This window comes from Helicoverpa zea, chromosome 27, assembly GCF_022581195.2.
Source record: "Helicoverpa zea isolate HzStark_Cry1AcR chromosome 27, ilHelZeax1.1, whole genome shotgun sequence".
Lineage (NCBI taxonomy): Eukaryota > Metazoa > Arthropoda > Insecta > Lepidoptera > Noctuidae > Helicoverpa > Helicoverpa zea.
The window spans coordinates 3534578-3652744 of NC_061478.1; the positions used below are offsets into that span (position 1 = coordinate 3534578).

A 118167-nucleotide genomic window follows, 5' to 3' on the forward strand; every position below is an offset into this window, starting at 1 on the left:
ACAAGTATCAACTCCGTTTAAGCAGCGTATAGCCGGGGTTGTCAGCTCTTGATTTTTTAAAATTGCCGCCTTTTTTCTTGGACAGCTTTCGTTGGCCAGACTCTACTATATAATTATATTAAGTACTCATTCATTGGTCAAATGCGTAACTAAACAATTTGTGAAACTACTACGCCGATTATAATTTGTGAAGGATTCGGATCGGGTCGGATGAATTGCTAAACAGATGTAATACTTTGTCTGTTTTAATTTTCTATCGTTGCCGAGTTACATCTTTGGATGATTAAATTGTTTTAGGTTACAATAAAATATAAACAATATTTTTTTAGTGGTGAATTTGGTGATTTTAAGTGTGGGATAAATTTTTGTTAGTGGTTTTCTGGTGGTTTTAAAAGTTGACTCTGGTGGTAAGCTTCTACAACTGTTGGCAACACTGTTTGTATGGAACAAAAACAGGTTCCAATTTTTGACACTAGGTGGAGCTGTTTTTGTTCCATACAAATCTTAGTATACGCGCTCTCATGTGAGTCCGTAAAAAAATTCACGAAAACTCGCACTAAGCACTCAGATTTCGCGAGGCCCTGTTCTATGGCCGTTTGTTGCCCGTGGTACTACCAATAGTACTACGGGCCCCTCCAATTGCAATTCAAACCCATAGGAAAAACAGAGACATATACAGTTACCGATTGCGCGAACGAAGCGAGCGCGAATTTTTTTTTTATAGGTAGTTAACAAATCAAAGCAAAAATTACGTAAAATGTAGCCCAATCGTACATACTCGTAAGTTATTGCTCGTTGGTTGGTGAAGGCAAAAATACGGGAACATAGCTACTGATTACGCGAGCGCTAAATTTTTTGTAATATTTTAAAACGCAAAACAAAAATTACTTAAAATGTAGCCCAAACATAGGTATAACTCTTTGTTGACGCCTATGTATTACAATTTTGGGACTTAAAGTAGTACCGTAAATATGAAACTTCATATGGAAACTATAAGTTACTTTCTTATTAATAAAAGGACTTAAAAACGACGCTACCTTTTTGCTAGGGTAGACTAAAAAATGTTGACACTGACAATGAAAACAACTGTAAAGTGAAGCAAGCCCGAAATTTTTTGAGTTTTGGATCAGTAAAAGTCCTAAACATAGGTATATAATAAAAGGCAACTGTGAAGTGAAGAAGCCGCGAGCGAAGGAAGCGCGAATTTTTGTGAGTATTGGGACATTAAAACTAGCTATGTTTGATAAAAAATTTAAGTTCAAAAGAAACCGCGAGCGAAGCGAGCGCGAAAATTTTTGAGTTTTGGGTCATAAAAGTAGTGTTTGATCGAGAACATGTATCACAACAAAATTGATTCATATCTTTATTTTATTCTCGCTTTAAAAATTTTTGAGGCGCGAGGCCCCTTGTACCGCGAGGCCGTAGGCGGTGGGCCACGTCACCCACGCCTAACGCCGCCTCTGCTACCAGATCTATTTACGAAATAGTACCAAAATAAAATATATCCACATTAAAAAAATAATATCTATTGTAGTATTTGTAGTGTTGTTTATGCTGGTGTTATGTGGAATCCGGCCAACCCTTTTGAAGCACGACAGGTTACGAATTTTCGCTACCGTTTAACATCAAAACCACTTCAAGATTCTGCGTAAAACGGAATTTTTCAATAACTTATCTGTGGTCACATGGCCAACTGTCAAATTCAATTTACAGAACTGTCATTTGGTTTTTGTTTCGATTTTGGTGAAAATCTATGAAACTAAATCTGCTTTCATCTTGAGTTTGTGAAGTGATAATATAATAAAAAATGGCTCTGTTCCCCGGAGCGGTGGCCTTTGACGAATATGGTCGTCCATTTATCATTTTGAGAGACCAAGATAAGCAGAAAAGGCTAACCGGTATCGATGCCTTGAAGGTAATTAATTCCAATTTCTCTACTTTAAATAACTGTCTAGTAACTTCTAAACACTAATTAAGGGCCCTATATACCGCTTCTCACTATAATAATACGACAGCTTTTCATAATACTCCAGAAAAACGTATAAAAAAAATGTATAACCTAATCTTGTCAACATAATCCCGAATAATCGAGAAATATCATAAAATTGACAAATTAATCACTGAAACTTGGGTTAAAATTGTAATTTATCTTCAGACGAACGTTTCAAGACCAAGAAAGTATAGATTAGTGTTTTATTTTCGAAGTTACATGCAATAGTATTATCAGGTGTTATGAATCACATGATCAGTATTCATGCAACCTGTGCGATTTTTATCTTCATATCTACTTCATATTCTCCGTAAATTGACCATAAACCTAGTAAGACTCTCTATTGTAGTGAAAATGGCTGTATTACAATTATATTTACATATAAAGGAATTATTTGTTTAGATTTTCTTTGTTCTGTTAATTTACCTCATATATTAATGGTTACATTAAAGTCTGTGACATTTATTAAATGAGTTGCAGATAGAAAGATATTTGAGTTATCTTTGAAATTATTGTTTCAGTATTTTAGTAGATTGTAAAAACTATAATCATAAATTTCATACAATTTTATTAAATGACTCATAATATTGTGCTCAGTAAGAAATCAATTTGCACATAACATTTTATTCTGTGATGATATGTAAGTATTTGTAGGGGATAAGTATTTGGAAGTATTTCAAATATACTTATTAAATAAAACAGGCTTTAGGACCATGAGAGTGTCACAAACAAATGCATCGCACTAAAAGATAAACTTAATTTACCCAAACAAAACTATATCATATTAATAATTTACCCAAAATAACCATTTGTATATCTCAACATACAATCTTACTTTCCTCAGTCGCACATCTCAGCCGCCCGCCAAATCGCGAGTATCCTCCGCACTTCCCTCGGTCCCCGTGGGCTGGACAAGCTCATGGTCTCCCCCGATGGAGATGTGACTGTCACCAACGATGGAGCGACTATCCTGAAGCTCATGGATGTGGAACACCAGATCGGCAAGCTGTTAGTGCAGTTGGCACAAAGTCAGGATGATGAGATCGGTGATGGTACCACTGGGGTTGTGGTTTTGGCTGGTAAGTTGACTTTTATGTGCTAGAAATATCATTATTTGTCAGTCTTGGCAGTCAAGCTGCTAAGATAGTAGAAGATATTTTTGAGTTCTCTTGTCTGAAGCATGACTTGTGATTTTATGAAAATTAACAGGATAATACTTGGTACATTGTTTAAAAAATAAATTACATACAAATTAAAATAAATATCGAACTGAGAATAGTCCTTTTAAGTTATAATTATAAAGAAAACAGACATGCAATACATTATGTGACTAAAAGAAAATTTTTTAGTAAATATTTACAGAACTATCAGAATCCCAATTTGACCATAAAATTAATTACTCCAATCATCAAAAACCCTATCTAACAATATATTTATGTCTATTAAAAGCAAACATCTCCAACCACAGGTGCACTTCTGGAGCAGGCCTCCAATCTCCTGGACAAGGGCATCCACCCCATCCGCGTGGCAGACGGCTTCGAGATGGCAGCAGCCACCGCACTGGCCCACTTGGACGGCATCAGTGAAGCTTTCCCAGTTAACAAGGAGACTCGGGAGCATCTGATCAAGGTTGCCATGACAACACTCGGCAGTAAGGTGGTGGTGAAGTGCCATCGGTTGATGGCTGAGATTGCTGTTGATGTAAGTATATACATATATACTTCACTACTACATATATAGTCAAAGTACTACATATATAGTCAAAGTATGTCCCACCGCACCCTGAAAAAACATCTGACTCGAATTTTTTTAACACAGCAGAAATTGCAGTAGACCAATGAATCATGCGTCCGTCGGCTCGTTTTATATACTATTGTGTAATTTTTAATTTTAGTCTTCCATGTTTTTAAAATTTCATTAGTTTTTTATTCTCTTTTTTGTCGCTTTCGTGTGCGCTTTAAATTATTAAATGTTGTTCAACTGTCAGGAGCCAGCTGAAAATCAGTGCTGTGCTTGCATGCGCAGCGTATACTGAGCTGAGTCTCCTGCTACATATCATTTTTCTCCTTCTGTTTGTTGTCCTATAAATGTAAAGTGTATGTGTAGCAAATAAATGGTTTAAATGGTTTAAATATATATTTTTTTTTCTGTTATTTATTAAGGACTGAATCATATCTATACCTATAGCAAAAATTATAGTCTGTAATTATTATAGGGCGTATATAATAAGTCAAGTATTATAGGGCGGCATCTAGTAAAAAATTATACGAGCTTTCGCGAATAGTTCCACTAAACTGGTTATTAAGTACCTACAGCTTTCGCCGATAAATGGGCTATCTACAACTGAAATATTTTTTGAATCAGACTGATAGTTCTTGAGATTTAAACAAACTTTTCAGATGTATAATATTAGTACGTATAGACATTACCATACATAATGCTGTCCAATATCCCCATTTCTCGTCAACAAAGTCACTGGTGAAATCTAATATTAAAGAATATTTAAGTCGTCATCATCACCATTTATTTCCTCATTATTTTCAGGCGGTACTCTCGGTAGCAGACTTGGAGAAACGCGACGTGAACTTCGAGCTGATCAAGGTTGAGGGCAAGGTTGGAGGCCGCATGGAAGACTCCATGTTGGTCCGAGGAGTTGTCATCGATAAGACTATGAGCCACCCGCAGATGCCTAAGCAGTTGAGGGTGAGTTGTTACCAAATGGAACAACATGCATCATATTCTTTATGCCAAAGTCATTTTAGGAATTCTAAACCCTAATCTGTGGAAAATACGATTGAAAAGTCGATATTTATATCGTGGCGTCGAAGAAATGAGTGCTTTACAAATATCTTGTGACTTATTGTTTGTAGATCAGTAGAGTTCACTATAAAACTGTTTATCGTAATAAGAAAGTCTACGTAAAATGTCTCCTGCAACTGAAAGTAATGTTATAATGTAAGCTTTGCAAGCTTTATTTATTACTTATTTATTTCTGACTCCATTTACCCCCTCAGGACGTAAAACTCGCGATCCTCACCTGCCCGTTCGAGCCGCCGAAACCCAAGACCAAGCATAAGCTGCAAGTAGGCTCAGCCGCCGAGTACCGCGAGCTCAGGCAGTACGAACACGACAAGTTCTTGGAGATGGTGCGAAGAGTTAAGGTTAGTTGTCTCCGAGAAGATCAAGCATAAGCTGCAAGTAGGCTCAGCCGCCGAGTACCGCGAGCTCAGGCAGTACGAACACGACAAGTTCTTGGAGATGGTGCGAAGAGTTAAGGTTTGTCAGTTTGTCAAGTCCATGCATCATCATCTCCCTAGTGTTCTCCCAACCAAGTTGGGGACAGCTTCCAGTCTAACCGGATGCAGTTGATTACCAGTGTGCCACATAGATGGACTGCCTATTGTACCTCCTCAAGATAGCAAGATGTTTGAATCACAGCTGGGATCCCCCAATCCAATGTATGGTGGAACTCGTCTTGACAAGATGGTCACCAACCGCCAAACGTTACTTAAACTTCACCTAAGAGGCTGCTACTACTGTCAATGTTAGTAGTGAGAACAAGTAACATTCTTTATCCATGTGAAAAATTTAAAAGCAACCTTCTCTATTCCTAGGACGCCGGCGCAACTCTGGCCATCTGCCAATGGGGCTTCGACGACGAGGCAAACCACCTTCTCCTAGCTGAAGGTCTACCAGCCGTCCGGTGGGTGGGAGGCCCGGAGATGGAGCTCATTGCTATCGCCACTGGGGGACGTATTGTGCCCCGGTTTGAGGAGTTGACCCCGGACAAGTTGGGCTCCTGTGGCCTTGTGAGGGAACTTAGTGAGTATATTTTGGTTATACAGTAACAGTTTTAGACCCAAAATTATTAATCATGTAAATATCGACTTTGAGATTAAACATGAAAATTGATACTTATGTTGGTGTTGAACTTAGGCCTTAGTATATTATGTTCTATGTATAAGTTGTTCCCCGCGTTTTTTTTTATGTCCCTGAAGAACTACTTTCGGCAACTATGTAAAAAGTTTGATGTCTCTACGCGGTGTACTAAAATTAAGGAACTACTGGACGTATTCGAAAAGTTTTTTCAGTTTTAGATAGCTCAGCTACCTAGGAACGCTATAAGCTACTTTCTGGGCCCAAGGAGTAGTTTCCACAGAAGTTCCATGATATTTCCAAACTGACCTTAACCTATATTTAATTTCCAGCCTTCGGCACCTCAAAGGAGGAAATGCTGGTGATCGAGGAGTGCTCGAACAGCCGCGCGGTGACGGTGCTGATGCGCGGCGGCAACCGCATGATCGTGGACGAGGCCAAGCGATCCGTGCACGATGCCCTGTGCATCGTGCGCAGTCTGGTGCAGGTATGTTAATATATACGATGATTTAGGCATCAAAATAACTATAAATGTAACTACATTTGTTAACGTGGACTAGGCATAATTTTACCTAGGGTTTAGCCTAAATATGTGGGGACGGATTTAAGTGAAAACCGCAGTGTATCTGACTTCCTCAAGCTAGTTTCCAGACAACCTGGTAAGATGGTTGTCGTACTTTCTGGCTTCTAACTACACGTAACGACTGCCAAACATGTTCGTTTGACAGCAGGGTCCTACCAGTTTATTTCGTTGCTTGCTTATACCTTGTTTTTGATCGATGCACCCACCCGCCTTTGACTCAGCCATCGTCAACTTCAATTATTTTTTTATGTCTATTCCAGGACTCTCGCGTCGTCTACGGCGGTGGTGCCGCGGAGATCTCGTGCTCGCTAGCCGTCGCTCGCGCCGCCGACAAGTTGTCGTCTCTCGACCAGTACGCCTACAGGGCCTATGCTGACGCTCTAGAGGCTATCCCACTGGCCCTGTCTGAAAACAGGTAAGGACAGCTAAGATACACTGACCTCCTTATTAACAAGCACGGAGTAAAGTTAATCTAAGTTTAAACAAGAGTTTAAGGGGATAAGAGAAATCAAAATGTGAAAATTATGACGATCAAGTGAGGGTATTCAAAACCCTCTGCTTTGACGCCGCTAGCTGTCATCAGTCCACCTCTTTCTTCTGGTCTAGCTCTAGCTAGCAGACAGTTACTTTTATGAAATTGCAACCTTTGTGTGCGAACACATGATAGCTATGGACTCGCGTAGAAGCATACACACTTTTTTTCATCCATAGTTTGCTTGTTTATTTCGATGATATATAAATAAAAATGTTTTTTTTTGCTTGTCCACAGTGGTCTGTCCCCGATCGACACTTTGTCTGAGATCAAGTCGCGGCAGGTGTCGGAGAACAACCCCTACTTGGGCATTGACTGCATGGGCACAGGTAAATATACACTTATACTATATACTAATATAATTTAGCTTTAGCTACTTTAATTATAGCTTTACACAGATCAGGCGTTATTGCGTAGTCGGTGAAATGTGCCTTCATTTTGTTTTTTAAAAGCGGGACCCATTACTAATATTTCGCTGTTCGTCTATCCGTCCAGCTGTATATCTCATGAACCATTATAGCTAGACTGTTGAAATTTTCAAATACTGTATTTCTAACACTTTAATAACAAGTATTGAAAACAAAAAGACACATTCTCTTCCATACAGCAAACGTGATTATTTTTGCTTGTTATATTAGATAATCGTACGGTTTTTTATAAACACAAACCTTAATTCCAGGATCAAACGACATGAAGAAAATGAACGTGATAGAGTCTCTTCACTCAAAGAAACAGCAGATCTCTCTCGCGACACAACTCGTGAAAATGATCCTGAAAATCGATGACGTCCGCTCCCCGGCTGACTCCATTGACTACTGAAGTATTACTCTAACTCTTATCTACTGTTATATCTATGATCTTTTTGTAATAAAACGCCTAACGTACTTGTGTGTGCATACAGATTTTGAAAGGATGATATATTGAGGAAATCATTTTAACGTAACTGACTGAATGTCGATACTGCTGTAGTTAGCATCAATATTATAATTTTCTCTATTCTTTATTGTTTGAATGCAAATCTTTGTGCATACAAAAGTACTAAAAATAGATATTATTGAAAATGTGGAGTTTGTAAGTGTATTTGGTTGTTGCCTGATTTTCAATACTGAAGTTGGCTACAACTGACTTCACGATAGTTAAAATGGCCGAACAAAATAATACTGCGCTGACTTCAGGTTGGCAATGTTATTTTACAAGGGCTATACAAGATATTTTCTTTTCAAAGAGACTTTTGGAAAGCATAATACATGCCAAATATTATTCTCATCAAGCAACAACGCAGGATTTGACATAAAGTTATAAAATACTGCTAAATATTTTACTATCAATCACAAATGTACACATTTCACAATATGTAGTACACGACCACATTGTTAGAATATAATTGTTTTATTATTTTAACCTTATAACGCTAGACGGATTCGCTAGATATCCTGAATACAGCTTTTTATATAATTCTGTCTCAAAAATATATTGGAAATTATCAATTTCAGGCCCAAAGATGTCATCTAACTTTGAATGCTAAGAAGAATTAATATTTTTGGATATTTTTACTAACCAAAAATGATTGCCAGCTCAAAAAACCTCGATCTTTGGTAGTTTTTTTTTTATTAGCATTCAAAGTTGTGTTAAACGCTTAGCACCCGCTAGGCACCTCTCGGACTTGGCAGTAACAAGAATATTATTTTAATTATAATATTAAGTCAATGCATTTTCTGTATGCGAGCGGTTATACCAAACGTGTGATGGATGCCTTATTGCACTAATAAAATAATAAGCTAATTTAATCTATTGGAGTTTTAATTATTACCTTATTTCATTACTATGCATGTACTTGTTCCCTCAACTTCCGAAACAATTTGTCACATAAGCAGAAATCACCGATTTTTTTAGGAGAAAAATGGTTATATTTTTCTTTAGTATTCAAAGTTTTGTTGTGTGAACAACAAATATCGGATGTGGGCAGCTTAATTTCGAAAACGACTGTGACGAACAGTTATCGGCACGAATCTTGAGCTCTGACCTTCACCTGCGCAGAAGTAATTTATTGGGTCCCTTTTGTGGTATGAAATGAGGCGCGGGGGCGGGCTAAAGCGGTGATTTGCTCGCAGTGCATCACGTCATAGCCGTCACTCGGGATTGGTTCTTTGCTAATTCTGATATTTTACTTAAGCGACATACGATTCACATCCGACTGAGATCCAATCACAACTCAATGCGTATGTGGCATTCCGCTATTTTTCTTTTACATAAACGTTTTTATCCGTTTCTGCTCCAATAATGAATCATATCGAGTGCAACATGATTGTAGATCAGACTACCCTATAGAATAATAGACCAAACGGTAGACTAATTGCAAACCAATCAAATTTTAATGTCGTTGACGATTGGTCTTATATTAGGGGTTATTCCCGCTCGGTAACACCTTTTCGTCAACACTGTTGACGATCGAGAAAAAAAAGTTTCGTTCGTTCGCAGTGTCCATGAATGCTGGGCCCCGATTCTCCTAAGTTAATAATGTCAAAATCGAATAGAAATCGAATCGCAATATGATCGCAATAGCAGTTTTAGCTATATCGGGCATTCTGCTACTAATAAAAGACCAATCGTATTCGATTGACATTTGATTGGTGTGCGATTGATCTGCTATTTTGGTGATTTTGGTCTATACGGTAGTTTGCTGTACAATCATTTTGCAATCGTAAATCATTTGCAGACAAAATGATTCATTATTGAATGACAGAAAAGGATAAAAACGTTTATTTCAAAGAAAAAATAGCGGAATGCCACTTAAGCTTCAATCGTAATCGAGTCGGAATTGGATCTCAGTCGAATCGAGTCGAACGTGAATCGTATGACGCTTAAGTAAAATTAGGAGAATCGGGGCCCTGGTTTTTATTTTTAAAATATGGAAATAAAATGTCATGGATTTTTAAAATGTTTTAATGGATTATGTTAGATCTTTTAAAACACAATTAACTAGAAAATAAAAGTGGCCTTATCATGTGCATAATAACCATTTTACACGAAAATAATAAGTAGCGTTCGTCAACACTGTGAACGAACGAACTTTTTTTTCCCGATCGTCCAGTGTTCACGAAAGGGTGTTACCGAGCGGGAATAACCCACAAGCAGTAAATTAAGCTACTTTTTAACATTGTGCGGGGAATAAATTCTCTTTGAACGCAGGCGAAAAAACGAGAACAGCGAGCACGATTCTCCTAATTTTACTGCGACATACGATTCACATTCGACTGAGATCCAATCCCCGACTCGATTACGATTGAAGCGTATGTGGCATTCCGCTAATTTTTCTTTGAAATAAACGTTTTTATCTTTTTCTGTAATTCAATAATGAATCATTTTGTCTGCAAATGATTTACGATTGCAATATTATTGTAGAGCAAACTACCGTATAGACCAAAATAGCAGACCAATCGAATGTCGTTGGAATACGATCTTATATTCCGGTCTTATATTAGTAGTAGAATCCCCGATATGGTTAAAACTGCTATTGTGATCATATTGCGATTCAATTTCTATTTGATTTTGACATTTTTAACTTAGGAGACGGGCCCCAGTATGATTAAGTTTGGATTAGAAAAATAACGTCGATCATACTTGGATCGGGGGAGCAAGCAAAATCATTTTGGATCAAATCTTCACGGATTTAGATCGATCGCATTGCGAAACCACTATCATGGGTGATATTGGTATTCTGTATACCTAATATGTCTAATTTTAAGTGTGCGTATGCGTCTTTTGTTGCGCAATAAAATTTATCACCTATTACCGAACGTGGGCGGACAGCCATATTGTGAAACCACTCTTATGAGCGACTTAAAACCAGCGCTTCAAAAATTCCACGTGCATTTAAAAATGAAACAACAGAAAATAGTATTACGATAATTTTATTGTATTGAAGTAAATAAGCCTATATACATTCCCGTACCGTAAAAAACAATGCTATGAGCCGACAATGCAGCCTTTGGATCCAATTTGTGTGTGAGTCAGCGGACGCGAGACACCCGCCCGCTGTTTTCGGAGACTTAAAGCTAGGAACAGTTAACATACTCTTGACTAAGAAAGCAGGAACTACATCGTCAGCTCCTGCAAGTAAAGAAAAGAGAATAAATTAGTAAAATTTCAATTCGACGAAGCATTTACGAAGACAGGTCGGTCACCCACGTGCAAAAATCGGTGACCAATGTTTTGTAGGAGGAAAATAGAACACACTGATAGGAATAATGCATACATCTTACAAAAAGTCGCTCAGAAATTATAGGTTATCTTTCAATTAAGTTCCTGATAGGCTATTAGTGACTTTATAAGTAACTGATGAAACTGGCCATAAAACTATCTCCCAGTCCCAAAAAAAACCCATTTTCAAAATATACATACCATAATAGCGTTGACGATATCCGACTGGTTGTTCCTGAGGGCTCTGACGGCTCGTGCCCTCGACACGTTGGCCTGTGACATTACTATTTCCACGTCCTTCTCGTCCACTCCCGTCTCATCCACACCTTCTTCGTCTTCTTCCTCGGCTATGGGAGCTACGGTCTGTGGAGAAGAAATTAGGATTAGGCTATGTATGTATGTATAATATTCCCTATAAAAGGTGTCGATTTGCATTTGTGCCACACTTCATGAGTAGGACATAAAATACGTAAATAATCGATTGGAATTACAGTAGACGGGAAATAGTTAATATGCATTTTTGCTATTTTTGTCATTGTAATGTCGTAGTATTTCAGAAGTAATCCAATTTTATGAATGAAATTTATGAATAATCGTTGCGTATGCTTTGTGTTTGCGTTTGTGTGAGGGCGCAGTATGGTTTTAAGGCCAGTAACACACGCGCCAAGTTTAAATACGGCTAGATGACATTGACGGAATTCCGAAAAAAACAAAAAAAATTACGTACCTACCAATTTTTTTGTTGATTTGGGTCGAGAATCATTAGCATAATTACGTCCTTGAATATGGTACGGATGCAAATCAACAGCTTGTATAATAGTAAACCAAGTAGAAATCGCGCTATGGAGGCTAGACTTGAATTATTTACTTTTATTTTGATGAAAGGGGTTGAACAATATATTGTGTTCAATTATTATTTACAAAAACTACTAAAAAATATACCTTATATTTAAAATATTTTTTGTATAATTTGTATGATAATTGTTTATAGTTTAGTATAAAATGTTATGAACAAGACACTTCAGACACAGCCAAGGAAGTTTTCATGATGGGTCAATAGAATAAATCATGATTTTATCATCATTAGTGTCTTAGGTCCTGTTTTTAATTAAACTTTCTGCTAACTATAAATAAAAAGTCTAGCAAATTGGACATCCTACAAAATATGTAACCTCTTGTAGCCCATTGCATACAGATCCAGATTTCAAACAGTTTTAAGGTTTGTTTTGAGTTCAGATATCCGACAGCGACTGCACATCCTACTGATGCTTCGATTCAAAATGATTTCTTGTAAACACATAAAAACCAGTAGCGCAGCAGAGTTTGACTTCCTGCAGTCGGCAGCAAGAATTCAAAAAGGATCATTATACAAGGTGTTGATTTGCATTTGTGCCATATTTCAGGAGAAAGACATAAAATACGTAAATAATCGATTGGAATTACAGTAGACGGGAAATAGCTAATATGCACTGCTTTTTTTGTCATTTTAATGTCGTAGTATTTCAGAAGTAACCCAATTTTATGAATTAAAATTATGAATGATGGTTGCGTATGCTTTGTGTTTGCGTTTGTTTGAGGGCGCAGCACGGTTTTAAGGCCAGTAACACACGCACCAAGTTTAAAATACGGCTAGATGAAATTGACGGAATTCCGAAAAAATAAAATATAAAAAATTACGTACCAATTTTTTTGTTGATTTGGGTCGAGAATCAGTAGCATAATTACGTCCTTGAGTATGGCACGGATGCAAATCAACAGCTTGTATATCCCATTTTCCTTAAAACTACTGACAACGAAATTACAAAAGACTGTGTCACATACCGTGCCCGCAGCAGCTGCATCATTGCCAGCGGCAGCACTCTCTGGAGCCTTGAACCTCTCAGCGGCAGCCATGGTGGCTTGCTGCGACAGGTCCTCAATCTTGGCCTCTCCGAACACAATGTATGTGTCCGAGTGGGGGTTCTTGTATACGTCCGGGGAGTTGATCACGAACAGGATGTTCTTAGACTTTCTGATTGTCACTCTGTTTACGCCTTGCACCTGGAAATGTTATAGGAAATATTTAGTCATATTTACCATTTTGCTGCTTGATATGATTGATAAATGAAACCTTTACTAATATTATAAAATGGAAGAGTTTGTTTGTTTGAACAACACACTAATCTCAGAAACTAAGGGCTGATTTGAAAAATTCTTTCAGTGTTAAATAGCCCATTGTGGAGGATTGCTATTGGTCTTTTTATCGGGACGCGGGTGAAACCGCTGTTGGTGGCTTGTATTACAATAAATAGTGAAGCGAAAATCAAACATGTTATCTATGTGGTTGTGGTTAAAAATGTGACCACAATGTTCCAGTTTGTGGTGCGGAGAAATACATATAATATAAATTAGTTGTTGACACAAATTCTTGCTAAACAGTCAGAACTAAAAATTATTTAAATAGTTTTGCTAATTTATTTAGGTCACGGTAATTTAGTAAACATTCTAGTGTAGATAGACTGCATGACAATAAGTGCAAGAAAATATTCTTCTAAATAATATTTCTTATGTGTATCTGGGAAGCCTTCTTGATTTTTTTTTAGTCATTTAATGATTTTGATTAAGAATAAAATAAGTACTTTTCCTTCAATCTTTTAGTATAAGAAAATTCCTGAATATAATCCTATAATGTTTGCATAAGCCACTTCAGACACAGCCAAGGTAGATTTCACGATTGATCAACATATAATAATTGAATCATCATTAGTGACTTGCAAACATTACATACTAGTCATATTTTTTTAATGTTGTGTTAATCTGTCTGTTAATCTTGTAACAATTTCCACTATTCATCTAATCTTTGTGAGAAAAGTCAGATGTTTATAGGAATTTTAGAGTTGCATGCAGCTAAAAAACAATGTTTTCCGCTACGCGCTCACATTTGACACTAATGTAGCTTATTCATTAAAATAACACTACTTTTAGGGCGCCTAGACAAAACTGCGATGCGATGCTGTTTTGTTCCTGCCGGGGCTGCGGGTTTTTCGAAAGAGATACCGCGGCCCTGGTACATAAAAGGCCTACGACGGGACACGACGGTTTTTAGTCAGTAAGAGTCTGACACTCCCTCACCGCTGCTAACCCACAGCGGGACCCTTCCCGCTGTGGGATTTGATGGCTTTGATGATTTTTGACGTCGTTAAAAAAAAAAGCCGTATTGGACGTGTTTCTAGGATTTGCAAGATAGATCACAAAAAGATTATTTGCATGGGCGCCCGAAAATAATTGATCCGATTGCGCGAAGTAATTTCCTCACGAAACTGGTGAAACCGGCTGGTGGCAGCTAAGGAGATATAATTGGAGTAACTTACAGGCTTAAGACCGAGTTTGCTCATAATCTTGCGCGCCTTCTTCTCTCCACGAGACTGCTTCGCCTTGGAGACAATGTCGATGCCAGCAATGGGGTTGGAGATGCCTCCAGTGCCTGGTGCACCTGTAGACAACCAAAATGACCATCAGTTTAGAACAAAAGGTTTAATTGCAATTATAAGCTGGAGGACAGCAATCGAATGTTCCACTGTTACTATGTATTGTAAAAATCCTCTTAAGATATTCCCAGAAAGTAATGAATAGATTTTTTTATGTAGCAAAAAGAAGGGTGGTATAGTTTGACAGCTATGTATGTAGGTCTTAAAACCATGAAAGGAACCTATTTGGAAGTACATAATATGTGTTAAAGTGGTGGCCCTTTCTAAGTCATAATCCATTTTCTCACCAGAGCAGTAAGATCTTGTATACAAAATAGCAGTTAAAATATGGTATATTTAGGGTCAATCCCCACTGAAAGAGCAGCGGCCGGCAGCGACCGTAAATGCAAGTGATTGAGCGCGAGCGCGGCGGGCCGCGTTCTTACATTGTCCGTGCTCTTACGACCGCTGCCGGCCGCTGCTCTTTCAGTGGGAATTGACCCTTAGACTTGTTCTGATGTCATTGAAAAATTGTGCATCATGCACTAAAATAAATTAGTAAATGAACATACCAGCATCTTCCAATTCAGGAATAGTGTCATCGGAGTCACTGTCCGAGGATGCAGTCTCCTCCTTGCGCTTCTCCGTCATGGAGGCGGTGGCTTTATCGAGCTCAGTCAGTTCCGGCATTCTGGAGTCTTCGCTGGATCTTGTATTTTGTTGCTGGGAGATATTCCTGATGAGGGATAAGGCTTTTGTTAATGTAACAGAAGACTAAAATAAATATTTAAACATAGAACACAGGTTTTTTAGTTGGTCACAATTTACAGGCTGAGTATTAGCTATACTTATGTCGATATTTTGAAACAAAATCTATTTAATTTGTCTGTGCACAAAAACAGAAACTACTGCATAGATTTTCATGTGGTTGTCATTAACGTCTTGTATGCCGGGTGTGCGGATTCACGGGAGACAATTGATTTTCTAATGTTCTCTAATTAGAGCCATATAAGAGGTTAATATAGAGATATGAGTGATTTATGAACAAATACAGAACTGTATTGGCTTAGTAGTGAAAACGAATGATAATATACCTAGCTAACATTAACTGATTTTATAATGATATCTTAAAATACAGGTGGGTAGGTATATACACACAAGTTTCATAGTAGAGTATCAGATTACTCATTAAAAATAGCATAGTTTTTTTTTTTTTTTTTTTTTTTTTTTTTTTTTCCTTTGTGTTTTTGATCTGCTATCAGTCTACTAAGACTATGATCAGATGCGTGGAGATACTAGAAGGGTATTTATAGTAATGGGGCCAGTGCCCAATTCTATTTAGTCAGGCAGCACAATGTCAGCTTTCTTGAGTCTCTTTAGATGGGTCTGCACCAGTAGTGACTGTGACAGAGGATTTGGATGGGAGCTCAACCTTTCCTTATATCTGTTGAGGTACCGTTTGGTTTCTTCATGAACAGTTGGCATTTCCAGATACTGGTGGATTTCTGAGTTCCGAGTATACCAAGGGGCAGCCGCTATGACCCTCAAGATATTGTTTTGGGCTCTTTGTATGCACATAATGTTTGATTTGCTAGCAGAGGTCCACAGTTGGATGCCATATGTCCAGATTGGTTTTATAATGGCGCAGTACACTCTTAGCTTGTTACTCAGTGATAATGCAGATTGTCGACCCAGTAGCCAAAGGAGACTTTTGAAACGGTAGTTTATTTCTGTCCTTTTTGTCCTTAGGTGGTCTTTCCATGTTAGTCTCCTATCCAGGTAGAATCCTAGGTATTTTACACAACTTGACCGAGGTAGAGTGTCATGACCCAAGTTGACTGGGGGGCAGTCTCCACGTCTGAGCGTAAATGTAATGTGGTGCGATTTGGGCGCACTAGCTCTTATTCGCCACTTCTTCAGCCAGTCGTAGGTCTGGTCAAGTTGTTTTTGCAATATGCAGCTCGCTTTTTTGGGATCATTGTTACAGGCCAAGAATGCTGCATCATCAGCGAAGGTTGCAACAGAGACGTCAGGACATTGTGGGAGATCACTGGTAAAGATGTTGTATAATACTGGGCCCAGAACGGAGCCTTGGGGTACCCCTGCAAGGCACGCTACAAGGGACGATCTTGCGTCACGCAGTTTAACTTGAAAATACCTGTCACTAAGGTATGATTTCATTAGGGGGTAAAATGAGTGGGGCAAGAGTTGTTTTATCTTGCACAGTAGTCCTTTGTGCCATACACGATCGAAAGCCTGCTGGACGTCAAGAAAGGCAGCTGAACAGTATTCCTTGTTTTCCATGCATTGCCTTATGGTGCGGTAGACTCGGTGAACCTGCTCAATGGTAGAGTGTTGCTCACGAAAACCAAATTGATGATCTGGGATGATTTTATTTTCCAAAAGGTATGGTTTCAGCCTATTTAGTACTACTTTTTCCCAGAGCTTTGATAGTACTGGAGTTAGGCTAATAGGGCGGTAAGACAATAAGTAATAAAAATAGCATAGTGATGATAAAAAAATGTTAGTCACTTTATAATGGTGCAAAGGTCCCAAGTTTTTAGTTAATCATCAATATTTAAATAAGAGTTTAGTTTTGTCTAACCCAACTTATAAAAATATATTCAGTAGAGAAGATTTCAAATAACAAAGAACCATTTAACACTTTGGTCTTCCATTTTCAATGTGATAAATAAATTGGAACGTTTTAATATACATATTTGATTCGGCGTAGGGTAAGGCTGGCGTTTTGTAATACAGGACTAACCTATTAATATCAGTCTCTATCAATGCACAATGTAACTACAATATTCATGTAACTGACGACGACAAATAAATAGTAATTGATTGAACGTACTTGCAGAGTTACATAAAGTATCTAGGTACCTATGTCTCGAGTGCATAAATGCAAGATGCATAATATGCATCTCGCTAAAATAAGTTAATGATGTTTAACGTGATGCACGTCACTTTTCGAGAAAAATAATGGCCGAGTGTATAATATAGAAAATATTTTTGAAAATATAGACCTAAAAGTGTAGGTTCCATGCAAGTGCCGACTTATAACCAAGCAAATGGTATGATTTTAAGGTTTTATTGCAGTGAATACTTAGCACTAAGGCCTAATTTAAGGTTCAAGCACTTGAATTCTTATCTAAAGTTAGTATATCGCCGCCTTATCACCGTAAAACACAGGAAATTAAAATTATTTCAACACTTGTGCGAAAATAATATGGGCGCGGGTTTTGGTATTACACTGAACGTAAATATTAAAATAATAGCGAAGATACGTGGATATACTACCGCAAATCACCACAGCAATTGCGTAATACACTTAAACACTAGGATTTCTTTAGAAACTTTGGATTTATTACCTTTAATTAGGAATTTTCGGTCTAAAAAGGAATCAGCGGCGACTCGCTTCAATTTGACAAGAGCTCGGATATGTTGCTATCCGACAAAATATATGATGTACCTACTAAAAACATTTTTAGTTGTGTATCCGAATGGTATCCGATCGCAGTTCCACAAAGTAATTCTTGCTGGCAATACTACGTAAAATGTCATTGAGCGATAGAGAATTCAATATTCATGACCTCATTTACTATCGATATCGATAATTAAAGAAATTTTTACAAAAAAATACAACCGTCATTAATAATAATATACTCAAAACCTTCTCCTAAGTCTGGCGTCGTCCTAATTGGCAGCGATCGCACGATGGTGCGATGTGTTTTTCATCTCACGATCTCACTATCCCACTTGCGCGGTTCAAATAGGACACTCTGATGAAATCTGTATGTTTGAACTCATCGAACGACGAGAACGCATCGTGTCATCGTACAATCGCTGTCAATTAGGACGACGTCTTAGATGAAAAACGCATCGCGCCATCGCGCGATCTCTGCCAATTAGGACGACGCCTCTGTCAAATTCATACATACTAAGAGCTGCGTCAAAATCGGTTCAGCCAAGCTAAGTAATCGCGCACAAACATGCGTAAATAAGTAAATACATGCATGCAGATCAAATTGAGAACCTAATTTTTTTGAAGTGGAGTAAACACGGTTATTTTTCAACATATTTAACGTAGGCAGAAAGTCAATCCAAAGTGGAACTGAACGCAAAATGCAAATTGCAAGACAAAATTAATCGATATCGATAACTGGTTAACCATGTAATAGCCCAACCCTAGGCTAGACAAAATAAATGTCAATATTGTAAATTGACAGGTTGGTTGCTTGCTAGCTCGGCGGCTCGTTCGTTTTCGTTTCATTTCATTTCGTTCGAATTCAAGGCGGTGCTATTCATCGTAGTTGTCCTTCACAGATTTTGTTACCTTTCATCGCTTTATCTTTAAAAATACTTTCGTTTTAAATACGTCACGAAGCAGCGATTACAATTAATATTCATTGAGAGTGATTGTGTTAAAAACATGTCGTTTATCGTGCTGTGATTCGGTGTTTTTATTCAGTCACCAATTATCAAGTCCAAAGTGCGTGTTGTTTTAAATTAATATTTAGTGTTTGTGATTAACTTAAACGTGCCAAAAATGTCTTTGGAAGATAAATTCAACGCTGCGGTGAATGTGATCCGGAGTTTACCAAAGAGCGGTAAGTTTTTTTCTTTTTTTTTTAATTCTAATGGCCCTGTTTATCGATTACGTGTGAGGTATGTGGTAAGTTATTACATAAAACGCGGTTAATCTGTTTCTAATGACACCAGAAACGAGATATGATGCAAACGGCTATTATGATGCATGTCACACATTGTATGGTAATGTAAACACATGCAAAAGTAACTGATTGGCTTGCACATCGTTTTCTAGCGCGTTAATTAATGTTCCATTTTCAAAACTGTTGAGTCATTTGAGCGTTTGTAAAAGTACTTTTTTTCTTCTTTGTAATGAAAGTGTAGAATACACAGATGGATCTTTTATACTCGATTTTAAATAAGAGTATATGAAAAATATGATAACTAATAACTGTCATTAACAGTTGGTTGTGCTATCATAACAGTTATTTGTATCATAAAACTTAGTGTAGGTATAAACATTACATATAGTAACAATGTAAAGTCCTTCTGTAATATTTATTACATTCTTATCATCTCTTGATAATAAGTTCAACAATACACTAAGTACACATACCTACTTTAATAATAAACTGTTTTGTTAACAACAATGTTCTGGCCTCCTGCCAGTGAAATGACTAAAACCTTTGACTGAAGTCAATTATTCATAGTCTTTAATAAGTAATATTTACTTTTTTAATGAGGTAGGCTTTGTTAGTTTCTGATGTAGCCATAGATAATTTATGGGGCTTCTTTAAACAAATTAAAAACATCTTAAAAAAAATCCTTAATATTTGTATGTAGCATAAGCTATATTTTATCCAAGTGCAGGAAGTTCCTTAGAGACACTAGTAATACAAAATACAGAATAGTTCTGTGGAATTGAACTGCATATATATGAATGAATAACATCTGGATGCCACTAATAAATAAATTTGGGGACACCTTTTTTACACATGGTTGGTTTCCCAGGGTAAGCTATTGATTAAAATGTATTACGGGTGCCAATACACCTGATAAACTACATATACCTTACACATATATGTGTAATATAAAATATTAATACATATAGAACACAGCCAGTAAAGCTGCTCATCACACAAATGATGACCGTTCCGGGAATTGAACCCAGGACCCTCTATTCACAGTGTAGCATGTTGACCATTGCTCTAAGTGGACATAATTATTCTAATGTGACTAAAACCTCTTTATATGTAAACTGTACAAATACATTAACTTTCATAGACTTTTTCTGTTTATTTTGTGTTATGCATGGAGTATTTACAAAGTACATAACAACTGTGAATGTAAAATCAAACAAAAAATATGTCCAAAAATATTTAATTACATAATAATCTATATATAACAGGTTTTAAGAAGGAAGTTATTTTGTTTATCTTATGAATAAATTGATTATCTCAACTTCCTTATCTTTACAAATAATTTAAAGTTTATAGTGTGTATTTCTCTCCATACACTTATTGCTGTAGTTATTTATAAGTTTAATAAAATAAGGAATCTTCAAAATGACCTAATAGTTCCTTAGTTAGCGTGTTCAAGCTAACATACAGACAAATTATAGGTTTAATAATTTTTTAAAATACCTACCAAATAACATAGACCTAAATAAGTACAGTTGTTGCAAAGAAACAAAAAAATATTCAACTTTCCAGCATGTTTTATTTCACATTGCTTTTAGAACTAAAATCAACTGTTTTTCATAAAAAATATGAACTTATCATTATTTTCACAAAAGATAATTTTATTATAATCCATTTTATCTAACGTAGAAAGTGGTCACAAGTGTCAATAATTTTGAATGCAAAAATTATTATCGGTACCTAACTAGTTACTACTTGCTACCATTTAGCCTTGAGCACTTATGTTCATTTCACAACACTTCAGAAATGTGTGGTCTTGGGAAATGAATAAAACTCAATAAAAATTATTAGTTGAACAAGCATTTTACCCTTAAAAAGGTTCTATATAATCTTTGGTCTAGTAGTTGCATAGTGCGATTACTGAGCACAGGGTCTTTTTTTTTTCGACGTCAAAAGTCATCAAATGACCCCTCCCACTGTGGGTTAGCAGCGGTGAGGGAGTGTCAGACTCTTACTGACTCAAAACCGTCGTGTTCCGTGGTAGGCCTTTTATGCACCAGGGCCGCGGTAACTCTTTCGAACAATCCCGTAGTCCCAGCAGACCTTGGGCCTGCTGGGCCCCGCTGGGTGAGCACAGGGTCTTGGTTTCAAATCCCAGGTCACCTCGAAATCGCTTTCTGGGTTTTAGAACCTTTCACAAAGTAGTCCCGAGTCTGGAGGTTGGTGATTGATACGCCCGTGCATCGGAAAGCACGTAAATGTTGGTCCTGTGCCTGATCTCTCTCCGGTCGTGTCTCATTGCCGTTCTATCGGGCTATGAGAGTGAAGGAATATTGAGTGCAACATTGTCCGCGCAAATGCTTGTGCTCTATAATACGTCTTGCGTAGCTGGCTGATCTTTACTTATCAATATGGACGCCATTATTATCTGTACGCAATGTTGCTAGTTACTACTAATAAATAGTTACAGCGGTTATTATACAAGACACAAGAAAAGAAACGAAAGTCTTACGTAAGAACTTTTCCATGTGCATGCAAAATGTATGGGTTTAAGTGTTATGGTTTTATGTTAAACCGCAGGAACACTTTAGAGAAAGTTTACGTATTTTATTGGGAAATGAATATTTCTCTAGTTTCCGTCAAATTACAGTTCTGCTTAAATAACTTCTTGCTTTATATTGGACTAGCTTCCATCAGCGGCTACATCCGCTTCTTTAGAAAAATACGCCGCTCATCCGGATCAAAAGTAGGTAACTTCTGGTACTGAATAATTTTACTGAAATCATTTCGGTGCAAGATAAATCAGTCTCATAAAGTCGAGTAAGTTTTAAAAACTATCGAGTAGTTCCTAAAATTAGCGCGTTCAAGCGAGCAAACAAAAAAACTTCAGCTTTATAATAGAAGTATAGATTTGATCAGTATGGTGTAAAATAAAATTATAAGTAATCCGTTCTACTTCGATACAGTTATGAAGTTACCTATTATTATGAGCACGCGCAACTTTTGTGCGCAAAAAACTAAGATCCGTTGCAATAAATTGCATAGGTAAGTTTCTTAGAATAATAGCACGGTTCTTATGGTATGAACCGTATAAACATCAGTATTTAGTATCGTTTGGTGTAGGTATTTCAATAGGCATGATGACAAATTTTTAAATTCCTTTGTATGATGTAGGTATACGTCTATTTTATATGACAAATTATTAATTTTAAGAAAATGCGAAGTTTTTTTATCAAATAATTGCATTTTTCTCTGTCCACTTTGAATCCGGCGCGAAAACGCTTGTCAGTGTCACGTCGTCACTTGTGACGTCACGACTGAAATTACAAGACGCAAGTAAACAACGCTCGTGCAATAATTAAGTTTTTTGTGTTATTAAAAATGAATTCGAAAGTGCATAGGTGTTGTGGGGTCCCCCAGTGTAAGAACACATCCAAAACAACTCCTGATAAGTTATTTGTGTACGTTCCTCACAATAAAAAAATACGAAACAAGTGGCTTAAACTTGCAAGGCGAGATTCAAAAGCAATATTGCCCAGGGTACAACTTTATTTTTGTGAAGATCACTTTGATGTAAGTTATTACATAGTTCTCTAGATTCTAGCATAGTTAATAATGTAAATAACTATTTCGAGGTTAGGTTTCATCTCTCATTGTTTTTTAATTAAACTAGTATACTTACATGGAAGTTTTAACATTTCTAAATTCAGCTGAACAAAAATCTTTATTTGATGCCAAAAACTTTCCCAGCATTATGATATCAATTCTAGGCAAATTAGCGCTGTTTGCCTTGATAAATCCGGGCTCCATAACTCATGTTATAAACAATTAATTAATTAAAAACAAAGATCGCAGTGGAAGTTCACAATAACGAAATGTGACGTTCGCGCGCTTTCGCGCGAGTTGTTTTGAGAGGTGACGTCACGAGCTCTGATTGGTGTTCAAGATATCATGGCGGATTGCCTTATTTCGTAATTTTATTTTATAAAAATACATATTAATCACATTATTGATAAAGAAAACAATGCGCGTTTTATATTCCAAGCTTCAAGTTTAATTTAATAAATATATTATTTTAATGATTTTTTATTACTGTCATCATGCCTATTGCCATGTCCAAAACAGTATTGTTGAATTTCAAGGTGGAATTTCTCAGAACTAGTCCGTAGTTTTCAAGATTTTCACGCTGGCTTGATAATAATTTCCCTAGTATAACATGTTACTGTGGATGTGTGTTCCGATTGACGGCCACGGTGGCTGGTCTCTACCTCTAATAGAAGATCAGCCAGCTGCTTAAGACAATTATGGTGCACAAGCATTTGTGCAGACACAGGTGCACTCCCTATTCCCTCACTCTCATGTCCCGATGGGACGGAAATCCGACACATCCGAAGAGAGAACAGGCGCAGGGCCTACAGTTACATGCTTTCCGATGCACGGCTGTATCAATTACCAACTTCTGAGTCGAGACTGCTTTGTGAAAGACAATAAATAATAAAAGCGATTCGGCCCGTCCTGGGACCCCGAGTACATCAGTTGCGCTATGCGACTTCTAGACCAACTTATAAATACCTCTTTGGATTACATACAGGATGTTACAATAGAAGATTCATGAACAGACCACAGAAGAAATTACAAATACGCCGCACAATGTCAAAGGATTTCATATCAACGTGGTTTTTCACAGTGTTTCCGCGACATTGCACTAACAATAATTCCATTGTCGTATGCAGTTATGCGTCTATCCCACGCCTCTCATACAATAGCGGTGACTTGCTATAGTGGGCAATAGGATGTACCAGCAAGTTAGTGTTCACGGTCTACTGGTGTAGGTCTAGTTCCCAGGGTGTCGGGTTGTCTGTGTATGAAAAGTTTTTGATATATGGGAATTTGTCTTTGATGGAAGTCATACAACCACCTTCCGCTCTGTAAGGCAGTGTCAGAGAAAATCCTTCTGGAACTCCAGGACAGTAGTGACTTTTTTTAACGATTCCACCGCAGGGGCAAAATAAGAGAAGATTATTACCCGTAAATCATATTATTTCATTGAAATTAAGTTTTCTTAACAAAAATTATAAACCTTGAAAAGCATAAACTGACAAATAAGTAAAGTATTAGCACCTCAGCTCCGAAATTGTACAAAGTTCATCACAAAAACATTTTTTTGTCCAGCTTCGCAACTTGATCTAAAAAATAATATGTAATATGTCCATTTATCATCATATAAACTCAGATAGCTCATTATCTTAATCATTAGCCGCTTAGTGTAATCTTTTATCGCAATCATTAAGGCACTCGGATTAAGTGTTTTGAGTTCTATTACATGACCGATTATAAAAGTAGCCTATGTCCTGTCTCAGGCTTTAATAATAATAATAAATAGCTTCAATAGGTTTGGAATAACACTCAATCCTTCTCTGTATGAGAGGAGGCCTGTGTCCAGCAGGGGGACGATAAAAAGGTTGATGGTGATGCATGGTTTTGGCGTGAATGTGCTTCAATCAGACTCACTTTTGCATTCAATAGGTCAATTCATCACCAAAATGAATGGTGATTGCTCAATCCTTCTTTGTGTGAGAGGTGGCCTGTGCCTAGCAGTACGATGATAAAAATGCTGATGATGGTAATGATGAATGTGTTTGGCGTTGAAAACGCGACAATCAGATTCAATTTTGCATGCAATGGGTTTGGTGATGAATGGTGATTAACGTTCAATCCTTCTCTGATGATGATAATGAAGGGTTTTTCGTTAATGCCGGGGCTGCGGGAGTGTTCGAAAGAGATACCGCGGCCCTGGTACATAAAAGGCCTACGACGGAAGACGACGGATTTTAGTCATTAACCCTCTTATTATAAAAACTGCCGCAAGTAGTGGTTTAAACCAGACTGAAGACGTCTTGGTTTGTTACGGTACTTACGATAGTCTTTACATCCTTATTACAAAACGTAGACTAAAAGAAGACTGTTTGGTACTTCGATTTGTCTGTGGTTGAAAAAATATCCACAGATTATAAGCAACAAATATTTAAATCATTCGTTCAATCGTTCCGGATTCTATGCGCCGTTCCTTTTTACATTATTTTGTTAAGTCTATTTTGATGAATAATAATTAACTATGATAATAAAAAAAATATCTCTGCAGTTGAAAAGATTACTTTTTATTATTTAAAGGTAATTTTATATTTCTAGTATCTTTTAACGATATACATGATCCAATTATTCTCTTTTAAACAACTATCGAGTTTGCGCGTATAACGGAACGTTAGCGCGCGTATCCGAGTTATGTTTTGTTTTTAGGTTAGAAATAACTTGGATTATTTTCATCCCGATTTAAATGATTAAATAAGACGTTGTGCATCTCATTAGAACCTCTTCAAAATTAAGTGCACAATAACTTACACACAGAATATCGTGTGCATTAAATTACCAAAAGAAAATGAAACAACATAAAAGTAGAAAATTATATTTTATTCCGATGTCTATTTATACAGTTAAACGCACTGATACATGTTGGACACTGTTCTTCATCACACAATCTTGTTCCCTTTCTCATCTTGGCATTTTTGTAAATTTTAGCAAGCTTCCAGTCTTTTACAAACATTGCATATTACTGGCAGAGATACGGCGTGTAAAACGCCAAAATAGTCTTGAATCTGTAAATAAACAGTAGACTGTATGATAATCTGATATATTTTCGGAGTTTCATCAAAATCCATGTGGTAGTTTATGCGTGGAACATAAACAAACATCCATAATAAAAAACTTCCACTCTTATACAATTAATTAGGATGTTTTGGCAACCTACTTGCACTGTAAAGGCTACTTACTTTATGGCGAGCCCAGTTGAGCATCATATCATCATCCTGGATCATCATGGATTATCATCATGCATTCAATTGACTATTATTTCGAAAAACGTAAATCGATATTTACATCGAAAATTGTCGTCAGGTAATTTGAAGAAATTTTCTCGATGACGCACTCTGTTGGGTCCCCGGACACTCTCAATAGTATTCTAACACCTCCAAGTATTCCAAATCACACATATTTATATCCACTTTCGTTTTTTTCATCACAAAACAAATAACCTCAAAAGTAAATAATGTCGGAATTTGACGTTTGTCGACTAAGTACTGCAGTTAAACTAGGGGGCTCGATGGTTTATCTTTTGTACTACAGATAGTAATAGGACTTGCGATAAACTGCGTTTTGTAATAACGTTTTTTCAAGGTCGTACTTAAAGCTGGATTAAAGGTAGTACAAAAGCCGATACTTATTTGATACCGCGTTTTATAATAAGAGGGTAAAAGTCTGATACTCCCTCAACGCTGCTAACCAGTGGGAGGGGTCATTTGATAATTTTTGACGCCGTTTAAAAAAAAGAGTTTGGCGTGAAAGCGCGACAAACAGCTCGATTTACTTTCGCGTATAAAGTTATTACTAAGTATCAGGTAAAATTAAGAGACCTTTGAGAATCGTATGATTATGTTCGCCTGGGACGAAGTTAAAAATTACCTTAAAACTTGTTTTAACATATAAAAAGGTGACTTTGACCTTTGTAACGACGTATGATTAATATAATACTTATGAAAATAGAGTAGGTGGCACCTCAGCATAGTAATTGTATAGTAAGTAGCGTCCAGCAATGGTACAAAAGAACTCTATGTCTTACAGCCAGTTTCTTCAACAAAAGTTAAAGCCAAAGTAAAAGTCAAAGTAACGTCTAAAGTAAAAGTAACGGTCAAATTCAATTTTTCTATTAGTTTTGCTGTCACTAGCCTTGAAAAAACGAATTTGACCGTTACTTCTACTTTAGACATTACTTTAACTTTAACTTTTGATGAAGAAACTGGCCGTTAATTTTCATAATATTCCAAAATAAATCAGTTCTTATGTTTTAGGATTGTCTTTATAACATACTGAGGCAAGATTGACAGCCGTGGTGACCTAGTGTATAAAGTCACCTTTTAAGAAAGAGTCTGCGGGTTCGACTCCAGGCCAGCAATCTATCTTGTATCTTGGTCACCTATGTCCGAGTAAAGAAGATTAACGCTCATTCCTTCTCTGTATGAGAAGAGGCCTGTGCCCTGCAGAGGGACAATAAAAATGATGTGCGTATTTTTCTTCACGTGTTCTTTGACAATCTCGACCAGGATCGTGTGATTTTGGTCTGATCATTTCTCAGTCAGACATAAATCATATTTTCGCGATCTGCTAATGGATAACGGTGTTTAGCAAATCTTGATTATCCATAAGTCTTTGACCTTATTATTTCAGAATTATTTAAATACTTAGTATTCGTGTTGATAATCAGAGCGAGACGGGGTGCTGTTTTTGTTTATTTTGTTGCATTATTAACCGTTAATATTTTTAATCATTCACCGTATAAGCATTGATAACCTTGGATGTGGTATCGCAAAAAATGCATTTACATCTTCATATTTCATATCGATACTTGTCATGAATATGAACATTTCGTTATTTTATCTTTACTTAATATTATAAATGCGAAAGTAACTAATGTATTTCGGGCTTTCACGGCAAAACTACTTTAAATATGGATACACAGATAGTCTAGATCCTGAGGAAGATATCCTACTTTTTAAAGAGAACACATAGTCTGTTCCCTCGTCCAACTGTTTTAACCAGTTATTGGGAATCTTCAAATGTTCTGTGACTTAATATAGGTCAATATAAAGATGGCGAACCAAAACTGTGACGTCACAGTTATAGCACTCAATGCGTGCCACCGAGAGTGGAATTTTACCAGTTTATGCCGATAACCTCCAAAACAAGTTGCCATATCTAGGTGAATGCTTCTTAATTTTGTATCATTACGATTTGGAGTTGGTTTGGACTTCGAACGAGTAGTTGAAGTTCTAGAAAGTTCGTTAGCAGTCTAGTAAGCACAGTAAGTAAGTGGTGTCTTGGAAGGCCATGGCCAAATGTCACTAAACAGGCTGAATCCCCCATTCAGGATCCAAGCCATCAAGGAGTACCAAGTAAGGAGATGTTTCGTTCAACTATTCTCAGAGTAGTTAAGATATATTTTTGCAAGATTTTGGACCCTCCAATTAAATCGGCAGCTGCATCAGAAAACTATTTTCAAATATCCAAGTTTCTTACATTTTGAAAATGCGAGCTAAAATAATATATATTCTTGACGCACTAAAGAGACTTGGACCTCATTGATCTTTGAACCATTTTCAATGAAACGCATACCATACATAATTACTGTATACTTATTAAGAAATTCAGTATACATTGTATTTAATTATGTACCGACATACAAGTCAATGTACTCTATTAAGTACATGCAATTGAAACTACTAATTTTATGTTAAGGAGTTGTAATATACATACTACATTTCATCATTAGGTTATTTTAAGTGGTGATTTTTGTGGGATATTTTAGCCTGAGGATAACTAAATAATTTCGTCTACCTAGCAAGACTACTTGATCATCATCAGTGTAGACTTTTCCCTTGTTGGGCTGGCTGACCAATCTAACCAAATGCAGCTATTTATGTACCATTTATCCAGGAATCCTGATACCCCTCGATGAGACTAGTTTTCCGACTCTCTGGCTTCTGACTACCCAGAGCGACGAAAGATATACAAATGATAGCCGGGACCCACAAAAACGTGCCTTCCGAAATACGGAATAATTTTCGTCTAGATATAAACCTAAAATACTTTCTAGATTGTCCTCGTTGATCTATGTAGCTATTACTTTCGAAATGATTCAGACATAACGGCCATTTCATAAGGAACTTCTAAAGTTCTAAATATACTAGAAACATGAATTTGTTCTCTGGCATCCCTACCGCACATATCGAGCCGTTACCGCCAAATTATCGTAAGCGACACTTTTGTCAAGAAACCGTTTTTTATCGAAACTAGTATTTTAAACCGTAACGGACCTTTCCCTGTTGGTGTTTCCCGCCAAAAAAAAAGCGTTACAAAGTTATAGCAAGTGCTAAAATTATCGTTAATACACATTTTTTCTAAACCTTAACGTAAGCGACACATGAATTTTTATCGTAAACCGTCTCCTGTAAAATTTGTTTTTTGTCGGTTGCGCTAAAATGGCGGTAAAGGCTCGATATCTTGTTATCTCTCTTGTATGTAGATCCAAAGAAAGACAACCAAAGAACTGATGGATGAATTGTGTGTAAGCCGATGTGGCTAGGATGAATGTATCTTGTGAGATGAAGGCAGATAGAACTTAGAAGACGACGGAAGAAGAAATTATGCTGCACCCAACCCAAATAAATTGATATAACCATGATGATTGCCCAAAATTATTTGGGGTCTTTTACATGACTCGATCGCCTGTCAGACCTCTTGAATCCAGTTACCTGGGCAACCCTATACCCCTTGGGTAGCCTAGTTGTCAGACTTTCTGGTTTCTAACTATCCGTAACGACTGCCTAAGATGTTCAGAAAAGCCCACCAATTTACCGTGCCTTCCGAAACACGGAAGAACTTGTTATGAAGTCTTAGACATTAGACGTAAAGCCGGTGTTAACAGTCAGCACGTTGTAAAACTTAGAGCGATGCTGCAATACATGCATTTGAGTGCAACAGAATAAATATTCTGTAAGCAGATGTTGTACTTGTGATGCAAGTGCAATAACAGATATTGTGCATTTGAAGGGACTGTGTATTTAAGTGTGGTCGAACTATGGTCGTAGAGTAACTCCCATTTTGCACACTAGAAGGTTAAAAGTACTGCGACTTTAAACTTGTTTTGATGCAGTTGATATTTTTTTTTGAGTAGTAGGCTTTAACCCAGGTTTTAATGTATTTAATCGTTACATAAAAGGCCTTTGAATACATTTATATGGTGTTATACGGTGTTGTTTTAAGCTACCTTTGATGTTATCGTGGAAAACAATTCTTCAATAACAATTTACTTGTAAAATGACTTAATATGCGATGACTAATTCACTTGGGAAACCGGTTTGGTATAACAACCATTTCATAGTTAGCTTCTATTTACATATATACTTTTTTCTATATTTCCGATAAATACTTCTTAAGTAATCGTTTGGTTTTCACGTTACAGCTAAACTGGGGCCCGATTCTCCTAAGTTAATAATGTCAAAATCGAATAGTAATCGAATCACAATACGATCGTAATAGCAGTTTTAACCATATCGGGCATTCTGCTACTAATAAAAGACCAATCGTATTCGATTGACATTTGATTGGTGTGCGATTGGTATGCTATTTTGGTAATTTTGGTCTATACGGTAGTTTGCCGTGCAATCATTTTGCAATCGTAAAACATTTGCCGACAAAATGATTCATTATTGAATGACAGAAGAGAATAAAAACGTTTATTTCAAAGAAAAAATAGCGGAATGCCACATACGCTTCAATAGTAATCGAGTCGGGATTGGATCTCAGTCGAATCGAGTCGAACGTCAATCGAAGGTCGCTTAAGTAAAATTAGGAGAATCGGGCCCCTGATTAGTACCTAATTTTCTAGTTTGAATGGCCTGGAAATAAGTGCAATTTTCACGCATTTTTTCTGCGTTAGGCTAAATTCTATGTAATTGTTTCATTCCAGCGATTTGTTTAGCGTGTGATTATGTTTTATATAATTGACATAAAGTACATTATGTATGCTATTATGTAAATAGTCGCCTTCATTCCACCCCTAGGTGTAAATTGCTTTTTAAAAGATGGTCGACGTGGGAGAACTGGATTGTAGAAGCTAGTAGCCTGGTTGTTAATGATAAAAATCTTCCTACAGATGTACCTTGCTCTTTCATAAGGTCTTATAGCAAAACCGGACCGTATTTGCGTTGTATCTAAGTGGAATATTTTCAAGTTTCATTCGGACTTTAACCCTTGTGGTTGGGAAACCCATATTAAAATAGGCGCTGTGACCAATGCCCAACAGCTTAATTTTTTTATTATCAAAAATGATCTAAAAAAATAAACCTGTTATTATATATATCTGGTAGTTACCATTTTAGGAATTTACCATTAAAAGTTATGTTCACTAGATAAATGTAGAATTGTCTCTTGTTTTTGGCTTATCGTATCAGGTTGAGCTGTACTTAGCCTCATAAAAATTGTCAAATGCTTGCATAACTTATGTCTGAATACGAAATATTTTAAAATAAAATATGCAAGAATGACTTGCAAAAAATGAAATATTAGTCGCAGCAGAGCTTGCCATATCGATATTGGAAATATCGATTGCTCATTAAAAATACATCTATTTTATTCGTCTGTCCTTGAATGCAACCTGTAATCCGCTGCGGTTTGTACCTACAATCTGGATTGTCAGTAATTTGCGGTTCGAGAGCACTGCCCTACAAACTTGTAAACTCCATAATTATCCCCTAGTTTGGGCTTGCGGACTGCAATTTTGTTTTGGTACTGGTATTTTTTCTGCTACCTGACTTTTGCTTTGATAATTATATCTGCAAGGTAAGCTGCTCTTACTGTGGTAAGCCCTTTGATGGTCTGGTTAACAATTTTAGAGCCCTGTATGTTAAATAATTAAAGTTGAACCAGTTTTTCCATTGGCAGCGAAAACCTTTTCGCGTTCAATATTTAAGAATAACGTTTACATCTAAGATTGCTCTCCACTTACTAACACTCAAAATTTACAAGAGTCGTTTTTCAAGTGAAGGTGTATATTACTTTCAATTTCAATACACAAATACAATTTACCTTTTACCAGCAAATACTTATATCTCTCAGATAATAACACTTCCGACAGTTACACAGGGAACTGGTTACGGTAAACGTGAAAGTGACGTAAGAAAGCAATCTCAAGATAATTTACGTAATCGTTTCTCGGTCACGGGTGCAACGAGTCGTTTCGAGTTATTGTCTCGATGGTCTCTGGTACTCGATTTTCCAAGAATTTCAATGTGTTGTGTGAAAAAGTCTGTTTTTACTTCATGATTAGACCTGTTACTGACTTAACTTTTTTTACAAATATTGTGTCCGATCGAAAGCTGCATCTAATCAACTTTTGTACTAAAATTGTCTTGACTTATCGAAATGGTTCTGTCAGATCCTTATAACTGTATTCGTCCTACATTATGGCTTTTAATTTCGATCGTATCTCATCCATACCTTTTATACTGACATTTATTAAGCAGGTACAGCCTGGTACATCGTTATTATTCAGAATACATCCAATTGCTTTTAACATTTTACAACAGTTGTTTATGTAGATGACATGATTGTTTGTCTGTCAAATCGATCCGTGGCCTATTTTTGATAATGGGTCGTGCACGTTAGGAAAAGGTACTGATGAATGTATATTAATACTTTTGTATTTATTCGGTTGTTTTGGACTGCTGATATTACTTTTGCAATACAAAGTCAGATATGGAAGCAATTAGCAGTTTGTAATTGAAAGCACGTTTGTGTATGAAGAGGCTTCGGGACAGTTGTCGTGTAAAGTGTCTATTAGGCATTCATTGTTTCGTTTTATGATGACACTGGCTACTAATTGTTTTTTGTTTTATAGAGATCAATTCGATGATAAACATGTCCACACTAGACAAACATTGAGAAAGTATTCATAATGCCTTTGATGACTTTTATTTCACCCTAAGAAAAACTGGTAGACAACGCCTGAGGCGTTAAATCTGCCGTTGTACGTTGTGCAAAAAATACAAAGTAATAAATAAATGAATATGGCCTTACTACAAAAACTTTAACAACTGTTTTACACTTGTCTAAAAAAAAATGTGTCTCCAAAATGAACCTTATGTCAACGTCATAATTTGTCATTTTTTTAGACAAGTCTTAAACTGACGTTAAAAAGTTTTTGTGGTAAGACGGATGATGTTTGATTCGTGGTTTATCCTTTACGCCAATAAGCATTTACACATTTGCTTACAAATAGGATAAAGAAGCCTTCCAGGAAAAGGGGTTAATCATATTGCAAGCGTGTAAGCATTTCACGCCCTCATTTCATATCTTCAGTAAATGGCTGCTAGGGATAATGTAATAGCACGATGGACGATTGCAAGTCTTATTAAATTGTTTTTATTTCGTTTCTGGATTATTTCAAACGGCGTTGCTGTTTCTAAAAATATTGTATTAAAAAATATTTCTATAAAATCTACCGCTTTTTTATTGTTTGCATAAAGAGTAAACACGTCCATTATAGGCGTTTTTTAAGAGTAATGAATAAGCTTATTGTAATAATTTTTTTTTATGCTAAGTAATTCATTAAGATTCTTTGAGGCCTATAATGAACGCGTTCCGTTAATAGAATTGCTTATAAAAAATTAAGACAATGCATCAACAAAACATAATACAAGATTATGAATATTTATTTACAAAACTGGAAAATACTAACGACTTAACGCCATTGTTCTGAAATGGAAAAAATCTTTTTTTCTAACGTTTTATATTAATTTCAGATTTTTTGTCTGTCATTGTTTAGCGTTACTAACAATTATTCGAGATAAATATTTATCTCCAATCTTATTTTTAAGCTCAGTACATTGACACTAAATTTTTACATAAATAAATATCGTAAAGTTCTATTTACATCATGTTCATCGTTGTCAGCATGTCAGCACCGTCTTTACCATTTTTTTGAGATGAGCAATCGCTAGAGGACATCCTGCTATGAGTGCCACGGGAGGGTCTTACCACGGTACTAATGCTCAAAGGGATCCGGAAGTAACAAAGATGGATTTCAGTTAGTAAAAGTCTAGACTTCTCTTCTTAGAGGCCCTGGACATAACAACAGTTAAAAATGGGATCCTAGTTACGTAATCATTAGTACGGTCCTTACTACTTAGACACTTAGCTAAATTAGCAGGGACGTATCGATACGGGCCTTGGACACACAAGATCACAGATCGCGAACACAGTGCCAAATGTAAAAGGGGGTCCGTAAGCTATGCGAAGATTGTTCATCATCATTGCAGCTGTAGGACGACCACTGTTAAATATATGCCTACAAATAAACAAAAAAACAACTAGCTTGAAGTGGCCTTTTTTTAACGACGTCAAAAATCATCAAATGACCCCTCCCGCTGTGGGTTAGCAGCAGTGACGGAGTGTCAGACTCTTACTGACTAAAAACCGTCGTGTTCCGTCGTAGGCCTTTTATGTGCCAGGGCCGCGGTATCTCTTTCGAACAACCCGCAGCCCCGGCAGAGCTTGAAGTGGCCTGCGTCCGTAACTTTAGTCAGATCATCCTACTATCCTCAACTGTTATTACAAATATTGCGTAGGAAGTTACATACTCTCTTTACGTCATCAATGATGGAAGGTGCGAACAAAAACATGGTTATTGTTCTAGAAATTACGACAACAATAACAAGCTTGTTCAATTAACACATAGACTCTAAGGTTTGAGGTCATTTTGTTTCATTGTTGCTATATAAGTGTTAAGTAATAATTATACCATATATGGACAACTTAGCACTGAAGTTGTAGGATTATGCAGTGTCTTTATAACAGACGAATCTTTTTTGGACTAGAGCTGTTGGAGACTACTAGAATTCTGATTTAAGCTAAATAAATCTTTATAATATTAAAATTTATTGAAAGTTTGCAAGATGTAAGGACACGACTACCTTTTGACTTTGACTTAAAGTTGGACTGAGCCAGTTTAGATCATTATCCGGCCAGATTGTTTAGCAATATCAAAAACAACACCGTTTTTATCTCATTCATGTTGTAAGTTCTCAGTGTCACTTGCACTGCTTAGATCTTCCAAAACTATCTTCAAGTGAAACGCATATCCCATCCTAAACCATGATGCAACATTGCAAGTTACCCATTTAATATTCCTAACGCCACAATTGGCTGGGTATTCTCAGCTGCCTCACTATTAACGGCTCGTGCTTCGAATGACAAGTCACAAGGTCTGTATCGATTGATAGGAGCCTCTGCTTTCTATTTCTGGTACTTATCCATCGATTGGCTTGTTGACTTTGAAGCTTTGTGGCTGATTTGTTTGAGAGTTTACTGTTACTGTCGTTGACAAAGGTTAATGAATATTGAGGATTGTTTTTGGAACTGGATTGTTTTTGGAGTCATCATCTGCCTATCCTTTCCAAACTTGTTGGATTCGGGTTCCAGTCTAACTGGTAACATCTGAGCACCAGTTTTAGAGTCAATTTTACTGACTATATAGTCAGTCCCTCCACTGAAGACACTAACAGATGTAATCCGGCAAACCGACAATCACAGCTTGAAAAAGCTGGTTGACAAGTTGTTGTCGATTGCCAAAAATGTTAAAATGACAACCGGGACCTACCAATGTACCAATTTTACGGTGCCACCGATAAACTGGATTCCAAAACGCCTTATGTCTGCTTTCAGAACAAAACCTATGATTGTAAATATTTTACTAGAATATTCTCCTGATATACCTCAATATCTGCTATCGAATGCATTCAAGTGATAATCGATATTATGCGCACAGTTCAAGGCCTATAACGTTTAAGTGCAAATGTAGCCGAACTAGTTTCCGAGTACTGAGTAAGTAGACCGTGTTATAGTTATATGAAGCTGATAGTTTCAGTTATATGATATGTGTTTGTATATCGTTGTTTTTGCATCCGTTTTGAAGCGTTGACTCTGATAAAATCTAGAGAGTTTACAGTATTTTAGTACACTTTGTTTTATATGTACTTATGTGAAATATGTAGGTCACTCATACCTTCTACGCGGGGATGGCATTACTCGGATAAAACATAGCTTAAGTATTTCCGTTTTCAGGGTACCACGTATCTTCGTACCTCGAGGCAAAAAGCATTCATTATCCAGATGTGTTTAGTGTTTCCCTCATATAATAGCTGTTTTCTATTCTAAGAGGATAATCTCTTCCCTGTTACTCGTCATACCTACTAGCATTCACTCCATCTTGTCTTTGGTCTTCCTCTCTCTCTTTCTATCCATACATCCATATCTACATTCACACAACTTACTCTGTTTTGGTGCACTTTAGAAAATAGTGTATTCAAAAATAATTTCATAACTAATGTCGTTTACTATGTATTAAAGAAAGTCACAACTCTTGTCTATCAAAACGTCTAGCGTTGTATCAACTTTCACTTTAGTGGGCCCCATCCAAATTATTAAGCGCAATTGTTTATTTTATGTTCATACTTCTATTAAAGATTGTATTACTTTAATAAATACAATAAATAATAATAAACTAATTGACAGATGTGTTAATTTCTAGAATTGATTTTCTATTTTAATTAGCTTTCTCCTGCGGTTTTCCTAATGTCCTCAAGGAACTAATTTGCAGAGCTGGTTATAAAAGCCTTTCTTAATTAATGGGCTATCTAAATCATAGAATCATTCAAATATGCCCAGTAGTAACCCGAGAACAGTGGGTTTAATATTAGTATGAAGTATGGATCGTCTATGGACACAAATTTATCTGAGCATATAATAGACGTACTTATAGTTTTTCCACGCGAATGAAATACTTTCTTGAAGATACGAGTGAAAGATGCGGGCGGTGGGGAAGATATTTTGACATAATACTTTTATCCTTACCCGGAAAAATGTGTATTCTATACTAGCTTCCCCCTTTTTCATCCGCGTTCCATGGAGACAACTCCGCGCACCCGGATAAATAATAGCCTAGAGTTGAAAAAAAAGAGAAGAAAAAAGAGCCTAGTTTTCTCAATAAATGGACCTGAGATAAGCACGTTCAAGCAAACAAACTAAACTTTATTTAGCTTTATAATAGCAGTGTAGATATAAAATGTAAGCAACATGTATTATAATAAACTAAGTGTGGAAAAGGGGAAGTTCCATTCCTAAGCGAATTAAACAATCGCTTAACCGAATTATTTTCTTTGTCGTGTAGGTCAAAATAATGTATCAAATTGAGCACAACTTATGGTTTTTTTGTCAAGTACAATCCTTTAGAATTAAGTAGCCGTGGTAAGTAGTAGTAGCAGCTTAGTTAACAAAAACTCTATGACACGAATTGTACTTTCTCTCTTCTATGTTCGTTACCTAAAACGGAACGCTATAAGTAGGTAGCGGTTTTGGAGTGTCGTGGACTTTATTACAGGTTTTTGTAGGCCTGGACTAATAAAAAAATCTACATACCTTTATTTTTGGACAAAATTGAAAAGTAGGGGATAGCCGACTGAGCGTGAAAGGTGTCCTCATATTATTTTATAATATAAAAAAAAAAAACAGCCATATGCGACTCCGACTCGCGGGCGAAGGTTTACGTTCCCCTATAAAATATGTATTATATTAGCGAATACATCATCTGTGAACATTTCAGCTGCCTTACTATCATGTTTCATGGGATACAGTCACTAGACTGTCGAACAGAAAAGTCTCAGCCTTTGGGTACGGAACCCTTTAAAAAGCATTTGGTCACTATGCACTCCACGCATTGACGTCAACTATGGAAAACATCATGTCTTTTCCTCTTCATCAACAAATATTTGACTAAGATATTTGCGTGTTATGTGCTTACTCCTAAGCTTTATTTGCGTGGTAAGTCATTATTGCTTCAGGAGATGATTTTTCCTTATATTAGGGAAAATTTTATCTATTTGTCTAGTAGCTTACGTTGGGGTTTGACGTAAGAGCAACTGTAAAAAAATGGTACGTAAATATTAAAGGTACATCATCATTGTGGTTGCCCGGGTAACTGGACGTCGAATAAGCAGTTGCTCCTTATAAAGCACTGTTACTCAGCTGCATCAAGTTAGACTGGAAGTCGACCCAAACGTAGTTGGGGAAAGGCTAGGCAGATGATGATGATGACAGGTACAAAAAAACAAGGGTAAAGAATCTAATACTACCCTATCTGCTGCTCTCAAGCTCAGCCAAAATCAAATGTTTTCATTTCAAATAAGGCTTTGCAGGCTTATGAAAAGTCATACTAGTTGCACGGTTCCAAAAACTTGGTCTCGTGAAGAAAAGCCGGCAAGAAACTCCATGCATATTCATGGATCTATGTATAACATCGACTGCAACATACCTCATTCACTCACCAGTATCATTGTTATGATTTAAAACAAAGCTATATATTATATTTAGCAATATATAACATCAACATACCATTAAGACTTAGTAGACACAAGCAGACTGCAAGGGTCAAAAGTTCAACCTATGTTCAAACAAAGAAGTTTTATGTCAGCGCAAAATATACTTTATTACTTATAACCTAAGGTTGGTTTTGTAAATGAGTGTGTTTATCTAAGCGAAATGTGGATAGAAGGAGTGTGTCAATGTAAATGTATAGGTATTTATAGAAGTAAGGTTAATGCATTGGACTGCTAATATTTCTGCATTGGTTTTTTATTATTATTGTGATTAAACAGAAATGACTCAAAGAGGAATCTCAGTGGCTATCTGCATTTTTTTTACAATAAAAACTATTGCTACTGACTCGAAGTTTGTCATCTTATTCTATATTCGAACACTGCATGTTTCAGTTTTGTAATGGTAAACCTAAAAATTGCATCTCCGAATCTAAATATATTCCACACTGCGCACATGCCCAGCACGGCGAGTGTGGGTAATTCCCCACAATTTGGGAGAGATAGGAGTCCACCAGTTAACGTTTTAGGCTGTGAAGACAAAATAAAAAAAGAAATAAACAAAATTCGGTATCAAACCATACGAAAAATCTTAATTTTAAGTGACCAGTAGCCTACTTATAAATTCAACGCAAAAAGGGTTATTATACCTTGAAACACCAATCTTGTTTTAATGAACTACCTTATTATTTATGTATTTATAATTACATGATTTTAATTACTGTTATGCGTTTAACCTTGTTATATAATTTAAGAAGCACGCGTGATAATAAACAATACTGATTTTTAGCACGTTTTGTGCTCCATTATATGTGATTCCATTATATTTTTTGTTTTAATATTAATTTACAATACATCAAACAATTAGATATTGCATAAGCGTATTTTGCATATTTCTAATAATGAAATCACCAAACAATTACATATTGCATAATCATAATTTGCATATTTTATATAATTTGAAAAAATATTGTTATGTTGACCTGAAAAATATTGATACTTGGAGCTTAAAGCCAACATTTTTATGAAAAGAACCGGCAAGAAACTCCATAGACACTCATTCTCTTTAGGCCAATACATAGAAGTCGGTGCCCCTAAGTTAATTTTGCATGTTTTGCCATGGACTTAAGCATATACCGAAATAAATTAAAAATGATGAAATAAAACTTGATTCTCACATGTCCTTGACCGGTATAAATTATGGCGTTTTTGATCACCTCGAATGCCAAACAAGTTTTTTCGCCTTTTATGTACGATTAAAACATACATGGCGAATTTGTTTTATTAATCATGTGTGTCAATTTAACGCAATCAGATGATGAAGTAGTCTACGATCTACAATCATGCGCTTCTCAAAACACACTCAAATGCTTAATAAGTTTTTTTTGGTATCAGTAAATGTTTCCCTTTTTTGCAGTCTACTGGCTTCCGCCAGTGGATTCAACGTATTTGTAAGGAAACTATTTCCCTTGTCCAGATTAAAAGTCGCCAATAAGTTGTTCTAATGTATTAGCTACATTCTTCAAAATCCGTTGTCGACACACAATCACAAACTTTGGTCTCTACAAGAGTGACTTTTGAACAAATGCCTCTCGTAACGTGTGCCATATCCTTTGGTCTTTACCTTAATTCATCAAAAGAACAGTATTTTCATCAAGCCGTGTTTCCTCTTTTCAGGGTCATACCAGCCGAGCAATGAGTTGATGCTGCGTTTCTACAGCTACTTCAAACAAGCCACAGAAGGTCCGTGTGATAAGCCTAAGCCTGGTTTCTGGGATGTAGTCAACAGGTAAGATAAATTATAATATTCCTATCTATATATTTTTTCGGAAAACGAAAATAGATTTCGATAAAGGAATTGCAAATGTCAAGTGTCTAAGAGTGTATTTTCGTCCACCAACAAACATGCCAAGCGCGGTGAGTTTGGGCATATCACCTCAGCTTGTTGGGGGAGACAGCAGTCCAGTAGTGGAAGTAATTTAGCTGAGGAGTCGACGATGAGGAAAGATATTTTGCAAAGGCTTTGTAAATTAGTTATCATCTTATGTTAATGTATTATTAAGAGTCTCTTAGGGACAAAGCCTATCGAGGCTACGGGATTGATCGGCAGAATGAAGACTTGAAGCACAAAAGGCTCTTGAAGGGTCATTGTTAGGGCCGATCAGTGAAAGTTTGATACTCCATTGTAAGCTGTTGTAAGCTTACTAATATAATAAATGCGAAAGTAAGTCTGTCTAACCGATATAAACTAAAGTAGCACAGATAGTCTACTAGCTTAAATTATGGGGAAGGACATAGCCTACTCCTTACCGGGTTTCGGAAAGTGATTCTCCAGGGATGCGGGGATCAGCTAGTGACAAATAAAACTACATAATGTCTGCCTACATTATCCTTCGAGCTGTAACATAGAAACGCAAGTTATTCTCAGGGAGGTCTATTAAAAACTCATTTTCATACCCGACTGCGTAAGGAGGTAAATTTACAAAGACACTTTGTGCGAAAAATATGCATGCTTAAGCTTTTGCAATCTTTTACCGAAGTTAGTCAACTAATATACTCCTGACTGGCAATTGCACCATTTGTCTATAACGATAACCAAACCATAACCAGCCGTATACTTGCCGCCCATTGGTCAAATAAGCGATTTGACAACTGAAAATGCTTCGGTCATCGTTAAAATTTAATGGTGCAACTCACCGTAAACTTTCTTTTTTTTCTTCTAATATGTTCCTTATGTGTTAAGGAATAAGGTTTAAATATTATTTTTTTCAATTTCAGAGCAAAATGGGAATCATGGAACAAATTAGGCAATATGACAAAGGACGAGGCGATGAAGGCATACGTCGACGAATTACATAAGGTGTATAGCATATTATGTATCTATCTTTATGTGTGGTGTTACAAGAATGGATAAAGTGAGAAATGATTACATTAGAGGAGGTCTGAAAGTAGCGCCAGTTACAGTTGAGAAGTATAAGATTGTCAAGGTATGGGCATGTAATGAGGAGGGGTGATACGCATGCATCAAAGTGTGTGCTAAGTATGAATGTAGAATAGAATAGAATAGAATAGAATAATTTATTCGCCATAAACATGTGTATACATACATACACACGCAGGTGCATGTACATATGTAAGATGGTAGGTACAATTAAATATGTGCTTAAAAACATGTTTGCCATTTGCCATGGCATGCAAATATTTGCAAAATTAATTATAAACTAAAAACATTAAAAACACTAATACTAGAAACATTTTCTACTTAAAATCTAATATGTTTTCATCGAGAAACTCTTTAATATTATAGTATGCTCTTTGTACTAAAAATAATTTGAGCCGGCGTTTCAGAGCTTCGGTATTGAGTTCTCTCCAGATCTTAGGCAATTTGTTGTACACGATAGGTGCCATACAAAATATACTTCTGCGCATAAGTGCAGTTTTACACGGATGAAGACAGAGTTTGGTATTATCACGTCTATTTCGATGTGCTACATCCTCAAGACGCGGAAATAAATGAGGATTGCATTTTACGAACATGACAACTTCGAGAATGTATAGAGATGGCAATGTAAGGATCTTATACTGTTCGAAATACGGCTTACAGCTATCAGTTACCTTCAATTTGAACATCGACCTCAGGCATCTTTTTTGAGCTCTAAAAATGGTCTCCCAATCCGTGGACTTGCCCCAGAATATCAAGCCATACCTAAGGATAGATTCAGCTATTCCATAGTAGGCTATTAGTAATGTTTCTGCATTCACTGTTTGTGATAGACTATATAAGGCAAATGCACTATTGCTTAGTTTTTTAGCTAGGTTTTCTAAGTGAGATTTCCAGTTGAGATTTTGGTCTATTATTAAGCCTAAGAATTTTGTCGACGCAACTGATTCAATTTTATTGTTTTTATATTCAATGACATTATTATTTTCTATATTTATTCGTTGACCAAAATAAGTGATAACGGTTTTATTTAAATTAATTTTTAAATTATTATTTTCTAACCATTCTATGCTATTATTTAAGGTATTATATATGTCTTGATTAAACTCATCTTTTTTATTGCATGGTATAGTTATGGTACTATCATCAGCGAATAGCGTCATTACATGTTCTATATACTTGGGGAAATCATTTATGTAGATTGTAAATAAGAGAGGGCCCAGAACACTTCCCTGTGGAACGCCATATACAACCTGTCGCTCTTCTGATACAGATATTTCCTCAAATTTGGTTTCACTATTAATTCTACTTATTGCTGTAACTTGTTTTCTATTTTGTAAATAAGATTTTATGAGATTGTGTATATTTCCTCTTATTCCATAACATTCTAGTTTACTTAGTAGTGTATCATGTTGAACATAGTCAAAGGCTTGTGTCATATCGCAAAAAATTGCACATACTGGATTTCTTTTATCTATATTTAACATTATTTTATATAAAAAATCATATATAGCCATGTTTATAGTTTTCTTAGCTCTAAAACCTTTTTGTTCGTCACAGAGTATCTTATTCTTTTCTAAGTATGTATTTAATTCTTTGTAAATATACTTTTCAATTATTTTAGAAAAAATTGGTATAAGTGAAATAGGTCTATAGAACTCAACCAATTCTTTGTCTTGTTTTTTGAATAAAGGTTTTACTACTGACTTCTTCAAAGCGTCAGGAAAAACACCTTCAGTAATACACAAATTAATAATATGACTCAATGGTCCACATATATCACTCGATACTTCTTTTATAATTTTTGTACTGAAGCCATCATATCCTACGCTGTTAGTGTTCTTTAATGAATTAATAATTTTTTGTATGTCTTGTGGCATACTTGGAAGCATAAACATTGAGTCTTTTCTGCTAACAATGTGTTTATTGACTCTACCGGATTTAGAAGAGGATGGTTGGATTTTATCAACAAAATAATTATTAAATAAGGTGGCTATTCCATTAGGACTGGTGATATATTTATTTCCATTACGAATTTTATTTATGTTATGTTTAGGTAGATTAAATTTTTTATTGTTTATTAGTTGCCAAGTAGTTTTAGATTTATTTTTTGATGTTTTAATTTTATATGTGTTTTGTGCACATTTTGTTTTATTGATGATTGTTTTAAATAATTTAGAGTATTTTTTAAAGTATATTTTATTTTGTATGGTTGGATTTGATCTGTATTTCCAAAGAAGGGTTCGTTTTTCCTACTACACAGTTTTACACCTCGTGATATCCAGGTTTGTTTTTTCTTAACGTTTATATATACAATCGTTTTAGGAAAGCATTGTTCATAGAGAAAGTTATAAATTTCAAAAAATGCACTGTACGCTTCATTTGGATCACTGGATTCATAAACATCTTTAAAAGATAAACTCTTAATATATGATTTAAAGGACAATGCCAGGGTGTGGGCTCAAAGTTTGCCCAGCAGTGGGAGTAGTTTCAGCTGGTTCCATAGTGCACTCTGAACACGAAATCCAAATATTTTTGAAATTGGTCCCAGAGGTCCCGAGAAAAACCGGTTCAAATGGTCTCCATAGATAGTCACTTAACAAAGCCTGAGCCATTTGCCCAGTAGTGAAAGTGGTGGAAATTCGTTCTTTACTGCACTGTTAACACGAAATCCAAATATTTTTGAAATCGGTCCCAGAGGTCCCGAGAAAAACCGGTTCAAATGTTAAACTTGATCAGTCACTTTATAAAGTCCAAGCCATTTGCCCAGTAGTGGGAATGGTTAGAATAGGTTCTTTACTTCACTCTTAAGACGGAATCCAAATATTTTTGAAATCGGTCCCAGAGGTCCCGAGAAAAACCGGTTCAAATGTTAAACTTGAACAGTCACTTTATAAAGCCCAAGCCATTTGCCCAGTAGTGGGAATGGTTAGAATAGGTTCTTTACTTCACTCTTAAGACGGAATCCAAATATTTTTGAAATCGGTCCCAGAGGTCCCGAGAAAACCCGGTTCTAATGTCCAACTTGAACAGTCAGTTTATGAAGCCCAAGCCATTTGCCCAGTAGTGGAAATTGTTAAAATAGGTTCCATAGTGCACTCTGAACACGAAATCCAAATATTTTTGAAGTCGGTCCCAGAGGTCCCGAGAAAAACCGGTTCAATTATTCTCCATAGATAGTCACTTAACAAAGCCTGAGCCATTTGCCCAGTAGTGAAAGTGGTCGAAATAGGTTCTTTGCTGCACTGTTAACACGAAATCCAAATATTTTGGAAATCGGTCCCAGAGGTCCCGAGAAAAACCGGTTCAAATGTTAAACTTGAACAGTCACTTTATAAAGCCCAAGCCATTTGCCCAGTAGTGGGAATGGTCAGAATAGGTTCTTTACTTCACTGTTGTCACGAAATCCAAATATTTTGGAAATCGGTCCCAGAGGTCCCGAGAAAAACCGGTTCAAATGTTAAACTTGATCAGTCACTTTATAAAGTCCAAGCCATTTGCCCAGTAGTGGGAATGGTTAGAATAGGTTCTTTACTTCACTCTTAAGACGGAATCCAAATATTTTTGAAATCGGTCCCAGAGGTCCCGAGAAAAACCGGTTCAAATGTTAAACTTGAACAGTCACTTTATAAAGCCCAAGCCATTTGCCCAGTAGTGGGAATGGTTAGAATAGGTTCTTTACTTCACTGTTATCACGAAATCCAAATATTTTGGAAATCGGTCCCAGAAGTCCCGAGAAAAACTGGTTCAAATGTTAAACTTGAACAGTCACTTTATAAAGCCCAAGCCATTTGCCCAGTAGTGGGAATGGTTAGAATAGGTTCTTTACTTCACTCTTAAGACGGAATCCAAATATTTTTGAAATCGGTCCCAGAGGTCCCGAGAAAACCCGGTTCTAATGTCCAACTTGAACAGTCAGTTTATGAAGCCCAAGCCATTTGCCCAGTAGTGGGAATGATTAAAATAGGTTTTTTACTTCACTCTTAAGACGGAATCCAAATATTTTTGAAATCGGTCCCAGAGGTCCCGAGAAAAACCAGTTCTAATGTTAGCCAGCCATTGTTAGCAAGCCATTTTAAGCAGCCACAAACCTAACAACCTCTTTTCTTGATAGATAGAGATATATATCAGATAGATAGTGGTTTCACTGTTAACAGGATAAAAAAAAAAAAAAAAAAAACAGAAATAGACGTTTAAAGGTAATTGTTGTTTCTCTTGCTTTTCAGTCTCTATCTACCACAATCAGTCCTAAGTTCGAGTAGCGTCATGCAATTAATATCCTTAATGGCAATGGAAAAATCTTATCAAGACGAATAAAATAAGCTCAAACACGAGGTAGTAAATAGATACCGTTGAGGAGTTCCCTCGTCTCACTGTCGTCTCCATCGTCAGGTCAGGTCTTAACCTCCACAGTTTTGTGGTGTCGGAGACATATACCCGATTGACAAGTTTTTATTCGATATGTGCTTACAATTTCCGAGAGTTCCATAATGTTTTAAGGTTTCTATCACCAGACCCTGGACCCTGGAACTATTTGGAAAGTAAATCCTTTTAAACAATAAAATGATTGTTTAAATCGGTTGGTAAACGACGGAGTTATGCACGTACTTACGTAAAAAGAATACAAACGAACTGAGAAACTCCTCCATTTTTTGAAGTCGGTAAAAAAAAATCTCGTTCAATACCTCGTATTTGTCGATTAATATTATAATGCATTTCAATTAAGGTAATAAAAGTGGAATAGTTAAGAGTTCGTAAGCATATTTTTCGTAGTATTGAATAAGAGTCAAACCAGTTTTTCTCAGCACTCCTGGGATAGATTTCGAAATATTTCGGTCTGGGACCTATTATAAGCCTATGGAACATAATACACTATGCAGTTACTGTGGGCAACTCTTGAGCCCAACTTCCATACAAAGAATAGCATTGTCCTTTATTTATGTTATCTGCATTGTAGTCCCTTTTGATGGTACGCCATCGATCAATAGAGCAAACCGATTCCACCGGACATTTTAAAATCTGCGTCGTATGTAGATGGATGGAGAGGAAGAGGAAGACCTAAGAAAAGATGGATGGATTGTCTGAAAGATGACATGAATAGGAAGGGAGTGTGTGTCAGTATAACGAGTGACAGAAGAAAATGTAAGAGAATGACGTATTGCGCCGACCCGAAGTAAAATTAGGAACAGGGCAGGAGGATGAAAATCTTATAAATTATGAAAATCTATCTGGTATCTATCTTTAGGGTGCGTCTACACGGTGCATGTACAGAATCAGCAAACAAGGCCCATACCGTTGCATCGAGGAGTGAGACAAGGGGATGTTATTTCCCCGAAACTGTTCACTAATGCAATGGAGGATATGTTCAAAACGCTGAACTGGAAAGGACGCGGCATCAACATCAATGGCGAACACATCTCTCACTTGCGATTTGCTGACGATATCGTCATCATGGCGGAAACGCTGCAGGACCTACAACAGATGCTGAACGACCTGGCTGAATCTTCTCTACGCATCGGCCTACGGATGAACTTGGACAAAACCAAGGTCATGTTCAATGAACATGTTCTACCGGAACCGATTGCGATACACGGCGCCGTTCTCGAAGTTGTTCGGAAATATGTATACCTCGGGCAGACATTGCAGTTAGGTAGAAACAACTTTGAGGACGAGGTGAATAGGAGAATTCAGTTGGGTTGGGCTGCATTTGGGAAGCTACGTCGAGTCCTAACATCGTCGATCCCACAGTGCCTAAAGACAAAAGTCTTTAATCAGTGCGTCCTACCTGTCATGACTTACGGAGCCGAAACGTGGACACTGACGGTACGGCTGGTCCACAAGTTTAAAGTCGCTCAGCGGGCTATGGAAAGGGCTATGCTCGGCGTTTCTCTGAGGGATCGCATCAGAAATGAGGTAATCCGTCAGAGAACCAAGGTCATCGACATAGCCTATCGAATCAGCAAGCTGAAGTGGCAGTGGGCTGGCCATATTAGCCGAAGAACCGATAACCGTTGGGGTAAACGAGTTCTAGAGTGGAGACCGCGCCTCGGCAAACGTAGTGTAGGACGTCCTCAGGCACGGTGGAGTGATGACTTGCGCAAGACGGCTGGCAGGAGCTGGATGCGAGAAGCCGAAAATCGATCTCAGTGGCGTGCACTTGGAGAGGCCTATGTCCAGCAGTGGACTGCGATAGGCTGATGATGATGATGATGAGTGACAAGAGCACGCGGGTGGGTATTTTGCTCTGGTACATGCGCGAGTCGCTGGATCCGCACGCTTGTAAAGCACCATGTAGATGCACCCTTAAAATAAGTATCAGTTGTGATCAGTCTATGCCTCAGAGCAAAATATATTTTTTTCTAATGTTTAAAAACATATTGAAATCAATGAAGTTGGATGTACATTGCAGTGGGCAATAAGAAAATGCCGCGATAGTAGTGCTGCTCAAACAATGTAAAACGAAATACAAAATAATTGAGAAAAGGTAAAATACTGGTCCATTATTTTAGGGTTATCTAAAAGACGGACTAATTACTTTTTAACACGCTTATTATAATACTTTAATCTTAATTCGACCCACTTCTCGGTCTTCGATTACGATGAAATTTTGCACACGCTCTAAGTTCTTATGACAATACTTGACTAGCAAGAAATGTCATTGTAAATCCAAAATGGCGGCCTCCCCAAGATGGCGGACTGGCTGTTTTTTCATTCACCCTGTTTATTCTGTGTACAGATAGTAGAAACGATGTCATACAACTCAGATGTGGCTTCGTTTCTGTCGGTGGACGATGAGGACCCGAACTTCCCGAACAATGATCTGGAGCTGGTGGCAGGAGATGTCCTGGCCAGGGTCAGGTCTGGACAGAATACCCCTGTGTGTGAGTATGGAATTAATATTAACTTATATGCAAAAGTTTTACAAATGCCCTGAAATATAAATGTCTTGTTTTAAAGTCATATTGCACTTTTATTGATTTACGCAAACACAGGTGCACTCACTTTTCCTTCACTCTCGTAGCCCGATGGGACGGCAATCCGACACCACATTGATGGGGCATTCCACAAATATGAACTACTAGCCGTTTTCCCGCGGTTTTACCCGCGTCGCGTGGGAGCTATTGCCCGCACCGGGATAAAATATAGCCTATGTTACTCGCAGATGATATAGCTTTCTAATGGTGAAAGAATAATTAAAATCGGTACAGTAATTTTTGAGTTTATCCATTACAAACAAAGTTTTCCTCTTTATAATATTAGTATAGATTTTTTTTTTTTTTTTAATCTTCTTTATTTAAGGGATTTTTGTACACAATAAGCGACGATGTCAATCCCATCGTACATTAGTATAGATGAAAACTTGATAATTATATGATAGTGAGAAATCTAAACAAAAAAAAGTAAACTTTTAAAATTAACAAGTCAAATATTATTAAATAGATGATTTCAAAAAGATTGATTCAAAGTTACTACTCTACTATTTATTATTGTAATGTTTTTGTATGACAATCTCGAAACGAACGGGTGACAGCGATGAGGATAAATTTTTTGACTCTCTTTATTTTATGTAAATATAGTAGATGTATATTTATTTAGCTTATGTAAATAGTTACAAATTGTGTAATAGGAAATTAAAATTTAATTCTTCCCGCAATGTTTCGTATTAAAAACATAGGATTATCTTTTTAACCCCTTAAATTGTTGTGTTTTTTTAAAATAATAAATTGATTTAACGATATTTTTTTCCAGTATCGGGCGCGTCGTCCCCAGTCCGCAGCGCGTCGCCGCCGCGACAGCGACACGACTCGGACGATGAGTTTATCGATACAGTAGATGTTAGTGTTGTACGTATGGTGCTGTGATTAATATCGATGTTTGGTGACGGCACTAATTTGTGTGGCTTGCGGATTGGTGGATGGTGGCAGAGATAAAATGTGCTTTGGGGTGCTTTATTTTGGTTGGGAAGCGGTTTAACATCTATTTTCATTGACGATATAAACGTCCGTTTTTTGAAAAAATGAGTTTGTGTGTGAGTAAATATTTGCTTTAAGAAAACTGATGTTTACGTTGTCGGGTCGGTGTACTTGGGCCTATGAACTACGGATAGGGGTATTTTTTATGCTAAGCCTTATAGTAACAATTAGAGGCTTAGAAAAGAGCTTTACTATATACTCGTATAAGGAGAAAATTTCACAATACTACTTCTGGAAACGAAGTAAATGTCAACGATTCATGAAATAAATAGGTTTTGGGACATTCATTTAAAACAATATTTTTTGCCAAATCTGCCATCCACCGGTTTCGAAGTCAAGTGGAGTGGTGTGGTTTTTCTATTTAGGCGTTTTTGGGAGTCATCATCATACAGCATGTGCAATATCTAGCTAGCCAGTAGACAAATATCATCGCTTTCCCATCATTATATTTTGTTTAAAAAATCTGCAGATTCTTTAAGATCATAATTTTCATCATCATCATCATTAGGCATTTTAATTGTCCCACTGCAGGGCACAAACCTCTTCTTATACAGAGAAGGAATTAATATAGAAATCTATAGTTTGATATTTTCTATTATTTTTTTGCCTACATTCTTCCCAAAAACGCCCAACATTTTGACACTTATATAGCTTGTTTGCCACTATAGAATTTTTCACGTACGATGGACTAGTATCATAAAGATTTAGAACATAAAAAATCTATTATTTTTCAAAATAAGTGCATTTGTTCATTGATCATCAGAAGCATGTCACAAGATTCATAATTTCATCAACACCACCAAAAAACCTCACGGTCTTTCATTTTCTTTTCTGCTTTTTAATTTTCTGTTTCGATAATTCACTCCATTCTCGAGGTTGTCGATAAACCACTCGATATCTTCATCACTCACAACACAACACTAAAAAATGATTGCTTCTTCATAGTCACATCCAACTCGATCATCGATTTAGTTTCGATATTTTATTTTTTACTCAATAATCCATCGAACGTGAAAACCTAGCATAGATTTCCGGTTTCCGGTACACAGGTTATTGGGAACCCAAGCCAAGTTAGAAGATCCAACGTGGCATGGGATGAGGTTCAGCATTTGCATCTAATGTTCCAAGAGAGTGACCCTGATGGTCAGGTGCCACGCCGACAGAATACCAGTGCTGGACAAACGCATAAGGTCCACTTGATAAACATTGGATTTTGTTTTAATGTTGCTTTTAGCAATTGGTTGTTATTTTTTTTTTGGGTTGTGTGAGACATCTGAAGGTGGTATGTGGATGATATCTGGGTGATTTTAACGGCGGGTTTCAATTACTTGTCTTTCTGTTGATTTGGTTACTGGAGGTACGAATTGGACCTAACTTGCATGAGAATAATGTCAAAATTATCACTAAGTATCTCTAGTTAGCAAAACAATAGATAGGTTATTGAAATGCACGGTTAGTCAAATGCGAACTGTTCATGACATAGGTAGTCGTTAGATCTGATCACGCCAAAGTTAATGGCGGCTCACTAATAATCACACTTATATCAAAAAATAGTTTCTGCGCGGCGAATCGCGTGATGTTGGCTCGAACAATAATATGCTTAATAGGAGAGGATCTTTAGATGTTTCACACAGTAACGGCATTTTATATTTCAACATTATCTGGCTTCTATATTTTTACGCTCAGGAAGAGATGCTGAAATGAAAAAAAATAAACGTTAACGCAAAAGGGGTCTTGATAAGTCCAGAATTACTCCATATTGAAATTGTTCGCAAACAATTCGGGGTAACTTCTGAATGGGTCTGAAAATTTTATTCTGTAGGCTTTTCATTTAACGCATGTAGTTATGCGCATTATAATTTGTTATTACTGTTGTACATTTGTTTATTTCCATCAGATAAGATAGATTATATTATGAGTCATTGCAAATGAATTATTGCATTTTTAAACTATTGTGTTATTTTACCACGGACTCATGAAACAATAGACAGGCACGCTTTAATAAATTAGAACCTAAATGCTGTGTCTGTTTACAAAATCATACTACGCTATTATCAAAAAAATGTATGTCTACTAAAGATTGTTTTTATAGAAACCAAATTAAGTAAAAGCCAATTTTTTTGGTCATAGTATCAAATGTCCTTTCAAGCAATCACTTTTACAAATCTATCCTATCTGATTGAGATCCGATTATATGGACGTTAATATAATTAGTCATATGTAATAATAATGTTATATCATATTTATTATAACATCAGAGCGAGCCGGAAGCGCCGCCGCCGCGGCAGACGGCGCCGCGACTCAGCAACGGACACGCGCACCAGATCACCTCACAGCTTACACGTAAGTCTGTTACTGTTACAGCCTTTTTATCGTCCCACTGCTGGGCTGCGGCCTCCTCTCACACGGAGAAGGATTGAGCGTTAACCACCACGTTTGCTCAATGCGGGTTGATTTCAGACTACATAGTCCAGGTTTCCTCAAGATGTTTTCCTTCGCCTTTTATATCAGCCATTGGTGTCTAAGATATACTTACACGTGAGTTACTTAGATTAAACTGATATTTAAACTGTAATATACTTCTTCTTCCTGCCCTGGGACTTTATTCTGCGAATTTTACTAAAGCAACATACGATTGATATCCAACTAAGATCCAATCACGACTCACTTACAATTGGAGCATATAGAGCATTCCGCAAATATTTTAATTGTAATTGAATCGTAATCAAATTGCAATGGACTCTCATTTGAATCGTTTTAGGAGCTACCATTCAAATTCTACCAAGTGTTTTGTATTTGTATTGTATTTGTATTTAGTGTTTTAATGAACTATTATTTTGTCTTAAAAACGTTTTTATCCTTTTCTGTGATTCAATAATGAACCATATTTTCTGCAATCGATTTACGATTGCAATACGATTGTCGAGCAGACTACCCCTACTGACCAATGGAATGTCATCGGAATACGATCGGTTTTATATTAGTAGCAGAATGCCCGCTAAGGTTAAAACTGCTATTGTGATTCTATTGATCTCCAATTGACACATTATTGAATTGGCAAAATTGAGCCCTAGGTCTACGTCCAGCAATAGCAAGATATCACTATGACTAATGACTAAATGCAGCTCAAATAATCTTTTATAGATGTAAAAGGCCACTGATGATGATGACGAATGACTAAATGATGGAATATTTCTATTGTTCCTCCACAGACTTGAAGGTGCTGGAACAGCTCCCAGGCACATTGGCGCGGCTGGAAGCCGACGTGGCCGCGCTACGTAAAGCTGTGGAAGGTGACCGCAGGATACTAGACGTGAGTAGACATATAGGACTCATATTATCATCTGTATAGGGCATAGGGGGATTTTGTGTTTAGGCCATAATTTTGGTAAGGAGTTGTAGTAGAAGAGGTAATTTCTTTTTTTTTTGTGGTGCAGAACAGCCATGTCATATCCCTTATTTTATTTGTCTTGTTGGAAACTTTCGTACAACAAAATAGTTTTTTTTAATAAATGGCCTATGTCCTAGGTATTTAGGACGTCCTATGTGTGTAAAATCGAAACAAAAGAAAGTTTTAGTTTGTTTGAGAAACAATTAAAATGCAGGTATCACATCATAACATTGTACCTGTAGGCAAAAGATTGTGTGTATATGTATGTTTCTTACTTCTTCATATTCTTCTCCACGGGAAAACGGCTAGCCTTCTTATACGTATATTAAAGAAATGAATTGCCGTTCGTTAATCTCATTAAAACTCGACAATGGCTGGACCAATTTGGTTTATTTTGGTTTTAGCATGTTTGTAGAGGTCTAGGGAAGGTTTAAACGATAGACACGAAGTTTGTTGGGTCACTCAGTTTTATATCTTCTTCATCCTCCTGCCCTGTTTCCAATTTTATTTGGGTTTTTATATATAAATTTTAAGTTAATTTTCCTCGTATCAGCAGCAAGTACAGCGTGGTTGGCGCTGGCCGTGGCAGGAGCTGAGCTGGGGCACCCTGGCGCTGGTGCTGCTGTGGCCTGTTGTAGCTCACCGGCTGCTGCAGGCGAGGTCCCGCAGGCATACATAACGTGAGTATATACTCATCATCATCTGCCTAGCCTTTTCCCGGGGACGGCTTCCAGTCTTACTGGATGTAGCTGAGTACCAGTGTTTTACAACGAGCGACTGCCTATCTGACCTCCTCAACCCAGTTGCCCGGACAATCCAATACTCCTTGGTAAGACTGGTGTCAGACTAACTGGCTTCTGACTACCCATAACGACTGATCTTCAAATGATAGCCGGGACCCACCAGTTTATTTTATTTTACCACGAAAAGAAGTAAAAATTTATAAAAGCTTTTATATGACATAGGTTTCATCTCTGTTTAGCAATGTTAAAAAAAGGATAAAAATTGAAGCATGATCCTCTGATTTCCAGGTCCTCAAGGCAGTACACCAATAGTAGTAAGACTTCACTCGATGTCGACACTGACCGCTCACACATCGGCTATTGTTGACAATAACCGCGCTCGTGGCTAAACTATGTAGATAACTAAGGGCGGGTCTAGACGGGCTGCATTTTTGTTTGCAAAATATTGCCTGTCCATTACAAAAATATGTTATGGACACTAATGTCCGAGCAATATATGGCTAAGCCATGTGTTGCAATAGGGTAGCTGATGCTTAAACGGCCTTACATAGCCATACCGAAAATGTTCGTCAAATATTGTCGGTACATTATTTTGTATGTCTCTACGAAACTACGGGACTATAATGTCTCAGATTCTTGGGAGCAACACGCTGAACCCCCTTTGAGACTACTTTAATGAAATGGTGACACAAAACCGACGATTATCCCTGTATACACTATAGAAATGTATTATTGTATTATTAATGTTGTCCACATATTGCACAAAAATGTAGCCCGTCTAGGACTCGCCCTTACTACGACCATTTTGCACTTTCGCCGCAACATATTTTAATGTGATTTTTTTTTACTAAAAAAAATTCTTTCGCACTTTTTTTCGGAATTTATGTGAATAGTTACTGTTTTCTTTTTTTCATTTATTTTCTGTTGAATTTGAACTTGTCACAGTAAAATATATTGTGGTGTATATGTTAATAAATAAATATTATGTTTGTCTGGGTTGGTCCGCTATTTTATGTAAAATGGTATGTTCATAGGAAAATATCGTTTTAAATCACAAATATTGCATTTTTAATGTTTTAATGAAAGCTTGTATGATTTCTTACATGGGTACTGGTCTTGTTATATTAAAAAATTAACTTGGAATTTACAGTAAAATTCTAGGTACATCTCAGGGTGCGTCCACATCTGGTGAATGCGCAGCACGCGAGCCGATCGCGAGCTGTCCGCGAGCTGCGCGCGTGCAGTCACTGCAATAGTTCGGTGCTTGTCTTTAGCGCAACTCACGCAAGGCTCGTATAGATCTGCGCGCAATCAGTTCTCCTTACAGTTCCGTATATTGGCTCAGTACTATCGAAGATGGCAGACGTCGCTCGCGTGCGGCGCTTAGGTCGCGCGCGAGCTGCGCGCGGGCCAAGCAGGAGCGGCGCATTCGCCAGATGTGGACGCACCCTAATATATCTTTTGCGCTTACTCAGCTTATACCACATAAAATGGATGTGATATATAAATAAATATATGTTAGTCTCTCGGGTTTACCTATATTTATATTAGGTTTTTTTACCACAAGTAATTTTAATGAGGTTTAGCTTTACTTAGAATTGAATGAGGCGAAGACAGATAAACTACTTTTTAATAATTATATCTTAATGGTGATTTTTATGGCACAAAATTTATCCAGTTCTATACAACAATAATAAAAAAATAATTGGTTATTTCTCATATCTCACTTCATAAAATATTATAATTGCTCAAATTTAAAAAAAAAAAACAAATATTATGTTTTTGATTGCTTTAAATTGAAGTAAAACAAAATACGACCAACTCGCTCGCATTCAAAGAATTTAACACATTGTTACCTATATTTTTAGTTTAAAAAAGGTTTTTTAATTTCATAATTATAATTATTAATTAATATATTTGTTTTAAGCGGTACTTTAGTTGTTTGTTGGTAATTTTTATGTGATATCTAGGTTAAGGTAAATATGCGTATAAGTCAGCATTGTAATTATTTGAGTTTTTTTCTCTTATTCAATCTAGAATTTTATTTATTAAATAAATACACTATCAATATTTACAAGTGAACTTTACTCACAAGTGAATGAATTTTATATTATCTCTCAACAAATTCTGATACAATTTGGTTTCCCAATGAATTCTTTTTCTCGAAAACGAATGTATTTGATTATCAAAACTATCAAAAATGTAAATACTTAATATTTTCTATTATTTTTGCTGTGCTGAATTCGCATATATTGATATAATAGTAATGAATTAATTTGGTACAGATACTCCACCTTGAGAGCTAAGTCAAATGTAATTACATATTATAGAATATAAATAGATCGACCTTTGAACCCCCATACGGAAATAAACATAGGTTCTGAAAAACTGTTTTATTCCACGACGTTTTAAAATTATAATGTCCAAGAATTAAATTCAAGTCATCTATAAAATTGATACTACAAATAAACTGCAGTTTTTTAACAATATCTGTCAAACTGTTTTTTAACCGCATTAACATGCTTGGACTCATATTTCTTGGAATAAAACAGTTTTTGAAAATCTGAATTATATCATCGTAAGTGATTATACCACGTTTTTGTAACAAAAGTCTTTAAAATAGTAATTATAATAAACTTGGGTATATTTTCAAATAATAGACATTCACAACTATGGATGAGATGGAAAAATAAACAAAGTTTTGGAGTCGTATCTTCACTTAAACAGTAACAATTACTTTCGTCATAGATAACCCATAAAATAATGAATGTTGTAGAAAATGTACTCATTACAGGAATTTGGAACTTTGGTAGATTCTGAACTTTTTCTACCATTGTTTCAAAATCCATGTCCGTTGTAAATTGATGTCTAAAATATTGTAATAATATCAAGCACTGTCGATACTGAATTATGTTTGAACATTTATTTGTTATTGTAATTATGAAATAAAGGGGATTTTTTACTGAAGCTTTTCTTGTTTTATTGCTTGTAAATATGATCTATCAAACCTAAAAAACAATTTTGCTGTCCTTCAAAAAAATCGTCAAATATCGTTAAAAAACGCGTTTTTGGTACTTTAGGAGGGGTACATCTCTAAATCCCTACGTGCTAGTGCAACTTTATGTTCTGGACTTCGATTACGTATCAAATATTCTATAAGAAATGATATATTTCACCTTTACACCAAAAATGCTGTTGACCAGTGTAATCTATACTAATATTATAAATCTGAAGACTTTGTTTGTTTGAACGCGCTAATCTCAGGAACTACTGGTCCGATTTGAACAATTCTTTCAGTGTTAGATAGCTTATTTATCGAGGATTATATATCGTCACGCTAAGACTACTAGAAATGGCGAATAAAACCTACCCCATATAATAGCATTGTAATGAAGACTGATGCTATTAACTGTGGACTTCTCCATACTTTGCCCAGAAGCCAGAAATGGTGCAGTCATTGAAGCATTATTGCTCTGAATTTTTTTACTGTGAACTGATTTGCATGAAATTTTGGAATCTCATCTTAACTTCAAAAGTGAAAATTATTTGAACTCCGCAACCACCCTGGGGGTGGTTGCCACCCCTTCTCGGGGTTGGATTCTTTTTTTTGCAAAATAACTTCGGATATCGATAGAAGGCTTAGTAGAAGTACATAGACAGGTTGGTAGGGCAAGAAAATAAAACTCTTCATTATAAAAACATATTCGTTATATTCGGTGTCTGTCGTCAGTGACAATAATATCAACAAAGCTAAGTGAAAGCTGCGGCTAACGCTTTGTACACTCACGCGCAGTTGACTAGGTGGAATAATGCATTTGAACAGGTGAGAACAAAAGCGTTTTGTTAAACTGTTACTGAGAGTTACCTACTCAGTTTAATATAACGATAAACGAACCATTAACCTTTTCACCGCCACGCCATATCGGTATTCCTATGCCCTGTACGCCAAGCCCGAAAATCTTAATTAAATATCTACTAAAAAATACATAAAAGTAATGATTTAATAGGTTTATTTTGTATTTTTCTGCGACCTGTTTTTTGTCGAGTATAGCCGTCGTTGGCGCACAGGGCACGCTTGCTCATGTCGGCTATAGCCGACATTGGCGTGCAAAAGGTTAAGTTGCAGAATTTAATTGTAATTTTTTTATATTTCTTGACTATAGTAGGTATGGTAATAAAACATAGATTTTCATTTCTTTTTGTCATTTTGTATTGTAGTTTAATAATTAATATATAGCGTTTAGTTTTTGTTTTTAAATTCAATTGAATATTTCTACACCGGCAACGGTAGTATAATATGTGAAATTGTTTTATATTGTAAGACCTGAAAGTAATTACCATATACTAAGAAATAAATGCTATTCTATTCTAACCATTTCAAGAGGACGAATTGGAAATTTTGGCGCCAATGATCTCAATTTTTCTTAGTAAATACAAAACGGATCAAAATACAACTTGGTTACCTGAAATTTCATGATAAAAACCTTATTTTACTTTTTTTTTAGACTTCAAAACATGATTAGGTAACTTTTATAACAGAGAAAAATATATCAAACATACCTCTTTTTAAAAAGAGATTCACATATTATGGACAAACGGGACCGATTTAAGCCTCTTAACTTTTTTCGTAGTTGAGTATATACATACTCTTTAAAATTGTAGAAGGATTTTTTATCAAATTATCATTTCTAAATAATAAAATTACAAAACCATTTTGTCGCTTACGACTTTTAGTTATAAGCTAGCGCGCGTATTGTAATCCTCGCCCCGCTCAGACGCTCCGTCCCCTCTTGGCCCCTTAGGTGCGCGTGCCGGTTATGGAATTATTGTTTACCAATTCGTCGCCTTAAGTTGTCAAATCGCCCATTTCACGGTTGGTTATGATGTGATTATCGCTGTACTTTAATGGTGCAACTTACCATGTGTAGGCCCACACACAGGTATGTGTAGGCCCATTTTTAATTTGAAAATTGAATGAGAAAGATTTAAGAAAACTGACGTTTATGTTATCGGTGATCTTAGGCTTAAGTACTCAAAAAATCTCGGAGAGACGGTTTTAATATTATAATGTAGGTCGAAAGAATGACATTGTATTAAACAAATGAATTATTCCAACTAGTGAACCCGCACAACTCGCAACAATCTATAATCGCTCTATGGTCTATGGTATACATTTACAACGTTTATTGGTGCTGACCGCACGCGTGTTCACGCAAAAAATCTTAGCAGATTCCATTTTATCATTTCAGAACTTTTTAAATGCATTTCTTTAGCATGGAAGCGTGTGGAAGAGGCCTTTGTCCAGAAAAAATAATAGAAGAGTATGGTAGATGAAGATATGCCGCGCCGAACATACATAAAATTGATATACGCACAGCAAATTAAACAAATATGTAAAGATTTGAAACGCATATTTTATAGAGTACAGAAATATCTCATGGAATTCATATATTTGTCCTACTGGACATTAATAAAAAAAACAATGCATTGCCATTTTTGCGTCAACACTCGAACGGTATACATAGTTAGAGATACAATTAATTAAATACATTTTTTTTATCAACATGTTTTATAGTTTGCTTGCTACATATTTTAATTTCAATTATAATCATTTGATCAAAAGTCGTGATTTTAAGTTTTCAAACATCCAAATATCAACATTTTTCTACTACACCGAGATTTCGCTTCTAAAAACAACTACTTACATTTTAAAATCACGAACTTTTTTATTTTCAAAACAGTTTTTAACGAGATTGCACGAAATATGTTTTTTTTTTAGGATTCTGCTTAATGTATCTATAATATCTTCTTGTATTTGAATGTATAATGGAATGAATTAAATATATTTCTTAAAATAGCCGGTCGATGTGCGAAATAAAAATCCAGACATTAATATTTTCTGTTGTTACGAAAAAGCTAGTCAGATGAAGATGATGTTTTGTTTTTGAATTGTTCGACATTTCGCACATCGACCGGTTAATTCAAGAAACAACCGCGTAAGTTAGCCGTAATACATATAAACACACCACAAATATAAAATTCAATAATAATATCAAATTCACGAAGATTACAGGAATATTTACAAAAATGTTTAAAGCTAAATGGATAAAAAGAGCTAAAACTATCAGTTTTGAATAATAATTAAAGTTTATATAAAACAAAAACGTAATGTTTCGAATGTCACTTAAACTTAACAATGTTTAAACAAAAATAATGAACAAATTAATAAAAAATGGCTGCCGATAGGAACTTAAAAACTATTTACAAATATAATACAATAATAATTCACGCGGTATGAACGAACAGAAAGAATTATCAACATATTGATATAAAAAGGTCGAAAAAAGGAACACATTATCTGGTGTGAAAGGTAGAGGAAGATTAGCCCAGCTGCGGGAAATTGCACAGGCAAAATTCATATCACAAAAAAATAAGCATTAAAGTGAAAATCCCTGAATTTATAACTCTCAAGATATTATTTAAATTGTCAAGCGAAAATTGTAGCCTTCAAGAAAGATATCATTTCATCAGCGAGATATTAAAATATTTTCAAAAACACCTATTTTATTCTTCCGCGCAAATCATTACTATCAACAATAAAAAATAAATAAACTAATTAACATACTGCAATCAAACGTTACTCATAACATTTACCTTACTTAGGGCCGATTTTTCAATCACCACATAACTCTGAAGAATATGTTCATTTTGACAGATTTTGTATAGGAAATATATCAAACTGATACATTTATTCCTTTTCTTGGTGAGAAATCATCAAATGACCCCTCCCGCTGTGGGTGCAGCGTGAGTGAGTGTCAGACTCTTACTGAGTAAAACCCACCATGTTCCTTCTGGAGCCCACAGTGTACCAGGGCCGCGGTAACTCGCGCGAACAATCCCGCAGCCCGGTATGTTTATTCCTCAGATAGAAGTTAACTGATGGTTGAAAAATCTTCCCTCAAATGCATTAAAAATACACATCGTATTACAAGGAATAACCGGGTAAAGTGAGAAAATATTTAATATGAATAAATAGCATGCAAATCGTAGCAAATATTTCATACAAACATTAGTTTAAAATAATTTGACAGATAAATTGCGAACATTTTCCGGTCAAAGTGAAATATAGTTTATTCAATGAAAGAATTTGATAAAAGCACGAATGTTAATAGTTACATTTATTTTTATATTTCTTAATTTTAATGTGAGGTAACGATTTTTATGAAAGCATATCGCTTTTTTGTTTATTTTGCTGACTATTCACATAAATGCATTAGGAAATGTCATTCTATATTATTTTTCGTGAAATACGGTATATAAGTGAAATATATTTTATGAATTATCATATTTTTATGATATTGTGTCGATAAATAAGTAGCTTCTAACAAAATCTGACTGTTACCCTTATTAAGAAGCTTGCATTTTTCAGTTATTTTGATCATTTTACTTGAAATCTTGAAATCATCTTAAAAGTATAGTGATGTATTTTATCGATAACATCGATAGAAAGTGACGTTCTTCAGCTAATTAGCGAAATGTCTAGCCATTTTGTATTACACCTAAAATGTGTAAAAATAAAGTTACTAATGATTTTCATACCTCAATAGGGGGCTTTTAAAAGCAATACTTTTAAGCTTGTTTTCATGACTACCTCAGTACCTTTACAAATGATTATTTTTACCCCCTTCAAGTATATTTTCTTAAAGTATCAATTCACGTGACCCACCTACAAACTATTACCGAACATCATTCTATCGTCGTATAAACTCAATCTATTACATTCGCTAGCCCTTCCCTTCTGTAAGGCCCTATCTCTTCTCGCCCTTCTGACGGCGACAGGAAGATCCCCTGGCGTCTTAACCCTACCTGCAGGATTCAGAAGATTAACATCACCCGCAGAAGTGAAAATCTCACTGACTTGCTCTAAAGAATGCTGTCTTTTTATCGCTAGGTTTTTCAAAGTAGGTTTAGGGGATCTACAAGCCGGATATTTTAATTCTGTAGTATCAATTTCTCCGTTTAAAGCTGCTAAGTAAACGGGATTATCTCCGCTGTAACCGTTCACTAGATTCTCTTTATCATTCGGATCGCTAAATTCATTATCGAAATTAGTATATTTATTTTGGAATTTGTTAAAAGTGAAGTCGGTAACTTGGCTCGATTCTTTCAGTACTTCATTTTGGTATTTTTTCTTGTCTACGTCCGTTTTAGGTATTGTTTGCATTGTAATTTTTGAGCCTCCATTTTCTGATAACAGCATTAAATGTTCGTCCTCACTACTTGAGCAGTCGGAGTTAATATCAAAAGGGCTTATGTTCCCATTGTAATTATCTGGGGTATCCATATATTGTAGTTCTAAGTTAATACTCGCTCTAGAAGAACTAGCACTATTAATAATTCTGTTGTCACAACTCAAGCGTTTCTTCACCGTCGAATCTTCAGACTCGGAATTCGATTTCAAAATACTTTGAGAAGATAAAGAAGTTTTTACTGATCGCTTATTTAGACTTTCTGAACTGCCTTTCCTGTTTTTCATTTCCATAAAATCTGGGGGTTTCGCTTTCGGTACTATGACTGCGAAAATTTGATTCGGAGTTCGGGCTTCAGTCTCTCTATTTGGCAGTTCTTTGAAATTAAATACTTTGTTTTCTGATTCCATCATCATCGTTGGAGAAAGAGTCTTATTCGGAGGAGATAAGGTACAAGGTCCTTCGAAATTATAGGGACTTCTATCTTGGCTAATAGTTAAATTAGAAGGCCGTTCCCTCTCGTTAATATTAGAAGGTTTATCGACTATCGAAGTCATGGTCCTTTGGGAATTTTCCGCCAACTTGACTTCGGTTTCCATTTTATTTCTATTTAGTTTCTCGAAGAATTTTTTGATACCCCATTTAGGTTTTTCTACTTTAACATCTTGGAGTAGATTCGTTTGTTTCGGACCTCTATCGATATCGTGGTTTGTAACATCATTTTGAACGTATTCTAAAGGTCTTTGGTAGGACCTTACTTCGGATAATCCAGAGTTTTCTAAAAGTGGGATACGCGTATGGCTCGGGACCCTAGCTACGGAAAGGCAATTTTCTTCATTATTAGGGGCTCTTACAGTTTCTATGGGGGCGGTGATGTCTTTTAAGCTTTTGTGTATGAGTTCGACGGTGGTTTGCTGTGTGTTAGTGTGTGTGTTGCGTTCGATACAGGCGTTCCTGCCTATGTGTGGGTGGGGGTACAGTAGGGGGGTGTGAACGTCACAGTTCTGTGTTGTAGTACAGTTGGAGTTCTTGTCCGATTCCGGTGGCGATGGGACGTTGGAGTCCGCTGAAAAGATAATCAGGTTATTTATTCAGAAGCAAATACAGGTTTATATAATTAAAAATAAAAATTGTAGATTCACAGTGTGTATACTATTACACTATACCTATTGTTAAGTCATGCCGGATTTGTGACGGAAGACATAACCTAGCTAGAGAATTTGTCTTGAGATGTGTCTTAGTTGATTAGTAAAAAAATCGAATCTTTTAAAAGACATAATTTGTACTGCAATGATTGATCGAATTTATATTCAACTGACTATGTATCAATGCGACTATGCATTTTAGTTCAATTTATTTATTTTTTATTTATTTATTTATAGTTAAGGACGCGTTTGCAAAATTGATAGGCATGAAATCGAACTACTACATTGACACGGCCCACTCACACAAATGTAGGCATTGTTAGCTGCAAGAATATAGTCAAATAAACAAATTTTGAAACTTGGATAATTTATTTTGTTTTTTATGTACTCAAGTACTTATCTGCGTTTAGATAACCATAAAAATTTTACTGGTTTTGTTGGTTATGTATGATGACTATGATGAAACTTTACCTCCGGTCTTGATGGAGTGACCTGAATGTATATCGTCGGTGTCTGCTACTGGAACTCCGCGACGAATAGAGTTAGGTGTACCGAGTTTGGGCTCGTTTTGTTAGCTATGATGAGACCTGACCACCGGACTTGATGCAGTGACCTGAAGGTATATCCTCGGTGTCTGCTACTGGAACTCCGCTACGAATAGATCTAGGTGTACCGAGTTTGGGCACGTTTTGTTAGCTATGATGAGACCTTACCACCGGACTTGATGAAGTGACCTGAAGGTATACCCTCGGTGTCTGCTACTGGAACTCCGCGACGAATAGATCTAGGTGTACCGAGTTTGGGCTCGTTTTGTTAGCTATGATGAGACCTTACCACCGGACTTGATGGAGTAACCTGAAGGTATACCCTCGGTGTCTGCTACTGGAACTCCGCGACGAATAGATTCAGATGTACCGAGTTTGGACTCGTTTTGTGTGTTATGAAGAGACTTTACCACCGGACTTGATGGAGTAACCTGAAGGTATACCCTCGGTGTCTGCTACTGGAACTCCGCGACGAATAGAGTCAGATGTACCGAGTTTGGACTCGTTTTGTGTGTTATGAAGAGACTTTACCACCGGACTTGATGGAGTAACCTGAAGGTATACCCTCGGTGTCTGCTACTGGAACTCCGCGACGAATAGATCTAGGTGTACCGAGTTTGGGCTCGTTTTGTTAGCTATGATGAGACCTTACCACCGGACTTGATGAAGTGTATATTGATAAGTGTGTACACCGAGGGTATACCTTCAGGTCACTTCATCTAGTCCGGTGGTAAGGTCTCATCATAGCTAACAAAACGAGCCCAAACTCGGTACACCTAGATCTATTCGTCGCGGAGTTCCAGTAGCAGACACCGAGGGTATACCTTCAGGTCACTCCATCAAGTCCGGTGGTAAGGTCTCATCATAGCTAACAAAACGAGCCCAAACTCGGTACACCTAGATCTATTTGTCACGGAGTTCCAGTAGCAGACACCGAGGGTATACCTTCAGGTCACTTCATCAAGTCCGGTGGTAAGGTCTCATCATAGCTAACAAAACGAGCCCAAACTCGGTACACCTAGATCTATTCGTCACGGAGTTCCAGTAGCAGACACCGAGGGTATACCTTCAGGTCACTTCATCAAGTCCGGTGGTAAGGTCTCATCATAGCTAACAAAACGAGCCCAAACTCGGTACACCTAGATCTATTCGTCACGGAGTTCCAGTAGCAGACACCGAGGGTATACCTTCAGGTCACTTCATCAAGTCCGGTGGTAAGGTCTCATCATAGCTAACAAAACGAGCCCAAACTCGGTACACCTAGATCTATTCGTCGCGGAGTTCCAGTAGCAGACACCGAGGGTATACCTTCAGGTCACTTCACCAAGTCCGGTGGTAAGGTCTCATCATAGCTAACAAAACGAGCCCAAACTCGGTACACCTAGATCTATTCGTCGCGGAGTTCCAGTAGCAGACACCGAGGGTATACCTTCAGGTTACTCCATCAAGTCCGGTGGTAAAGTCTCTTCATAACACACAAAACGAGTCCAAACTCGGTACATCTGACTCAATTCGTCGCGGAGTTCCAGTAGCAGACACCGAGGGTATACCTTCAGGTCACTCCATCAAGTCCGGTGGTAAGGTCTCATCATAGCTAACAAAACGAGCCCAAACTCGGTACACCTAGATATATTCGTCGCGGAGTTCCAGTAGCAGACACCGAGGATATACCTTCAGGTCACTCCACGTTAGCAGTCACCAAAGTACTTCATGATCACGTGCGATGAAACGTTATTTTTTAGTGAAATATTTACAATATTGCATAATATTTTGGTGTAATGATAAAAATCAATAATCTTACCTTAGAAGGATCAAATTTGGTTAGTCGAATATTTTGTATTTATACAGCGATCTTTTTCAACACGAGCAGCTGGAAACGAGCGATACAGTGTCCTCTCACGACGGCGGCCGAGCGCAGACTGACTCAGAATGAGGCTTTCGCACAATCGTGGGTCGGAAGGAATACAAATAAAATAACCCCTATTTCAAGCTGTTAAGACTCATCGTTAGTAGCAAAATATGTGAAAAAAATTGGTTTTGTTTTTATTTTTTCTAACCTTATTCATAGCACAATACTGTATTTTTTTTCCTCACATTTAATCTTGACTATGTTTGCCTATTTACAAAAAATAAATCAATATTAAATTACTTTATTCTTAGTAGAAAATTGTACCTAAACTTGACCCGGAATCATGAATTTTGTAGAAAGGGGTTACGAAATAACTTTTTTATGATATCAAAAATTTATTTTTTCAAAAAAAACCTTCCTCGCGTTTATAGTTGAAGACCCAAGCTATAACTAGGAGTTATTTGTCATATTTGATTTGGCTTGGTTTAGTCGCAAAATGTACCGAAAAACAGCTTAATTTTGCTCAAACTGCAAACGCGTCCTTAATTAAAACGGTGCAACACCAATTACAATAATTAACATGGAAACATTAAATCAAAACAAAACAAAAGTAAAAACATATTATAGTCGACAGCATTTCAATGATTATCTAACTAACAAGGAACAGTGGACGCTCTTGCATACTTTCTCTCACAGAACCCCAAACACACACGCTTCACTTTACTCCACTCATCCACAAACACATCAAATTCAGGGTTGGCAGTCAGAAGGGCGTTGAGCGTCTTAAGAGTACGACATATAGGAGATTCAGCTCTGGCGACTGTTTTGCATGTCGGTGGGGCGAAGAGATTGTGCCTGCAGCTCTGACGGCGACCGATGTATTTGTCGGGGGTGAATAGGCGGTAGAAAAGGCTGTGGAGCTCTGGGCAGTCGATTTGGCCCCGTAAGGTTTTACAAGCTACCATGAGCTGATCAAAGCCTCGTCTTACCTCCAAGGAGTTAAAGCCTAACATCCCTAGCAGATAGTTAGTTGGGTACATGAAGGGAATATGATAATATTTTGTTTTTGATGTTATAACGATCTCTTAGCTTCTAGCTTCCATTCATATTTACCCTTGTTCCATCATTTTATGGGGTCTAATATAAAGTTTGTTGGCTGTTATACAATAGAATATAAAACTAGTTACTCACCAGGCGGGTGTGGGTGTAAGTTGTTGTCGTGTATAAGCGGCCCCTGAGCGTGTAGCATCTGCTTGAGTTCAGCCATGCGCTCTTCCACGCATACCGCTGTTAATCTAAAGGAAATTATAAAAATATACATTATTTTCCAAGATTGTGCAATTTACTGTTATTGCACAAGTAAGTGCTTTTCAAATTTCTTTTTTTTTCCGACGTCAAAAATCATCAAATGACCCCTCCCGCTGTGGGTTAGCAGCGGAGAGGGACAGACTCTTACTGACTAAAAACCGTCGTGTTCCGTCGTAGGCCTTTTATGTACCAGGGCCGCGGTATCTCTTTCGAACAACCCGCAGCCCCGGCAGTTTTCAAATCTCCTCAATTAGCTTTTTTGCGTCCTCAAAAAAAAAAGGAATAGGTTCTGATTTCGACACTGAAGGAAAAAACAGGTTCTGACATGGCTCCTGAAGTCGGTTAGCAAATAAATACATCCAACAGACCTGCAGACACTAACTTCTAGAGCTACTTCAAAAGTTTTATTTTGTCGCTGTTGTGAAGTGGTTTTAAATTAACTTATCTTTCACCCACTTTTTACCGACTTCCCAAAAAGGAGGAGGTTCTCAAAACGTCGGCAGCTTTTTTTTATTAGTATTTATTTCATTGGTTGTCGTGGTGGCCTAGTGGGCAAAGGACCAACCTCTCAAGTATGAGGGCGCGGGTTCGAATCCAGGTCAGGCTAGTACCAATGCAACTTTTCTAAGTTTGTATGTACTTTCGAAGTATATCTTACGGCCAGTTTCTTCATCAAAAGTAATGTCTAAAGTAAAAGTAACGGTCAAATTCGTTTTTTCAAGGCTAAAGTGACAGCAAAACTAATAGAAAAAACGAATTTGACCGTTACTTTTACTTTAGACATTACTTTGACTTTTACTTTTGATGAAGAAACTGGCTGTTAGACACCAATGGCTGATAAAATGGTGAAGGAAAACATCTTGAGGAAACCTGGACTATAAAGTCTGAAATCACCAACCCGCATTGAGCAAGCGTGGTGATTAATGCTCAATCCTTCTCCGTGTGAGAGGAGGCCGCAGCCCAGCAGTGGGACGATTAAAAGGCTTTAACTGTAACTGTATTTTATTGGTTCTGTACATGGTGATTTTTAAAAATCCGCTGAACCAGCCAGGATGAAATTAACATACCTACATTTTATAAATACAATATTTAAGTATGTACAGTACATACCTACTAGCTTTTGCCCGCGACTTCTTTCGCGTGGAATAGTAACTTCCGGTAGATTTTTGGTTTGACCAATAGGTGGCGCTATATGTCCGGAATAAATTTTATTTTATATTTTTTTTGTAATAAAAACTATCCTATGTCCTTTCTCAAGTTTCAAACTATATCTGTACCAAATTTCACACAAATCGATTCAGTAGTTTAGGCGTGAAGAAAAGACAGACAGACAGACAGACAGACAGACAGACAGACAGACAGACAGACAGAAAGACAGACAGACAGAGTTACTTTCTCATTTATAATATTAGTTAGGATTAGGATTAGTATTGTTTATAAAAACTCACCTAGCCTCAGCATCATGGTCCCAGCACTCGTCACAGGTATCGGCCGCTATTTTCAACGCTCGGGACTGTTGCACCGGACCCTTCGGTAACGGCGGCCGCGCCTTGTTGCGGGATACTAGGCTCTGTATAGAAGGAAATAGAGGTTGGAATTGAATGACAATTGTATAAAGTTTTTATTAGATGCTGCGGGATTGTTCGAGCGAGTTCTTCTGAAGCCCTTTGTATACCATGGCCCTGGTATACAAAGGGCTTCAGAAGGCACATGATGGGTTTAGGACAGAATAAGTCTTGATTCTCCCTTGTCCCTTCAATCGCTTACAGAGGTTTGCATATCTGGTCAACTAGGACGGACTTTGGCTGGACTGCTATTAAAATTTTACTTTTAACATTTTGACTGTGGTTTTTTTGCTGTGTTTTGACAGTGGTTAGCTGGTAGGGCGGCAGGGGCCCGGCGTGGGGCCCGGCGTGGCTTGCTCTCGCTACGTTACCTGCATCTGTGCCAGGCTAGGGCGCGGCGGCAGGCCGTGGTGCTGGTAGGGCGGCGCGTAGGGCGGCAGGGGCCCGGCGTGGGGCCCGGCGTGGCTTGCTCTCGCTACGTTACCTGCATCTGTGCCAGGCTAGGGCGCGGCGGCAGGCCGTGGTGCTGGTAGGGCGGCGCGTAGGGCGGCAGGGGCCCGGCGTGGGGCCCGGCGTGGCTTGCTCTCGCTACGTTACCTGCATCTGTGCCAGGCTAGGGCGCGGCGGCAGGCCGTGGTGCTGGTAGGGCGGCGCGTAGGGCGGCAGGGGCCCGGCGTGGGCCCCGCGGGTGCGCCACAGCATCTCCCACAGCACCAGCGCGAGTGCGAACACGTCTACTGCACACAGGGCTGCCCGGGCTCCGCTCAGGTCCAAGGCACCTTCCAGTGCTTCGGGGGACAGGTAGCGCAGAGTACCCGCCTAAAACACGATATAATGATAAGGTATTGTACTAATATAACGCGATTGCGATCATCGCACGAGTACGCGCTGCGACTGTCACGCTATGACCAAAATCGTCCTAATGATCATCTCTTAGGACACCAATTAAATTTCAATGTTTGCTCGCGCATTCGTACGATTCAAATTTTATTACAGAGGATATTATACTAAAATCGATTTAAGAATCGAATGTTCCATATCAAAAATGAATTCAAGGGTTGTGAAACTTTTCATGCATTTGACATAATTTAGATTACATTTTTAGGCCCTCCCGGGTGACAGCGATGATGACCAAATTTTTCGACGCCTTTTATTAGTTTTAGTTTTTTTTATATATAAAGATAGAGGTAGATCTAGTTTATAATGTATATAAAATTGATAGAAGTTATTAATAAATAATAAAAATATTTTTTTTGACAGTATTTTTAAAAATTGATTAACAGACAACATTTTTACTAATAAATAAAAAATGCATTTCTGTCGAAATAGCGTTATTTTTTATTATCTAACAAGTAATTCCTAGCTCAAAACCTTCAAATAATTTGTAAAACCTCTAATTATAATATAGTCACAAACCTCAGTAATCCTAGTAGGCACAGCCTTATCTCTGGCCGCGTGCAACAGCTGAGCAAGCCCCAAGTCTGCGAGGCGAGCGTCGCCCGACGCAGTCACTAGCACATTGTTGCTATTCACGTCGCGGTGTACCACGCACGGCTTGCTACCACCTAAAGGTAATTTAGTAATAATGAAAATGAAAAAATCGTTTATTGCTAGAATTATTATAGTTATCGGCACGAATCTTGAGCTCTGACCTTCACCTGCGTAGAAGTAATTTATTGGGTCCCTCTTATGGTATGAAGTGAGGCGCGGGGGCGGGCTAAAGTGGTGATTGGCCCGCAGTGCATCGCGTCATAGCCGTCACTCGGGATTGGTTCTTTGCTAATAAATCACTTCTGTGCAGATGTAGGTCAGAGCTCAAGATTCGTGCCGATATCTATACAATATATAATTATTAGAATATTGGTTACGCTCTAAATCCTACACTAGGATTCCCTGTGTTGTAGGACCTAGGCTCCACGATCCGTTCACAAAAACTTAATTCTAGAACTTAAAACCTTAACTAGATCAATCAACATAATTTGAGTGTGTATGTGTGAGTGTGTGTGTGTGTCTATGTGGGGTGAATGTGTGGTTTGGTGTGTGTACTGTTGAGTGAGTGTCTGGGTGTGTGTGTATAATAATGACATGCAGGCCGAATTTCGGCCACAGCGGCTGCTCTAATATAAGGGGCCATATCAGCCAGCATTATGAGCATTCTTCACTCTCATAGCCGATGGGGCGGCAATCCGACACCGCCAGAGAGAGATCACAAGCAAGACTGACAGTAACGTGTTCTTTGATGCAGAAAAGCTAGTGTAGCAATATGCCAGAATAACAAGTATTGACTATATGTATATCTGCGTGTGGGTGAGTGTGAATGATTGTGTACGTGTATGTGTGTGTGTGTGTGTGTGTGTGTAACTCTTATTTATTAATTAACTAGCTTCCGCCCGCGGCTTCGCCCGCGTCCAGTTCGGTTATATCGCGTTTCCAAGAGAACTCTTTAAAAGTTCGGGATAAAAACTATCCTATGTTCTTTTTTCTCAAGGTCAACTCTATCTCTGTACCAAATTTTATTAAAATCAGTTCAGTGGTTTAGACGTGAAAGCGTAACAGACAGACAGAGTTACTTTCTCATTTATAATATTAGTAGGGATTTATACTCACTGGGTGTGTGCAGATGTGTATAAGTGTGTGCGTGGTGTGTATAGGTGTATGTTTGCTTGTGTGACTTTTATACATACCTATTATATATTATTTATTTATACTCACTAGGTGTGTGCAGATGTGTGTGTGTTGCGTGGCGTGTGTATATGTGTGTATATGTGTGTCCATGTGTGTGTATGTATGTAAGTATGTGTGAGTGTATGTATGTGTGTGTGTTGAATGGGTGAGTGTGTGTGTGTATTACTCTTATTTAGTTATTATTAATTTATACTCACTAGGTGTATGCAGATGCGCGAGAGCTGCGGCGAGTCCGTGCGCGAGATGCGCGAACTCCCGCCACGACAGAGGGGCGCGAGTCAGACGAGCTCTCAGCGGCTCCGCACATAGTTCTACTACTATGAGTTGAGAACGGCCACAGGATGTTAGACTGGCACGGCTGTCGCTGCCTGTAATGGAGAAAAATATCAAAAATTTATGATGTAGTAACTAATCGTCGGCCAAGGCGGCTGGTCTCATATAAGGAGATCAGCCAGCTGCGCAGGATACATAATAGTGTACGAGCATTTGCGCAGACACAGGTGCACTCCCTATTCCTTCACTCTCATAGCGCGATGGGACGGACATCCGACACGACCGCCCGGAGAAAAATCACAATTTATTAAGACCGATATTTACATGCTTTCCAACTCCATGAATAAAAAAAAGGAGGAAGGATAAAAAGGAGGTCAAGTGTAAGACCGCTTTTATAGATTTTTAAAGCTAAAACTCACCGTAATACCGCAATATATTGGGATGCGCTAGATGGGGTAACGCATAAACTGCTGCCTCCTTCTGCCAAGTGTTGGAGTTGGAGTATAACTTGACAGCTACGGGAGTGCTGCCCAGACTGCCGCGCCAGACGGAACCGAATTTACCCTGACCTGGGGGGATAAAAGGGGTAAAATGTCAATTTTGTTAGGGGAGACGGTGGTGATTTTGTGTGATTTTCGCTACAATTGGTTATACAGTTAGGTACTCTAACTCAAGGAAATATGAAGTGAATTGGCTAAACAACGTTCGATAGGTAGTTAAAACGAAAACAAACCTTAAAAAAATTAACATAAAAAGAAAATACAGTTGTCGAGTTGTCGCTAATGACGTTTATGTTGTCAGTGAACTTGGGCCCGATTTTCACACGTAAATAAATGTGAAAAAGTACACCATACATTACATAGGAAATATCATTGAATTTTGATAAGTTCGAGTAGTCCTCTTATGACCAAATCGATATCATATTTTCAAACAAATTATCCAAAGTTAATAAGTAAATTAAAATCACATATAAACTTACCAATATGCTCAATCAATGTAAGATTATCGACGCAAGACAGTCCAGTTGCAAGCGCGTCAGGGCCGCTACCCATCACCTCTCCTGTGAAATATATAAGTGATTTATTAATTTCATCATCATCAGCCTAATTATTGTCCCACTGGACGTATGCATCAGGTTAGGCTGGAAGCCGATTCCAGCAAAGTTAGGAAAAGTCTAGGCAGATGATGACAATGTTGTACAGGCCTCTTCTCATACTAAGAAGGATATCGATTTTACATACAACAATGGATCCTTACTTTGTCAATATTTTTTTGAAATAAATAATAATGTACATAATTTAATTCAGTCATAATTTTGCACGACTTATTTTTGAGCTAAACATCAAATTGGGCTGACTGTAAAGCTTCAAAACCATATTTTTATTTATTTTTTTCGATATCCATTTCCGTTCAATATATGAGATTGCTCTTAGCGATAAGACTGCCCAGTATGTGACCTTCTTTAACCAGATTTAAAATATAAAAAAATATATATGAAAATCATTCTGATTCTTACCTTTCTCAATAATAAGAGTGTCAGTATCACTATGATGGTGGTTGTCTATTTACGTGTAATGACGTGACTGAGAGATATAGGGATTCATTTTTTTGTATAAATAAATCATCATCATCATCTCCCGAGCCTTTTCCCAACTATGTTGGGGTCGGCTTCCAGTCTAAACCAGTGTTTTACAAGGAGCGACTGCCTATCTCACTAGTTCAACCCAGTTACCCAGGCAACCTAATACTCCTAGGTTAGACTGGTGTCAGACTAATACCCGTAACAACTGCCAATGATGTTTATTACTTACCTTTCTCAATATTAAGCGTGTCAGTATCACTATGATGGTGACTGTTACTCCTACAATATAACTTGGCTAGCAGCAGTGCCATGATCAGTATAGCTACTACAGCCAGCACGGATGATGCCAGGATGTTAGAAGCAGCCACTATGTTGTGGGCACCACTGTCCATTGTGGACTCCGCTTTCATTGTTACTGTTTCTTCTTTGAGGGTTACTGGGGACAAAAATATATATCAATATTAATGTATATGTAACAAAGGACAATGCCGGATTTTGTATGGACCCTGTCCCCACCCACCAACAGACTTGAAACTAGTGTCATCGGAGGCGCATCCTTCGATAGATCATGATTATCAAAACGATTTACTCCAAATGTATGGGGTTTTGGAAATACACGACATTTTAATATCCTTAATAATCAATAAACGTCAAGTTTGTTAACCAATTACTCGGAGTTGCGTGGACCGATTTTGATTATTTTTGTTTTAATGCAAAGAAGGTGTCTCAACGTTAGTCCGATATAATTTTCATTGGGATCTTTTTAGCAACTTTTGAGTTATCACCGGTTAGAATGATAATTGGTTTAATGATTTTGTATGGACCTTTACTGACACCAACAGACTTGAAACTAGTGTCATCAGAAGCGCCTTATCCGATAGATATTTTTTTACTGTGACGACATACTCTAAATGTTTGGGGTTTAATGAATTATTTTTTATTTTTAAATTATTCAAATCTCATAATTGTTTTTTTTTTTTAATATTAACGTTTACTAGTCATTGGATACATGAAGTGGGCTGCCGTTGTAAGACGACTAAAAAGTCACGGTGTATACCTACTAACCTAACCTAACGTTACGTTAATTGTGGATACTAAAATGTCGAATATTTCCAAAACCCCATACATTTGGCGTAAATCGTTATGATAGTCATGATCTATCAAAGGAGGCGCTTCCGATGACACTAGTTTCAAGTCTGTTGGTGGTGGTGAAGGTGTCCTCACGACATCCTACATTGCCTCTTCAAACCGATTATTTTAACCGATGATAACTAAAAAACTGCTTAAAAGATCTTGATGAAAATTACATTAGACTAACTTTGAGATAGATTCTTTAAAATAAAAATAAAAACATCAAAATCGGTCCACCCAACTCTGAGTAATTGGTTAACAAACTTGAAGTTAATTGATTATTAAGGATACTAAATTGTCTTATAGTTCCTAAACCCCATACTTTTGGAATGAGTCTCCATAATAAGAAATGATCTATTAAATGAGGCGCATCCAATGACACTACTTTCAAGTCTGTTGGTGGGTGGGGACGTTTTTAGGCATTGTCCTTTTAGAGATTTTCTTGGTAGCCTAATGGTTAATGCTCTATGACTGTCAAGTAACAGTGATTTTGATACCAGGTCAGACAAGTACCAATGTAACTTTTCAAGATTATGTACACTTTCTAGGTGTATCGTGCACTGAGTGAAGGTGAAGGAAAACATAATGACAAAACTTGGACCTTTAAGTCTGAATTTGACTCCACCTTGAGCAAGCATGGTGATAGATTAACGTTATTTTTATCTCATATATATGAGTCTTGATGGGGCTATTATTTGTTAATGTGTTTTTATACATGACATGTAACATATCTTTATAGAAGGAATAGCTACTTACAGAAATCAGCATTGCAGTAAGTATTACTGCAGCAACAGAACTTGGTGCCTGGGAGTCTTGGAGCGGCCACCTTGGTGCATCTGTCGCAGGTGCTCCGCCCTTCCGACTGTGACGAACGCCAGCAACCTGAGAACCAACAATAGTGTCTGTTAGAAGTGAAAATTATACAGTTCATATTCTAAATTATTTGAAGTAGAAGTCTGTCAGAAGTCTGAGAACCTGTCTTACCAAAGGGTATTTGATCCATATAAAACGGTACAGCAGACTACATCACAGTGGTAGAACCACAAAATGACAGATAAGTCTGGATGACATCATCAGATCTGATTCATTCAATGCTTTTACAGCTTTCAGCTATTACAGATGTAGACCACAAACACTATCTAATAATCTAGTAAACGTTATACATAGATATTTATTCACTACAATCAAACTTGTTTATATTTTTGACAGTCATAAGTGCTTGTAAAGAACTGCTTTAAATATCATAATTTCCTTACCTTGACCAAGCACAGTGACGTTGCCATCCTTATCCTGATGCCACAGAGTATAACAAGAAGCTCTTGTGTCTGTACACTGTTCTACTTGAGCCACCTCACCATTGGGTAGGGTGGTCTCCGATATTGGGCCAGTTTCTAAAAAGAGGAAATCAACATCGGTTAAAAATGGCTACCAAAATGACTAAAAACTATGAATTTGTTTTGCTATACATATACTGGGTTAGGGACCCAACTCACTAGGTATTAAAGACTTGCATAGATTAAAAATAGTTAGAAAAAACTTTAAAAAAAATTAAGGTTTCTCATATTTTGCTTAATTTTATTTTCAATGGGAAAGTAATTTTGAATATTTTTTATTCTTCTAAAGTTAAATGGCTGAATGTATTAAATCAATTAGTTCTAATGATTAAACAAAAATATCTTCTATCTATTGCATATTGTTAATTTCATTTAAAACCAAATAGAAACAAATTAAAATGAATGACTTACCAAAACTATCATTTTCAACAACCAGCTGTGCGTTGACCTCATCAGCATAAGACGGCGTAACACTCATGGCCACGCTATCATGAATCTTATACAAACATGATATTGTAGGTCCCATAGTCGTGGTAGTAGTAGTCGGTATCATACGCTGTTTAACCTTATAATTCTTAATTTCAGCAGACAAACCATTCTTCCCTTTATTCTCTTTACTAGAAATTATAGGCTTCTTTTCAAATGAGCCTACGATGTTGTCTCGAACAGTGTCTGAGGTGAACTGATCAAGTCTGGGCAACTCATGTGAGGTACCAACAAATTCATTTGAATTTGGAACATCAAGGCTTCTTTTACCAATCTTCGAATGCTCAACCGACCAGTATTTACGCTTAACAGGTTCATTAGAAACTCTTTTCAATAAACTATCAGGTATGCTCCGTTTTTTCAAAAGCTTTGCATGTTGATAGACTTTAGACACGTCTCTGACCTCTACGTAGTTGGGTAAATCAGCATTTCTTTTACCAATAGCTTTTGGCTGCTCATTTGTAACTGGCCAGTCGTTATTTAAATCATTTTGTTGACTATTCCACTGTATTGTCCTTCTATGGTGGTATTTTGTGAAAGTTCTCACATAGTGAGAAGGTTTTAGGTGTTGAATGCCATTCCTTAGATCTTGCGGCTCTTGAGGCCGCGAGGTGAGCACCTTTGCCGTAAAAATAAACAGGAACAGCACTATACATTTCAATAGTGGAGTCACTCTGTAAGTTATTATACCTTCCATCATGTTTCGATAGAATATTGTAACAAAATATTTGTTACTCACGTCATATTGAAGAAAATTTAATCTTTATCGGTTTATTTTGCACTGCATCACCCACAGCCTAGCAACGAAGACACTGCAGAATTATTGATTTTTCTTCCTCACTATCATATGTCCGTATGCACCAATTTTAAAACGAAATGTACAAGTTCATTGACACTTAATCAATTACAAACATGTCGCACAGTATTCTATTTATTCTAAGTAGAAAATATATTCAGAATTAACAATTAATCTTTATTTTTATGTCGCAGTTACAGAGATTTTGTGAAAGTATCAATGTTTACATGACTCTACGTCTAATCGCACTGAGTTCTTAAAGATGAAGTTGTTTAACAGTGAAATAACTGATTACGATTATTTTTTGTGTTGTGTTGATTAATTTACTTGATATTTTTTAATATAACAAGAAAAATCAATAGAATGTTGACAAACACATTTCGTCCGACATATTGCGGACGTTTCGTTTATCCGTTGACCTTCTTACCTCACCCACTTTACAAAAACATCAACTTACGTTTTGTTATTTATTGTTTACCAAAATAATCATCAATTTAAAATTGCCCTTTTGATAGACCTAGTCCAAGCTCTCGATGGTCCAAGCATAGGATAGGAATAGCCCTAAAAGCCGTGCTACTTAATTAACCAAGACATTACCAAGGGAAACACCAAACTCAGAAATAATATGGACAGGTAGAACTGTTCATTACGCTGAGTTTATTATGTTATCAGATTTATAATCATATTCAAATCTATTTTAATTAGTCAGTGTACTTCCTTACAAAAACTATTAGTGTGATTTAAATATAATTTTAAATCGATTCTTATTCGATTCTCATTGGAAGTGATTTTTAAACATTTTAGACAAGCATATAGTGTCATTTAGTGTCGAGCTTTGGTTAGTTTTTATGGTTTTTATAGACTGAGACTTAATATTGCTTTGCTTTGTAAATAAATTCTTAAAACCTTAAATATGAACCGCTTAATTATCTGAAAAATATTCTTGATTATTAACCAATAATCCGACAATTCAAATGGCGTATAAGAATATTACAATCATCTACTTGGAATAACTTTTGCTAACAGGATTATTGTAGAACAGATTTATTGTAAAAAAGAATCGATTACATGATTGATTGACAGCTTTTGCATTCGGATGACTGCGCATGTCGATGTCTCATCACTATAATCTCAATCTGTCGATCTTCCGTCATTCGTTCCGTTCGAAAGGCTTGGTCGCTGTTGAAATTAACAAAAAAATATACGAATTCTGTAAATTCCTAACGAATTTGTGCTTCCATTTTAAACTATCTATTAATATAAGAGTTGTGCGTGCTAAATAAACCGCGAAAAATGTCTTCTACTTCAGCAGCGGACGAAATTGATGAGGCAAAAGAGCGAGAGCACTTTCGCGCCGTTGTCACCGCTTTCAAATATTATAAGTAAGTATTTAATCAATTTATACACGTACAATACGCCTTTTTGGCCCATAGAAGTAGATTGAGATGGATCTATAAATAGTTTGAGGCGTGAAACAAAGTTTATGTTCTGGGTAGCAACAACTTCTTTGTTTGAGCAAATCGTACGATCTAATTAACCTATTTAGATAGAAACCAAAACTCCTTTGTTTATATCCTCTTTGCAATAGAGTAGTCTATGCCGCAGGGCTATAAAGGCGTGTATGTGTGTTTAATATTTATTATTGTAAATAGTTATTTTAGTCCTGTAACAAGTTTAATTTGAGACACAATAAAATTAATATGCATCCCGAAATAGTTTAATAGTTGTGTGCAGCTTAAAATAGAATGAAATACACATATGGATTTTGTGATATGAACCAACAAAATTATTGATAGGTATATAAGTACTACAAGTATGAAAAGTACAAAATGAAAACAACGTTCAATTTACAAGCTGATACTAAAAAAGGGATGCTAATCAGATAGTAATTAACACATTTTTTTAAGTACCTACCTTAAATTGAGTCCTTTTTTTTCAGAAAACTTACATAACATTTAGTAATTGATTTTTGTTTTCATATTAAAACTGCCCATATCTACTCCCTTTATGTCTTATGTTGATTTAATTGCTTATAAAATTTATTTTAAATGATAGATGTTCATAGAACTAATAAGAAGTTATCCTTACAAAACCTTCTAGTATCCCATAGTACTTGGATGGATTCTCAAACATTAAAGAAAGTAAGATTTTAGTTTACACATAACATTGTAAAATAAATAAATTGTAGATGGGTAGTAGTATTATAAGAATGTCCCAAAAGTCTATGAACGCAATTATTTAATTGCTATAGAGTGACCACTTTTTCACTCCTTGTTTATCGCTAATTTTAAAACAATAGAAAATCAATAATTGATTTGGAAAATGTATCACAATTATTGTGATACATTTTCCGCCATCAAATCATAATAAAATAGAATAACAACATAGACACATTAACTAAATTGAATAACTAATCAAAAACTACAATGGATGATGCAACATATCGCTTATATTGGTCATTTACATTGTATTGGAGTAAAAGTTATATTTATTAGTAATGGTTTTGAAATTATGACGTAAATTGGCAACAGGTGGTATTCGTCATTGTGTGGTAATAATGAAAATATACAATAGAAAATGATCTGTGAAAGACAGCTGACAGAGGTTGTATGAGTCAAGGGCTCATGACACATATTCAGGGAAACCTACAGCTAAATAGACCAGTATAAAATAGGCTGCTAATGATAATTATTTCATGAACTCATTTATAATCGTGGTGGCCTAGAGGGTAAAGGACCAACCTCTCAAGTATGAGGGCGCGGGTTCGATCCCAGGTCAGGCAAGTACCAATGCAACTTTTCTAAGTTTGAATGTACTTTCTAAGTATATCTTAGACACCACTGGCTGTGTTTCGGATGGCACGTTAAACTGTAGGTCCCGGCTGTCATTGAACATCCTTGGCAGTCGTTACGGGTAGTCAGAAGCCAGTAAGTCTGACACCGGTCTAACCAAGGGGTATCGGGTTGCCCGGGCAACTGGGTTGAGGAGGTCAGATAGGCAGTCGCTCCTTGTAAAGCCAGTACCAGTGTACTCAGCTGAATCCGGTTAGACTGGAAGCCGACCCCAACATGATTGGGAAAAGGCTCGGAGGATGATGAATTCATTTATAATACTACATATCTGATGTCTGCTGAAAATAAATTGCTAAACCAACTATCTGTAAGGTTTCTTTCAAATTAAAAGTCTGTGTGCCTAACAACAAACACACCAATGATGAAATGGAAAGTGACGTCTTAGTAAAAGGGTACCGTTTCATTCATTACCGTTCTAGGGTAAAAAGACTTAAAGAGTATTAATTATAATTTATATGATGTTTTTCTTATTTAAAATTTATTTTTTATTTACATATTTACAGCACTAAAAATATTCCCAATAAAATGAAAACTATGCTAGTAAAAAGCAGAACCTAAAAGGCGTCAAAAAATTCGGCCCCAACGCCGTCGACTGGTAGCTGCCCAAAAGGCTGACAGCATTGCCACGCTGGATGGCAATGCTAATCCTTTGTCCAGGATAATAGCCAGCTTTTTGGTCACGAAAAGCGTCTTAAATACCATCCCCTTATCACGTACTAACCATTACCAATAGTTAACCTTTTGCGCAAACATTTACACAACAACACCCGCGTGAATCAAATGACTTTGTATAATGAGATTACTGAATCATATTTTTTCCTTGTGTTCGTTTACACGTGCCGGCCGTTTAAGGCGAACTATAATTATGTATAGCGCGTCATGTTTTGTAGGGTATATACTATGTTGTTGATCATTTATGTATGCAGGTTTAGCTGTATAATTAGATGTAATAGGGGCTGCATATTAGGGCCAATTTTCATTTTAATGCTGATTACCTAAACTATAACGTTTTTGACGATATATTATCCCGATAATATTGACGACAATTCGATGTATAATCCAAATATTTGATACTTTTTTAGACTATTCTATTTATTTATTTATTGAAACCTTTAAAACTATATTTTTTATTTTTTTAGAGTTCCATGTCCCATACGGTAGTTTCCAATGAAATATGTATTTCTCGGTAATTTCAATCCCATGCGTTGGCATGGGATTAAAATTACCGAGAAATACCGATCTCGCACTTGGATAACGAATAGCTTTCCTCGATAACTGGGCTATTTAACAAGGCAATATTTTTTCAAATATTAACCGAGATTAACGCGTTCAAACCAACTCTTCAGCTTTATAATATTAGCATAGTTCTCAGAAATTGTATCGCACATCTAATTTAACCATTTTAACTGTTCCAGATTATGCAGCTTAGACAGAATACACAAATCAGAGAAAATAATATCAATATTGCCACAAAATCATCAGCGTCGTTTAGAAAAATACAAGACTTATCTCGCGAAATTCAAGAAATGTCTCGATATAAACAATAGTGTGGTTCACCTAATTATAAAAGACGTTGATACTATGTTTGAAAACGTTGACCACACAGTCACTGATACTTCTGGGACAAACGGCACGGAGAGTTTTGGGTGTAATTATAATAATTGTGAAATAGCGTCGCAGAAACAACATAAAATGCAGCATGATGTGGAAAAGGTGAGGATTTTTCATGAGAAAATTATAATTTTTTTTGTTTACGGGCAACATATGAGAATTTTGTGTTCTATAATAGAATTTTGGTCTAGTTTCTTTATGAAAAATGCTGTTTTCCGCAATTTCACTCGCGTCTTCGCGGGAATTTCTGCCTTTACTCAGATAACTTAAAACCTAAACCTATGTTACCCTATATGTATGGGGATAGGGTAGCATTCCAATAATGAAAGAATTTTTGAAATAATTTTCAGAGCCTTTAGGGTAAATACTAAAAAAAAAACTAGCTTTGTAGAAAAAATAAAGTAACTATACTTCGGCCGTTCAGAGAATGCGTTCCTGACACCTATCAGTTAGTCACGACTAGTGATGGGCACAACATAACACTGAGTTCGTTACCGTTCCTTCAAAATGAACCGCCGCATTATTTTAAGATTATTTTCGTTTTAAATTGGCGGAATCATTTGTTTTATATTTTAGTTATTTAAGTGGAAACCAAAAAAAGGTAATATTCATATAATAAAATTGTTTTATTTATTCTTTGTTACAAGTACATTGAATTGAATGTGCGAACAGAATATTAATCAGACTCCGATTTGCTTGAGGAGGTGGTGTCTTCATCATCATCTTCGCCTACATGTATAATTATATTATTATCAATAACAGAATCAATCCTGATATCTCGGTCTAACAAAAGCCGGGTAATCAAATAAAAACAGATCGAAAACACTTGAAAAACGTGGTCTATGCGCACGAAACGACAACGGACGACTGTTTTAGCGTCACAAAATGGCGGCCCATAACGCCATTTGGGGTTACCATTTTTAATCTAAGTATAAAAATGCGGTTTGGTCATAGTTTTATTTTTATATTTCATAAACGTTATAATTAAGTCTTATAGTCCATTATTTTCCAATTCTTAAAAAGAAAATCAAAACGTATTATTTTATATTATAACTGTATAAGAACAGATTACGATACTTGCCTGTTATTTTTAGCACAGCACTACAAAATATAAACCGCTGACATAACCTTGTAATAGCGCAGTATAGATTTAGAAAAATATTGTTTACCAAGTTATTTGACACTCAGTTTGGCACAAAATTATAACATTCATTGATTATTGATATAATAATGTTGTTTTAATGCTCCTCAATTGTTAAAACGGTAAACAACCAGCAAAAATATTTTTATCGTAACTGCAACGCCATTGCAAAGTTACGTCGTCAGTTCAATCGCGACGTGTCAGGAACGCATTCTCTGAATGGCCGAACTATAGTGTATTACGATGTATATAAATATACTGTATACAAGTAATAAATAATTTTAAAATAATCATTTTCAGGTACAATCAGTTTTAAAAAACATAGTTCGCGATTGGAGCGACATGGGTGCGGCGGAGAGAGAGCAGTGCTACAAACCTATACTAGACGAAATGGAGGAACGGTTCTCACTGGATGAATACAGGTATAATTTAATATTCTAGCTTTGCTCTGCAGTTTTGTGTGTGCATGACATGTACAAGTATTTCCACTGGTTATCGAAAAAGTGTCAGTTATATATATGATAGTTAATGCTATTTGCCAGATAAAGGTTGCTTATAATTTCAAAAGTATTTCCCTACTATTTAATGTATGTTATTATGCATATAAACCTTCCTGTTTAATCACTCGTATCTATAAAAAAATCTAATGAAAATCGCTTGCCTAGTTTTGAAGATTTAAGCGTAAAAAGGGACAGAAAAAGCGACTTTGTTTTATATTATGTAATGATTTCAAACTGCTAATCTTTATTCTTCAGATAGAAGTTAACTGATGATAGAAAAAATGCAAAATCAGCCCTAATTTAATTATCCCTTTTTCAAATATGGGTTTGTTTGTTTCCAGTGACCGCACGCAAGTCCGGGTGCTGGTCCCGGGCGCAGGCCTAGGCCGGCTGGCGTGGGAGGTGGCGGCGCGGGGCTACACGTGCCAGGGCAACGAGTTCTCGCTCTTCATGCTGTTCGCCAGCAACTTTATACTCAACAGGTGTACCGAGGTGAGTGTGTAACTGACTCCCAGTGACTGTACCCAGGCCCGGGTGCTGGTCCCGGGCGCAGGCCTAGGCCGGCTGGCGTGGGAGCAAGTTTATACTCAATAGGTGTACCGAGGTCAGTTAGCTTTGTGGGGGAAATGATAGTCATCATCTTCTGAGCCTATTCCCAACTATGTTGGTGTTAGCTTCCAATCCAACCGGATGCAGCTGAGTACTCCTCAACACAGTTACCCGGGCACCCCAATACTCCTGTGTAAGACTGGTGTCAGATTTGCTGGCTTCTGACTACCCGTAACCCGACTGCCAAGGATGTTCAATGACAGTTTAACACGCCCTTTGAAACACAGTCAATGGTGTCCAAGATATACATAGAAAGTGCAGTTTCCTCAACTTCTAAGTCGATATTTCATAGAACATTTAAATTATTTTTCAAAGTGTCCCGGGTTTTTTTGTTAATTTTGCTTTTGATACATATGTTTTATTTATAAATATAAAACATATGGGGCCGCTAAATTGGTAAATGAAACAGAGTTGCACAGGGTGCCGATATAGCGTATCTTAAAATCGAATATAGCACAACACAACGTCACAGTATTTTAAACTACATGTGACAGATTATTATTGTATGTGGCCAGTAAGGGCCACAAGGAGTATCCTTCAACAGGCTAAAGGCCTCTAGAGTGTCAGTGTTTTGGACTCAAATCTGTCACGCATCGCCGATCTATTAAACGGTGGTGGGTTTCTACATGAGCTTAACACATATCATATAAACTGTATTTTCCATTACAGATAAACAAATACACAGTACATCCTTGGGTACATCAGTACGTGAACAACATAACTTGCGAACATCAACTAATATCTGCACGGTTCCCCGACGTCTGTCCGTCAGGCAACAGGCCCAATCATAACTTCTCTATGACGGCCGGGGACTTTCTTAAAGTAAGTTTTTTTATTACAATAATATTATAAAAGTGAAAGTTTATGTATGTATGTTTCGTAGTTCTTCATACGCAATGCGTCGCGATGTTAGGTGTCGTCAGAGCTTGAGAGCCCGACCTTGTCAGGACCACAGTAGCATTGTTTCCACCCACTGCCTGTTGGAGCACAGCAGTGTGGCCGGTAGCACATTTAGCACCACATATCCCGGAAGGTATGTGGCGCCGGTACGCAAACAGGTGAACGGAATTTGATGAAACGTCTATTTACTCTTCTCCCGAGCCTTTTCCCAACTATGTTGGGATTGGCTTCCAGTTTAACCTGATGCAGCTAAGTACCCGTGTTTTACAAGGAGCGACTACCTAATTGACCTCCTCAACCCTTGGTAAGACTGGTTGTCAGACTTACTGGCTTCTGACTCCCGTAATGACTGCCAAGGATGTTCAACGACGGCCGGGACGTACAGTATAAAGTGCCACCCGAAAAACAATCATTGGTGTCTAAGATATCCTTTAAGCTAAGCGTCCACTTGTCTTTGAGTTTCTATATAAATAATACTACGATCCGTTGCGTGCGATACGTCCGTTGCGTACGATACCGACAAGTGGACGCTTAGCTTAAAAAGTACATACAAGCTTGGTAAAGTTGTGTTGATACTTTTTGAAGAAATAACTAGATGTCTAAATTGTAAATAATATAGGAATGTAAATAAAACGTTGTTTGCGGAGATTTTTTTTTTATGTATTTAGAGATATTAATGTCACACGTCATCTATACTAATATTATAAAGAGGAAAACTTTGTTTGTTTGTTTGTTTGGTTGTAATGAATAGGCTAAAAAACTACTGGACCGTTTTTTAAAATTCTTTCACCATTCGAAAGCTACATTATCCACGAGTAACATAGGCTATATTTTATCCCGGTACGGGCAGTAGTTACCACGGGACGCGAGTGACACCGCGGGAAAACGGCTAGTGTAATCTATATGTTATGGACCAAGTGATAAATTGGGCAGTATACATAATGCCCGGTCATTATGAAAAATGCCCAATATGAGAGTGCAATTTGATAATAATTATTCAAATAATCAAATTGACCGGGCACTATCTATTGCCCGTGACCTTTTGGGCAAAGTAATACAAACATATTTAATTTCAATTTTTTTATTGTTATTGCCATTTAACTTAAAATAAACTAAATATTAAACCACTTAAATAATCAGCCTCATGATTTGGATTAATTATGAAGGACTTCTGCCTTTTATCATCAAATGACCCCCCGCTGTGGGTTAGCAGCGGTGAGGGTGTCAGACTCTTACTGACTGACCGTCGTGTTCTGTCGTAGGCCTTTTATGTACCAGGGCCGCGGTCTTTCGAACAATCCCTCAGCCCCGGCAGACCTTGGCCCTGATGGGCCCCGCTGGGGTTGCTGACATCTCTTTTAGGAGGGCGTGGAACAACGCGCGCCACCGACAAGGGTCTGTTGCCTAAAAATAGACATGAGCGAGCCACCCGAACTCACCGCCCACAGACCCACGCCTACGGTGGCCGGGAGTCATCTCGCGACACCCGGCGCCCATGGTGTCTACCTGGTCCAGCGCGGCGGCCGGGATGAGAGGTGCGAACTCTCTGGCGTTCCGCCTCCTCCTTCTCGAGCATGACCGCTTCGCAGAAGGAGGCGACGGCATCCCATTCCCTCTCGCCCCGGACCATGGCCTGAACCAGGGCCGGACGCGAGAGGTCGCCGCCGCCTAAAGCCTCGACGAGGACCCGGCGGTGCTCTTCCCACGCAGGGCACTCCTGGACTGTGTGGTCCACCGTGTCCTCGGGGCTGTCCTCACAGTGTTGACACCCGGGCGCCTCCTCACAAGGACTTCTGCCTTAAAAATCTACTATTTTTTGCATATAAATGTTAAGGAAAATCATATTAAAAATATAACATAAAATAAAATTAAGAATGGCTGTCTCTGATTGGTCAAAGCGTGTCACGCCATGCGTACTTCCCTCCCCGCCCTCGCACCGCGTAATATATAGCTTTATTATCAAATTGCCCAACTGTCATGTAGCAATATAATAATGCCCGTGCAATGTGATAAATAATGAAGTTAAGATAGTTATTAATCACTTGGCCCGATAAAGCTAGACATTATTCATAATGCTCGGGCATTATTTATAATGCCCGAATTAATCACATGGTCCATAACATATATATATAAAAATGAAACCCGTTTTCCGTTGTCACGACATAACATGAAAACGGCTTGACCGATTTGGCTGAAAATTAGAGGGGAGGTAACTTAGACCTGGGAGAAGGTTTTAGAAGGTTTTTTGTCACCATCCGGCTGCGGAAAAAGTTTCCCCGGGACGGGAGTGATTAGACAAAAACCAACTTACGGAATGCCGCAGAACCACAAAAGTAAAGTACTAGGACAGCATAATTCACCGGCGTATAAAAATACCAATAACTAAATGTCGATGCAACTGCTCACCATGTACCAGGGTAGCATAACTTATATGAGTATACCAATACCAAGTGTAGGTAGTCGCTACTGCTCACCATGTACCAGGGCGGCATAAAATACATCGGGACGCGGGTAAAACCGCGGGGAACGGCTAGTATAAAATAACATCGAAAGCTTATGAGGTTTAGGCATTCTCCCAAAGAGTTCCAACAATACTTGCCTGACCTGGAACCGACCCACACTCATACTTGACAGGTTGTTTTTTTGCCTACTAGGCCACCACAACTCGATCGAGTGTTTTATAAGTGTTAATATTTTTTCTCTATTATTTTCAGGTGTACACAGAAGCGGATGAATGGTCATGCGTGGCGACTTGTTTCTTCATAGACTGTGCTCCTAACGTTATAGAGTTTATAGAGAGAATATACATGATACTGCAGCCCGGCGGGTACTGGATCAATTTGGGGCCTCTTTTGTATCACTACAGGTAAATAGAACAACTTATAAATTAATTGACCCGCATCCCGTAGGAACCACGGCACGAACCCGGATAAAAAGTAGCCTATAGCCTTCCTTGATAAATGGGCTATCTAACACTGAAAGAATTTTTCAAATCGGTCCAGTAGTTCTTGAGATTAGCGCGTTCAAACAAACAAACAAACTCTTCAGCTTTATAATATGAGTATAGATATATGAGTAAGAAACACCATTACATTAATATATAAAAATAAGTATAGGACTAAAAATATGTAGTGATATTTTTTATGTAAAATACTCTGGTCTACTGGCCTTTAACAGTCTTCTCTGTCACATCTTTTTGTATTTCAAAAGTGTCAGCCTGTGACAAGGTTTTTTTTTACCCTATCTTTATTTTTTGGTTTTTATTTAAGATTTATTTATTAAAAATCCTACAAGTATATGAAAAAAGTATAGGAATATTTCTGTTTAAAAGGTTCATCTTTTCCCAACTATGTTGTGGCCTGCTGCCAGTCTTATTTAATATAATTTGTCTTATTTATATTGGCTTGAAGTCTGAATTTGAATAACAAATGTTAAAATAAATGTAAAGTTTACTATTATAATGTAGAAAATGATATTAATATGTATATATGTGTATGTATGTTTCAGTGACATGCCAACAGAGAACAGTATTGAGCCGCCATACGACATACTACTGGAGATAATTAGAGATATAGGATTTGATATATTGGTGAGTAAAACTATTAATTCAATTCAATCAAACAGCTAGCCCTTTGATTGAAAAACGCTTATTAAATAGTTGAAGTAGTCGCTGCCTTTCTTTCACCCGCGTCTTAGGTAGGGTGCGTCCACATCTGGCGAATGTGCCGCGAATGTGCAGCTCGCGAGCCGTTTCTGCACCGCCCGCGCGCAGCTCGTGTGCGGCCTGCGCGCCGCACGCGAGCGACGTCTGCCATCTCCGATAGTACTGAGCCAATATACGGAACTGTAAGGGCGAGAACTGATTGCGCGCAGATCTATACGAGCCTTGCGTGAGTTGCGCTAAAGAGGCGCACCGAACTATTGCAGTGACTGCACGCGCGCAGCTCGCGGACAGCGAGCAAACGGCTCGCGAGCTGCACATTCGCGGCACATTCGCCAGATGTGGACGCACCCTTACAAGAACTACTGCCAGTACCCGGATAAAATATAGCCTATAAATATAGAGGAGATTGTAGTTTTCCAACGGTGAAAGTATTTTTCAAATAGGTTCAGTCTGTTCGGATCTTTAGGGTACAAACAATAAAAATATATACTTTTTATTATATTAGTATAGATAAGACGTCGATTATTTTTAACCGACTTCGCAAAAACGAGGAAATTCAATTCTTCAATTCGGATGTTTGTAATTTTTTCTTAACATATATTTTTCATATTAGTTCATATATTGTTTTTGCGACTGCAGTTACCAAAGTGAGACTAAAAAATATTAATATTATTTAAATTTTGTCCACAGAAAGAACAAACGGGCGTAAAAACGAAATACGCCCAAAACCCTCACTCTATGATGCAACACGAGTACGACTCCGTGTTCTTCGTGTGCCGCAAACCTTATTGTATGTAGCCCTGTATGTAGCATACCTTATTTATTACGATATACTACCTGTTTTCATTGACATCCTGTAAAGCTATGTTTGAATATTTAGTAAATTTTGGTAATAAATACACTACTTTTGATGTCTCTTAGCGAGTCTTGAACTTCGTTTGTTTATTGGAAAAATAAATATAGTTTTGATAGTCTGCTTCTGCAAAGTTGGCTAAGAAAACTGACATTTTTTTTGTTGGTGTACTTGAGCCTCAATAATACAGTTATTAGCTTTGCTTCTACAAGTTGATTTAAACATCATTATGTCGCCTTCATGAATGTGATGTTTAAATTAATACTTCTGAACTTATTGCTGAGCCTAAGTTGGCAAAAATATCGTTTGTCGACTAATTTAGAAGCTATAGGTAGATTTTATACTAAAAACCTTTATGGATGTCGATGAAAAATGGGTACAACACTAATAATATATAACATTTTTATATGTAGAACGTAATAAAAAGCAAGAATGTGCAATGTAGCGCAACAGTTGACCGATTGTTGCGCCACAGTTGCGCGACCGTCGTCCGATTATTGGCTCACTGAGTATTGTGGAAAAGCACAAAACCTTTTATGATGTAACAAATACAATACGTTAAAATTTAGTCAAGTAGTACATATTAAAGCTATAATATACGTTATTTATTATTATATACATAGGTATTGGTTAAATAGTTTAATGGTTTGGGAATCAACCTACTTTTAACCGACTTCCCAAAAAGGAAGTTCTGTGTTTTCAATTCGGATGTTTTTTGGGACATACAAGTATGAACGTCTAGACTGAAAACAATAGGCATGATGACAGTAATCAAAAATCATTAAAATAATATATTTATTAAATTAAACTTGAAGCTTGGAATATAAAACGCGCATTGTTTTCTTTATTAATAATGTGATTAATATGTATTTTTATAAAACAAAATTACGAAATAAGGCAATCCGCCATGATATCTTGAACACCAATCAGAGCTCGTGACGTCATTTCTCAAAACAACTCGCGCGAAAGCGCGCGAACGTCACATTTCGTTATTGTGAACTTCCACTGCGATCTTTGTTTTTATTTAATTAATTGTGTATAACACGAGTTATGGAGCCCGGATTTATCAAGGCAAACAGCGCTAATTTGCCTAGAATTGATATCATAATGCTGGGAGAGTTTTTGGCATCAAATAAAGATTTTTGTTCAGCTGAATTTAGAAATGTTAAAACTTCCATGTAAGTATACTAGTTTAATTAAAAAAAACTTCCATGTAAGTGTATTAGTTTAATTAAAAAAACTTCTATGTTAGAATCTAGAGAACTATGTAATAACTTACATCAAAGTGATCTTCACAAAAATAAAGTTGTACCCTGGGCAATATTGCTTTTGAATCTCGCCTTGCAAGTTTAAGCCACTTGTTTCGTATTTTTTTATTGTGAGGAACGTACACAAATAACTTATCAGGAGTTGTTTTGGATGTGTTCTTACACTGGGGGACCCCACAACACCTATGCACTTTCGAATTCATATTTAATAACACAAAAAACTTAATTATTGCACGAGCGTTGTTTACTTGCGTCTTGTAATTTCAGTCGTGACGTCACAAGTGACGACATGACACTGACAAGCGTTTTCGCGCCGGATTCAAAGTGGACAGAGAAAAATGCAATTATTTGATAAAAAAACTTCGCATTTTTTTAAAATTAATAATTTTTCATATAAAATAGACGTATACCTACATCATACAAAGGTATTTAAAAATTTGTCATCATGCCTATTGGTTCGGTATTTTGTTATAATGTGTGGAACTAAATTATATAAATAAATAGTATTAAATTGAATCTGGTTTGATCCAGATATATAATTTGGGAAGTCTTATAATTTTTATTGCTATTTCAAAGGTATTCCTAAACCATTAAATTCAAATGTTAGTCGGCTTAGAACAGTGATATTTAGTATTTTTAACCAACTTCCCAAAAAGGAGGAGGTTTTCAATTCGGGTTTTTGTACCATTTGGCTTCCTTTTTGAAAAGATTTCTTCATTTCTTGAGTGAATGCTTGCGTTAAAAATAATATGTATGAAATATTGGTAAACGCTATTTGCTTGAAAAACGTATTTTGGCTATTGGACTGCTTTATCTCTTTCTGTCAATTGAATTGAAAAGAGACAAAATAGTTTGATAGCCGTAAATATTGAATTAGATATATAGCTTCATTATGAACTAGCTTCCACCCGCGGTTTAACCCTGTGTCCTCAGGGTACTAATCCCTTGGCTCAGATCAAAGTCGCTCACGTCAATCCTGGGTACCATCAATTCGTGTGCCGAATTTCATTTCAATCGGCTCAGCCGTTGTAGCGTGATTATGAACACAGGTATTTTCGCGTTTGCAATAACAGTAAAGATAAGTTCACTGAAAGTCATCTAATATTTTAAACGCGAAAGTTATGGCTGGCTGTTATTTTTTATCAATGTGCGGGGAGTATATCCCTCATTACGCAAGTAAAACCGCGGGTGGAAACTAGTATAATATCATTGTTCCAAAGCTAGGCAGCTTGAAGCTAAGTTTATAAAAAGATCTCTCACAAGATATAACAGTATGATATAATGGTCAGTAAATATGACAGATTTTGTAGCCACAACCTGTTGAGCACGGATGGACAGACTTACCTATAGTGGTTTGCACAATTTAACTATAACTATAACCGAACCATTTTCAGTTGTCAAATCACCGATTTAACTAATGCGCGGTAAGTATACGGCTGGTTATGGTTTGGTTATCGTTCTAGTTAAATGGTGTAAGTTTCGTTTGATCATTGAGTATTAAGTATTTGTTTGTTATAAAGATACGTTAATTATAATCAGTATTTCTTCTTTTAGCTTCTAATCTTTCTCATGCAGCTGTTTAGCTGTTTTTTGTGATTTAAAATTATGAGTAGCTAGGCATGTTTCGAAGACTTGAAATTGGTTTCTGCGCTCAATTTTCCGGGACGAAAAAAAGTTTGGTGACAATAATAAATAAAAAAAACATAGTACTGTTCATCCGTGTATCAATAGAGATATATGGTCTTACTACAAAAACTTAAAAATGTGTCAAACACTTGTCTAAAAAAAGTGTGGCTGCAAAATGGACCTTTTTTCAACGTCATAATCTGTCATTTTTTTAGACAAGTCTTAAACTGACGTTTAAAAGTTTTTGTGGTAAGACGGATAACGTTTATGATAATTTACAGTAAATAAGTAACTTTTTGTTTATTGAACTAGTACATAAGATGTTATCACAAAGTGAGTCTCTGGAAACGGTAAAAAACATCACCCAGGGATAGTTAGGGATAACTCCCCAACAGTGAAATAATTTTCCAAATTGGTTTAGTAGTTTCGCAGCCTTCGGGTACAAGCAGACAAATAAAAAAATCCTGTTTTTAATATTGGTTTAGTTTCTCATGTAAATCGGGAAAGCTATGGAATAACCTTACTTATACTGGGGTCGTTAAAATTACCTAATTTAAATGGTTAATGTGTATACTGTCATACATCACTAAAGTTTTTTGTTTAAAATGAAAATACTTTTAGAGACTCACAATTATTTGTTTAATAAAATCGCCAAACGCGATAGCGACTGAAACATAATAGATTTTTCTAATAAATAAGGAGATTAAGGGCCTATCAATAAATATATTTACATCAAAATAATTTTTCATACGTTTTCAGCACTTTCCAAGTTTACTAATTTGGGTCATTATTTGTGTTGATGTAAATATATTTATAAAAAAAAAAACACAAAATCGATAAAATATAAGTTTTTTACTCATATTTATGTCGATATAGTTTCTGAGTAAACCGGAACGTACTCTCGTCCGTAAATAAGTGATACATAGTCATAATTGCTTATAATAATAATAAATACATTGTTTACTAACTTAGTTTTAGAACAAGCGGAATTTAAAATTGGAAAAAAAAGTATAATACATATTTCTGTTTTTTGAGGAGCTAGAAAGTATTTAAAAAATTTTTTTTTGCTGATATAAAAGGCATTGATATGAATTTTCTAGCCAGTCTGACATAAAAATGCACTACATAGTTTGAGCTAAGTTTATTTCAAGGCTCGAAACATCACTTTTATAACTGAACTAATGTCTTCTAATCTTATATCGGGTGTGTCGTTCATAACCACATTAAATAAAATGCGTTAATATACTGGTTAATATATGTCCATTAACACAAAGAAAAAAGAAAAATACGTAAAAATAAAAAAATGAACTTTTCAAACAAAGTAAATAGAATAAAAATGTGCGAAAATTAGAACACCATATAAAAGTTAGTCATTACAAACAACTGTAATTCTCCCTTGAAAACTGACAGCTGTCAACTGATCAAAACATTCGATACTCCTAACTTTATCTCTGCTTTACACATGATGTTGTAAATTATAAAAACGAAAAATGACTCCTGTGGCTAAACCACTGAATGGATCAGGTTATTTTTTTTACAATTCGCCATAGAATATCATAGTATATGCGATCGAATTTAATGTGATTGTGAACGACACACCCGATATTATAAAAAGTGGTTTTAAAAAGTACTGCCTAGCACTAAGCTAGATTTAAACCATACTCTTTCTTTAAGATGATGTTTTAAATAAACCCAGAATATTTTAAGACCAGATTTTATAATGAGGTGGTTAGTGTTAAATGTATACACTTGTGATAATACTGTATTTATCGTTTGTTTTGTAATAGTCTACTATTTTCTGCTTGAATTTATTCAAAAAATATTTTGACGGTGCAAAAATGAAATAAATTAATAGTCAACTGTTAGAAACAAATAGTAATTTATCGATATTGGAATAATTGCCAACACTAATATCTTTATAAACAAGAAATATACATAAATAAATAAATATACATAAATATGATATAGTTTTTTAATTTGAAATAGTTGGTACAAAAAAAAATCTTCAAAAATATGTTGAATGATTGATTTTCATAGTCAATGCAGATTATTCCAAAATAAACGATGAAATAATCACCATGATCTTCATTTTGATCTACATTATCTTATTTTATTTTAACATGTTGTAAGATGTATACCCAAATTCGAATGTCAGGATTTTTGTAATTACTCGTATCATGACATAAAGCATGTGTTTAAATTATACAGGCTGTATTTGGCTAGGTAAGAACAGAAGTAATCCAAGTAGCATTTTTTAAAAGTTGAGATATTCATAGAAATGCGTTTTTATGAATATCATAATTATGTTGAGCACATGATTTAAAATATGTTTGTTATTTGATAGATATAAACATAACTCAAACTTTCATAGCTGTTTTTCTTTAGTAAATGCAATTTTGATAAAAATATTGATTTAATTGTAGAAAATAGCAATATTTGTTGAAATACAGAAACGTAACATAAAAGAGTTTGTTTGAAAAAGTACTGAATAGCACTTGGATTACTTTTGCACAACCTCACTTCATACTCAAAAGTTCCAAAAATCGACTTAGCTCCATTTTGTCAAAAATGTTACTTGGATCACTTCTGTTCTTAACTAGCCATTTTTTTATAAGATACTTTAATAAAACACGGAAAAAGTTATAAATATCAGTTTAGTTGTACTTTTTATGTTTTTATATGGTAATTTATAATAGCCATAGTAAAAAGTTTCCTGTTTGAAAAATACATCCTGTATACAGTATGTGATGTCTGCTTATATGACATCTACAAAATACTTTGAGTCAAAGAGAGATAGTGGGAGAAAGAGTTAAAAAAGTTTTTCATAAGATTGGCGTAAACCACAATTTTGTACTGTAGTATCGATATTTCTACAGGATCGACACTACAAGACACATTGAGTGGTAAACAGAAAAAAAAACTTTTTTTCGTATTAAATATGCCCAAAAGTAGAAGTAATCAAAAAAAGTTGGGCAAAAAGTATTATCATTTAAATATTTAAATTGAGTTATTGGTTGCTTGTTAAAAAAAAAAAACATTTTCATAATAGGACTCTTGTATAGTAAAAGTTATAGGGGTACCGAAGTTTTTGTGCAGTTGAAAGCTGTCAGTTGTCAAGAAAAAATAGCGTCCTACTAACCCAACAAGCTCTATAATTAGTTGAAAATCTTGTTATTCCAAAGTTTTTTATTTGTCATCACTACGTGCTTTTTATTCACGGAGAACGAAATGACAAGTGGATATGCCATAACGGAAAATCTTCTAAGACAGTAGCGCGGCAAAATGCGGGTGTTCGGGGGAAGAGGAACGAGACTGTCTCCGCCCATATACGCTTTCTTTGGAACCCGCCCAATTTTCGTAATACAAATAGATGTCTCAAAGACTCCGAACGCCTTGTTAGTTCACTCGTGACGGATAGTTTTGGTCATGCCCACCGACGTATTCGACCTAGAAGAAGGCGTCTGACCTACCTGCCTTATAGTATCTCCGCTGATCTTTCCTTACTCCGTGTTCTCATTTCCGTCGTCAGTGGCAGAATGATCGACAATTTTCCAAAAAGAATAGAACAGAACCGTCTTTTGTACTGACTGACAGCAGCTGTCAACTGCACCAAAAAGGTCCGATTGTATATTATGATTGTTTAAAAACCATTTGTTTTTAAGAGATGGGACTTACAGAATAGTGCTGTCTCTTGTCAGGTGATTTCAACTTCATAGTATGGTAATATGTAGTAGGATAATTTGGGACAAATTATGCCAATTTGTAGTTTGATTTTTCTGGAAGTTTGAAGTTTAATCAAACCTTTTTTGTTTTTTTTTGTAAGTTTACTTTTGTACCAATTTATGTAAACTATTACAAGTACTGAAAACTTGTGTATTGTAAAGCCGTTTGGAATAAGGAATTGGTATTTATTTGTTTCAAATTTTCCTACTTTATAAAACGCACTGTTGTTAATTTGTTAAGCAAAAGAGATTAAAAACAATGATTTTATTGGTTATCCACGTTTTTCATTTTATCCTGATCTTAGCCCAGCTTTGCTAGCAGATGCAGCTGAGTGCTAATATTTTACATGGAATGACTGACCTCTTCAACTTAACTACCTGGGTAACTTGATTATTCTTTAGTAAGCTTTAGAAGGCTGGTTGTCAGACTTTCTAACTGACAAGGATATGAAAAGGACAACCAGTTTTTTAAGAAAACAACCAAATTAGTCCGTCAAAGTTTTATTTAAATACTGTATAAAATATCTGCCAATTTTACTAGTATCCTCGTTAGAATGGTTCATTTTAGCGTACGTAAGGAATTGTCGTCTCAACCGCAGTAATTTCTGAGGGTTGACAAACTGGGTGTATCCAGCTTCTAACACACAGCCTGGGTAATCGGGGAATTTCACTTCACCGTCCATGTTTAACTGCTTGGCTTCTAGAATCTGTTTTGATACTGCTTGAGTTACTTTGTCAAGCTCGTACAGGAAGTTTGATGATGTTAATGGTGGCTGAAATAATGATAGTCATGGTTAATATTAAGGTTTTTAAATGACTTTTCAAAAAGGGGCAGGTTTTCAGGACAGGTTGTATTTTTATTCATACATATTTTCATGAGGTAAGCTCAAGTTGTCTGAAGAAAAAGGATTGGAGATCTAGGACAAAAACTACTGTAAATTCATATTGCTCTAGTAACATGGAATTTTTAAGTAACTTTGCAAGACATTTTTAGGAATTGACATTCAAATAATGTCACAGCAAAAGTCAATACTTTGGCATAAAAGACAAGGTTTTGTAACCAATTTAAATGAAGTTTGATACACTGCTGGTCTAAAGCCTGACAAAGTACATAGGCTACTTTTCATTTAGGTGTGGGAAGACGTTCCTGTGACGATGAGTAAATAGTTTCACTTATTTCCCAGAAGCTAGTGTAACAATAAAATATTGACCTACTGTCCAATATCTTTGTTCATGTACTACAAAAAAGACTACTGACTGGCAGAAAACTTACATTCTGTGTGCTCATATTAGGTGGTGGTGGTTTCTTCTCAAAGAGTACTTTGTATACATCTTCTAAATTAAGCTCATCTGTGGGCTGTACTGTGAACAAAGGGCTGTCCCATCTATTGTTAGAGTTTGGCTCTTCAAACCTGGAATTGTATGAAATAAAAATTAGTTTTTGTACAATATAAAATTAACATACAGTATGTATTATCAAAGTGAAAAAGTTATATATGTATCTATTGAACAATGCACATTCATTGCATGTCCAGAATAAGGTCTATCTATGTAGCAAATATCAATTCTTTTAGTATCTAGTTATTCTCTAAATAGGAAGTTGTGTGCTTCAGTTGTCAGTATGGTCAAAATTAATATCTAGGCTTATAAATGACAACAAGTACTTTCTAGGTCTACAAAATGGCAGAAGGTATTTCTTGAATACAGATATTTTTTCAAATAATAGCATCAAAAGAAATTACTAGCCAGAGCTAGAAAACTTTACAAAAAAAAAAACTATTTCTCACCTTAACCTAGTTAAAGCATTAAAAACTTCTTCAGTATATGGTATTGAAATATTCTCAGTGTTGCCAGCATCAGCTACACTCTGTCTCTTAAGATTATCCTCCCAAGCTTCATCGTGATTTCTTATAGTGTATACTGTACATTGTGTTGACTTTGATGCTTTAGAAGCACAGTATAGCTCATAGCGGTACCCTGAAAAATATATAAAAAAATTTTGAAAGGTATTAGTACATGTTGGTGAAAATTCAAGTTCCATTTGACTACAGTTTCTCAATCAATACTGCTTCTAATTTTTTGGTTACAATGCTTATAGTTATGTATCGAAGAGAATTTCATTACAAAGGCTATATATTATATACTCCTTGATATAGCAGTTGTCTTTGATTCAGAATAAAATGCTGTATCCACGGACTGCTATTAACTGCTTAGTTTCATTTCCTGGTTTAATTTTCCTAACGAATCTTGATAATACTATTATAATATTGTTAGTTATAAACGAAATATGCAAGGAGAATAGTTCCTCTAGTCGTTTCTCTAAGCAGATGGAAATAAACACAGCACTGTTTGAAAAACCATTTTTATGTAAAAATTACCTTTTATATAGTTACTTCCATCCAAGATAACGACTCCATCCTTTCCAATAAGCCGTAGTACCTCAGATTTGAGGTATCCTCTCACTCTTTTCTCTTTCTGTGAATCTAAATATGTTGAGTTTTTCTCATAACCTAACTTTATAATAGCTTCGTCTTCAGATATGATTTCCACCTTTTTACCATGTTTATTTACAAAGAAGTCTTTTAATTCTTGTGCTCTTGTTGTTTTGCCACTTACTGGTGTGCCACATATTATAATTAATGGCATTTTAGGCAGGTTTTTGTGAAATCCCAACAAATCCCAAAATGAAAACAACGATTGACAACGATGATGTACTACTGTCAATGTCAGATTGACATGCATTAATAACTGTCATTTGCGTTTTGTTTCATATGGAGCATAAGAAAAAGTAACGGTTGCTCTTTGATATCAATGCAGGCTAGACTGGCAGATTTGCCTGACCACTAGTTATAGAGTCTGTAATCGATTGCTTGGCTAATATTAGGTGAATATATGTGGAGAATTTCGGCTTACTTCGGTCAACTTTACCGAGTACTACCCATATAAAGAAAAAAAAGGCATTCATTTTATGCAACCCTCTGTATACTCCCAGAATTAATTATGTGTACTTCCTTATGTACTACTAGGGTCACTTATTCCCTTATGTAGGTACTCCCTTATGTTCTCATTAAACTCCCTTATGTACCTTTATCCATTGGCAGTTGCACGGGGGTAAGGGAGGAAAAAGGTGGGCCTGTTAATAGATGATTGGAAAACTTGAAATAAAAATGCATTTTTATAATTTTAACATTTTTTTTAAACGATTGCACATCACTTAACCTCTATTAAATAAATACCTTAATAAATAATATTTTAAGGGAGATCAAATCAGGAGATTATGAATTTTACATGAGATTGGAAAATGGCAAGTCAGGTATATTCACAGCGCGATCTTGGGCAATATGAGTTGTTTGCCAGGCAGAGTAATGGTACGTCCTACGTGAGCGATATGGATGCGAACGCGAAGCGACACGGCTCGACGCGAAAACAACAAACATTCGGTAACAGGCATTTCTTTTGATGTGGCCTACGTGATAACGTGACGTGACGTCCATATGTGAATTCGCAATGTATAGCTTCGCATCACTTTCACGCCCGAATGCCTTCGATTTGCCTATGTAGGACGCACCCTAACTTAGTGTACACTGCCTTGCAATCGCCTTGAGCCCTAGGCTCGATTAGATCAAGCTCGATCGCTAACTTAAGATATAAGTAGGTATTAAATATACAGTGATAAACATTTACATGAGAGTATTTTACAGATTTCAATAAAGTATTCCGTTTATATATCATTTTGTCATTACAAAAATTTAAGTACACGCATTATCACTTATCTTCTTCATCTTCTTGCAAGGTTGAAAGTCAATCTTTATCATAGTCTTCTTTTTTTGTGCAAGAATAGACTCGATTTCAGTCTCAAATTGTGTGACAATCTTTTACGGCCCGGCTTTCAAACTTTTAAATAGCATCTTTGAAATAAAGTTGACGTTTCGTTTTCTTCATCACTTATATTTTGTACTGTTTGTTTATCATTTTTTTTTAAATTTCATTAAAAAATATTTCAGCTTCCCAACAGTGTAATCGTTAAGATTTCATGTCAACCAGTTCGAGTAGGAAAACTCTGACCTTCTTATACTAGGGCTCTGAGCGTTGTTAAGCTATGCTGGTAAACCCTGTAGAGTCTACATTCTGTACATTCTACAGTGTAGACGATACATACCGACGAATAATGTATTTTTACGTAGTATTTGAGCCTTATGAAGGTCTTAAAGTCAATAAATAGTTGATCTCGAAGATTTGTTACAACAACATTTTTGGAACCTTAAAGTTCAGTCAAGTCCAAGAAATCATAAGCACGGTCAACTCCATCTAGTCTAAAAGTCAATATAGTTGATATGTTCAGCCACGACGCCGCGGATCCAGGTGCTGGTGACCTTCACGTTGTGGTAGATCCCCGGCTGATGGTCCACTCCGCAGCCGAAGCCGGCTGATGTGATCCCCACTAGGTAGTAGCGACCGTTGTCTGATACTATGAGGGGGCCACCGGAGTCTCCTGATGGAAGAAAAGCGATAGGTGTTTTAAATTAAATTACTTATACTGAGTTTTCTGTTATATCACAGTTAACATAGATTAGATACCGAACTACCAGACGGTATCCTAAACCTTATAACGCTACTTTCCACGGCGACAATACTGGATGAGATTTTCGCAGGATACAGTATAACTTAGATATGTAGATATATTCACCCGTTCTTTCGGTTTGCAGATCTACCACGTACATACTCTCTGAACCATATCGTACAAAAATCCGATCCGTCTTGTCTCCAAGTGAACATTCCGTAAGATATGTGTCTACCACTATCAGCTTAAAATCCTTCTTATAAATATTTCTAGAAGTTCAAATTCGAATTTACAGGAACTTATGAGCAGTTACCTAAGCATGCATCTTGGTGTCCATCGGAATGTCCGGCGCAGATCATCTCGGAATGTATCTCCACTGAGATCTGCTTACTCCTGTGCCAATTAATGCACTGCTCTTTGCCTGTGGGAAACAATAGTTTTGTTCAGTCTTTATCTAGGAGTATCTTACGAGAACGAATTGATTTTTAATATTAGATCACAATTTTTATAATAAAATCACAGACACATAAACTACATGATGCGTAGAGGATATGTATAAGAGAGTACAAGGGGGAGTACGTACATAAGGGAGTATGTAGGAGAGTACATAAAAAGAAGAAGCGTGACGTACCAAGTGTAGATTAGGGTTGTGGGCGTGCCCATAATATCCACTACGGTAGAACCATCACTACAAACTATATAAATACACATTTAAGAGATGCAAGCTCGCTGTTTACTATAAGGATCAAATAAATAAATATTGATTGAAGTTTGTTAAAATCTTGTTGCTACCAGATTCTTTGGAACTTAAGTCTCACTTAAAACTCCTCCTGTTGAAGCAATAAACGTAACCGTGACAAACATAGTATGATTTTTGAACAGTCCTTAAAATAGAGGGGCATTTCAGTATTAAAACTAAAACAAAACACCAACTTACTAAGTATAGGCACAGTAGCGGACCTCAACATATTAGTTCCCGTATGTCCTGTACTCGCATCCGTCTTCCCCCATCCTGCTATCACTCCAGCCCTCCCTCGTAACTCCATATCCCTCTCCGGCAGGCAGATCGGGAGGATATGAGTAGTATAGGTGATGGGCCGGGATAGCTTCAGTAAGGCGATGTCGTAACGGTCCGGTTGCGTCATACGAAATTGGAAAAGAGGGTGAAGGATTTTTTGGACGACCCTGTGGATAGAAAATTGAATGAAGAGATTGTATAAAAAAGTGGGCACTTAGCTGGTCCTAATTATTTAGATAAACCGCGTTAAAGGATACCTTAGTGTTTACCTTTTCCAACACTCAAATAAATAACCACTGTTCTATAACTATATTCTCTCTGTCCACAGAAACTATGTTTTGCAAAAACTACTGAGCATTATTTAGAAGAAACTACAGTTACTCGGATTTAGAATAAGTTCCCTAACTAAAGTTCTTACTAGTAACAACAAGCTGTTTCTCACAGTTTCACCCGCGTCCTGAGGAACTTGAACCCGAAATCGGATAAAATATACCAAGCCGAGGACTCCCGGAGATAGTGCCTATTTACTTGCTATGATTACACTAAGGTACCTTTTTTTGTGGCTTCCTTTCCCGTCGGGGGACGGGAGAGGGGTATGTGGGACTCCGCAGTAAAGACGTTCCCGGTTTACCCACTAAAGAGGCCCAGCGGCACTCCGACCTCGCCTAAGTGGTGGGGGTCTGGGAGTCTATGGCGTCCAGTCCCCCATTGTCGAACTCTAGGGTACCTAGCTTCTCAAGAGTGAATCGTTTTTCGAACCAGTTCGGCAATTTCGGACCTTTTAAGGTGCAAACACAAAAAAAACCTCTTCTCTTTAACATAAGCTATAAAGAAAACAGATGTTACCCCAGTTTCCTAGCAGTACTCGCACCAGCACTGGTATCCAGAGCTCCCAGCCACACGGCGATGTCCCGCGGCCGCGCGCGCGACACGCAATGAGCCGCCGTCGCCACGTACCAACGAGATACTGCAAATATAAGAATAAGTTTAAGTGAGTTGAAAAGAAGAAGGAAGCTAGATAAAATGCTAGTGAAAGGGAGAGTCTGCCTTGGCTTTACCAAGTTTGTGTAGAGACATTGTGGGCTGTCAAATCGGTTTATGCTTTTCGGTCCTTAGGTCTAAACATGGTCTAAACTGAAAGAATATTCGACACACAATATATGCCTCGTCTAAGCTAAAATGACGCGCCCCAATACTATATTGCTATGAAGTATTCACACACTTCAAATCGTGGAATAGTCAACAAGTGTGTAATCTTATCACTCTACATAGGCAATGCGAATTACACACCTAAGTTCTTATAAAGCATTTTATATAGCGTTAGAACAGATATAGTTCATACCGAACTTATTGGCGCCTTGGATTATCGCGCAAGTCGCTGCGATCAGCGACCACTCGGAAATTAATTACGAACCACCATATATTACCTACATATACATCTGGATTTAACATATCTTTTAACATATCTTTTAACTCTCGCACACTATTGTCTGTCTACATGTTTCTTCCTCACATTTCCTTTCGCAAGTCTGCTGGTATATTTGTACTCAATTTTATTATACCATTTGTTATTGTTATTTACAGTGTGTACATAAGTTATATAACAAAATAAATAAATATAATAGTTTGGCGAGCTTTACTAATGTTTTAAACGTACCAAGAACACCACCGCACTGGAACTCGGATATCCTGACGTGCGCTTGCCAGGGGAACTCCGCGAACCTCGCCTCCCTGCCTCCTATGATCCTCTTCTGTATCATCTGCGTGGAAGACAGGCCACAGTCTACCTGGAAGAAGACGAAAAAAATTTTATAATAATAAAAAAATTAATGAGTCAAGCCTATGTCACGAAAAATGATTGTTGTAACGAAAAATGATTATGTATTCCTTACTCAATATCAAAAGTGAGAAAGTAGCTTTGTCTGCCTCGATAAGACTATTATGTAGTGAACAGATTTAAGTTATGCAATAATAGCGCTAATTATGAACAATAATTTCTTTCTCGCGTATATCAGCGGCATACAAAAGGTTGAATGACAGGTACACAGGTAGTATCGAGCTTGAGAAAGGATAGGGTACTTTTTATCCAGAGATGGAAAGTAGGATTTGAATTTAACATTAGGTACTTTGTAATAAGTTCAGTGTTTTGATTACACCGCTACATATTTTAGCTGTTCATATCTTTCAGTCTAAAATCATAAATGTGAAAGTAACTTTGTCTGCCTGTCACGCTTTCGTGGCTTTAATCTCTAAACTTATTTTAGACTGGCTGTTTCCCACGTTTTAACCACGTTCAAAGGGAACTACATCCTGGACCCTAATACTGAGCCTGAGCTACTCCTTATTAGATCAGCTATCTGCCAGTAAAAGTCTTGTCAAAATAAGGCTTGCTACTTTTTTTTAGATTATCCTGAAATCACAATTAAGGCGCATTTATCGCATTAGGGTAGCCTGTAATGGTAAATGTATGTAGAAAAATAAATAAATAACATGTAAAAACATTTTCCGCATGAGAAGATATATATCTCCTGCAGTGGGACAGCCAAGAATAATTATAATGTCAGCACTACAAGAACTGCTGGTCCTCATAATAGAAGAATAAATTCAGGTATACCTGTGCCACTTCATCATCAGCTCTCCTTCGGAACACGTTGGCTGGCACCACGCTGCGCTGTGGTACTTGACGCAGCTTCGGCGGCACCACCTTGTACTTCCATTCTGATGATGGTATGCTGAAATAAAAAATTAAATCCAAACATTACGATATCAGAAGCTACTGGGCACACATAGTAAACCGCAGCGATCAGTGATACAATGCGCGCCATGTCGTCCTTAAGTTAGCTTTTTGAGCCTTTGCTCATTAGTTCGTACTGATCTTGTCTTCTTGACCAGAACTTTGCTTGAGGCTACGAGTAGTTACTATAAATTAAGTTCACAATAGTCCAGATATTAAAAAAGAGAAAATATTGACATAGCAGTATGTTTGCGTGAGGACTATTTGGCACACAGATATGATAGCCTAGCGTTTGAGAAAGGATTTTTCTCCATGTGCGCGGAGTAGTTACTACAAGATAAGTGTGAAACCGCTGGCGGAAGCTTATACGTAATAATCACCCTTGCGAAACACGGATTTCAAGTTAAATTCCGACCTACTCCTGTAATAGAAGATACTTCTGCTCAATACCTGTTATCCATCCCATCATTCCTGCTAGCCTCAGGAGGCACGCAGCATGAGAACAGCCAGCTGCCTCCACACCCCCTCACTCTGGTCCCCCCTCGAAGCCAGCACGAGAGGGTCAGGGTGCATGGCCGGACCTCTGATCCTAGGCTGCAGGTACTGGGGTAGCCGAGGATGGAGGCTAGCATGCGACTTGTCAGTGCTGAAAAAAAAAAGAAAAATCAAAGACAATAAGATTGCTATTGATGGAATTTTAGAACATTGCCAGTTTTTACATTAAGTCTTTTTGGTTTTATAATTAATAAGAATGGGTAAGGTATGTAGATATTTGTATTTCTATGGGCCCTAGTAGCCTGAAATAAAGGAATAAAAAGTAAAAAAAGTACGAAGTGAAAGATGTGTAAATAAAAAAATAAGTTATGTAGGGGTAGAAATAAGTAAAACATCGAGTATTTTTGTATTCTCGCATTTGGACTCATTGGAAGATCAATTTAGTCATAAAAATGGAGCGGGGATAATTTATGAAAAGTCACATAAACGGTTGCTTAGACATAAACATGCTTACAACATTGTACCATTAGTTACTTAGATGCTGTGTTAGATAAACTGATAGACAGACACGCAAAGTGTTCTTAAAGGTACTTAAAGCTAATGGACACATAAAAAAAACACATTTAATACCTACATTCACCCCCAACAGTGGCCACAAAATTCAAAACGACGAGAGGCACCAACCACCCGAGCCGCCATCTTGTTCCACCCGTCAGGCTGCGCGCGCGCCGGTCGTGGTCTCTTTGTCTATGGTAATGCCATGGTGCGTCATGGTTCACCGTTGACATGGCGCCAAAGTGCGGTAGAATGACATAGCGTGGGCTGTCTCGACGCCTTTGTAGAAGATTTTAGCTGGAAATGATAGAAAGTGGTGTTAGATTTTTTATATTATCTTTTTTTCCTTTCTGCTTCTTTTTTAAAATCACCCTCAGCTGTACCACTAACAACCAACTACCTCCAGCAGATTCACCCACATCCCTTAGAAACTTGTAATTCTAGCCTGCCTTATTTGATAAATGGAATAACTGACATTGAAATAATTTTTGGAGTCGGTCCAGTATTTCAGGAGTACTCAAACTCTTCAGCCTAAAATATCCGTATAGATAATGACGAGTTCTTCCGTATTTCGGAAGGGACGTTAAATTGCCCATCAATTTTAAAATTTGAATATCTTTGGCAACCGGTACGGGTAGTCAGAAGCCAGACATTCTGACAACCAAAGGGTAACGGGTGTCGAGGTAATTGGATTTAGGAGGTCAGATATGCATTAGCTTTTATGGGCAAGGGTACTCAGCTGTACCAGGTTAGACTGGAAGCCAGCAAATATCTATAGTTAAGAAATGGCTAGTCAGACGACGATAAAGTAATTTCATACTAACAAGGATAAAACAAAGAAATCTGGCTTAATGTAGAATACCTTAAAACTCTAAATTGAATCCACAGCCATTTCCTCTAATTACCGCAGTAATTAAGCTATGCAGGCTGCTATTAATACAAGCGAAAGCCTCACGGCCCGCTTGTCTTGTAGGTCTCGACCCGACGACGTCAGACAAAACGGAGTCATTCGTCAATGTTGTCATCAGAACTATTTGAATGTTGATTTCTAAATTAATAACCTCTATACTAATATAATAACGAGGAGAAAAAAAGGTTGTTTGTAGCCTAAAAGGCAAAGGCTCCGAAACTTATAGATAGATTTGAAAAAATCTTACGCTGTTGGAAGCTAGAGTGTTCCCGAGTAACATAGGCTATATTTTGTCACGGTACGGGAATAAGTTTCCCACGGGACAAGGGTGAAATCGCAGAAAACAGCTAGTTTATTACAAAGTTCAAGAGTTTGTTTATTTGTTTAAACGTGCTAATTTGTAACGGGAAGGAACCATTTGTTTGATTTGAATAAATACATCATGTTAGGTAGCCAGAGCCTGTTTACTGAGGAAGGCTATGTGTTACTTATTGACCAATTGCGCGATGACCAATTGCGGGACGTGGCGTGGGTGGAACCGCTGTCTGTAAGGGTGCGTCTACATCTGGCGAATGCGCCGCGAATGCGCAGCACGCGAGCCGATCGCGAGCTGTCCGCGAGCTGCGCGCGTGCAGTCACTGCAATAGTTCGGTGCGCCTCTTTAGCGCAACTCACGCAAGGCTCGTATAGAGCGCGCGAGCGGCGCGCGATCTGCGCGCAATCAGTTCTCGCCCTTACAGTTCCGTATATTGGCTCAGTACTATCGAAGATGGCAGACGTCGCGCGCCGCCTGCGCGCCGCTCGCGTGCGGCGCTTAGGTCGCGCGCGAGCTGCGCGCGGGCGGCGCAGAAGCGGCGCACGAACAAAAATGCACGCGCGCAGCTCGCGGACAGCTCGCGATCGGCTCGCGTGCTGCGCATTCGCGGCGCATTCGCCAGATGTGGACGCACCCTAAGATAATTTATAATTTATAATAATAATAAAAAAAAAATATTATGTATTGTTAACTGTGCAATAAAGAATAAGAATAATAAAATACGGATACTTTTGCACGTTTGTTCTACACGACTTCTTAAATATTAACCTAATATATTCCGTAACATGGTAATTGATTACAGAACGGAAAACAATTCAGGTGCCTACCAATAAGCTACTGATTTAAACTTTATACTTGCAAATTAGTTAATTTGCATTCTAGACAGCTACTGCCATGCGCATTTACATTAATATTATGAAACTGAAGAGTTTGTTTGCTTGAACGGTCTAATCTCAAGAACTTTTTTGGAAGGATTTGAAAAATAATCCAGTCTTAGACTTATCGAGGAAGGTTGGACCAGCGTTCCGAGGTAACTACTTTCCGCATCCGGATAAAAACTATCCTATGTCCTTTCTCAGGCTTTACACTTGGTATATGTGTACCAAATAACAGTTAAATTACGTGTTTCATGTTTTTTTAAAGACTATAGCTACCGGTCTTGGCACAAAAGAGCGACAGACAGACACAAAATTACTTTCGCATTTATAATATTAGTAAGCATAAGGTTAGGCAAAATAGAACACTCTTTTGTATGCAGCGTAGAAAGTTAAACTTCAAATGTTAAAAACAAAATCTTTTGTCTCTGAATATTATTCATTTTGTTTTTATTTTTTCTTAGACGACTCGTGAAAACTAATTACCGTTACAAATGAGTTTGTATGATTGTCCGTTTTGAAAAATTGTTGAATAGGCTAGAATTTTAAAAGTATATTTTTTTCAGCATGACAAGTAATTAGTCATTCCTATTTAGCTCACGAGGTTGTCGACATTTGGTTTGTGGATTCTGCAACCATTGTGCAATCTTTTCAGCCAAGACAAGAGCTTTGATTCAAACCTAGAGGATGTTACAACAGTTCAAGTCTAGGAGTATGGGCAGTAGCCCAGTTATCTAGGCAAACTCTTTCGAAAGACTTTTTGCCTTCTGACTACCCGTAACGACAGCTGAAGACGTTCACATGCCTTCCAAAATATGGATTAATTCGTTAAGACAAAGTGGTCACCCATCCACGGGCTTACAGCGCCAAGCTCATACTTATGATCGATCCTTAATTATTTATTTTATTCTGACCAAAAATACATTTGTAATACAGTATTAAAATATATTATAGTAACAGTTACGTGTTGAGAGTTTTGGCAAGATTTTTTTTCATCATTAAAATGTTTTCACTAACTTTCTATTGAAAACGCGATCAATCTTTATTATTATTGACGCAGACCGATGACTTGTGAGTCAAGTTCAATCAAACTATTAGTCAAGGTCATCAACTAACGGCTGTAATTTTGATTATGATTGATTTGGGAAATTCAAGTTTCATTCGATTGGTTGCGGTTTTGTTTTGATGCTCTATTTTTTATTGGGAAAAGTAGTTGTCTTCCGTGGTTCCACCTGTGTGTCAAGTGAACCCCTTACCGCATGCGGATAAAAAGCCTATTCCCTTTTGTCAGTATCTAGACTTTCGTGTGTATTGTTTTATTTAGATGTACCTATTTAGTATTTTTGTCATAGTTTTCATCTAATCGTACCTACACTCCCATAGTAGTTTCCTTTGGAGAATGAGCATGAAACTCCATAGGAACTCTTTTAGTAAATAACATAATAAATAGTATTACAGTTAAATAAGTATTGATGCATACAATTATTTAGAATCGTGAAGAACATAAAAATAAACTGAAGGACAACAACACCTCTCCACTAGGTAATTAATATTGAAAAGGGTAACATTTTGTTTGTATCCCAAAGGCTTCGAAACTAGAGAGCCAATTTGAAAAATTTTTTCACTGTCGGGCAGTTACACTTACCCCCTAAGCCATATTTTATACGGGAACGAGAAGAAGTTTCCATAGGACGCGGGAAAAACCACTCGTCTTCATAAAAGTTACTCATCAAAAAGGTCTTACTCTCCAAACCTCGGATTAAACCAAACACCTCTGCATCAACATTATCCTAATGTAGGGCACATCACTTCCAAAGAATCTTCGGCTAACATTTCTCCGCATCTAACCAGATTAAACTAAACAAGATTTCGAGGACCCTACACTCACCTGCCACAACGCCTTTCACTTTTCAATAAGAAATCACTTTCACTCAACAAATAACTAGAACTAAAATTAAAAAAACTCCACTTAATTCAATTTTATTAAAAAATACAACTGTAAAACGCGTCCTCTTTCGTCGGGAACTTGTTTAAAAATGACTATAAAGCGTTCGATTTTTGAATGCTGTTTTTGTTTTTTTTTTAGCAGCCGTGTTGTGGCTAAGGCTGTTGGGTTTATACTGCCAGCTACGGGCTTGTTTTCTCGAAACGAGTCGGAAGGCAGGCGGTCGCGCTGTCACGATTATTATAGTTCTCGTCCAAAGCGACATTTCACGTTTTCGCATCGTATCGGAAAGTATGTTGTGGAAAAATTTAATAAATAGCTCCGATGCGCTTATTATTTGTTAGAGATCCGTCACTCGGGTAGTAATCGATTATAGATGATTGGTGTTGTTTTACCCCCGTTCCCAGTATGCTATCTATCTTTTGATTTGGTTACCAGAGATAGGAATTAGTATCTCTGGTAAGAAAAATAACAGATAACAGAAACGGACGTTAATGGATCGATACCTATTGCTTTTTCTTCAATCAATGAATAACGAGTGAGGTTTTATGAGGTTTGTTATGATATAAAAATAAACTTTCTGTATTTCAAGTAATGGACCATCTTTTTTTGGCAATCATGGCAATTATGCTCGAGAAATAATGTTATGACATTATACATCGTGACTATTTACAAAAGAAAGTTTAGTTATTTCTTAAAAAGCTGGAATGTTTGTCCGCCTTTCTGAGACAAGGCTTAGCCTTTTTAACGGACTTAAAATTGGAGAAGGTTCAGAACAAATAAATCCAGTAGTTTCTGAGATTACCGCGTTTAAACAAAATCTACAGATTGATAGTAGGTATACTAGCATACAAGTGTAGATTTGTGGAGCTAGTATAAATTGGTCATTAGGCTATAAAATGTACCGTTAGTCTTTAATAAGTGAGCTCCGATTCATGACATGTTAAAACATTGATTATTAAGTGATGTCTACACTGAAATGTACAATGTAGATAGCTACATAAGAATTAAATCTTATAGGTAATTATTTTTTTTCAACTTTACGTACACATGACAGAAGAAGAACAATCAATTATATAGTACAGCGAGTTGTTCTAATGAAATCACTTTCAGCAGACCTGCTATATAACAATTAGAATACAGATATTCATGTAGATAGACGAAGATCTACATTAAATATTAGGTTTGAAACTACGCACTACGGTGGCTTCCTAGCAGTAAAAAAATTTTTTAGAAGTTACGAATCCTGAAACAAACAAACCAAAAAATCCTCTTTATAATATTATTATAGACAAAGAAATAACAGACTTCCTAGATGTAAAGTCTACTTTAATAGTTACCGCTAGATGCGATAATTCGCACTTACCTATACTACGTGATATTTCTCTCATGTCAGCTTTACTTTAGCTAATTATGTGTGTACTATAGTTCGGCCATTCAGAGAATGCGTTCCTGACACGTCGCGATTGAACTGACGACGTAACTTTGCAATGGCGTTGCAGTTACGATAAAAATATTTTTGCTGGTTGTTTACCGTTTTAACAATTGAGGAGCATTAAAACAACATTATTATATCAATAATCAATGAATGTAGTTACGTCGTCAGTTCAATCGCGACGTGTCAGGAACGCATTCTCTGAATGGCCGAACTATAGCTGTTAGCCGCGGTTACACCTATGTTTTGACGGTACTATATCTTGCAGTCTGATAAAAAGTTATCTAATATTGAAATATTTTTTTTAAATCAATCTGGATGTTCCTAAGATTAGCCCGCCAACAAACAAATTCAGTTTTATCATATTATTCGTGACTTGTGGCCCGTATTTTAGTTTTAAATTAGAGTATTTTTGGTTAAATTCCTAGTCTGCAATGAGCTTTTGGAACTATCCATTGTGATAAAAAAAGCTAAAGAAATAATAATTTGATCAGCACGAGTAAATAGGTTACCGCGGCATCTAGTACACTGTGAGCTCCAGAAGGAACATGGTGGGATTTAGTCAGTAAGAGTCTGACATTCCCTCACGCTGCACCCACAGCGTGAGGGGTCATTTGATGATTTCCCACCTACCTTAAACAATATTGTTATTATTACTGAAGAACTTAACACCTGAAAATGAAAACATAAAAAAACCAATCAGTCTTCAAGATTTGAACGATGACGTCATGAACGCGAGCGCATCAAAATCGCGTTAGTAAAGTGAAAACGTTTCGCACGCGGTTGAGGAAGGCGAGATTATGATGCACATCCTAGTATAAAACTTATGTTATTCATGCGAAAGTTTATAAGGATGTGAGAATGAATAAAAAAGTCTTAAAACCAAATACATGGCAACAAAAAACCTCTGGGCTGACTTACATTATATAGGTTTGTAACCACATCGTAACCCTTTCTACTACTGTTTGTATTTTGATAAGACATACGTACACATTTTATAACTCAAGAATGGTTAAACCGTTTAAGGTGAAAATTAGAGTGGAGGTAGCTTAGACCCGGGAGAAGGATATAGGATAGTTTTTGTAACCATTCGGGACGCGGGAAACCGCGGGCAGAAGCTAGCTTATATATCCAAATTAATATAAGCTACTTTTTATCCATATACGGTAAATAGTGTAGGCGTGAGTGATACCGGTAGTGGAAGCTACAACATAAAATATCTAGGTCATTAAACGATGCTAAACTAATAATTTATGTAAAAAAGGTGTTTTCCGAACTACGCGTAGATAAATAAATATGTAAATAAATAAATAATAATATACATATGCTAGTTTGTCAGTGAATACATTTTCATACATACACACAGTGGTGTAGACATTCTTGTGATCGGTGACGTCATCGGCGCCAGCGCATCAGAAACTCATTAGTGAAGTGAAAACGATACGCACATGACGAAACTATACGTTTTGCAGAAAATGTTGTGTTTCTGTTTGTTTGCTTGTTTTTTTTTGTTTGATACTAGCTGTTTCCTGCGGTTTAACTCACGTCCCGAGGAAACTTCTTCCTATACCTGTAATTCGGGGTATTCATATCTCAGAGACGGTGGTGTAACACTGACAATTTTCAGACTCCAGACTGCTCCTTGAAAGTTTCTGAAAACCCTTAAAACCATTTCTCATCAGTGCTCATCTCAATACTTCCATCGAGATAGAATTACTATACATTGTCCAAGTCTATACGTATAATAAATCTGTAGCAAAGTTATTTTTTACATTGAATATATATTGTAAAAAAAAAAAAAATTGCCAGTGTGCTAAAGGATAACTTACAAAACTGATTTCCAGCATTTAATAATAAAATAACAAAAATACCACAATGTTCCTCAATTAAAATCTACATTTAATCTGTGATGAGGTGATCGGCGCCGGCGCCTGTCGCAGAGAAACTTGCGATGTTAACAATTTCGTGGGAGTCGTAATTGTGTTTCAAGGAAATATTGAAAGATTTTTCCTGTTACGTTATCCCACTTATCAAGGAAGACTACAGACCACTTTCAGTATTCATAAGATGGGGGAGAAACTTGTGGAAAAGGCTAGTGTTTAAAAAAAATCTCTACAAGCAAGTCTGTTTATTTTTCCCCCCAAAAAAGTCTCCGAAACTACGGCTCCGATTCGAAAAATTATTTCACTGTTGGAAAGCTAGCCTATCCGAGTAATATAAACTCTATATTTTGTATAGCTACGGGAAGAAAATTCCCAATTCTGCAGGTGAAACCGCGAGAAACAGTAAGTACAATAAATGTATTACATTATTAGAACTCTGTCGAACTCATTCACTAATTAAATAAAATCTTAATCTAGCTACTTCACCCAAATTAAAATACCGGAATCAAACCCAAAATACCCATAACAAACTCCTCCTACCTAACCACGGCACCATATGACGCGTGACGTCACCGGCGCACGCGCATCCCAAGTGAAACTGTTCTACAGAGAGAGAAATTATCATTTTTCGGTGAGTAAGTCATCACTGTCATAATATACATACGTATGTGTGTTTATGTAAGTGTGAGTTTGCGTTTACATGTGTGGGTAAGTCATCACATAATATGTATGTATGTTTGTATGTATGTGTGTGTGTGGGTGAGTCAAAATTGAGTTAAATATGTGTTTGTGTGAGTGTGAATAAGGCATCGCTGTGATAAGTATGTGTGTGTGAGTAAATGTGTGTTTATATATGTATTTTTATGTAAGTCATGTGAAATATGAATGTGTGTATTGATGTGAGTGTGTGTGTGAGTAAATATTGATGTTTGCGATGAGATTTTAATATTGTTATTTTGTTGGTTTCGTTTTCCTTTTAAATGAGGTGAAGAATGTATGTTAAAGTCGATCATTTGTAGTTTTATTTACATCGTGAGGATATCCTTATTATTATAATAATTGCGAAAATCACTTTATGATTTGCGCTTTCACGTCTACTAAACAATTGAATCACATCAAATGTTAGGTACACACATAGCCTGAGAAAGGACACTGTAAGTAGATACTTTTTATCCACATGCGGCAAGTTGTTCCCACGGGATGCAGTTTTAATCGAGGGGATCATCGAGCAAAAGTTGCTTTTAAAACAACATGTAGTTTTTCTTTGTTCCCTATATTCACTTTCATTCATATTTTCACTGAACCCTCACATATTATAACCTGAAATAACCTTCAGTGAAAAACAATGCCTATCAAAGCCCGTTCCGCCTTTCTTTACGACGAGTTTTCCTTATAGCGAGCCACAAAACGTAGATAACTACAATGTTCATACAAAAGATTTCAACGCGTTTCGCGTTGATGTCTTTTATATGGATAGTTAATTTGTTCATATTTTAAACAGTTGTTTGTCACGGTTATGACTGTATTATGGGGAAGTATTGGTAAAATAATTATGAAATTTATGTAATGTTTTTGTACAGGTTTCAATCTGTATCTGCGCTTACTGTCATTCAAATTGGTTGACCCATTTTGCAGATAAATGTATACTTATAAAGAGCTTTTTGAGTTTGTAAGTCTTTTTTCTCCCAATCTACGAAACCATTATTTTACAAGTAAGAAGTCACATTACTGATGCTATAGGCTACATTTATCCATGCTCCGGAAGTGCTGTTCCCGGATGAAAAAGCTAGTTGAAGACAAATCGATGTGGGTAAAGAATTTAAGTTGGTAAGAAAATATTTGTAAAACGCTCTCTATAGCTATAGAGATACATTATTAATAATAATTTAATTGTATGAATGTTTACAATATTTTTGAAGAAATGTCACATCACCACTTACTTGTTCCAATGAATAAAGTCAGTAAACCAATAAAATCAATGCATATGAGAGACATCTCTGTATAAAACTCAACACCGATTCATAAAGAAGGCTTCACTTCGCTCGATCTGTGACAAGTGAAAGCTAACATGCAGTGTTGTTATTACGAAGATAGATGGCGCTGATTGCTGCGGAAAAAAAAATAATGTTTTTAATCAAAATTGCTATAATACTACTCATTAAGGTGATCTTCACACTGCCCCGCATCACGCTGCATCTTGCGTGTGGACGCACCTACGCGCGTTCCTGCGGGAGTGCAGATCTGCATCATCGTGCGGGTTTTTCGCGCACTCACGCGCGTAGATGCGTTTTGTAAATTCACGCACGGCGGCTCTCATCGAGTTCCATTTTCAAACACACACGTCACGCCCATTCAAAATCACGCGCGGCTCTGCGGGATTCAGTGTGCCATACCTTGCGTCTCGCCCCGCACCTACGCGCGGGTGTGCATGTTTCTCCGCGTGTATGCGCGTGATCCGCATGAACGCGCGTGGATGCATTTTCAGTGTGTTGGACTATGCGTGTTTTCCATACAAACGGAGATATTTACAAGCAACGGAAAAAAAAACGCATCCACGCGCTACGCTGCATCATGCGGGGCAGTGTGATAATCGCCTAAAAGTTAGGTCATTAAATAATGCTAGGTTTCTGTCTTTGTACAGTAATATCATAAAGCTAAATCGTTTTTTTTATATGCTTGAACACGCTAATCTCAGAACCTATCGGACCAATTTGAAAAATTCTTTCAATGACGCTTTAAATATTATAAATATATTTTCTAGCTAGATAAGATAAATAAATTAGATAACACCCTAGACTTTTAGCATTGAAATAAATGATTCTAGAAAAGGGAAAAATTAAATTATCATGATCAATAACTGTCTGAACTCATATTTTTTACTGAAATAATAAACAGTATTATTGTTTTGCATTTAAAACAAAATGTCTCTTTTTTAAACACACTTATTTTATAAGCGTGTGGATGTGTAAACGTTTGTTACACAAAATTTACTGAACGGATTTTCATGAAACTTTGACCGGGCTAAGTAATGTAGTATGTATACAGGGTGTGTCGTTCACAATCACATTAAATCCTATCACATATACTTTATGATATTCTATGGCGAATTGTAATAAAAATAACCTAATCCATTCAGTGGTTTAGCCACAGGAGTCATTTTTCGTTTTTATAATTTACAACATCATGTGTAAAGCAGAGATAAAGTTAGGAATATCGAATGTTTCGATCAGTTGACAGCTGTCAGTTTTCAAGGGAGAATTTCAGTTGTTTGTAATGACTGACTGTTATATGGTGTTCTAATTTTCACACATTTTTATTCTATTTACTTTGTTTGAAAAATTCAATTTTTTTATTTTTACGTATTTTTCTTTTTTCTTTGTGTCAATCGACATATATTAACCAGTATATTAACGCATTTCATTTAATGTGATTATGAACGACACACCCGATATATGTACATCAAAGTAGTATATAGGCTCATTTTTATATGACTGCGGGAAGTAGTTTCCACGGGACATCGACTAAAACCGCAAGTCACAACTAGTCAGTATAAGTGCAAATGTCTATCAATTCATTCGCGTGCACTTTTTCAGCAATTACAGTATAACAAAGTAAATTATACGTATAGTTAACTAGTTTTCGTACTAAAAACAGTATTTTTATGTCATAATGTCATTCAATTGATTGATTGTTGGTTATCATGTCAACTTGAAGGAATGCACTTCCTATTATATTTTTGTTTATATTAAAGCTACGCACAATACGGTTGTTTCCAACGAGTCAAATTCATTACTTTTAGTGAACTGTCAAAACAGCTACTCTCTATGCTATGTGTACGAAGACGCGAGCCGTCACATATTTTTTTCGTTGAACTGTATACATATTTAGCTTAAATCTATATATATAAAAGAAAGTTGTGTTAGTTACTCCACTTATAACTCAAGAACGGCTGAACCGATTTAGCTGAAAATGTGCAGGGAGGTAGTTTAGAGCCAGGAGAAGGACTTTTTTGTCACCATCCGGCTACGGGTTATCTCGGGACGCGGGTGAAACCGCGGGCGGAAAGATAGTTATCAATAAAATAATTCAATTAATTATTCCATAAAAACGATAAATGAAACTTACATTAGTTTAAGATGTTTTACTAAATGAATATGAGAACATAATTTATTTTTGACCTTTACAGTCAACTATCCAATTTTTTAAAACCAGCCAAAAACGAGTCGCACTAACGCATGTTATAAATCACTGAAGAAATTGACTTTAATATTTATTTTGGTCAGTTTGTCAGTAAGCGTTTTATAGCTACAACAAAAATTAATATACTGAGTTTAAAATATTTAACTAACCCTACCTGAGAATCGAACCTGAGACAACACAACAGTCGCTTTATGTGATATACAGAAGCCAGTATACATTGCAAGATTACCATGAGTCTATTTCTATTTAACAACCCACACACAACATAAACCAATTGATTTCTTTACCATCCTCCGAGCCTTTTTCCCAATCATGTTGGGGTCGGCTTCCAGTCTAACCGGATACAGCTGAGTATCAGTGCTTTACAAGAAGCCACTGCCTATCTGACCTCCTCAACCCAGTTACTCGGGCAACCCGATACCCCTTGGTTAGACTGGTGTCAGACTTACTGGTTTCTGACTACCCGTAACGACTGCCAAGGATGTTCAATGACAGCCGGGACCTACAGTTTAACGTGCCATCCGAAACACAGTCAATGGTGTCTAAGAAATACTTAGAAAGTACATACAAACTTAGAAAAGTTGTATTGGTGCTTGCCTGACCTGGGATCGAACCCGCGCCCTCATACTTGAGAGGTTGGTCCTTTACCCACTAGGCCACCACGACATTCAAAATTGATTTCTTTACCGTTATAGGCTTAAACGCTACATTTATACTTTTATGGAGCGAACAGACGGACAGAATAGATTTGTTTGTATGTACGTATATGTGTAGTTCTTTGTGATTTCGATTTTGTAATGTTTTCTCCTTTTTAGGGGTGAGAGTATAGTTGGGTCATTTGGTTGGAGTTTCGTAATTGTAATGTTAGCTTGTGCTTTTGAGTTATATTTGTACGTTTGGCAACAATGGCAATTGACTGTCGTATATCACTGGTGTATATATATGTTTTTGGATCTTGTGTTTGTTCAAGTGTAATATTTTATGTACGTTTACAGTAACGGTTTTAGTTTAGTATTTTTGTTTTAATTAATAATTTTATTTGTTTAAAGGTTATTCTTTATTCACAATATATTTACATTAATTGAAAATAAAATAAAAAAATGTTTTAATATTTAATCTCATTTTTAGGCACATAACTCCTTTTAAAATAATTTTTCAATAACGGAAAGGTTTATATTACATCTTTTTTTTTGCTCTGGCACTGACAATGTTGGTATACTTTTTCACTAACTGATAACCGTAATATCAATTAGTAACGATCGGCCTTTCCCACAGTTTAGAAGCTTGTTTTCACTTGAGAAATAATTTGAATACTTCGGTAAAAAAACAGTTAATATTTACGAAACATTATGACATAGTAGCTAGCCATTTAGGAGGGAATTTTACGTTGCTTAATGAAATATAGCTACAGCTCATAATATATTTTCTTAATATTATTAGTAAACTATCTATGCCACTCATATTCCTAGGGGACTATTTTCCTGCAACCGAGCAAAAATATATGCCCATGTCCTTTTTTAGACTATATACTACATATTTTAGTCGTTTTGGCGTGAAAGCGCTCTAGACAGACGGATAGAGTTACTATAATATTTTTTTATTCCTTTTTCTTATTTTTTAAGTTAATAATTTTAAGTTTGTAAATATAGTAATAGTTTTAACGTTTATTATAAATATTACTAACAGAATTGCTTTTACAAATTAATTGGGTAAATAAAAACAAAATAGAGAATCTTAAAAAATATATATATTAGTAAGGATTCACTAAGGTAAGGAAGTAAGATTTCCTTCCACATGAGACTTTTTACAGCAAACCTACTTTCTTCTTTGTAAAAATAAATTGGTGATGTCATTCATGTTAAATGTTTGACACCAGGCTTATGTAAATATCTATAAAAGACTTAACACTTATGCAGCTGAAATTGTAGGTTTTTATTTGTCAGGTTTATTTTAAAAACTTACTGATTATAATTTCCGATTCAAACAAAGGAGTAATTTACATAACTTTTTAATTAATATTCTATTAAGATAAAAAAAAAACATCTTGCTTTTTAATTTATTTTAAATTGATAGAAAATGGTGTACCTTTATTAATTTATGTTTATTTGTGACTCTTATGACCTAATTTACAATTCAAGATTCTCATTTTCTGCGCATTGTA

At 36.6% G+C, this 118167-nt stretch overlaps 7 protein-coding genes across 12 annotated transcripts; 3 read left to right on the forward strand and 4 right to left on the reverse strand.

The window, feature by feature from the left end:
• Positions 1–1701: 1701 nt before the first annotated feature.
• Positions 1702–8768, forward strand: LOC124643329 (T-complex protein 1 subunit epsilon). 2 transcript variants are annotated; one of them, XM_047182270.1, is made up of 11 exons: positions 1702–1915; positions 2835–3069; positions 3459–3691; positions 4535–4693; positions 5005–5073; positions 5189–5266; positions 5605–5812; positions 6199–6353; positions 6710–6864; positions 7219–7310; positions 7661–8768. In XM_047182270.1, exons 1-11 carry the CDS (start codon positions 1808–1810, stop codon positions 7798–7800), a joined length of 1632 nt encoding a protein of 543 aa, XP_047038226.1. In that variant the 5' UTR covers positions 1702–1807; the 3' UTR covers positions 7801–8768. The 2 variants fall into 2 exon arrangements, with proteins under 2 accessions (XP_047038226.1, XP_047038225.1); XM_047182269.1 differs by lacking the exon at positions 5189–5266 and having other exon boundaries at positions 5005–5151.
• Positions 8769–10876: 2108 nt separating this feature from the next.
• LOC124643233 (nascent polypeptide-associated complex subunit alpha) lies at positions 10877–18156 on the reverse strand. Its single transcript, XM_047182127.1, has 6 exons — positions 18002–18156; positions 15200–15363; positions 14532–14653; positions 13003–13221; positions 11383–11544; positions 10877–11091 (listed from the first exon to the last, which is right to left on the reverse strand). Exons 2-6 carry the CDS (start codon positions 15315–15317, stop codon positions 11077–11079), a joined length of 636 nt encoding a protein of 211 aa, XP_047038083.1. The 5' UTR covers positions 15318–15363; positions 18002–18156; the 3' UTR covers positions 10877–11076.
• Positions 18157–18854: 698 nt separating this feature from the next.
• LOC124643232 (acyl-CoA-binding domain-containing protein 5) lies at positions 18855–56352 on the forward strand. 5 transcript variants are annotated; one of them, XR_006985893.1, is made up of 10 exons: positions 18858–19240; positions 40015–40126; positions 41116–41197; positions 48015–48159; positions 49028–49113; positions 51510–51594; positions 52464–52564; positions 53199–53322; positions 53674–54552; positions 54835–56352. XR_006985893.1 is itself a non-coding variant. In XM_047182123.1 (9 exons), exons 1-8 carry the CDS (start codon positions 19180–19182, stop codon positions 53319–53321), a joined length of 807 nt encoding a protein of 268 aa, XP_047038079.1. In that variant the 5' UTR covers positions 18856–19179; the 3' UTR covers position 53322; positions 53674–54342. The 5 variants fall into 5 exon arrangements, 4 of the variants coding, with proteins under 4 accessions (XP_047038082.1, XP_047038079.1, XP_047038080.1 ...); XM_047182123.1 differs by lacking the exon at positions 54835–56352 and having other exon boundaries at positions 18856–19240; positions 49028–49122; positions 53196–53322; positions 53674–54342; XM_047182124.1 differs by lacking the exon at positions 54835–56352 and having other exon boundaries at positions 18857–19240; positions 49028–49122; positions 53674–54342.
• Positions 56353–58385: 2033 nt separating this feature from the next.
• On the reverse strand, positions 58386–76743 carry LOC124643186. The gene is made up of 12 exons (XM_047182061.1): positions 75463–76743; positions 74974–75108; positions 74474–74599; positions 72816–73022; positions 71984–72064; positions 71424–71573; positions 70929–71099; positions 69463–69611; positions 68644–68865; positions 67930–68051; positions 66365–66468; positions 58386–62700 (listed from the first exon to the last, which is right to left on the reverse strand). The coding sequence occupies exons 1-12, from the start codon at positions 76235–76237 to the stop codon at positions 61112–61114; spliced, it is 3831 nt and encodes a 1276-aa protein (XP_047038017.1). The 5' UTR covers positions 76238–76743; the 3' UTR covers positions 58386–61111.
• Positions 76744–77472: 729 nt separating this feature from the next.
• Positions 77473–89214, forward strand: LOC124643185 (carnosine N-methyltransferase). Its single transcript, XM_047182060.1, has 8 exons — positions 77473–77715; positions 80601–80898; positions 82238–82359; positions 82779–82929; positions 83716–83868; positions 86661–86812; positions 87454–87535; positions 88301–89214. The coding sequence occupies exons 1-8, from the start codon at positions 77627–77629 to the stop codon at positions 88406–88408; spliced, it is 1155 nt and encodes a 384-aa protein (XP_047038016.1). The 5' UTR covers positions 77473–77626; the 3' UTR covers positions 88409–89214.
• A 6350-nt stretch (positions 89215–95564) lies between these two features.
• On the reverse strand, positions 95565–97797 carry LOC124643321 (protein KTI12 homolog). The gene is made up of 4 exons (XM_047182258.1): positions 97458–97797; positions 96867–97056; positions 96353–96491; positions 95565–95852 (listed from the first exon to the last, which is right to left on the reverse strand). Exons 1-4 carry the CDS (start codon positions 97723–97725, stop codon positions 95565–95567), a joined length of 885 nt encoding a protein of 294 aa, XP_047038214.1. The 5' UTR covers positions 97726–97797.
• Positions 97798–98872: 1075 nt separating this feature from the next.
• On the reverse strand, positions 98873–104718 carry LOC124643391 (trypsin-1). Its single transcript, XM_047182372.1, has 8 exons — positions 104522–104718; positions 103843–104038; positions 103273–103390; positions 102316–102445; positions 101505–101625; positions 100578–100825; positions 99954–100061; positions 98873–99571 (listed from the first exon to the last, which is right to left on the reverse strand). The coding sequence occupies exons 1-8, from the start codon at positions 104673–104675 to the stop codon at positions 99393–99395; spliced, it is 1254 nt and encodes a 417-aa protein (XP_047038328.1). The 5' UTR covers positions 104676–104718; the 3' UTR covers positions 98873–99392.
• Between the last annotated feature and the right edge of the window lie 13449 nt (positions 104719–118167).

What these genes read in the sequence shown, in the direction of transcription:
- LOC124643329 (XM_047182269.1), top strand. Translation starts at nt 1,808, where the DNA reads ATGGCTCTGTTCCCCGGAGCGGTGGCCTTTGACGAATATGGTCGTCCA. An exon ending in TGGGGTTGTGGTTTTGGCTG is followed by an intron (nt 3,070 to 3,458) that starts GTAAGTTGACTT and finishes CTCCAACCACAG; the next exon opens with GTGCACTTCTGGAGCAGGCC. An exon ending in TGGCCTTGTGAGGGAACTTA is followed by an intron (nt 5,813 to 6,198) that starts GTGAGTATATTT and finishes TTTAATTTCCAG; the next exon opens with CCTTCGGCACCTCAAAGGAG.
- LOC124643233 (XM_047182127.1), bottom strand. Translation starts at nt 15,317, where the DNA reads ATGCCGGAACTGACTGAGCTCGATAAAGCCACCGCCTCCATGACGGAG. An exon ending in TCCTGAATTGGAAGATGCTG is followed by an intron (nt 14,654 to 15,199) that starts GTATGTTCATTT and finishes GGTTGTCTACAG; the next exon opens with GTGCACCAGGCACTGGAGGC. An exon ending in GCAAACTCGGTCTTAAGCCT is followed by an intron (nt 13,222 to 14,531) that starts GTAAGTTACTCC and finishes TAACATTTCCAG; the next exon opens with GTGCAAGGCGTAAACAGAGT.
- LOC124643232 (XM_047182123.1), top strand. Translation starts at nt 19,180, where the DNA reads ATGTCTTTGGAAGATAAATTCAACGCTGCGGTGAATGTGATCCGGAGT. An exon ending in ATACAGTAGATGTTAGTGTT is followed by an intron (nt 49,123 to 51,509) that starts GTACGTATGGTG and finishes TTATAACATCAG; the next exon opens with AGCGAGCCGGAAGCGCCGCC. An exon ending in GATCACCTCACAGCTTACAC is followed by an intron (nt 51,595 to 52,463) that starts GTAAGTCTGTTA and finishes GTTCCTCCACAG; the next exon opens with ACTTGAAGGTGCTGGAACAG.
- LOC124643186 (XM_047182061.1), bottom strand. Translation starts at nt 76,237, where the DNA reads ATGATGGAAGGTATAATAACTTACAGAGTGACTCCACTATTGAAATGT. An exon ending in TACATTGATTGAGCATATTG is followed by an intron (nt 71,574 to 71,983) that starts GTAAGTTTATAT and finishes TTATCCCCCCAG; the next exon opens with GTCAGGGTAAATTCGGTTCC. An exon ending in CTTACACCCACACCCGCCTG is followed by an intron (nt 62,701 to 66,364) that starts GTGAGTAACTAG and finishes TTATCTTTTCAG; the next exon opens with CGGACTCCAACGTCCCATCG.
- LOC124643185 (XM_047182060.1), top strand. Translation starts at nt 77,627, where the DNA reads ATGTCTTCTACTTCAGCAGCGGACGAAATTGATGAGGCAAAAGAGCGA. An exon ending in TGCAGCATGATGTGGAAAAG is followed by an intron (nt 80,899 to 82,237) that starts GTGAGGATTTTT and finishes AATCATTTTCAG; the next exon opens with GTACAATCAGTTTTAAAAAA. An exon ending in CCTCTTTTGTATCACTACAG is followed by an intron (nt 86,813 to 87,453) that starts GTAAATAGAACA and finishes TGTATGTTTCAG; the next exon opens with TGACATGCCAACAGAGAACA.
- LOC124643321 (XM_047182258.1), bottom strand. Translation starts at nt 97,725, where the DNA reads ATGCCATTAATTATAATATGTGGCACACCAGTAAGTGGCAAAACAACA. An exon ending in AATGCTTTAACTAGGTTAAG is followed by an intron (nt 96,492 to 96,866) that starts GTGAGAAATAGT and finishes ATACAATTCCAG; the next exon opens with GTTTGAAGAGCCAAACTCTA. An exon ending in CTAATATGAGCACACAGAAT is followed by an intron (nt 95,853 to 96,352) that starts GTAAGTTTTCTG and finishes TCATTATTTCAG; the next exon opens with CCACCATTAACATCATCAAA.
- LOC124643391 (XM_047182372.1), bottom strand. Translation starts at nt 104,675, where the DNA reads ATGTCAACGGTGAACCATGACGCACCATGGCATTACCATAGACAAAGA. An exon ending in CCAGTGCGGTGGTGTTCTTG is followed by an intron (nt 101,626 to 102,315) that starts GTACGTTTAAAA and finishes TTATATTTGCAG; the next exon opens with TATCTCGTTGGTACGTGGCG. An exon ending in ACACCAAGATGCATGCTTAG is followed by an intron (nt 99,572 to 99,953) that starts GTAACTGCTCAT and finishes TTCTTCCATCAG; the next exon opens with GAGACTCCGGTGGCCCCCTC.